At 37.8% G+C, this 144179-nt stretch overlaps 2 protein-coding genes across 4 annotated transcripts; one reads left to right on the forward strand and one right to left on the reverse strand.

Annotated features, from left to right (window-relative positions):
- The first annotated feature begins 11401 nt into the window (after nt 1-11401).
- Nucleotides 11402-101472, forward strand: ABCB5 (ATP binding cassette subfamily B member 5). Its single transcript, XM_019726706.2, has 27 exons — nt 11402-11454; nt 14107-14164; nt 15767-15917; nt 18555-18609; nt 22820-23011; nt 23096-23267; nt 26384-26508; nt 26591-26768; nt 28246-28359; nt 28673-28783; nt 30885-31010; nt 32286-32489; nt 40910-41080; nt 50720-50881; nt 52422-52562; nt 63857-64000; nt 64910-65014; nt 65194-65271; nt 70830-70913; nt 77437-77640; nt 80645-80745; nt 81596-81736; nt 89818-89974; nt 91702-91899; nt 93715-93921; nt 99400-99546; nt 101275-101472. The coding sequence occupies exons 1-27, from the start codon at nt 11402-11404 to the stop codon at nt 101470-101472; spliced, it is 3777 nt and encodes a 1258-aa protein (XP_019582265.2).
- A 20500-nt stretch (nt 101473-121972) lies between these two features.
- Nucleotides 121973-127542, reverse strand: SP8 (Sp8 transcription factor). 3 transcript variants are annotated; one of them, XM_074340829.1, is made up of 2 exons: nt 127341-127542; nt 121973-126332 (listed from the first exon to the last, which is right to left on the reverse strand). In XM_074340829.1, the coding sequence occupies exon 2, from the start codon at nt 126301-126303 to the stop codon at nt 124834-124836; it is 1470 nt and encodes a 489-aa protein (XP_074196930.1). In that variant the 5' UTR covers nt 126304-126332; nt 127341-127542; the 3' UTR covers nt 121973-124833. The 3 variants fall into 3 exon arrangements, with proteins under 3 accessions (XP_074196930.1, XP_074196929.1, XP_019582278.1); XM_074340828.1 differs by lacking the exon at nt 127341-127542 and adding an exon at nt 126946-127213 and having other exon boundaries at nt 121973-126336; XM_019726719.2 differs by having other exon boundaries at nt 121974-126336; nt 127341-127541.
- Between the last annotated feature and the right edge of the window lie 16637 nt (nt 127543-144179).

Here is a 144179-nt window from a genome sequence, read left to right on the forward strand (position 1 = left end):
TCTTAGAACTGTTTTGCTACATCCTATAAGTTTTGGTGTGTTGTGTTTCCATTTTCATTTGTTTCAAGATTTCTTTTTTATTTCTTAGATCCATTGGTTGTTTAGAAATGTGTTGTTTAACTTCCACACATTTGTGAATTTTCCATTTTTCCTCTGTTTTTTATTTCTGGTTTAGAACCATTGTGGTCAGAAAAGACACTTGTTATCATTTCAGTCTTCTTAAATTTGATAAGACTTGTTTTGTGACCTAACATGATCTGACCTGGAGAATATTTTGTGTGTATTTGAGAAGAATGTGTATTCTGCTGCTATATACATGGAATGTTATATATGTGTCTGTTACGTACGTTTGGTATAAAATTCTAGTCCAGTGTTTCCTTATTGATTTTCTGTCCGGATGATCTATCCATAGTTGAAAGTGGGATATTGACTTACCCTACTATTTATTGATATCTATTTTTCCCTTTATATCTGTTAGTGTTTGTTTAACATATTTAGGTGCTCCAATGTTGGGTTCATAAATATTTACAACTATTATGTTCTCTTGATGAATTGACCTTGTTATCATTATATAATGACCTTCTTTGTCTCTTATTACAGTTTCGACTTCAGATCTATTTTCTCTAATTTAACTACCCCTGCAGTCTTTTGATTTCCATTTGTTTTAGATATCTTTTTCCATCCCTCCACCTTGAGCCTCTATGCGTTCATAAAGGTGAATTGAATCTCCTATAGGCAGCAGATAGCTGGGTCTTGTTTTTTTGTGTGTTTTTGTTTTTTTAATCCATTCAGCCACTGGGTGCCTTTTGATTGGAGAATTTAATCCATTTACTTTTTAGTAATTATTGATAGGTGAAGATTTACTAATGCCATTTTATTCATTGTTTTCTGGCTGTTTTGTAGTTCCTTTGTCCCTTTCTTCCTCTCTTGCTGTTTTCCTTTGTGAATTAATGACTTTCCATAGGGGTGTGCTCTGATTCCCTTCGCTGTACCTTTTGTGTATGTACTTTAGGCTTTTGCTTTGTGGTTACCATTGGGCTTACAGAAAACATTTTACAGATATAACAGTATGTTTTAAGCTAATAAGAACTTAATTTTGATCACATACAAAAACTCTATCCTTTTACTCCTCCCCCACTATTTTGTTTGAATGTCACAATTTACCTCTTTTTATATTATGTATCCATCAACTAATTATTGTAACTATAGTTATTTTTAATACCTTTCTCCTTTAACCTTTACACAAGCGTTAAGTGATTAACACACCATGATATTAGAGTATTCTGAATTTGACTTTATACTTACCTTTACCAGTGTGTTTTATATTTTCATGTTACTACTTAGCATCCTTTTATTTCAGCTTTAAGAACTCTTGTCAGCATTTCTTGTAAGGCAGGTCTACTAGTGATGAGTTACCTCAACTTTTGCTTGGGAAAGTCTTTATCTCTCCATTTCTAAAGGACAACTTTGCCAGGTTAAGTATTCAAGTATTCATCTTTGACTTTTCTTTCTTTCTCTCTCTCTCTCTCTCTCTCTCTCTCTCTCTCTCTCAGCAGTTTGAATATATCATCCCACTCTGTCTTGGCCTACAAGTTTTCTGCTAAGAAATTTGCTCATAACCTTATGGGGTTTCCCTTGTATGTAAGGAATTTTTTGTTTGTTTTGTTTTGTTTGTTTTTCGTTTGCTGCCTTTAAAATTCTCTTGTTGTCTTTGATTTTAGACCATTTTATTATAATGTGTCTTGGATAAGGTCACTTTAGTTAGAAATTGTTTATAGACCTATGAGCTTCATGAACTTGGATGTCCAAATCTCTCCCCAGATTTGGGAAGTTCTCAGTCTTTATTTCTTTAAATAAGCTTTCTGCCCCATTCTCTCTGTCTTCTCCTTCTATGACTCCAATAATGCATAGATTGTTTCTCTTAATAGAATCTCATAGTTCATGTAGGCTTTCTTTAGTCTTTTTCATTACTTTTTTCTTTGTTTTCCTCTAACTGGTAATTTCAAATGACCTGTCTTCTCATTTATAGATTCTTTCTTCTGCTTAATCCAGTGGGCTATTGATGCTTTCTATTACCTTTTTAAATTTTATTTATTGTATTCTTCAGCTCCAGAATTGATGTTTGGTTCTTTCTTATAATGTCTGTCTCTGTTATACTTCTCATTTTGTACATGTATTGTTTTCCCTATTTTGTTGAATTGTCTTTCTGTCTCCTAATAGTTCACTGAGCTTTCTTAAAATAACTATTTTGAAATTTTTAATCAAGCAAATTATAGCTCTTCATTTCTTTGAGATCAATAACTGGTAAAGTACTGTATTCCTTTGGTAGTGTCATGTTTCTTTGATTTTTTCATGTTTCTTGAAGTCTTACAATACTGTCTTTACATTTGAAGAAGCAGACACCACTTATAGTCTTTACTGACTGGCTTAGGGAGAGCAATACTTTCCAACAACCCTGTTAGGGATCCTGAGGGATTCTCAGACTTTTTCTATGAATATGTTGCTCCAGATTTTTTGTTCCCTCTTGGAGGGAAATTGTTGAATTTGTATGCCTTCTCTTGATCCTGCAGAGCCAGGCCATGTGCTGACAGCTTCTCATTTCCTTGCCTTTCCTACAGCAGTGCTCAGTTTTGTGTGCTTTCTCCCAATCCCACAGGGTCGGGTTAGCTTTCTACCTATGTGCATGCTCACTGGATATCTGCAAAGGCTTGCCTCCACTGCCCTCAGAGGTGCACACAGGGAGACAACCACAAGGGGGTGAGGGTGAGGCATGCAGAATGTTGGGGGCTGTCCATGGGCCAATTGGGAGGATCTGCAGGCATGGCATGCCCAGCAGCTTATGAGTAGGCTTTCTGATGGAATCCATCACGGGGTTGTAGGATCTGCATCCCTTTGATATGTTCCATTCCACGCCCTGGCTAGTGTTCTCCCAGTTGCTCTCTGACCCCCAATCACACAGCATACCTCAATATTATGGGTCAGATGAGAAAGAAATAGCCATCTTTAACAGCTTCCCATCCAGCTAGAAAAGTGAAACTGTTCCTCTTACCCTCTTCAGTCCATACAAATTGGAATTTTTTTGCTCCAACAGTGTGCCAAAACTTCTTTGCTAGGCTCCTGGACTTCCATAAAGGCACTCTCGTCTGTGAGTGATTGTCTGAATCAGTGTTCTTATGAAGAAGACCGTAGAAAGCTATTATTTCACCATTTTGATCCCTGTGTAAATATGACTTTGCTTTTTTCTTTTTAATAGTGATGTTGCACTCACATCTTGTAGTTGATGTGGCTCATTTGCCCTGAATTGACAAAATGAAGCCTCTAGTTACATAATTCAAAAAAGAAAAACAGGTATATTGAGTTGTAGTCACTGTGCTTAGTACTATACAGTAAGGAGTAAGTGGCTTGCCCAAAATTATATGTGTCATAAATGGGGAATCCAGAATTGGAGTCTAGGCAGTTTGATTCTAAGAACTGTGCTTTCCAACACAATAGCCATTAACCACATGTGGCTACTTAGATTTAAATTAATTGAGTCATATGAAACTAGAAATTTAGTTCCCTCACTAGCTACATTGCAAGTGTTCAATAGCTACACATGCCTAGCGGCTACCATATCCGACAGTACAGAGAATATCTCCATTTTTGCAGAAAGTTCTATTGGATAGCACTGCTCTAAAGGCAAAACTCTTGGCCTGTAGACTGTACTACTTCACCTGTCCTTTTATATAACATTGTTAGATTATTAAAACAAATGTATTGTCCAAGTTTTAGTTATTCCTTCTGTGCTGGTAACCATTACAAGTATGCATCTAGCTTGTCCGTTTTCCTAATTACCAGTGCCACATTTCCATCTGTGTGTCAGATATGTTCACTTGAACTTTCTAATATCAACTCAAACTTGTATTTTTGAACTGAATGTCACCTTTTCCCCAAAACCAACTTTCTCTCCTGATTTTCTTATTTCCATCTTTGCTCTTTTATTTCCAGTTTCTGAAGTTTATTCATTAAACTGTTATTTTTTTAAATTTCTTCTTTCTTATCCTATCAACCTTCCTTTAGAAGCATCTCTCAAGTCTGACTTTCTTACTGCTATCAAACTAGACCATAATGGGTATACCTGAATCTTATCTTTCCCCAAGTCCTTCCAGTCCACTCATGGCATCAGGTTAATTGTACCAAATACCAATGGCCCTGTCTCTCACATTCTCGGAAAATTACAGTTGTTTCCCTAAAAATTGGATCAGTGCGTTCTACTATCTTATCTACCTTATCTCTTTCTCCATTTCTGTGTGAACTGTCCGTTCTAACTAGACTCATTTTATTCTTCTATTGTGAGATAATTTACCTTTGCATTCCTGAAATTATGTTCTTGTTCCTCCTCCACATATCTCCACTTACTGAAATCTTAACCTTGCTTTAAGGACTAACCTCAGGGCCCTCCTCATATGTGGGGTGAAACCATTTTAGGTCATAATGTTCTTTTCAGATGCTAGAGTAGTCACTCTATGTACTATTCATCACATAACTTCCTGTCTTTCCAAGTGTATTAGTTAGGTTTCTCCAGAGAAACAGAACCAATAGTGTGTGTGTGTGTGTGTGTGTGTGTGTGTGTGTGTGTGTGTGAGAGAGAGAGAGAATATAGGTAGGTAGGTAGGTAGGTAGATAGGTAAATCCATAGATGGATAGATATAAATTTTGACTGACTGACTGATTGATTGATTGATTGATTGATTGATTGATTGATTGATTTTAAGGAATTTGCTTGCATGAGTGTGGTAGTTGGCAAGACCGAAATCCTCATGGCAGTCTAGAAGATTGGAAATTCTGGCAAGAAGTTAATGTCTTGAATCTGAAAGCAGTCTGGAGGTAGAATTTTTTCTCTTTATATATCCTGTCTTTCTCTTAAGGCCTTTAACTAATTAAATGAGACCTGTTCACATTATGAAGGATAATATGCCTTACTCAAAATCTACTAGTTTAAATGTTAATCACATCTAAAAACTACCTACACAGCAACATGTAGACTGGTGTCTAATCAAACAACTGGGTGTCATTGCCTAGTCAAATTGATACATAAAATTATCTGTCACATTGAGTACATAGGTATATTTTTAGGCTCTTATATGTAATTCTCAACTCTGCAGTCTTGCTAGACATGGGGAGGGAAGAAGAAGACAGCATTTGAAGAATTACAATACATCTACGTATTAATATTACAGGGTATAAAAACAATTGGTGCTTGTGAAGAGTATAGAACACTCCTCCAATTCAGAAAGAATAGCTTTCCAGAGAAGAGAGAAACAAAAACTTTTTGTGAAATCTGTCCATATTCAACAATGGTCTTCCTACTTCTAGTTTGTTCCTTTTGGAGCTTCTATAAAATTCATATCTTCCTTCATCTAATCAAAAATCCCATACTTTCCATCCAACCTGTCTATCTTCGCTATGCATCAGATTACTCTTACAACTATGTTTCAAGATTAAGCCACTCAGAAAGTTTCTTCCCACAGTGGTAGTTTGTCATTTGACTCTCCACCTTGGCACATGAACTCAGAAATTCTTTTTAAGCAAGACGCGTTGTAAACAAAATATTTCTAATTTTATATTTCTTTGTATCCTGTATAGTATTTGCTATTACGTCTACATAGTTATTAATTAGTAAGGATTGGCTGACTAACAGATTTTACCTAGGCCAGGTAAGATGTTCAGAGTTCTATTCACATTACCTACATATTGTTGAGTATTACTGCCTGATTATCTCAGCAGTATCTTACATTTGACATGTGTCAAGCCAAACTTATTTTCCTTCCAAAACAATGAATGATATAGAGGAATGAGGGGGTAACCATCATGACCAACCTATATCTTCCCATATAATGATGGGATTTTCTTTCATCTTGTGTCCTTTGTCTCAATGCACTTTTCCTCTCTACCATATAAATCATAGTCCCTCTGCCTGGGATACTCTCCTTGATCTTTATATGTCAACCTTCTTCTTCTAATTCAGCTTTCATCCTAAACATTAGCTTCTAGAAGAGGTTTTCCCTAACTAGACAGTATAACTACCATTATTCTTCATCACATTGCCCTATTTTAGTTCTACTTTAGCTCTATACCTAAAACTTACCACTATCTCATTTTTCTTATTTATGTACATCCTTTGTTAAAACTGATTCTCCCTAAAATTGAGTGTAAGCTCCATGACAACAGGGACTTCTAGATTATTCATTGCTTACAATACCTGGCAAAATATACATTTAAAGAATGAAGAAATGAAAATAATTGTTTAAGCTTGTTAAAAATGTAGGTTTCCCAGCACATTACCTTAGCTTCTCATTTAGTACATGCGGGCGTAAGGCCTAGGAATCTGTTTTTCTAATATGCACTCCGGGAGATTCTGATGCCAAGAGGTCCTTGAATCATATTTTAAAACTATGCTTTTGGACAGTGTTATTACAGTGTATTTTGAACTTTATTTTTATACTCTTAGATTTAGCAGAAAGAAAAATAAAACTTCCTAGAGAATTACTGCCTTCTGTTTGCCAGGACTGTGTGCTAGGTGCTGTAGACTTGTTTCTCAAATTTGATATGCATAGAAACCACTTGAGAATCTTGTTAAAATGCAGATTCTATTCAGTAGTTCTAGGGGTAATCCAAAATTCTGCATTTCTGGAATGGATGTTTAAGAGGTATAATCCAGTACAGTCACTATGGAAAACAACATGGAGGTTCCTCAAAATACTAAAAACAGCACTACCATATGATGCAGCAATTGCTCCTATGAGTATGTACATGAAGGAAATGAAATCACTATCTCAAAGAGGTATTTGCACCCCCATGTTCATGGCAGCATTATTTACAATAGCCAAGACATAGAAACAATCTGAGTGTTCATCAGATGGCTGAATAAAGAAAATGTGGCATACAGTCATGCACCACTTACCACAGATATGCAATCTTAAAAATGTGTTGGGTGATTTTGTCGTTACGAAGCGTTATAGAATATAGTTAGAGAAACCTAGATGGTATAGCCTAGGTTATATGGCACACAGCTGGGCTAGCTGATGCAGCCTATTGCCCCTAGACTACAAGCCTGTATGGCATGTTACTGTACAAAACAAGAGGTTCAATCAAGTACAAGAGAAGATGATGCAATCAAGAGATGCAGTAAATACGAAATGTATGAGGCTTCTACTAGCAAAATGGCATGCTGTTTTGCAACACACTTTTTTTATAAGTAGAGTACACTCTAAAATAATAAAAATATAGTATAATAAATACATAAATTATTAACAATCATTATCATTATCGAGTATTATTTACTGTACATAATAGTATGTGCTATACTTTTATTTGACTGGCAACACACTTGGTTTGTTTACACCAGCATCACAAACACATTAAGTAATGCATTGCCCTATGACATTATGACAACTACAACATCACTAGGCAATAGGAATTTTTTAGCTCCATTATCATATTATGGGACTACCATTGTGTATGTGATCCATCATTGACTGAAATGTCATTATGGGACACTTGGCTGTATATACGTAATAGAGTATTATTATTCAGCCATTAAAAAAATGGAAATCCTGCCATTTGCAGTAACATGGATAAACCTGAGGGCACTATGCTAAGTAAAATAAGTCAGACAAAGACAATTATCACATGATCTCACTTATATATGGAGTCTAAAAAAAAAAATTGCTTTTCTGTACACTAACAAGAATCAGCAAATAAAATTAAGGGAACAGTTTCATTCGTGATATCAAAAATAATAAACTACTTAGAGACAAATTTAGCCAAGGAGGAGAATAACTTGTACATTGAAAACTACAAAACATTACTCTAAGAAATGAAAGAAGACCACCTATGTTCATGGACTAGAACACTTAATATTGTTAAGATGACAATATTACTAAAAGTAATCTACAGATTCAATGCAATTTTTACCAAAATCCCAGTGACATCTTTTTGCATAAATAGGAAAACCCATCCTAAAATTTCTATGGAATTTCAAGGGACCCCAAATGACAAAAACTATCTTGAAAAAGAACAAATTTGGAAGACTCACTCTTTCTAGTTTCCAAATACATTACAAAAGTACAGTAATCAAAACAGTGTTTTAGTAGAATAAAACAGACCTATAGGCCAATCAAATAGAATAGAAAGCCCAGAAATAAACCCTTGCATAAATGATAAAATGATATTCAACAAAAATGTGAAGACCATTCAATAGGGAAAAGACAATCTTTTCAACAAATGGTGCTGGCAAAATTGAATATCCACATATAAAAGAATGTAGTTAGACTCTTTATTTTACACCATCTAAAAAAATATTAACTGAAAATCTATCAAAGACCTAAATATAAGTGCTAAAGCTGTCAAACTTTAAGAAGAAAAATGGGGAAAACTTTGTGACATTGAATTTGGAAATGACTTCTTAGCTATGACACCAAAAGCCCAGTCAACAAAAGAAAAATTAGATAAATTTGACTTCGTTGAAATTAAAAACTTTTTTTTTTAATTAAAAACGTGTGCATCAAAGGACACTATCAGGAGACTGAGAAGACAACCCACAGAATGGGCGAAAATATATTCAACTTCTATATCTGATAAGGGTATAATATCCAGAATATATCAAGAACTCCTATAAATCAACTATTAAATAAACAACTAAAAAATGGGCAACTGACTTGAATAGACATTTCTTCAAAGAAGACATACAAATGGACAATAAAGGCATTAAAAGATGCTCAATATCACTAGTCATTAGGGAAATGCAAAACAAAACCACAATACGAGTAAAATACCATTTCACATCTATTAGGATTACTATTATCAATACACCAGAAAATAAGTGTTGGTGAGTGTGTGCAGAAATTGGAATCCTTCCATTGCTGGTGGAAATGTAAAATGGTACGGCCACTGTGAAAAACAGTATGGCTCAAAAAGTTGAATGTGATCCAGAATTTCCACTCCTGAGTATATACCCAAGATAATGGAAAGCAAAGATTCAAACAGTTACTTGTACACTAATGTTCATATCAGCACTATTCACAATTGCTATAAGGAAACAATCTACATGTCCATCAACAGATGAATAGATAAACAAAATGTGATACACACACAAGCGCACACACACACACACACACACACAATGGATAAAAAGCCTTAAAAAGAAACGAAATTCTGATACATGCTACATCATGAATGAACCTTGAAAACATGCTGCGTGAAATAAGTCTAACACACAAAACACAAACATTGTTTGATTCTGCTTATTTAAGATACCTAGAATAGGCAGTCCATAGAGACAGAACGTACAGTGGTGGTTACCAGGGACTGGAGAGAGTAGGCAATGGAAAGTTATTGTTTAATGGGTACTGAGTTTCATTTTGGGATAATGAAAAAGTTCTCTACTGGTGATGGTTACACACATTGTGTAGGCTTAATGCCACCAAATTGTACCTTAAACATGGTTAAAATTTTAAATTTTATGTGATGTATATTTTTCCACAATTCTAAAAAAATTAATTCTGCATTCTAGTATGGTACCAAGTGTTGCTGATGCTGCTGGTCTTGAGACCACGCTGAGTAGCAAGGCTGTAGTATAGAGAAAAAAATAAGTCATGTGAGCACCTCAAGAGAAGGGAACATATCTTTTTATTTTTGTAAACTAGTAGCTGACACATAGTATAAGCTCAAAACTTTTTTCAATGAATTCATGAAGGAATAGATAAAGAAATATAACCTAATAGGGTAACTAGGGATTGTAATATAAGGCAGAATGTGTTAATGAACATAATACAGATATGAGTAAAGTGCAAAAGGAGGTGATTATTTTCAGATAGCAACAGTGAGGTAATTGAATGAATGCCTTGCCAATAGTAGTACTCAGTGATTATTTGTTATGCAAATGTACCATTGATGTATTAAAGAGATTTATTTTAGTTATGATAATTGCTAATTCAGCTAACTAAAAATATTATGGGACTAGACAATAGAAAAGTGGGTATTTAGACACTACAGATCTTTAAACAGAGTGTTTATTTGGCTCAATAATTTTCTTTGCTTGCCTTGTTTCCCAAGTGCAGTATGACGTGAAGGACACACTGTGCTTTCATTGAAATTCACATAATATCTGTTGTAATCAGATACAGCATGATCAGAAAATAAGCTTGGTATGAAATTGCAGTTAATTATTTGTTGAGAAGAGACACCACATATGATTTTGATGTAAATGAACAGATCATGCACTTACCAAGGTGAGCTTCATTTTTTTAATTTCTTTTTATGAATACATGAGTTTTATTATAGAATTGCTAATTTCTATAAAATGCAAACTAATAGAGTCTATTCTATTACTTTTCTTATGTCGTACACATACGTCAAATAACTGGAAATGGTTTAAAGGTAGTGTAGCAATTGTAAAGATTTCCTCTGTAGAGTTACAACCATTCATTCCTGAAAAAGGAACAATATGCCAGTGTATTTGTGTCATGCCTTCTTTCTCAGGCGCTAAAAGCTGACCCATTAGAATTCATTTCTTCATGGAGAAGCTTACTATTTCAATGTGTATTGGTTTGTTGTTGTTTTTTTCAGGTGTTTAGGTATTATTTAATTAATTCATAATTCTACTCTAGAGTTTAACTCTATATTCTTAATAATGATCTCAATATAGGTAATATGTTATATGGCCTAACAAACTAGATTGAGTCCAAACATCTCTATACATTTGCAATGAAATGATAACTTATGTAAATAATTGGTATCTTAAGCTAAGATTCTGAAGTGTCATCCAAAGGAATCTTAGTTATGCTTAATATACTTTTAGTGATGAGTGGGTTTTCAAATATTCTAATTTTTTTATAACTATTAATTTATAAATGGTAGAAGCTCCGACTTGCTTATCTTTGATGAACTAGAAAACCCTCCTCTGTCAAACTGCTGGCTAACAGAAACTACTTCATTTTTTTAAAGAGAAAACTAAGCATAAGATAGTTTAAAGATTTTTATCTATTACAGTCAAATCAGTGGTAGAGTAGAAATATTCTGAAAAACACTGCATTGCCATCGACTCTGGCTTTCCTTCTTTTATTCCATTTCCAGAATTTTCATTAACTCCACATATAAGCCCAGAATGAAACAAAGAAGCTATAAATTCAATGATAGAATCTGAACAGATGAGCTACCTAACCAGAAACTTCAGTTGAGGTGGGGGGTTGGAGAGGTAGAGTGAAACTTAGCAGTATGATTTTTAGAAACTCTTAGGAATGTAAAGAACAATTTTATGTCAACAATTTTGTATCACTTAAAATTCTAAGTGATAGAATTTTACATAAGTCATGATATATTTGTTACTATTTTATTTCAGAATAATTAAATTGTAAATATGATGGCAAATTCTGAAAGAGCTGAAGACATGGAAGAAAATTATCAGAGAAATGGGTAAGCTTTGCCTAAATTCCAAAAAGTGTTATGCAACCTTATTTCACAGCTATAGTAAAGAAGTTTATTTTTAAAGAAGTTTATTTTTTCCCAAAAAATAACAATGCTATTTTCATTTTGCTGGACTTCAACATAATCAGTGTTATAACTGGTTTAATAGTAATTTTATGAAGTATAATAACTACAGGATTTATTGATTTTTACTTCAGATATCTCCCAAATTTCTTGTAGTTTACCAGTACATAGAGGAAAAATACCTGAGTATTTCCATTTCAATTCTCTTTGGATCCTTCATTCCACATGGTACATTTACTAAAAGAAAATACTGAATTCTGGTTATTTTTTCACTGAATAGAAGTCTGTGTGTATATGGATGTTATAAAAATTTCCTACACATATATAATCCACTAATTTAGAGATTTAAAATGGAAATGGTATAAAATCTATTTCATTTTCACTTTTACCATAATCATTGTGTCACATTTCAATGTATGAACTAAGAAACTCAAGAGGGCCCCTCTAGATCACTTGGTTCATTAATGCAGGGCTACAGTAGCCAGAAGGGGAGCTTCCACCATACCTGCCCATGTGTTTTTCTTCACTTTCAATTCTAGTAGAAAAGAGCCTTTTAAAAGATTACCCTACCCCTCCTTCCAAGGCTTTCCGTGAAGGTCAATGGGAGACAGAAATGTTTTCATGAAACAGAATTTATCAAAATAGAGTTTACTAGGTTTTAGGCTTTAAAATCTGTGTTTAGGGTGGGAGAAGGGCTTTATAATCTTAAAGCACGTTTTGTCATCTATAAATCATCTCTGAGCAAATTGGCCCAGTTACGTAAGTAAATTATTAACCTCAAGTAGAATAAAATTAAGTGCCTTGTTGTTTATCAAAACTGATGGAACAGTATGTTAAAAAGCTGGAGAGAAGAGTCAGAAATTCATCCTTCTGTGACATCTTTTTTAGAAAACTTAAAAAATCTGATCCCTTCCAGTTTTCCATTAATGTTTAAGAATTGGGTGTGGATTTAGTTAACAAGTTTCCCCGAAATAAATAGATAAAATTTACAGTTTCAATCTGGACCTCCTTGAAATGTGAGTTACAAAATGAAATTTTGTCTCTTCAGTGGGAGACAAAATTCACATACACTTGTTCAATGTATACTTATTAGAACTCCCTTCATTTAAAGCTCATAGTTGCTCTTGGGCAATTTGTTACAAAAGGTTAAAACTTCTAATCAACCACGTCATATCCATTAGGATGACTACTATTAAAAATAATAATAATAGAGTCAGCCTGGTGGCTCAGGTGGTTCGAGGTCTGTGCTCCTAACGCTGAGGTTGTGGGTTCCATTCCCACATGGGCCAGTGAGCTGTGCCCTCTACAGCTAAGATGGTAAACAACAGCTCTCCCTGGAGCTGGGCTGCAGTGAGCTGCGGGAGGTTGGCATGAGCCACCTTGGGTTGCCTCGGGCTGCTGTGTGCTGCCGTGAGCTACCCTGTGCTGCCAGGAGCGGCTGGCAGCCAGTGTGAGCAGCCAGCAGCTGGAAAGAGCTGCCGTGAGCTGCCGACCAACTGCCTCAGCCAGGGGGAGTGCAAGGCTCATAATACCAGCATGGGCCAGGGAGTTTTGTCCTACACAACTAGACTGAGAAACAATGGCTTCAACTGGAGTGGTAGGGTGCGGGGAGGCAGAAGAAGGGGGAAAATAATAATAATAATAATAATAATAATAATAATATAATCAAACAGAAAATAACAAGTATTTGTGAGGATGTGGAGAAACCTTGTACATGGTTGACGGGAATGTAAAATGGTACGGCTCCTATGGAAAACAGCATGATGGTTTCTCAAGAAGTTAAAAATAGAATTACCATGTGATCCAGAAATTTCATTTTTGGTTATCTACCCAAAAGAATTGAAAGCAGGAATTAAAGAGATATTTGTACACCGTATTCATAGCAGCATTATGCACAATAGCCAAAAAGTAGAAGCAACCCAAGTGTCCATTGATTGAGGAATGGGTGAATAGATTAAAAAAAAAAAAGTGGTATATACATACAATGGAATAATATTCACCCTTAAAAAATAGGAAGATTCTGACATTTGCTACAACATAGGTGATCCCTGAAGATATTATGCTAAGAAATAGACCCATCAGAAAAAGACAAAATACTGTAGGGTTCCACTTACATGAGGCACCTAGAGTAGTCAGATTCATAGAGACAAAAAGTAGAATGGTGGTTGGCAGAGGCTGACAATAGTTTCAGGTTTTTAAGATTCGTGTTGTTCTGTGGTGGTAATGGTAACACAACAATGTAAATGAACTTAGTACCACTGAACAGTACATTTAAAAATTGTTAAGACAGTAGATTCTATGTTATGTGTATTTTACCACAATAAAAAAATTCTACTCCAGATGTGTATCTTCAGTTGTTACTTTAACTAATGTGGACAGGCAGTGACCACTTTCTTTCCCAGTGATTATGCCAAAAATCTTTGTATTGTCTATCATTAAGTTTGTTTTTTAAATTTCAGTGCTGGTATAAATTTGCTAACAAGGATGAAATTTGGCACTTCGGCACAATTATAACTGGAAAATGTTGTAAATTTCATTCACATTGTAACCTTTACATTTTAAATATTTATTTTCCAGAAAACTGCCAGAACACCTACCTAAAGTAAGAAACCAAGTTGTTGGACCTATTGAGATAGTAAGTGAAATCAGAATGTATGTGTATCAAAAAATTTTAAGGAATTGTCAGAAGTGCACAGAGTGATTGTTTGATAGTTTACATCTATTTTTGGGGGGAAAGGAATTTAAAACAAGTGATTCACCACCATATTCTGTCCAATAGGAAAAAATATATAGTCAACCCAACATTTCCACAATAAGCAATAAGAAAAAAACACAATGTGCATACAATGATCCCAATTCTTCCAAAAAAAAAAGTGTGTGCGCACACGCTGTGATGCAGAAATGTTATCAGAGATTATTTCTGAGTAGTGGGGAATTACGTGTGATTTAAACTACGCTATGTTTACATTTCAGTATTTTCCAATGATAGTATATTGATATGAGTTGCTTTTATTATTTTTAAACTGTTATAAATCCTTTTTAAATAAAAAATATTATCTAAATATTTTGTAAAGCCTTTGCATCAAAAAGTGTGTCAGCACACTTCTTTGGGATTATGTTCAAGGAACATTTTCAGGAATGTGTTCCCAAAACAGGCTCTCCACCTACTCTAATCTCTAAGTCAGCCTGGTTGCCAGTATCCCTAGAAATATACATGAAACAGTACCTGTTTTTTCAAAAGTCAAATTAAAAAAAAGAAAAAATAAAACCTGGGAAGTAACAGAACATGAGAAATTTTATCAAGGAGATAACACACTACTCTGGGGGAAGGTGTAGGAGCTGATGCCCCCTTATAATCTGTACTGCCGAGTACAATGCTATGGCAGTTACTCCACAAATACATATTAGCTATTGCGCGAATGAATGGAAAAACATTAAGTTGTTTTCAGTCTCTACTTAAAAAATATGTACTAAGTTCCTCTTGCTGTTAGTCAAATCTAATTTCATCTCAATACCATTATACATTTTATCTTGACCTCTCTTTGGTAAAATAAATAATTTATATTTTTAAGTTCATGTTTTACTTTTGGAATAGTGCTGCAGGGACCTGCTGTAGCACAGAATGTAAAGCATTCAGTATTTGACTTTCAGTTGTTTCTTTCTTATTCTAAACAGCTTTGCAAATTATTATGGACCCTAATTTACATAATAGATGTCCTGGGTAGAAAAACAAACTGAGGAATTTAAAATAAGAACAAAAAATATAAGTCATACATTTGGCAAACTAATTTTTACTAGATGTTTATTATTCACTGCACTTAGTTTTATCATTGCTATGATGTTGGTAAACCTACAGAATTGAAAGTTTGAAGATCAGTTGTCTGTAAACCAGTTGTCATTGCAGTCTTTTGCAATATCTTAATTTATTCCAGAATCAACCAAATGGAAGAAAGTTACTGATTCATACCCACATCTGACCTGACTTGTGTCACAGATCTACAATTTGTACTGATTTTATTACTTTGTATGTTTCAACTTCTTCAAAATGCATTGTAAATCCTTAGGATTGGGGACCGCTTTTTTTTTTTTTAACTTTATATGTAAATATTTATACATTTATTTAGTTTCCTCATTAATTTATAAAATAACATTTACTGATGATAAAAACTGCAGGTTGGTTTTTGATTTCCGTTTTTTTGCAACTGTAATGCTACCATATTTTGTTTGTTTTCCTCAGTTCCGCTTTGCTGATAGACTGGACATCACTCTCATGATCCTGGGATTACTGGCATCGATGGTAAACGGAGCCTGTCTTCCTGTATTGTCACTGATTTTAGGAGAAATGAGTGATAACCTTATTAGTGGATGTCTAGCCAAAACCAACACAAGTAAGTATACTATTTACTTTCCTATATTGCTGGACACTCAAAGTGTTAAACAGTAAGATTATAATACAGATTATTGAATTGTTAAACAATATCTATAGAATAATTTAAGTCATTTATTCTTCTCTATTGCCAGGGACTAAAGAACCAAAATCTGTATTCATCAGCATTTTTCAAAGAAATAAAACTAATAGGGTGTGTGTGTGTGTGTGTGTGTGTGTGTGTGTGTGTGGCAAAAGAGAGATTTATTTTTAAAAATTGGCTCACGCAATAATGGAAGCTGGCAAGTCCAAAATCTACAGGGTGGACCTGTAGGCTGGAGACACAGAAGAGGACTGAGGTTGCAGTTCAACTCCAATGGCTGTCTGCTGGTGGTCTATAAAAATCATCTGAGACCCATTATATATAGCTCGGCTGGTCTCTCTAGGAATTCAAATAATTGTCTATCAGAAGTGATGTTGATATCAGGATTTAATCACAGGTTTAGGCTATTCTGGGCAATTTATCTGTAATTTACCCTTTAAGAAGAAATCGAGAATGGCTAAATCTTTCAAATAACTATTTATGGTTTCATTAATAGTGTATAGACATGCGTGGCACTATAAAACATAATTCAGCAAAGAAGCTGAAGAGAATATGCAGAAAATTATAGTACTAAAGACAAATACTCTGAATAAAGATAGGAAGGGAATCTGGCAATCAGGTGTAGAAAATAAATGCCCTTGTACTTCCCATAATTATAGATGTCCTTCATGTATCCTTACCTTCATAGCACCCTATTTCAGGGTCATGTCCATCAAGGTAACTATTTTAGATGTAAATTCTAACATTTCTCCTATGCACGAACATAGTGAATATCCAGTCTTTTCTTTTATCTGGTAGATATTACAAAATAATTCCCTGATTTTATATGTTTTCTCCAAATTACACAGTGGGAAGTATCCTTATAGCTACTTACTATAACTAGGATACATGTCTTGTTAAAATCTGACTGTCTTTTAGACATAAGCCTAGCTTTATACAGCGTACCTCCTCTGTGCCCTATTTGACTTTAAATACTAATTTATACCCTCTTGGTTTCCACCTGAAGGCTTGTGTTTCAAGTATCCCAATCTTGTTTGAATGTAATAAAGCCATTGCTTCTACCTCTGTCTTCTTGCATGTGATGATCTCTTGTCTACACAGTTACTAATTTTTTGATATTTTAATCATTGAAGCTAAGTTAAGGATGTGATTCTGTTTGTTAAACAAATAGAACCGCCAATTCACTGAGCAAATATTTATTGATTGCCAACTATGTCTATCTCTCTAAATGAATGAGTGAAGGAAACAAGGTGGAAGGAAGGAAAATCCTAGCAACCTAATAAGGCATGCTTTGGAGTATTCCTTCTGTTACATCTACTACATAATTGATTGCCTTACCAACTTTAGGTAGGAGAGGCCAAACATATGTGTATCTGATTGATACTGCTTTGAATTTTAATTTTTGTTTTTATTGAAGGCTTCTTCCATTTTTTTGAGTTTCATTGTGGAGTATACTGTCAACCTCCCAACATTGATTTTCTGGAGGATAATAGAAGGTTATTTGCTCCTACAAATGGAAATATGAATATAGCTATTATTGATCGAGGCCCATTTTTATGCCAGCACTGACCTTTTGCATGTGTTAACTCTATTAACATAATCTCCAAAATGAGATTATGCCATTTTTATGTGATTCTAGGTACCACTTTTAGAAACAATATTTATTTTATTAGCTCAGTTAATCTCATTAAAACTTTTTACTAGGTTTTGATAGTTCTACTTTGTCAGTTCTGATATTTGGAATAAGCTGCTTAAAAATTTTTTTTCTGCAATAATTCCATAAATGGAATAAGGGAAAAATAATTATTTGCATATAAATAAAGATCATGCTCATAGACATTATCATGTGTGATGATGTAGTGGTGAAGAATCAAGATGTTTGCAATTCATTTGAAATGTTTATTATAGAGGTTTAAGAAAGAAAATTATGGTAATGGATATTGACCACTGTTTGTGCTGGTGGTGAAATCACGACCTTGGTATACTAATTAATGTATGATGTATTTTTTACCAGAAGATATATAGAAAACTTTACATAGAAAGCTTATAATCCAGGGATTATTTTAAATACTGTTTATGCTGCTATTCTTATTATACTCAACATATTTCAATGAGCTTCATTTAAATTTTTCCATGACTACTGCTTCAGGAACTTTCACATGTGTTCTTGTTTTTTTCTTGGACTTTCTGAATTATTCCCTGGTATTTCAAACTGAATTCTAAATGCATAATCTCAGCAGGAAAGGAGAGTTTTATTACTATTAATTACAAAATTGTTGCCTGAAGTCAGAGATGTCCTAAAGAATTCTTTCTGAGTATGAGCTACATGGTTAGTATTTCCTTGTAATTTTTCACGTTGCATGAGAGTTTCTTGAGACTGGAAATAATTATTTCAAATTTTAAGTTAAAGACTAGAAAATAAGTGATCATAAACCTGTGTGTAGTCATTGAGTTCATTTTCTTCAGAATGTACTATATTTGGTTTGGAGGACTATGTATGAAACAGTATGGCCAATTATCAATTAATTGCCTTTATAATTTAAAAAACTTTTACAGCAAATTATCGGAACTGTACACAGTCTCAAGAGAAGCTGAATGAAGATATGATTGTGTAAGTCCAAATGAAATGTTAATATCTTTGCTGCTTTATTCAATACTTATAAGGAAAACACTGAAAAGTTTGATCATTAATTTATCAAGTGATTAAAACAAACATACCCTCCTATTTCGTTAGGTATATACAATATAAGTATTATGTAATTATTTCTTCTATTTGAGAGGTATGTAGGCAGAGATATGCTTTATGTTGTATTTGGCAAAATTGTCATCAATCGAAAGGTAGTTTTGGGATTTGCATTTTCTACCAATTTTGCCTCCTAAACCTAAAAGTACATATCCTAGAGGCTAAAAAACTTGTGTTTCCTTTTTTCAAATTATTTTCCTTACAAACCTTATAGAAAAATGCCTCTTCAGTGAACTTTAAAAAACAAAAATATGTGTGCAACAAATAGTAAAAATAATAATAAAATAGTAAAGTTTTATTGACTAATTTTGGAGACTAATTATTCAGACTAGTATAGTTGTATTCAGACTAAAAATTGTAAAGTCTGAAATGAATAATTCACAAGGACATTCTGTTTTAGTAGTTTTATGTATTAAACAGTATGCATGCTTTCCAGTCACATGTATTGAGTTTGTTAGCTAGAGAGATGGTACTTTACTGAGTATATTCATTGGATTTCAGTAGTGTCTTATTAAAACTATGAGAGTCTTTGCTATAGACTTAAGTGGTTTCTCATTTTTTACCCCAAAGTGAAGCCTCCATGTTGCAAAACCCCAAGGGTCACCTATCACATCACAGTGACACCTTCTGGGCCATAATTCTTGACTTGCACTGTCCAGTATGTTAGCTACAGCCACATATGCCTATTTAAATTTGAATTAATTAAAATTAAATAAAATTAAATATTCAGTTCCTCATTCTCAGTCACATTTCCAGTGTTCAAATGCCACATTGTCTGGCTGCCATATTGTATAACACAGATATGGAACATTCTCTGTTAGACAGTATTCTTTGGTACAGTATGAATGGTACCCCCTTGAGTTGTGTTTTGCTGCAGCCTTAACTTTCATTGAGGAAAAAAATTTTTTTTTAATTAAAGTTTATTGGGGTGATAATTGTTAGTAAAGTTACATAGATTTCAGGTGTACAATTCTGTGTTACATCATCTATAAATCCCATTGTGTGTTCACCACCCAGAGTCAGTTTTCCTTCCATCACCGTACATTTGATCCCCTTTACCCTCATCTACCACTTTCTTCCTCCCTTACCTTCTGGTAACCACTAAACTATTGTCTGTGTCTATGAGTTTTTGTTTCTCATTTGTTTGTCTTGTTCTTTTATTGTTTTTGATTTATATACCACACATCAGTGAAATCATATGGTTCTCTGCTTTTTCTGTCTGACTTATTTCGCTTAGCATTATAATCTCAAGATTCATCCAAGTTGTCACAAATGGTCCTATTTCGTCTTTTCTTACCACTGAATAATATTCCATTGTGTATATATACCACAACTTCTTTATCCATTCATCTATTGAAGGACATTTTGGTTGTTTCCATGTCTTGGCCACCGTAAATAAAGCTGCAATAAACATTGGAGCACACGTGTCTTTATGGATAAATTCTATTCGTAATTTTTTGAGGAACCTCCACACTGCGTTCCATAGAGGCTGCATCAGTCTGCATTCTCACCAACAGTGTATGAGTGTTCCTTGGAAAAAATATCTTTTTAGCACCTTTTACGTAACATTTCTTTATATTGGGTCTTTTGAAAATTCCTGATTAGAATCCAGGATATTGCCTTCTACCTTATTGTATTCTAGCAGTATTAAAGCAGGGTTCAGATGTACAATTATGAAGAATAAGTTTCTTACAAAAAGTTTGGAACTTTTAAATATAGGGGCATCCATTTAAAGAACAAATAATAAAAGGGAAAGTAGCTAAAAAGATACATATGTCTGTGTACAGTTATTAGGAGGTTACTAAATTTATAAAGAAACCTTGTTAACATTAATAATGTAGCATTTGTTATGCTATTGTTTTTCAAACCAGTGTTCTGTTTTGGAAATATTCGAGATACCTGATGAAAAAAAATTTCATGATCAAATTGGTTTGGAAAACACTATATATGACAGCCTCCTGTTGGATACACACAGTACAGATAAGCATAGTAAAGACTCTGTTTAATCCAAGTTTTCCAAACCTATTTGACTATGGAACCTAATTTTTTCCCCTAACACCTAGTAACAGTCTATGGAACTAATGTTTTGATGAGCACATTTCCGGGAATCATTGCGTTATGTACCTATTTTGATTAGGATAAATACTGCTTTCATCTACAAGCATCAGGAACTGAAGAATTTTATTCTACCTACCGTGTTTCCCTGAAAATAAGACCTAGCCAGACCATCAGCTCTAATGTGTCTTTTGGAGCAAAAATTAATATAAGACCCAGTCTTATTTTACTATGATATGAGACCCAGTATAATATAATATAACATAATATAATGTAATATTATACCTGGTCTTATATTAATTTTTGCTCCAAAAGATGCATTAAAGCTGATGGGCTCATTCTTACTTTCTGGGAAACACGGTATATATATATATATATATATATATATATATATATATATATATATAATATATAATATATGTATATATATACTATATATATAACACATATATATAAAAAATTATAGTTGACATTCAATATTGTTCTGCTTCAGCTTCATATGTGGTCAGGCATCTACACGCAATATATGAAGTGATCCCCCTGATAAGTCCAGTGCCTATCTGGCACCTTACAGAATCTTTATAATATTATTGATTATATTCCCCATACTGTATTTCATATCCCTGTGACTATATTGTGACTACTAATTTGCATTTTCTAATCCTTTCACCTTCTCCCCCATCCTTACCCCCCCCATCTAGCAACCATCAGTTTTGTTTTGTTCCCTATATCTCTGAATTTATTTCTGTTTTGTTTGTGTCCACTTGTTTGCACACCAGCTGCCACCATCTCATCCAAGCCTTAATCCTTCTCACCTTAGTTATTGTAATAGTCTCCTAAGTAAATTGCCTGCTGTTGTTGTTGCTCCATCCATTCTCCATAGAAAAACCAGAGTGATCTTTCAAAAAGTTGAACAGATAAAGTCATCCCATGCGTTACTCCTCCAATGGTCTTCTGTTTCTCTTGAAATAAAACCTGTATAAAAACCATGGCTAACAGTCTTACAAAATATGCCAAATTTTCCAGCCTAATCATTTCATACCACTTTGGACTTCTTTCATTCCTGGAACATGCTAAGCTTTTTCCTGCTTCAGATGTTATTACTTGTTCTTCTCTCCTTAGAATGCTCTTCTTGCTCTTTTTATGACTGGCTCCATTTCACCTTTTGGATCCCAGTTATAATACCACTTCCTCAAATAAGTTTTTCTTAACCACTCTATTTATCTGCAACTAGCTCTCCCAAGCCACCTTTACCCATCAGTTATTCTGTTAACTATCACTCTGTTTACTTTGTAGAACAACCTGAAATTCTTTTTCTTTGTTTGTTGTCTGTCTCCTTCTACCAGAATGTAAAACCTTCATGAATAGTGACTTATTATCTTGCTCATGGCTATAGCTCTAAAACCTCACAAATAGTGTGTACTCACATACATTTATGAAATCACTACATTTCTTACTTACATTTCTTATCTGGTCTATTGTTAGATATTTAGATTGTATTCAGCTTTCCTGTATTATTTTTAATGCTAAAATAACCATCTTTCTAGATTACTCTTTGTATAGTTTTCCTTAGGAAAATTCCTTAAGCTGAATTTTGGATTTAATGGTATATATATTTTTAAAGCATTTTATACAATGTTTTTGACCACTATCGTTTCTTTACCCTCCTGTTTCACATACAGCTGTCTTAATAACTTCAATGTAACTTTTGAAATGAAAGCATTAAAAAATACTTAAAGAAGCTATAAATAGCAAATATGTTTTAAAACACTAATTTCTGCTAATTTAAAAAAGACATACTCAAGAGGTCTTATTAGAGAAACCTAGATTTTTACATTCAATGTACTTCACTTTATCGCATGGAGTTTTATTTTTAGTTATTTTATAGGTTCTAGAACAAATTCTCTCAAATATTGATAGGTTTGGGGCCACTTTGTTTTGCTTTGGTTTGTTTTGGGTTTTGGTAACAAGGGGGAAAAGTTGCTCTTCAGTCTCACTGACATTTCAAATAATCTTTTTACAGGATGACCCTGTATTATGTTGGAATAGGAGTTACTGCCTTGATTTTTGGCTACATACAAATTTCTTTTTGGATTATGACTGCAGCACGACAGACCAAGAGAATTCGAAAACAGTTTTTTCATTCAATTTTGGCACAGGACATCAGCTGGTTTGACAGCTGTGACATTGGTGAACTTAACACTCGCATAACTGAGTAAGAGGGCAGATGCGTAGTATCTCAATTTTGTTTTCAAATATGACATATAAATGACTTAGCTGCATTTATTTACTGTTTCAGTGACATCAACAAAATCAACGACGGTATTGGAGACAAGATTGCACTGTTGTTTCAAAACATGTCTACGTTTTCTGTTGGCCTGGTGATAGGTTTGGTGAAGGGCTGGAAACTCACCCTGGTGACTCTGTCTACATCTCCTCTTATAATTGCCTCGGCAGCCATGTTCTCTACGGTAGGCAATATGGTGCATGCAATGTTGACTAGAAGCAACAATGTGAACTGGGTTTTTACTGAGTTTGTCAAAAAGCCGTTTCTTTTCAGTGCCTATGTGTCAAAACAGAAAGGAACATTATACACCACAAGTACTTTTGATTTTGTTCACCATTAATCGCCTTTCTATCCTCAAGATATTAGGCTACAATGAGGTTGGTTTTAGTATTTTACTACCATTAAAAAACATTCCTCTTTGATCTTCCAGTCAAGATGGCAGTATAGGTAAACACTGTGCTCACATCCTCCCACGACCACCTCAAAATTACAACTGAACTGCAAAACAGCCATCATTGAGAATCGCCTGAAGTCCAGCTGAACAGAAGTCCTATAACTAAGAATATGCAGAAGAAGCTATGTTGAGACTGGTAGGAGGGATGAAGACATGGAACGGGATGGTCCCACACCCACGTTTGGAGGTTAAAAATCAGGAGCTATATCTCAACCTTTAAGGTTCCCCCCAGAGGAGGGAGGGGGTCCCAGCCCCACACCAGGCTCCCCAGCCCAGGATTCCAGGGCCAGGAAGAGAAGTCCTCATAACGTCTGTCTGTAAAAACCAGCAGAGATTGTGGCTGAGTGAGATGGAGGGCAGCCACAATCTTAGGTGCTCTTCTTAAAGGTCCTATGCATGGACTCACTGACAGACTCACTCTGAGGTCCAGTGTTGGGTCACTGAATTCTCTGGCTTCAGAGTCAGGGCTTCAGGGGCAGAGGTGTGACAATTAAGTTTGCGAACTTGTTGAACAATGTTGCTAACCTTTTTTTGATATCAGAGGGATTATTCATTATGAATTTGTACCAACTGGACAAACAGTTAACCAAATTTACTATTTGGAAGTGCTGAAAAGGCTGTGTGAAAAAGTTGAACGAAAACAACCTGAACTTTTCACCAATAATTCATGGCTCTTACATCACGACAATGCACCAGCTCACACAACACTGCCTGTGAGGGAGTTTCTAGCCAGTAAACAAATAACTGTATTGGAACACCGTCCCTACTCACCTGATCTGGCCCCCAAGGACTTCTTTACCCAAAGACAAAGGAAACATTGAAAGGAAGATACTTTGATGACATTCAGGACATCAAGTATATGATGACAGCTCTGATGGCCATTCCAGAAAAAGAGTTCCAAAATTGCTTTGAAGGGTGGACTAGGCACTGTTGTCAGTGCATAGCTTCCCAAGGGGAGAACTTCGAAGGTGACTATAGTGATATTCAGCAATGAAGTATGTAGCACTTTTTCTAGGATGAATTCATGAACTTAATTAACTTAAAATGCCAGAGGTTAAAGACAAAGAGAGAGTCTTACATATGCTGCATACAAAAGACTCACTTCAGATGGAAAGACACACAGACTTTCAGGGATAGAAAAAGATATTTCACGAAAATGGAAACAAAGAAGCTGGGGTAGCAATACTTAACTAGACAAAATGGACTTTAAAATAAAGGCAATAACAAGTACAAAGAAGGACCCAGAAATTGCACTTCTGGCTATTATTAAACCCAAAACACTAATTCGAAAAGACTACATCGGCACACTCATTGCAGCATTATTTACAGTAGCCAAGATATGGAAGCACCTAAATGTCCATCAGTAGATGAACGAATGAAAAAAGAAAAAGTGCTACATGTATGGAATATTACTCAGCCATAAAAAAGAGAATGAAATCTTGCCATCTGCAACAACATGGATGGGCCCAGATGGTATTATGCTAAGTGAAATGAGTCAGACAGAGGAGGAAAACTACCAAATGATTTCACTTACCTGTAGAATCGAAAAAAAATAAAAGAAAAGAAACTTATAGAAGCAGAGAATATTTTGACAGTTACCAGAAAAAAGTTGGGGGATGGGTAAAAAGGGAAGGGTTTAAGAAGTACAAATTGGTAATTACAAAATAGTCATGGGGATGTAAAATATAGCATAGAAAATATAGTCAACAATATTATAATAACTATGTATGATGTCAGATGGTTACTAGCTTTATGGGAGTGATCGTTTTGTAAGTTATATAAATGTCTAATCACTATGTTGTACACCTGAATCTAATATAATAGCTGTCTTCAACTTAATTTGGCAAACATTTATTAAATACTCGCTATGTAGAAGGCTTTTTGCTACGTGCTGCCTCCCTTCTAGTGATGTGTTATAGAAATGGTTATCTTAAAATTAATTCAGAAAATAATGAGTATTTACTCAGCTTATGCTGCCTTCTGATTTTAATAACCGTCTGAGCATGTCTTACATAAAATCAGCTTTATTATGTGGAATGTGCTTTGAAGGTGGATAGAGTTATGTGAGTAAGCAATAGTTAGAGACACAGCTCAGAGGACAATTTTGCTCTTGTTCTCTTTCATTGAACTGTTGTGCTAATTACTAAATTGAATCCTTTACTAATTGAAGGAGTAGTACATGCATGTATAATAGAGAAAAGGGCATGTTCTGGTTTTAAATTTTTGAGAAATCAAGTAAATACTGCCTAATCTCTAAATACTTTCCTCTCTCTGTCTCTGGAATCTCACGGCTCAATGTTTGGAGGTACAGCATTTACTAGGCAGGCTGCATTATTCAGTTACAGTTTCATGGCATATGTAGGGTCATCTTCCTCTTCCTGCCACAGCCCTGTGACCAATATCCTCCGGAAGCCTTGCTTTTCACATGGTAACAAATCAAATCAAATTAAATCAGGCTCACTCATTTCCAGAGCGCACCCAAAAAGAACTGTTTCCCTAATCAAGGCTTTCCCACATTGTATTTAATATAAATACCCATCTTCTAAGTTTTTAAAAATACAGAGAGAAAGCCGTGAAGCTCTACTGGCAGAAGGCAAAATAGAGATTTAGATTCTCGGTTATATTAGGCTAAGTTCTTTCAATGTTATGAGACTTTAAAAAGTCAATTAATATCTCTGGCCATTGACTTCTTATTTGCAAACTGACATGGTTAAATTAAGTGATATTAAATGCGTTTTCCAATAATAAAATTTTGTTATTCAAGATTCTACCTGAATTCAATTCTCTGTGCACTGTTACTGTCCCAGGGTCACTCTCTGAATACCTGCGGTTGTGGTTTTTTATAGATAGTCATCTCATTGACCAGTAAGGAATTAAAAGCCTATTCCAAAGCTGGGGCTGTTGCAGAAGAAGTCTTGTCATCAATCCGAACAGTTGTAGCGTTTGGGACCCAGGAGAAAGAAATTCAAAGGTCTGTTCCTTTAATTTTGTCAATATATGTTTGGTTTTATTTTTCCCCCAAAGGCTATTACATTTTCTTATGTCTTTTTAAGGTATACACAAAATCTAAAAGACGCAAAGGATGTCGGCATAAAAAAGGCTATAGCTTCAAAACTCTCACTTGGTGCTGTGTACTTCTTTATGAATGGAACCTATGGACTCGCTTTTTGGTATGGAACCTCCCTGATTCTTAGTGGAGAACCAGGTTATACCATCGGAACTGTTCTTGCTGTAAGTCTTGTTTGAAAACGAAGGTAACTGTCCTAGGTAATCTTTTATTACCTAAAGTTTAGTAAAAATTTCTCTTTGAGTGACATTGAATATTCAAAGATGAATGTTTATTAAAAACAATTATAAACAAATATTTGTTTCCTTTAAATGATTTGTTTACACGTTTAAATTATGGTTGTGAATGGTATCGTGTTTCCCCGAAAATAAGACCTAACAGGAAAATAAGCCCTAGCATGATTTTTCAGGATGACATCCCCTGAACATAAGCCCTAATGCGTCTTTTGGAGCAAAAATTAATATAAGACCCAGTCTTATTTTCAGGGAAACACAGTAGTATATATCCATCTAGCGTATCTTCTGAAAGCATCATACTTTTAGAAGAATTATAATTTAATTTTTCACCGGCAGATAGTTTTCTTAATCGAGTAGTGAAAAGGGCTAGTCTTTAGTGAGACTTTTTCCTTTCAGTTTTGCTCAGATAAAAATGGCACTCTACATTCACCTTGCTAAATGTCTTGCCTCTGGAAATTTTCTACAGGTTGGAGTCTCTTGCCCTTCCTCTGTTCTTTCAGCATATTATACTGTTTAAATCAGACTATATAAGTTCTGTCCAACATCACAATTTAGAGTTTTTAAAACTCTTAGGAGTTATGCATTAAATTTGAGTGTGTTCAGTTATCCTCTCAATTTTCAACAATAAACAGACCAATTCATGTTTAAGAACCATTTGTCTTGCTGAACTGAATTGATCTGGTCTATATATTTCAATTCTTGTTTGGCCCTCCCATTCTATGTAGATTTCTAAAGCCATATTTTAGATTTGAGACTTTCATAATGAAGTTAAGACTTTAAGCTATTCATTTATGTCATGTAAATGCAACTTGAGCACGAGAAATTTGGGGCATCTCCTTATTCCTCAAATTATGTGTGACTGTGGGCAAATGACATGCTAAACCTTAGTTTCCTCATCTATAAATAGAGAAAATAGCACCTACCTTGTGGGGTTCTTTCCTTATTTGACTTTTCTGCAAAAGATGTGTCTGTCTGAAGTAGACAGGTATCCAGTAATACAAGAATTCAGAAAAGTTTGGACAGACATAGTATAATGTCTCTAAGTTAGCGAAATCTAACACATACTTCTCTTTAAAGCCCAAGGAGTTGACCAGCAAGGAGGGTCACCTCCTCACTCAGCCAGGGTCACCTATGGCCAGCACTCCTCAGTAAGCCAATTTTCCTGCTCATACTTCCCAGAAGGTGACGACGACAAAACTGTGGAACAGTCAAAAGTTGTTCCACATTAAGAAAAGGCCAAGTATACTTGGATTCACTTGTGTTTCCTTTATATTTGGCAGCAGCGTCTATTCTCTCCTATCTAATTTTTCTAATACCTCTGAGTCTCAACCAAGCATACGCTTCATTCTGTTGCCTCTCTTATACAACTGAGGAAGAGTAAATATTACTCTTTTTGTTCTTGTAGGTTTTCTTTAGTGTAATCCATAGTAGTTACTGCATTGGAACAGCAGCCCCTAACTTTGAAACCTTCACTATAGCCCGAGGAGCCGCCTTTAATATTTTCCAGATTATTGATAAGGTAAGACTTCTAGTTGCTTTGAAAGATAACTAACATTACTGCAAGAGGGAAATCAAAAAATGGGCGCAGTCATTTCTCTAAAACAAAAAGATGGGCAAGATCCATGGTGGGCAATTGTCTATAGATAGTGAGATTGGTTTTAATTCTTCTACAAAGAGATTGTTTTATTAAAACCCTCATGTATAAATCAGTGCACTTCTAAAGCAAAAAGGAAAATATGTAAAAGAAAACCATTTTTACACTATTTTTTAGGATATAGAGAGGGTCAACATAGTCCCTTAAAGATTTATAACAGCCTCTTTGTTTTTCCAAGAGGCCCACTATAGATAACTTTTCAACAACAGGATATAAACCGGACTGCATAGAAGGAACTGTGGAATTTAAAAATGTTTCTTTTAGTTATCCATCAAGACCATCTATCAAGGTAGGTTAAATTTAATTATAGAATTATACAGTTTTCTGATATTATTTTCTACTGGTTAAGATCTCCTCTTATGAGATAATTTAGGATCATTTTTACCAAGCTTTGCCTACCTTGCTTAGAGACTTGCAGGTGGGGGGGGGGGGGGGAGACAGAGAGAGAGAGAGAGAGAGAAGAGGTTGTGGTGGGGAGGGAGGGAGGGAGGAAAGATCAGTAATGGACAAATAACTCTGTAACAGCTAGTTCCATTTTGCAGCCTCTTTTCTCTATTCAGCTGACTAAAGTATTTTCAACTCCCTGGAATTCCTTTACCCTGGATTTGGCTGCATACCAAAACGTCTTGGATTGATGGTGCCACCTATTGGTGGTCCCTGGATGTTATCCTTCTCGACATAACTCATTTTAACCTAGTTTCTAACCTGGGGGAATTACACATACGTTGTGCCTTTCGCTTCTCCCTTTCCTATGGCATTCAGTGCACCAGCATTTGTTCCGCAGGTACTTCCTCCCTCACTTCTACACACACACACACACACACACACACACTCATGCGCGCACATGCATGCACACACAGCACAAAATTTATCCTCCTCCTGTCATTGAGCCTTTGACAGATTCTTGTGAAAATGTGTCTGTCTCTTCTATTGTCTTCCTGTTTTCATTGTATCATGTATTTATCCAAAAGAGTAGTTAGTAAAAGATTGCAGAGAGTAATTACTAATAAACACCTGTTTCACAGAAAAAGGAGGACATGGTTTTAAGTGAAATTGATAAAATTGCTAATGCCATCAACCTCTAATGCCTTTTAAAGTATCCAAATGTCCCCTGCGTAATTTGCATCAAAAAAGATCTACCTACTCCTACATCCTTATTTTTCTCTGTCTTTGAAATTATCTTTTCAAAGCTATTTTTTAAAATTTCTTGTTACTTAATTACAAGCAATAGTGTTGTCTTTACCATTTTTCCTCACACAAAATATTTCAATGCCATTTTGCAAATACGTTTGGGTTGGCTTCCTGGAAACTTAAGGACCAATTGTGCTATTATATTGCATTGTAAAGTGCTCTTTGGATTTTAAACAACTATTTTTTAAATGAACTTTTGAAACACAGCCCTTTTGTTAAGCTGAAGAATGAACAAACTGAAAAAAAAAAAGTCCACCCACTTTAAATAAACAAAACACAAACTCTTCTAAGGCAAGAATAGAAATCAACTCTAGAGTAATAGTGCAGGTGGGAGAGGAGGTACTCCCACTGGGGGTCCCCAATTTCTCACCTCCTTTAGAGAATTTTTCTCTGCTTGGCCCTTTGAAGGTTTTATGTTTGGCTATTTAAAGAGTCTGTTTCTTTACAAATGGGGAGATCAAAGTGAGAGAATCCAAGGAAAGATTCCCATACTTGGCCTGAATACATACAAATGCAAGTAAAAATAGGTGAGAGTTTCTCAATGGGATTGCTATTGTCGTTTTGGGAGGGTAATTATTTGTGAGGTTTCTCTCACACTGCAGGTTCTTGGAGCACTAAATGTCGGTAGCAACCCCTAATTATTGAGAAAATTTTAAAGTGCTGTTCACCCCAAGTTAAAATGTCCTCTTGAGATCCACCACTAGAAGAGGGAGGGTTTCTACTGGGGGAATCCCACTCGTGGGAGTCTCTAAGGAGTTTTGACAATTGTTTTACTTTGGAATATATTTTGTAATAATGTTAAATATACTCTAAGAAAGAACTTCCTTAAATAGCTCACAAAGATATATGGCAAGATTTCATTCAGTTATTGCAAATTAAAAGGTAAAATTTTCGCTAACTTGGCAGTCATGAAATTCATATAAAGTATTTCAACTGAAAGTATAACAGTTTGCTGTGGCTAATTAATGTTCAATGAGTACTCTTAGTTTAGATTTTCTCATTATATAGAAAGAATTGATGAAAAGTTTTTCATTATCATTTTCCAAAATTATGTACATGACACAAAAATAACATGATCTAAATATATTTTTAAGTGCCACAGAAGAATTCATTTTATATTAATTAAATTTCTGAAAATATGTGAACCATATTCTCACTTATCCTAATTTTATGGAAATTCTTTCCATACATTCCAATAGATTTTGAAAGGTCTGAATCTCAAAATTAAATCTGGAGAGACAGTAGCCTTGGTTGGCCCCAACGGCAGTGGGAAGAGTACAGCAATTCAACTTCTGCAGAGGTTATATGATCCCGATGATGGCTTTGTAAGTGTACCTAGCAAAATTATGTACAATCCACATGATGGGGTTTGGAAATTCCACCTATTGCAAAGATCTTACAGCTATGTCAACTTTTAATTTTTAACAGTGGAGCTGGGAGAGAAGCCATAGTGTTTTCTTTCCTATTATATTCATTCATTTAACAAATATTTATTGAGCACCTACTATGTGCCAGGCACTGTTTAGGTTCTGGGCCTACATTGGCAAACAAAACATAAAAACCTGCGCCCTCATCAAGTTTACATTCTAATAAGCAAAGACAGACAAAATAAATAAATAAGTAGATTAGAAGGTATTAAATGATGTAGACAAAAATAGCATAGTAACTTGTAATACCCAGAACTTACCAAGAATTTCAGTTTCTCAAAACATCCCAGAAGAATATCTGTAACGAATATGCTCTCTCATTTTTTCTGTGCTTCATAACGTTGCACTTAACTGTCTCACCCTTGTACATGGCTTAGAGAATGAGACTATAAAGCATAATTCTTAGTGCTTCTATTCAAATTTTTAAAAGAAAATCTGCTCTCCTGTAGCCTGGTTTCACTTAAATTTGACTTCTTAAGTCTTCATTTGGAGTATACTCCACTCATATATTCATTCTAATATTGAATAAATAAATTATTGATAGCCATTCCATATATAAAGCAGTTGCATAGAATACCCATGCCAGACATAATACCAGAGTTGGTGAGAAAGAGAGACTCTATAAGTTATAATTATCAAAGATTGGCTTTGTCATCAGAATATGTTGGGTAATGGGTAATAGCACTATTTGTGGAGAAGAGAGCATCCACTTACTATTATTTATAACAAGGAATAGGAGACACTTTTGCCTTTTGCCAGGGAGTGGGGTGTTAAAGAGAAATAAGGAAGGTTATTTCCTAGAAAAAATGCAAGGATCACATCAGTCTTAAAATAGTTTGTTACATGTGTCTACATGATAACATTTGTTGTTCCTAGGATATATATATTCATAATATCCAATTTATGAATCTTAGAATAAAGATGTTTAGATGCTGTGTCAAGATTTTAAGCCAGTTGTTTTTGTTTTTGTGTTTTGAGATTTTGGAGATTGCCATCTACCAGAAAAAAAGTCTCCAATACATTAATATGTGCTGTAAATATTTTATCAAAATATAGTCAGTCTTTGATTCCTTAAATACCCTGCTTCTCAGCTTGTTTTCAACTAGTAAAAAATACTCTAAACCCAATGCAATGAAAAGCTTTGCGACACGATTCATTTCTTTGCTTTGGCAGATCACAGTGGATGGCAATGACATCAGAACTTTAAATGTGCAGCATTACCGAGAACATATTGGTGTGGTCAGCCAAGAACCTGTTTTGTTTGGGACAACCATTAATAACAATATTAAATATGGACGAGATGGTGTGACCGATGAAGAGATTGAGAAAGCAGCAAAGGAAGCAAATGCTTATGATTTTATAATGGAGTTTCCCAATGTAAGTACCCTATGTAGACTATGTCCTTAGCTTAGAGCTAAAGCACTACAATATTCTAAAATGAAATAACAAAACAATAAGTTCTACAGAATAGAGGGGTGTGATTAATTTTCAGGTTGTACTAGATGAAACATCTGTAAATGAGAGAGCATGGTAAGAACCAAAAGAAATGCATCATTGAAAAGTAAATTTTAAAAATAATATTTAGTTCTAATTGATTCTCACTGTAAATGGAAAAGAAAAAAACTGAAAGTTGTGCTAAAATATAACATTATATGAGACAAAATCATCAAAGCTGAGAAATGATGTCTGCAAAATGTTGATTTGCAAGGCCATCTTGTGGCTAAGAGTGGAAATGTCACACAGAATGTTAAGATTGGTTCTGTAATAAGGGAAAAGGAAAACTGATTGTTTTTAGGAGCACATGGAGCTAATATTGGACAAGAAATGTGAAATCTTACTTAGAAAGATACATAATAAACTAAAATTCTTGGTATTAGGACTTATCAGATCCTAATGGATATTTAGAATTGGTAGTTGTAAAACCATTTATGTACATTTCCTAAAGTATTTGTTCATCAGTATCACCTGGAAATGTGTGGGGAGCACCCTGTGAAATATGAAAGGGGGGAGATCCAAGATGGCAGAGATAAACACTGTGCCTGCTTCCTTCCATGAACACATTAAAATTACAACTAAATTATAGGACAATCAACCTGGAGAACCATCTAAAGTCTAGCTAAACAGAAGTTTTATAACGAAGGATATAAAGAGGAAGCTACATCAAGACTGGTAGGGGCGAAGATGCAAAACAGCGTGGCCCCAAACCTCCGTACAGTGTTTGAGAATCAGGAGGGATAGCTCAGCTATGATGTTTCTTCTCAGAGTAACGAGGGACCCCAGCTCCACACCAGACTCCCCAGCACAAGTACTAGTGCCAGGAAGAGGAGCCCCCCACAACATCTGGCTATTAAATCAGTGGGGATTCTGACCATCCGAGTAGGAAAAAGGCTGTGGGAAACACAGATGTCCTCTTAAAGATCCCATGGAGAGATGACTTGCAGTCACTCAGGCTGGGCTCCAACAAAGGGACAGTGACTCAGGGTGCATTGGTGGCATACAGGGGGGCAGACTGAGGTGTGTAGCTTTGAGGCGAGGTCTGGAGGACAGTCGCCATTTTCCCTATGAGAGGTCCTTCTCCTGTGCAGCCGGCTGGTGGGCACCATCTTTTCTGTGTTGAGACCTCCCCCACACGGCCAAATCTGAATTGGTCTGGTGACTCACTGGGACTCTTTCCTACCCAACTCCCCCAATACCAGAGTCACTTTCTCTGCAAGCAGTCAGCCCTGGCCAAATTGCACTATTTCTTATAAAGCAATCAGAGTCTGCAGACCCCAGGCAGGCAGCGACTGGCCTCAATGTGCTCTGAAACTTTTGCTGAGTAGCTCCAGGCTCAGCACTGGCACCAAACGAGAATCTACATTAACATGGTGAACACAGCTCTTCCCACTCTAGTAACTCTAGAGACCCTGCCTCACCCAAGTCACATACCACACAAGGCTTTATCGGTGGCTGAACCTTGAGGGAGCTGGCAGGTGGTAGCAGACCTCGGGGTGTCCTGGCTTTTTGCAGAGCTACACCAGGCCCAGTATTGGTGGCAGCCATGCTCCATTCACAGTTTGGCCTCTCCCACGTGCCTTCAGGTTTAGCACAGGCAGCAAACAACTGCAGATCACTTTGTAGCTCCTACCAGATAGTCCCCAGCCAGTCACAGTCAGTGAGTGATTTGGGGCTGCCCCAGAGCCCCTCCCAAGAGGCCCCAGAACCAACATACTTGCGGTTTGGCTTCAGAGCACAGCAGAGCACGGCCAAGTTATCCCCCAAGCAGCACACACAAATGGTAGTCTCAATAAGCACCAGAGTCCACTGGGGCAAATTCCACTCAGTGGGATAAGCCCACTGCATAGCAGCCTGTAAGTTGTGCTTGTGGCCAAACTCCACAGCCTCAGAGTCAGTCCCACCCACTGATGTGCCAATAGCAGTCAAGGCTCCACTATAACAGGAAGGTGCACACCACCCACACAAGGGACACTCCTGAAAGATCCAGAGCAGGTGACCAGGGAGACTGTGCCAGGGCCCTACAGGGTACCTACTACCTAAGGCCACCCAGCTAAGACTGGGAGACATAGCAGTTGTACCTAATACATAGAAACAAGTACAGAAAGGCAGCCAAAATTAGGAAACAAAGAAATACATCCCAAATGAAAGAACAGGAGAAAATGCCAGAAAAAGAACTAAATGAAATGGAGGCAAGCCACCTACCATATACAGAGTTAAAAAAAATCATTATTAGGATGCTCAAGGAGCTTAGTGAGAACTTCAACGAAGAGATTGCAAGTATAAAAAGGACATAGAAACAATAAAAAAGAACCAGTCAGAAGTGAAGAATACAATAACTGAAATGAAAAATGCACTAGAAGGAATCACCAGCAGAGTAGATGAAGCAAAGGATCGAATCAACAATTTGGAAGACAAGGTAACATAAAACACCCAATTGGAAAAGAAAAAAGAATCCAAAATAATAAGGCTAGTTTAAGAGACCTCTGGACAACATCAAGCATAACAACATTTGCATCATTGGAGTACCAGAAGGAGAAGAGAAAGTAAGGGATGGAGAACCTGTCTGAAGAAAAAATGACTGAAAATTTTCCTAACCTAGTGAAGAAAATAGACATACAAGTCCAAGAAGTGCAGAGAGACCCAAACAAGATGAACCCAAACAGACCCACACCAAGACACTTTATATTAATAATTAAAATGGCAGAGGTTAAAGACAAAGAGACAATACTAAAAGCAGCAAGAGAAAGGCAACTAGTAACTTATAAGGGAGCTCCCATAAGATTGCTAGCTGATTTCTCAACAGAAATTTTGCAGACCAGAAGGTATGGCACAGAATATTCAACATGATGAAAAGCAAGAACCTGCAACCAAGATTACCCAGCAAGGCTATCATTTAGAATCAAAGGACAGATAAAGAGCTTCCCACACAAGAAAAAGCTAAAGGAGTTCATTGCCACCAAACCAGCATTACAAGGACTGTTAGATGCGCTTCTTTAAGATGGAGATGGGCGTGGCAGGGGAAGACCAAAATTATGAATAATAAAATGGCAACTGCTACATATCTATCAGCAATTGCTTTCAATGGATTAAATGCTCCAATCAAAAGACCAGTCATAGGAGGGCTGAATGGATTAGAAAACAAAACCCCTATATATGATGCCTACAAGAGACTTACTTCAGATTGAAAGATACAGACAGAAAGTAAATGGATGGAAAAAGATATTTCATAAAAAAAAAAAAACCTGGGGTAGTAGTACTTATACCACACAAAATAGACTTTAAAACACAGGCCATAATGAGATAAAGAAAAATACAGTAATACCACCTCTGGGTATTTATCAAAAAAAACCCAAAACACTACTAAGAGGGGACATGTGCGGATGTAAGTAAATCATAGGGAATATAATCAATAATATGGTAATAACTAGGTATTGTGCCAGGTGGGTACTAGACTATTCAGGGGGATCACTTCTTAAATTATATAAATGTCTAACCACTACGCTATTTGCCTGAAATTAATATTAAATAATATTGAATGTCAACTGTAATTGAAAAATTAAAAAGAGTGGGAAGGTGAGGGTGAATAAGAGGTCCAAATTTCCAGGTATAAAACAAATAAGTCATGGAGATGTAATGTACAGCATAGGGAATATAGTCAATAATATTGTGACAACGTGGTACAGTGTCAGATGTTTGCTAGACTTACCATGGTGATCACTTCTTCAGGTATGTAAATGTTGAATAACTATGGTGTACACCTGAAACTAATATAATATTGCATATTAATTATATTTTTAATAAAAATCTTTAAAAAGAAAGAAATATGAAAGGATGAGATTGGAAATTCAAATATAAAGTTCCACCATCCCAGAAGACAACAATGAGAAAAAAGTTCATTTTAATGGATATATTTTACAAACCATACTCTGTGGGTCATAATAATTTTTTTCTTATTTTTTTATGTAAAAACTTTTGTTATGCCAGTAATTTCCTCCTGTCCCCATTACTTAGGGTCATAATTAGGACAGCAAACTCATTAAAGGCTTGAGATCATTCTTTGCCTTATTGTTTGGGAAAACAGCCTTCCTTTATTTGACATTTTGACACTTATAGTGATTTCCTTTCCTCTGAACACCAATGATCTTCAGTTTCCCTCTTGGAATTAGGGACCTTCCTGGTACCCTTAAATTATACCCTGTGAGTTACTACTTACTTTTTCTAAAAGTCCAATATTTACACAAAGATGTTCCTTGCTATAAATAGAATAGTAAATCCTAAAGATATAACCCAAAGAAGAAATTAAAGATACTGGCTTACGATGATGGAGCCTAAATTACAGAGAAATAAGAATAAACACAATAATAAATAAAAATTCCAAAAGTGGTTAACTCATATAGGTGAAAAATTAGGGAAAGCTGTGCTCAAAATTAAATACCATTACTTTTATGACACTTCTATGATATACACATATTTTTTAATTAATATATTAGGATTAACTGATACTTGCTAGCCTTTTCCCATAAACAACCATGAAAATGGCTAAAATATATGAAGCATAGGACAATTGTTCCCAAGCATTGAATGAAAGGTAGCACAAAACTGTGATACCTGAAAAAAAAGAAGTTCATGAAGAAAGTCTATGCGTTTGTAGCATTCTGCCTGAAAACAAATTTCTGACCACATCTCTGAACTAGAATCCAGAGAGAACATAGCATCCCACTGAGCTGACAGGCAGAGATAGAATTTCAGGACAGCTTAGGCCAGGGGTGTCCAAACTGCAGCCCGTGGGCCAACTGTGGCCCATGATCCATTTTTAATTGGCCTGCAGCAAATTCCAAAAATATATTTAGTTTACTTAAATAAACCAGGTGAGGCAATACGTACTTCACCTCAAGTGAGTGGCACGGCTGTTTGTGTATTTTACCGCATATGGCCCTTGGTAAAAAACGTTGAAAAAGTTTGGACACCCCTGGCTTAGGCAAACAGACAGTGAGAGAGCTGTGAATTGATGTGGGGGCAGAAGGCCATGTAGGCATCCCTTGGAAATCTTTGAGGATAAGACTACCCAAGGCTTGCCAGACAGCAGCTGCTACAAAGCTGAGAGTAGAACAGAGATATTAGAAGTCAAGTAGGATGGTGGGGATGTTGAAAGCACAGCCCAGCCAGAGTGGAGAAATCACATTAACCCTTTTTAATACCTCAGGCATGTAGCTGAGACACCATTGAAAGCTACACCTTAGGAGTAAAGACCACACCTTAAAGTAAGGCTGACTCCAGACCTGCCCTAACAAATCCTAGAACCAAGCCATGACAAGATCCCCAAAGGAGAGAGAACTTAGAGTTTGGGTCCTGACAAGTTTCAAGACTTTCTACAGATTCACCCCAACAAAGCATAAAACCAATTTTACATAAGTTCAGGATGATAACTCAGAACAAAACTCAACATTTTTTTCAGAAGAAATAAACTTCAGAGTATCTCCAATATATGCACAGAATTCAGTATATATTCTATAATAACTAGACAAACAAAGAAATAGGAATGTATGATCCACAGTCAAGAAAACATAGCCTAAATGTGTATGCAATTCAGAAAGTCTTCAAAATGCTTGAGGCAAAACCTGATATATCTGAAAGGAGAAATAGACAAATCCACAATTTTAGTTGAAGTCTTTAGCACTCAATAGAACAAATAGGCAGCACTAAAAAGAAATGAGTTTTCAAGTTATGGAGAAACTTTAAATGCATCTTACTGAGTGAAAGAAGACAATTTGAAAAGACTGTATATTCTGTATGATTTGAACTGTATGACATTCTGGAAAAGGCAAAACTATAGAGACAGTAAAAAGATGAGTGGTTGCCAGGGGTTGGGGGGAGTGGGAGGGATGAATAAGTGGAGCACAGAGAATTTTTAGGGTATTGAAAATACTCTGGGGGCAGCCGAATGGCTCAGTTGGTTAGAGCGCGAGCTCTGAGCAGCAGGGTTGCTGGTTCGATTCCCACATGAGCCAGTGGGCTGTGCCCTCCACAACTAGACTGAAGACATGAGCTGCTGCTGAGCTTCCAGAGGGGTGGCCAGGTGGCTTAGTTGGTTAGAGCACGAGCTTTCACAATAAGATTGCCAGTTCAATTCCCACATGGAATGGTGGGCTGCACCCCCTGCAACTAAAGATTGATAACGGCAACTGGACTTGGAGCTGAGCTGTGCCCTCCACAAATAGATTGAAGGATAATGACTTGACTTGGAGCTGATGGGCCCTGGAAAGAAACACAATATTGGGGAATATTATTCCCCAGTATTCCTCAATAAAAAACAAAAAATTTTTAAACCTTTAAAAAAAAAAAGAAAGAAAATACTCTGTATGGTACCATAATGGTGGATACATGTCATTATACATTGTACAAAAGCATAGTATGTACAACACCCAGAGTGAATTCTAATATAATCCATGGACTTTGGGTGATTATGATGTGTCAATTAGGTTCATCAATTGTAACAAACATACCACTCTGGTGGAGGATGTTACTGAGAAGCCAGTCTATGCATGTGTCAGGGCAGGAGGAATATGGGAAATCTCTTTACCTTCCTCTCAATTTTGTTGTGCGCCTAAAACTGCTCTAAAAGAAAGTTTTTTTTTTAAAGTATGCACTGTATAATTCCATTCATATGAAGTTCCAGAACTAGTGAAATTAATTTATAGTGATTAAAGTCAAATCAGTGGTACTCTGAGGCAGGGTGTGGGTTTTGACTGGAAAGCGTCATGAGGAAACTTTCTAGGTTGATGGAAATATTCTGTATTTTTATTGGGGTGGTGATAGCATAGGTATACTCATTTGTCAAAACTCAGAACTCATTTAAAAATCCTTAAAATGAGTGCATTTTATTGGGTGCCTAATGTTTATGGATGCATAATTATTAAATTATTCCTCAACAAGGTTTATATTTTTTAAAAATTTGAAGGTCAGACCTAAAAATTAAAGGTTTAGATAGAATACTTAAATTTATATCCTTGAAGAAATGAACTTTGGATCAGGGACTTAATCCAATAGAATATTGCTAACCATGGTATACTAGTTCTAGAAGTTACCTCCAACCTCGGATATCTAAAGATACCATGTTTCCCCGAAAATAAGACCAAGCCAGACCATCAGCTCTAATGCATCTTTTGGAGCAAAAATTAATATAAGACTTATACTAATATAAGACAGGGGGGCCGGCCCTGTGGCTCAGGTGGTTAGAGCTCCATGCTCCTAACTCCGAAGGCTGCCGGTTCGATTCCCACATGGGTTGCTGGTTCAACTCCTCGAGTCCCGCAAGGGATAGTGGGCAGCGCCCCCTGCAACTAAGATTGAACACGGCACCTCAAGCTGAGCTGCTTCCCGGATGGCTCAGTTGGTTGGAGCACGGGCTCTCAACCACAAGATTGCCGGTTCGACTCCCACATGGGATGGTGGGCTGTGCCCCCTGCAACTAGAAAATGGCAACTGGACCTGGAGCTGAGCTGCGCCCTCTACGACTAAGACTGAAACGACAACAACTTGAAGCTGAACGGCACCCTCCACAGCTAAGATTGAAAGCACAACTTGACTTGGACAAAAGGCCTGGAAGTACACACTGTTCCCCAATAAAGTCCCGTTCCCCTTCCCCAATAAAACCGGGTCTTATATTAATTTTTGCTATATAATGTAAGACCAGGTCTTATATTAATTTTTGCTCCAAAAGATACATTAGAGCTGATGGTCTGTCTCGCTCTTATTTTTGGGGTAACACGGTAGCTCCATTGTTAAAGATGCATATACAAAAAAGAGAAAAAGACCTAAAACGTCTCCCAAAATTGAAAAAAGTTTTGAGGGGAAGTTTGTTTTGCAGTAATTTTTCATAATATTTTTCAGAATATCCAGGAAGGAGATTGTGGATAATACATTAAATTGCTAATAAACATTTTGAATAATAGTTAAGTAGATGTTTGTATTATAGTGTTCTTTTAAAGATATCAATGCATTCTAAAAATATCTTAAAATCTTTGAAAATTGGTTCAATTATTAATCTTTCTACAATCCTTGATTATACGTTCTCATTTCTTTTAGCACTACCCAAATTTTTCTTAGGTCCTCTGTTCACTAGACTCTTCTCTTTTTAAATAGTTGTTTGTTTTTACAAAGAATAAGTTAAAGGCCAAAACCAGGCAGGCTGAAGAGATTAAGCTGGTATTAAAACATAACTGTGATTGTTTGTCATTTCCTTTTCTAATCATTTGATCAGTCCACCTTCTGTTTCTGTGCTCTTTCCTATGTTTCATTAGAAACGTAATACGTTGGTAGGGGAAAAAGGAGCTCAAATGAGTGGAGGACAGAAACAGAGAATCGCGATTGCTCGAGCTTTAGTTCGAAACCCGAAGATTCTGATCTTAGATGAGGCTACATCTGCCCTAGATACAGAAAGCGAATCAGTTGTTCGAGCTGCGCTGGAGAAGGTAAGTGAGCAGACACATTTCTTGGTTTCATATTCCTGGTTCAGCATTGTTCTTAAATAAAGTATAGCTACATATTAGATTATTTATTAAGTTTAGAGCCCTCCTTAATGTATGGGTTCAGGGTGTTCACCCTTGTTAAAACTCAAGTGATGGTTATAGGAAGTGATTTGGAGCAGAGAAGAAGATGCTATAATTGGTGCTAAAAACATACATGAGGCTGCTATTCAAGCAGTCATCCCATATATGTTTGCATTCCAACTGTCTTCAATTTCTGCTTCCCCACGGTAACCCCACACCACTACCACCATCATGACATAACCACATCTACCTTTGCCATGATGAGAATGTCATGTGTTGCCCATGATATTTCTTATTTTCATACGATGAACAAGTGATATGAAAATTTATGTCTATTTTGGAAACTTTGATAATTTGATCTGTTCTCAACACAGCAGCCAAGTGATGCTATTAAAATGTAAATTTGATCACATCATGCCTCTGCTTCAAATCTTCCAGTGGCTCCTCATCTCACTCTTCACTCTAAATAAAAACCAAATTCCTTACAGTAAGCTACAAGGTTCTCTGGAGTTGGATGCCACACTCCTTCTGGAACTTCGCATCCCACCACTCTCTCCACATTAGCTGCTCTTTAAACACACCATTACACTTTTTATCAGCTAACATACTACATATGTATTTTTTATTTTGTTGTCTCTCTTCCTCCACTGGAATGTCAACTCTCTGGTGGCAAAGATTTTGAGTGGTTACCTGCAGTGTCCCAGCACTAGAACAACGCCTGGCCCTTAGTAGAGAGCCAATGAATATTTGTTGAATGGATTTTGCATGAGTGTGATTCAGAATAGTTCCAAGGCCTGAAGTGCTCTTTTCTGGATTTCTTAATTTAGGCTTACTATAAACTAGTTTTGCTTCACGGATCTTGATCAAGAGGGGCATCTGGGGTCAATGGATAAAGAGTTATGCCACAAGCTACAGGGTTCCTCTCTGCTACTGGTTTGGACCTGGCATGCTGATACAGCAGGCCTCCAGGCTGTCCCACTATGAGGAGCTTGGCCATGAACATCTGCTGGTCACTGGGGAAGCAGAGGAAGCCCACCCTCATTTTGGAACAAAGCCTGTAAAAGCCCTTTGAAATGTTAAAAGTGGTATGCAAATCTAAGGAATAATTATTATTAAGGGAGTTTCAGCTATACCACATAAACAAGGAATCTTTAAAAAGGCACTTTGCTCATTATGAGGAAAGTCTTTCCATCACAGTTTTATTCTTTGAAGAAGAGACAGAGCTGCTTTTGTTGAAGTGCTCGTGGACTTTTCTTTATCATCAGTGTTCTTTCCCACTATGATGCTCTGTTGGTCTTCCTCCAAGACTCCTTATATTATATTTATACTACTGGGAGAACTGAACAATAAGAAAAGTGGTATATTACATTAAGCTGTGGGTTACTTTATTAAATTAAGCCCTAAGAAGTGGTATTCCAAAGTTGAAGTTAAGTTAATTATTGCACACACACACACACACACACACACACACACACACTTACACATATTTTGGTGTGTCTATACCTCGCTCTCTCTTTATATATGGAATTGGGGATTTTTTAGATTTCTTTCTTGTTTTTTTTTTTGTTTTTTGGTTGTTTTTTGTTTGTTTGTTTGTTTGTTTTTACTATTTGTAACAACACTATAATAATTGGGAATAGAAAGGGGATTTCTGCAAGGGGATTTCCTTGGTTGGAATTTAGCCAGGAGAGCAAAGGTAACACAGACATGCCCTCATTCCCCAAGCATCATGGGATATTTTATAGACCTGCTTAATCAAGCTCATATTTGTAAGGGATGGTATTAAATTATAAGCCATTAACTTATTTTAGAGTAGTACTTCTCCCTCTTTGCTAGATCAGGGCCCTATTGAAAAATCTGACTATGAAAGTGAAAAATGAACCACTATAACTCTTCAGAAAAATCCACAAATGCACTTACACACAAAGATTTACATATAATATTAAGGGCTCCATGCCCCCCCCAGATCCATTCATAAATTATTATTTTAGGTGTAATAAAGGAATAAATGGATAATAATATCTAATCCTTACAAGAACCCACCCAATGAGGTAAGAATGCTTATTCTCCTACTTTATGATGTGCACACTGAAACACAGGAGGGCTGAGTAACAGCTGGGCAACAGTGGCCAGAACCTGGACAGTCAGCCCTCTAGCTCATTCACATAACCGTCATGCTATACTGCATCAACATCATATATCTGCTAGGGATTGAAGGTAGATCTGAAGCCAGATCACTCTGCAAAACTAGCCTCTTATTAAACATAGAATTACTACATGATCCAGCAATTCCATTTCTGGGTATACACCCCCAAAAATTGAAAGTAGGGACTCAAACATATTTGTACACCAGTGTTCACAATAGCATCATTCACAATAGCCTAAAGGTAGAAACCCAAATATCCACCAACAGATGAATGGATAAACAAAATTTGGTACACACACACACCCACACACACACAATGGAATAGTACTCAGTCTTAAAAAGGAAGGAAATCCTGACATATGCTACAACATGGATAAATCTTGAAGACATTATGCTAACTGAAATAAGGCAGATGCAAAAAGACAAACACTGCATGGTAACACTAATACGAGATACCTAGAATAGTCAAGTTCATAGACAGAAAGTAACACAGAGGTTACCAGAGGCTGAGAGAAAAGGGGAATTGAGAGTTATTGTTTAAAGGGTACAGAGTTTCAGTATAGAATGAAGGAAAAGTTGTGAAGATAGTAGTGGTGATGGTTGCACAACAATGTGAATGTACTTTATGCCACTTAATTATACACTTAAAAATGATTAAAATTCATTCAAAATTTGTGTATATTTTACTACAAAAAAATAGCAATCTAAGCCTGGGTATAAAAGAATAGTGATACAGAAGGAATTAGCCTTAGATCTGGGAGGACCCTACCCCTTAAAAATGGTTAGAATGGTAAATTCCATGTTATACATATTTTACCAAAATTTTTTTTAAAAAAGAAAGAGAAAAATCTGGCCTCTTCCCAAAACCACACTGCCCTCCTGGGAAAGAAACTCAAACCATACCCCAAATTGAGGATCTTATATAGGCTTATAATAGACTCACTTTTGTCCATTTACGCTGCTTGTTTTGATCCTATTAAATATATAGGTACTGGATTTTTATTTCACAAATGAATTTAAATTATTATTACTTAGCAGGATATTTCAAATTTTTGAAAATATAATAAAAAGCCTTAAAAATATATGATTTTTCCATGATATGGATAAGTATCTTGGTGATTTCTGTAAATTTAAATTATTCCTAAGTTTTATCCTCCCCCACAAATAAAGAAAATTCCTATATAAGATTGATTTTCATAATTGCTACCAAATCAGACATCTCTAATGTATTAGTTATTGGTCAGCATTCTGGTGAAGGTAAAATATCCTTCCTGGAAGAAAGATGAGCTTTTTTTGTAGCATTTTTCTCTCCTTGCCCACCATCATTTACTTTTCTTGTAACGTTATCCACAAATATTAGCTTGTCAATAAAGTTAAATGAAGAGCAAAGGTATTAAATGACTAAATAATTTTATTATCGCCACTTGTTAACTTATTTAGAAGTCAGAATGAAGAGATTTCAGGCTACAAAAAGAAAATGTACTATAGAGTATTATTCCTTGTTACTAATTAGACAGTACACATGGCATCATCTCAGCAAAGAATTTAGATATTGAACGTGTCTCCCTTTCTAAAGGCTCTTAGCCTAAGCATATATATATTCACATGAGTAGATTCCTGCAAGTTGAAAGGAAGGGGTCGAGGAGCAAAATATCAGCCTTCTAAGTGCCTGATATTTTGCCATTTGTCATCCTATTTTACTAAACAGAAAGCATTCTTGGACAGGTGAAGTGACCTGACAGTAATTTCACATTATTCAGCTATGGAACCAGTGTTGACCCAGAAGAAGCCAAGCTAACTGGCTTTCAGCATCATAATGAAACCCTGTATTTCTCATATGACTACCATCGAGACCTTCTTATAACAGATGGTCAATTAAAATTTTGTAACTAAAAGAGGTGGAAATCTATAAAGGAGTAGTGAGAGGTTTTTCAGACCGTATTCTTGGAGAAATGGGGGACTAAGGTTTTCCAGGAGCCTCTAGAGAAGTGGGAGAAGGTGGGGAGGTGGGGTGGATGAGCAGGTAGGATTCCCCCACTCAATTCAAACCAAACAACTACCCATTAATCTGTATAGCTTATTTAAATATATCAAGTTTCCACATGTGCTTTCATTTGATGAAATTATTTTTCACCTTTAAAAATAAAGAAGAAAAAAAAAACATTTGAAGACCACAGGACTGTGTCATCAAGCATATGTCATCAGTGGACCCCAATCCACCTGAGGCAACCATCTAACTGGCAGTCAGTGGGAATTGTGTTCTCACAGGTTTCCCGCCCACACTTGCTGTGGGACACCAGAACTCTGTGTTTACAGGCTTCCCAGAGAGTATATTATCCCTGATAATTGACCCAGCAGTCAAATGTGGTCCCTCTCAAGTGCTTCCACCTCTGCATAGCTCTTTCTTTTCCCGTTGCTCACCTTTATTCAAAGCTCATTACCACCACTAGTGAGAAGCTAGCTGGTCTCCTCAGCCTCTTATCTCTGCCCAAGCAATTCTGCCAGGGATGTTTTAAAGCACCCTGTATTTCAAAGTCCAAGCTAATTACCTGGTGATTTATGGTTGTGCATGGAATTGTGAAGTAATCTGAAAAATGCCAGCAAAGTGTCAAGCAGAGACCTATCTTCCTGTTGACCTTCCTTTGGTCAAATACCTAATTGTTTGGCTTTTAGCTTTTTATAAACTGAAGGGGGAAAAGAGATGATAGGAAATTCTTTCAGATTGGTACTATCTAGAAGAAATAATAGCAATAAAGTCATATTGAAAAGTTACCACAAATGTTTCAGCATTGCTACTTACCTACTATGCAGACTGGCATCCATTACTTACCTTCTTTGAGCCTCAGTTTCCCTGTCTCTCAGAGGGATATAAGCATACTTTCCCAATCTGCTCACAGGACTATGTAAGCAAAACCAAATAGGGAAATGTTAGTTATAGAACATTTAAAACTCTAATATTCTTTAAAATACAAGATATTCTCAAAAGTAACAATTATTTTTGCCTTCAGTAATTAACAATTAGCGGTAATATTGTTTGACCAATTGATGGATGATTATTTCTGTGGCCTTCCTACTTCTTTTTTAAAGATAACGGAACTGACACAGAGATGCTGAGAGCATAAATAACTATTCTATCGACTCCATGTGACAGGAGATGTAGATAAAATATAATGTAAATTTAGATGCTTTGAATAATAATTTGAGTCTGATTATTAGAATGTTATTAAGATCATGACAAGATGGGACCCTGCCTTGGATAGATGTTAAACTATCCTTTTTTCCTTATTTTTTAATCCACCTGTTTAAAGGACTCTCTTAATATCCATGCTTGGGACAAACTAAGACACACGTACATGGAAACCTTTTTACCTTTACCAATGGTCAGCTACATAGTCTGTGGGGCCCACTGAAAAATGAAAATGTGGGGCTTCTTGTTCAGAAATGATTAAGAATTACAAGATAGCAGCAGCAGAGCATTAAGCCAACAGTGGGACCCTCCTCAGCACAGGGCCTTCAGTAACTGCATAGTTCATACTTCCATGAAACTGGTCCTGCCGAAGGTCTCTGTCCTGCCACCACAACTAGAACGAACTTTAAACTGACTGTGATGCAGTGACCTAGCCTCACCTCTAAACCTCAGGCATCATTCTTCATTACTTACCTGAATTATAACGTTCTTGTCAGCTTAGGCTAGTATAAAATGTGCATGCATGTACACAGACATATCGTGTATGTATATGTATATACATATATTGAATATGTATATATGTATTTATGTATTCCTGGCATAACTAGGTGTATGACATTTACTGGTGAGTACATTTCAGAAACCAAAATTGATGACAATATCTGCTTAACGCAGAAGATTAGTTTTGATGAGTCATAATGTCTCCATCACCAATCCTATTTACCTAAGAAATTTTAAAAATTAAAGTCCAAGTAGAATACCTAATTTAGGTGGTAACCACCTCTCTATTGTCATTTGTAACCTGAGTAATACATGGCTCCTTTTTAATTTTCCTGACCCTAGACCATAAATTCAAAAGGTTTCAAGTGATAATCACATGACCCCATCTCTCAGTTGTCCTGAGAAAGTTCCAATTTGCTCCTTTTGTCCCAGTCAAGAGTGTCCTGGTTTGGATGATACTTTAGATAGTCACCCTAACGTAAGTTAAATATATCAGAATGTATCTTTCTTCTTTTTTTATTTTAAATAAGATGCTATAAAAATAATAGTAAAAATGACCTCTAATCATAACAATGTAACTATTTTCAGTTTTTCATAATAACCTCTATTTGTTGCTTGTGTGTGTGCATACATATGAATATATATATTATATATATTTGTATGTACTATATATTATATATTCGTATGTGCAATGTATATAATATAATATATATGTGTGTAATTTGTATTATATGTATATATAAATATATTATATATACAATATGTTGTATATATAAATGTATTATATATTTATATATACATACATATATACATACATATATACATATATATACATACATATGTATATGTATACATATGTATATATCATAGGAAAAAGCTATTGAAAGTAGAACATACTTTTCCAAATTAACTTTCTTGCTTTTAAACAAAAATGAAATACAGGTACATTAAATAAAAATGAAAAACCCAAGAGAAGAAGACTACAACTCATAGGTCCAATAATTAAATACAGACACTATTAATATTTTGATGTCTTTCTATCTGTATATCTTTTTCTGTGGATTGATTTTTAACATAGTTATAACATAATGCATACTTTTTTCCTGCATTTTTCCATATAACATTGTATCATAAATATGTTTCCACATTATTATTTAATTTTAATCACTATTGTTTTGAAAAGTTTTCTCTTATAGATTTGCAATAGAGGAATTTGAAAGGAATGCTTATCTGTTGCATTGAGAATATCTACTGCAGTAGAGAGACCCTTTTCAGAGAAGAGAGGGCATCATACCAGATTCTAGTACCAATTCTTCCAGTGTCTAGATGAAGCATTTGAGCAAGCCTCTGAACTTTTCTGAGCTCCAGGTTGCTTCTCTGTAACAGATAAGAATAAAAATAAGAACAATAAAACTAAATATCAGTAATATACCAGTACTGTAGTATTAATAGTTATAATATTATCTATCTATCTATCTATCTATCTATCTATCTATCTATCTATCTATCAGTTCTTAAATACCCAGAAAGTTTTTAGTGTTCCTATAATGTGTCAGAAGTATCAGTTATTGTGCTAGGCATTTACAAAAACTACATAGTCAAGACAATCTTGTAGAATAGTAATAAAGCTGAAAGACTTAGACTAATATATATCAAGGCCTATTTGAACTTCATGGTAGGTAAGACAGTGTAACATTGGTGCAGTAATACACAAATTGAATAGAACAGTATACAAAATACAAAAGCAGACACAAAACAATGGTCACCTGATTTAATGACAAAGACAACTCTTCAGTGCAAAGGAGAAAGGATTCTCTTTTCAAAAAATGCTGCTGGAACAATTGGTTATCTATACAATTGTCCCCTTATCTGCAGGGGATATGTTCCAAGTGGATGCCTGAAACTGCAAATAGTAGCAAACCCCATATATACTATGTTTTTCCCTATACATACATACTTATGATAAAGTTTAATTTATCAATTAGGCACAGTAAGAGATTAACAATAACTAATAATAAAATAGAACAATTATAACAATATACTTGTTATAAAAGTTATATGAATGTGTTTTCTCTATCAAAATATCTTTTGAATTATTTATTTCTGGAATTTTCCACTTAATATTTTGAGACCACAGTTGACTGAGGGTAACTGAAACCACTGAAAGCAAAACCATGTATAAGGGGCTAATACTATATGCATTGACTCCTGCTTGACATCACACACAAAAATCAATTTCCCATGAATTATAGATCCAAATGTGAAAGGCAAAATGATAAAGATTGCAAACTAAAAGATAGAAAAGCATCCACGTAACACTGGAGTAGGTAAAGATTTGTTAAATGGGACACAAAAAAGTGATAAATTGTAAGAGAATAGTTGATCAGTTGAACTCCACTAAAATTTTTAAATTATATTCATCAAAAGATGCCATTAAGAAAGTGAAAAGACAACCTTGTTGAGTGAAAAAATAATTAATGCATAGTGTCTGACAAAGCCCTCCTATACAGAATATATAAACAGCTTCTGAAAATTGACAAGAAAAAGACAGTTCCAATAGAAAATGAGCAAAAATCTGCAGTTCACAAGAGAGAATATCTAGATTATCACTGACCATATGAAAAGTTGTTCACCATTATCAGTCATCAGGTAAATACAAATAAAAGCCACAATATGATAGTACTCGCCTACCAGACAAAGACAGAAAGGACCAAGTGTTGGTGAGAATATAGAGTAACCATAATTCTGCATTTTTGTAGGTTTATAAATTGGAACAACCACCTTGAAAAGCTGTTTGACAAAAGAAGAGCTGAGCATATGACTCAGCAATTCTTCTCCTAGGTATAAAACTAGTAGTGTTGTGTACATATGTTTACCAAATAAACATGTATAGGAATTATTCATTATAGAAAAAGCCCTGAAACTACCCAAATGTCAGTCAGCAATAGGACTGATACATTGTGGTATATTTGCACAATCGAATATTTATTCAGCAATAAGAATGATCAATAATTTTATACAACCAAATAGATGCATCTCAAAAACATTATGTTAAACAAAAATGCCCAGACATAGAAGGGTATATACTGCATGATTCCACTGACATAAAATACAAAAAAAATTACACTGTTAGAAGTCAGGATGGTGGTTACCATTGGTGTGGGTAAGCAGTAATAAGTGATTGGAAGAGAGCCTCAGCGGGTTTCAGGGTTCTGGTAATGATCTCTTTCTTAATCTGTGTACTATGCATCTGGATGTATTTGGTCTATTAAAGTGTGTTGATCTGTACATTGATGTGTACTTTTCCATATGTATATGTCACTTGTAAAAAAGTTAAAAACATGTATAACCTTGAATCTGTACCCAACTAGTAAAGTAATATCCCTACTGCAAATATGAAGAAAATGAGAAATAGTGAGTGTAAGTTGCTTATTTAATTACTTTTAATTACAAATGGCCAGGCAGCTGTTAGGTGTCTCAGATTAAATGGTTTTTATTTTCCTTTCTGGTTCTAAGATACTGTGATTTTATAAATCCACCAATTTGGAATCTCATTAACTTTCTAACTCTTTTTATTTTAATTTCTATCAGCCTTCCTAATCTATTAACGTTGCCAAATTTCTGTATGAAAGATAAGATTTTTTGATATTTAAACTATGACAAGTAGTTTCCTTGAATATTGCAGAGTTTGTTATTTCTACTAATTTTATACTTATTTTCTTTTTAGGCAAGCAAAGTTCGGACTACGATTGTGGTAGCACACCGTCTTTCCACTATTCAAAATGCAGATCTGATTGTGACCATAAAAGATGGGATGGTGGTGGAAAAAGGAACACATGCTGAACTAATGGCAAAACAAGGTCTATATTATTCACTTGCGATGTCACAGGTAATGTTTACGTGACATAACATTACATTAGCAGGGTTTATTTTTAACTCTTCAGAGATTATACCACACTAGAAAACAGAAGTCCTGAATTATAATCTTAAATTTCTAAATCTTAAAGTAACTAAGGTTTATTCATAGTTCCTCAGTGAAGAAATTCAGTATGTTTAATATCCTCAGCATTGTATTAGTGTTTAGATTTACTGTTGGCATAAAAAATTGTATCATATCATTATTACTAGCATTAGCATTATCCAGTCAAATTTTTCAGAAAAAGTCAAACTATAGAGATTAACACTGTAATTATTTGTCTTGAACATATATGATTATTTACAGATATATTCCTTTAGTGCGTTTCTACATGAAAATGAAATAAAAACAGGTAGAGGTATCTACATACTAAAACTTGTTGTTATTTTGCCTAGCAGCCTTCTCAGGAAAAGGAATTGTCTTTGTGTCCTGTTAAAGCACCTTCTTAGAAAAATTTATGAAGAGAAGAGGTCAAAATTTTATTTTAAACTTGCCACAAAGCAAATAGTTCCTTTAAAATAAGAAGCCAAATAAAAGATTTCTTTCTTGGTAGAGAAATGCATAGAAAAAAAAGTGGTAGCATAAAAGAATGTCTGATTAAAGATATTAGGATAGTGTAAGGTTGGTTAAAGTTCATTGTTCTTTGAAATGACTGATTAACAGTTGTTAAGCTTGTCAAAGAATCAGTGTCCCTGGGAAGCCTTTCATGTGCATATTCTCCTTTGTACCTAAATCCACCGATGTCTTTCATCTCCATTCCCCACCCTGATCTGGGCCACCACCGTCCTAAATGGGCTCTTCATTTCTGTCTTGTCCCCCTCCTCCCAGCTCTTCACAGGGTAAGTCACAGATTTATTCACACCACTCAGATAAGCAGAAAATATGTGGCACCTTTATTTCAGTAAAACTGGTCTCGTTTCTCTGGGGAGCAAGAAAAACAAAAACTAGACTTTGAACAATCTGGTTTAGAACTTCATCTGATCCTATGATTTCTTATTGTTTATGAGCTGGCCCCACCGATTTTACTTTTTAATCAGTTTGGAATGGGCGGCAGTGGCAGGCCTGGAAAGTATTGTCTCCTGAGATCTCCTTCAGGCCCAGGACCAGCCTCACATTTAAGGGCCTAGCTGCATGTTATAAATTTATAAGCTCCAAAAAATGCTAGGAAGAAAGGGTCAGAAAGAGAATGTTTGAGTTGTCTCTCTCACAAAGTTCCTTTTACTAAGATCTGCCCCTGCTAGTGGAATAATTGTTTTGGATTAAGGCATTGTTTCTTCAGTTAATTATACAGATCTTTGGAAAAGGAGGCACAATAAGTTATTGACACTCACTAGCATTTCAGTATGAGTTGACTTAACTCGCTCTGTATGAAGCCTGAAAACTTCAACAGAACTGTATAAGAGTATACCACTTTCAATAAGAGAGACAGTACAGTTTTAGAGGGATGTGCAACAAAGTTCCTTTGAATTTTTAAGGCATTATTCTAATGTAACACGTATATTCTTCCTTTAAGGATATTAAGAAAACTGATGAACACATGGAATCAATGGCATATTCTACTGAAACAACTACCAGCTCAGTTCCTCTGTGCTCCATGAGTAGCATCAAGTCAGACTTTCCTGACAAGTCCGTGGAATCTCTTCCATATAGAGAGGTAATGGTTCAACTACCAACATGTTTTTCCCACATGTTCACCAATGAATTTTAATTTAATCCTTACAATATTTTGAATTTATTTATTATAAAATGTTACTATAGCACTAAATTTACGAAACAAAAGTTTTTCCCAAACTTCACTCTAGCATCACTGTGACACTATAAGAAAGAAGCCCTTAAATAAGACTGCTTGTGTCAGAGGTCATTTTGGGGGCAAGAAATCTCATGAGAATGTTACATTATTCTTTCCTATAAGGCAAACCATGGGTTAAAACAGTGTCTCAGGAAGTGAGGTACAGATACCACCAGTTGTCCTCAAGATCAAGCTGCGTCATATAAAGACCCAAATCCACTCCACCACCTGGGCAGAGATAAACACCAGCACGTATGGGGTCCAGTCCTCTAATCCCAGGGTACAACCAGAGATGCTGAGGAAAAGGTTCAGAGTGTAGGTGGAGGCCCAAAGCGGGTGCTGGGCATGTTAAGAGAAGGGAGGCTGAATGGGGACACAGAAATGAGACATGAGGTAAGATTGGAGATTGAAATGAGTAGTACTGAGGGGTATGAGATGTAAGGAGGGTTAAAGCAGGGTGGTTTGGACTTGGGGAAAGCCCAGGGTTAGGGGTGAGGAAGCAACCATGAGAACAAGTACCCCTTGCCCAAATGCACAAAGCTGTGTGGGGGAGGGCGCAGGCATCAGTGACCTGGCTGAAACATAGGCCTGTGCTCTTTGGGCTCCATGGTTACTCCTCTACTGACCAAGCCAAGAGCTGGAGAAAGCACTTGGTGGCCAAACACATGAGAAAACTTCACCCTGCAGGCACCTAGCTCTGAAAAAACTGCACAAGCAGAACAGCAGAGACAAAAGCTCACCCTGAAGGAATCTCTCCAGTGAGCCACCGAAAGGGGCAGGAAGCTTCCTCCTCTTACAGTGTCTTTCCAGTACCCTCTACTGACAGGACTTGACATCTTGCTACCTGGTAAAGGAGAACTGTTTGTCAGGCAAAAGGGTAAATGTGGACCTAAGAGGCAATAAATCAATAACAGGACAGAAGTATCTTAAATACAGGAACAGCAAATACCAGCGCAGAGTTGGGGGTCACAATGCCTAAGGAGGAGAGGATTGGGCAGAGAGGTGTGTGAGATACTCAGGGACCAAACCATGTAGTGCTTTGTAGGCTATAATAACAGTTTTGGATTCTATTCTTACTCAAACAGAAAGCCATGAGGGTTTTTAACCAATGATCTGTGACCTACAAAGAATCTTTGGATATAATTCAGAGGCAATGAACCTGAATGGGAAAACTATCACAATTTTTTTTCTACCTATCCTTCATAGAAATTTAATTTATTTTAATTATAAGTGTAAACAACAAAATACAGTAGCATTACCAATGCCTATGATGTCACCAATGAAAATCATAGAACATTTCATATCACATTACAGTTATTACAGGTGCCTTAGAATATATTTACACTTATCACTATTAGATCTTGTTATTTGATGTACTAATAATGAAGCGTATCCATAACTATATCACAACTTTGAATCTCTTGTTAAATATTTTTAATACTATATCTCAATATAATTGGCTTTCTTTGAGATCTATTGCTATAAATTCTTCTGGGAAAGAGTCCATAGATTTCACCAGTCTTCCAAAAGGGTCTATGAGAAAGCTGGTTAAAAATTGTTGCATCAGAAGGTCTCATCAGAAGAGTGCATGAATTGATTTACCTGATGCGGTTGCCAGGTAGAGAATGGTGTTTGGGAGCCAGAGTGAGACCAGGGAGAACAGGGCAGGGAAGAGATGATGGTGGCTAAGTAATGGACCGGATGGGCCTGACTAAAGCTGTCTAAGGAGAAATAAAGTATAGGTGGAAAAGCAAGTATGACAGGACATTGAGACGTAGGACACCGTAAAATTTAAATTCAGATAAAAAAGCAGTAGCCAGCAAAGGAGCTTAAAGAATGGCTGGACAATAAAAGGAAAGCCAAGAAAGTGTGGTACCATAGAAGCCAACTAAGAAAAGTATAACAAAAAGAGAAAGACATCATTTGGGTCAATTGCTGTGAAAACCAGATGAAATTAGATTTCTCCTTCTAGCTAAGATAGGTTAACAGGTATTAGATTTTCCTTCCTGCTTGAAATACCCAAGAAACTGGACAAAATATGTGAAATAGTTTTCTAACATTGGACATCAGGCAAAACAAGACAGTGATCCCTAAGAAAGAGAAAAATTAGATGAACCTTATCATTGACCCAGGTTAGTGTTTGGGTAGTTTTCAAGCCTCAGAACTGGAAGGGAAAACCCAACAGAGCCTAGGAGGCGAAAGCAGAAAGATTCTTCAGAGCAAAGAACTGGAGAGGAGAGAGTTTCTCGGAAAGAGGGAAAGAGTTACAGAGATCTGCAGAGGTTTTCCCTTGAGTCTTCATCTAAGCACTGATTCGTGCATTTATTGAGAAAACTGGCAAAAGCAGTTTTGATCTACCAGAATGGACAAAAGAGAACAATCTGTGGAGCTCACACGGGGCCAGGAATGGTTCTCATTAAACCAGCCAGAATGAGGAATCTCTAAATTCATTGGGCATTGAGTTGAATATTAAGTATAGTATTAACTCAGAGAGGGAAAAATTAGCCCCAGGCTAAACTCAGCTCTGAGCCCATATAACAAAGCCTAAAAGCAAATTTCAAAAGAATCAAACCATTTCCAAGTAATTTAAACACGTCCCAGAACAAGGTTCAATAATATATGTAAGAATTCACAAATATCCAGTGAGTAAAATTTACAGTATCTGGCATCCAATCAAATATCACTAGGCAAGTAAAAAAGCAGGAAAATAGTACTTAACATGAAGATAAAAATCGATTAATAGAAATAGACCCAGAAATGACACACTTGATAAACAGCTATTGCAACCATATCTCATATGTTCCAAAAACAAGGTGAGAAGGAACCAAAACACATTTAAACAAATAATGAAATTTTCGAAATTTGATGAAAATTAAAACCCTACAGATAGATCCAAAAAGCTCAATAAATTCCAAGTACAAGAAACATGAGGAACACCATGCCAAGGCCCATCATAATCCAGTTGCTTTAAAATCTGTGATAAGAAAAAAATTTTAAAGCAGCCAGATAAAATTGACGCAATATGTATAAAGGAAAAAAGTAAGAAAAAACACAAACTTCCCATCAGAAACAGTGTAAATCAGAAGATAATAGAGCAATATCTTTAAAGTACTGAAAAGAAAAAATATCTTTAAAGTACAGAAAAATTTTTAAGGAAAAAAAAACAACTCAGAGTGCTACATGCAGAAAAATACCTTGCAAAAATGAAGGCAACATACAAAATTTTTCAGGAAGGAAAAAAAAGGCTAAAATAATTTATCACTAGCAGACCTACATTACAAGAAATGTTAATGGAAGTTCTTTAGGCAGAAGGAAAGTGATATCAGATAGAAATCTGAATCTACATAAAAAAATAAAGAGTATCAAAAGTAGTAAGTAAATTGGTTAATATAAAATAATGGTTTTTAAAATGTTTTAAAATAATTTACATTTTAAAGAAAAAACATTACAATGTGGGGTTCATAACACAAGTATAGGTAAAAATGTATAAAAAGAATACCCAAAGACTGGGAGGGAGAAATGGAAGTATTCTATTTTAAGGTTCTTAAATGATATATAATATTACTTGAAAGTAGACCATGATATTAATGGTAGTCAAAGTATATTTCAGAGCAAAAAAAAGAGTTACCAAGGATAAAAAGGGTTATTTCATAATTATAAAAAGATCAATTTATCAAGAACTAAAAAGAGAAATAGACAAATTCACAATTACATTAAGAGATTTCAACACCCTCTCTTAAATATTGATAGAACAAATAGACAAAAATTCAGCAGAGCTATATATTACTTTAATAGTGCTATCAACTTACTTGACCTAATAGACATTCATAGAAGACTTGACCTATCAACAAAAGAATACACATTTTTTTCAAATGTACCTAAAAAAAGGTAAACCATATTCTGGGCCATAACACAAGCCTCAATAAACTTTAAAAAATTTACGTAATGCAAAGTAAATTGCCTGACCAAAATAGAATTAAATCAGAAATTAAGAACAGAAAGTGGACTGAGAAATCTTGAGATATTTGGAAGATGAATAACTCCTAAATAATACATGGATCAAAGAAGAAATCAAAAGAGGAATTCAGAAATATTTTGAACTGAATAAAAATGAAAATTTCAAAATGTGTGAATGAAGCTTAAAGCGGTATAGTACTGAGAAAGAAATTTATACCATTAAACACCTATATTACATAAAAAAGAAATAGCTCAAATGAATAAACTTCCCCCTTAAGAAACTAGAATGAAGAAAAATAACTATAAAGAAGAAAAATCAATGAAATCCAAAGCTAGGTTTTTTTTCAGTTTGTTTTTTTTTTTTTGAGAACATCAGTAAACTGAAAACTCTCTGGACTGACTAAGTAAAAAGAAAGAAGATGGAAATTACCAATATAAAGAATAAGAGTGGTGATATCACTACAGATTCTACAGATACTACAATAATAACATAATTTTATGAAAACATTTATACAAACAAATCCTACAACTCCAGTGAAATGGACACAAACTACCAAAGTCCACTCAAGAATAAATTAATAGCTTGAATAATCTTATATCTGTTAAAAATAAAATGAATTTTTAGTTAAAACCATTTTTCATTAAAAAAAAAAAGAAACTCCAGGCCCAGGTGGTTTTACTGGTGAATTCTACCAAACAGAAAATTGAAAAGGGAGGATTTCCTATTCTATGAGACCAATATTACTCTAATATCAAAATTAGACAAAGATACTACCAAAAAAATAAAATTATAGACAAATATCACTCACGAACATAGATGAAAAATTTCTTAACAAAATTTCTGCAAACCTAATCAACAATATATAAAAAGAATAATACATCATCACCAAGTAGGATTTATCCAAGGAGTGCAAGTTTGATTGAACATTCAGAAATTAATGTAATCCCTTTTATTTTAAAGAAGAATCTAATCATCTCAATAATTGTAGAACACTCATTTGGTAAAATGAATCATCCATTCCTGATAACTCTCAGCAAACTAGAAATTGAAAGAAATCACCTCAACCTGGTAAAGGGCATCAACAAAAAATCTACAGCTAGCATCATGCTAAATGGTGAAAGACTGAGATCAGGAACAAGGCAAGGGTATACACTCTCACCACTTCTATTCAACATTGTATTGGAAATTTCAGCCTGTGCAATAAGGCCACCAAATAGGAAAGAAAGATGTAAAATTGTATTTATTCACAGATAATATGATTATCTATGAAAACAAACCTATGGAATTTACAAAAAAAGGTACTAAAATTGATCATTGGGTTTAGCAAGGTTGCAGAATACATAATCAATACACAAAAATCAACTCTAATTCTACATACTAAAAAAGAAAAATAGGAAATTGAAATTTAAAAAATAATGTCATGTACAATAGTATCAAAACTATGAAATACTTAGGAATAAATTTGATAAAATATTGTAAGACCCACACACTTAACCATGCAAAGCATTACTAAGAAAATTAAAGGAGACCTAAATAAATTGAGAGATTTACATGAATAAGAAGATTCAATATTGTGAAGATGTCAGTTCCCAAATTGATCTATAGACTCAAAGAATCCCAGTCAACATCTCAGCAGGATTTTTTGTAGAATTTGACAAACTGACTCTAAATGGAAATTTAAAAGGATAAAATAAGCAAAAGAAGTTTGAAAAAGAACAGAATTGGAGGATTTATACTACCTAATTTCAATTCTTAACATGAAACTATAGCAAACAAAATAATGTGCTATTGGCACAAAAATAGACAAACAGATCAATAGAGCAGAATAGTCAAGAAACACACCCACACATATAATCTTATCAATTGACCACAAAGTATTATCAGTTGATCTCAACTGTATTTAGATAAAAGTGCAAAGGCAATTCAATAGAGAATGTATAGTCTTTTCAAGAAATGATGCTGGATTAATTAGATATCCTTACACAAATTAATCATCCTCAATTCATATCTCAAAGAACAGAATGAAAATTAACTCAAATTGGATTATCGACCTTACTGAAAAACCTAAAATTAGAAAAATTCCATAAGAAAATTCAATAGAAAATCTTTGTGACTTTTGAGTTTAGCAAAGATTTCCTAGCTACAACACGAAAAATACAATTCAAAAAAAAAAATTAAACTAAATTGATGACTTCACCAAAATCAAGAACTTCCCTATTTGTAAAACACTTTTAAGAGATGAAAAGATAAGCCATAAACTCAGAGAAAATATTTGTTAAGTCACTTATCTGATAAAGGACTTATGTTCAGAATATACAAAGAACTTCCAAATAACAATAATAAGACAAACAACGTAATTGAAAAATGGGCAAAAGATCTAAATAGACATTTAGCCCATGAAGATGTGCATATGGGAAATAAGCACATCTTTTAGAACAGTTAAATCTAAAAATATTGCTGTACCAAGTGTTGCCAATGACGTGGAGAGACGGGAAACTCCACATTTTGCTGGTGGGAATACAAAATGGTAAACCCACTTTGGAAAACAGTTTCTTTAAAAATGTAACATACACCTACTATATGATTCAGCCATTCAATTTCTAGGTATTTTACCGAAGAGAAATGAAAGAATATGTCCACACAAAACCTTGTATATAAATGGTCAGAACAGTTTACTTTGTAATAGTCCAAAACAGGGAACAACCCAAATTTATGTCAACAGGTAAATGGGTATATAAATTGTGGTATACATGCAATGGAATATAACACAGCAATAAAAATGAATGAACTGTTGATTCATGCAACAGCATGAATAAATCTCAAAGTAATTATGTTAAGCAAAAGAAGCCAGATGAAAAATTATGTACTGTATGATTCCATTTATATAAAATTCTAGAAAATGCAAAATTATAGTGAAAGTAAGCATATCAGTGGTTGTCAGGAAGGAGGACTGGCAGTTAAGAGGTGTAGGAGAAAGGGATTACAAAAGGCAGGAGAAACCTGCAGGTAATGAGTATGTTCATTATTTTGACTGTGGTGATGGTTTCACAGTTGTGTAGTTATGTCAAAACTTATCAAAATATACATTTTAAATATGAACACGTTGTATGAAAATTATAACACAATAAAGCTTTAAAATATATTAGCTGAAATTTTAATTATTTAAGAGAGTTTATTTTTCAACTTTAAAAATTCTTCTATATGTCTTTGCAGAATGCCTATAATGTCATATATTTTTATATCAGATTCTCTTAAAACATGCTATAACCTATAGCATATTTAGATAGCATGGAGTCTTTCATGATTTCACTGAAATTTTTTATTTTGTCTTTGTCTTATTTAATTTTATTTTTTCTATCTTGATAACTTATTTAAGTAATACTTGCATTTTAACCTGTTATTATATATTTTCCCAGAGTCAAAAAGATAGATGATTCTATAGAAGCAAGATAGCCTTCCTATATTTACCAGCTCTGTAATTTACTGGAGTTATCCCCTGAGACACACTAAGCCTTAGTTGTATTACAAAATGAGGTGATTTTATAAAGAATTTGACAAAAAAAATTTCAGTGCTCAACAAAGAGTTAGTATGCAACTTTTTAAATTTCTGTATTTTCTTTTGGACAGTCAACTAACTGAAGTGAGGTTCTTTATGACAATGATCTTCAGAAAACTTCAGAAGGAAAGATAATAGTCAAATTATTAAGTGACCCAGTATAATGATGGTTCAGCTATCCTGAAAATAGACTTTAAAGGCTTTAGAATTTCAAAAGTTCTGTTGTTCAAACAATACAGCTTACATTATATTGCCAGACTAAGATTAAAGCAAGAATTATAAACTATTTTATAGTCTTTCCTGAGAATTCTCTGGTTAATAGGTTCGTAAATGTCATTCTATCAAGAGTGAATACCAGGAGGAAGCTTTAACATATGAAACGCTTAGTAGTTTGCTGTCTACTTTCCTATATGGAATACTTACTCAGCACAAAGCTATTTACAAGATTTTTAAAGATTATCTCCCATGTTACCCTCCACGCATCCCATTGAAAGGACTGGCAGATACCACAACAGCTACTTACATTGTGTTTTCTCTGTAAAGTATCTGGAATTTTGCATAATATAATCCTTTCTCTGTAATAATATCATTAGAAACAGCCAACATTTATTGTGTACTTATTATTAGCAAATAGTGAGTTAATCTTAATTCTAAAATCAACCCTGTAAGATAGGAACTGATATCTTCACCCTTGGAGAGATGAGAAAACTGAGGCTTGGCAAGTCTAAGTAATGTGCTCAGATACTGTAGCAATTTACTTGTAAATGGGAACCCCAAAACAAGCTTTAACCAAGGCATTAGAAAAATGTTTCTGTTAATAAGTCATGAAACTGGAAAATTAATCTTGAAAGTTAATTATGCTTAAAATGCTAGTAAAGCTTTTACCTTCTGTGTCTCCTTAGTTCCTACCTAGATTGTGTCCTATCCTAGAGTACGATATCCCATTCAGTTTAATAGGAGTAAAGTAAAATATGCCTGGCCCCGAGAAGGGCACAGGCAGTGGCTGACCTAGGCTTGCTCCCGAGCAAGCCCCTCCTAAGAGACCCCAAAAGCAACATACCATGTGACCAGCTTCAGACCATACCAGAGCACAACCCAACCACCTCCAAGGACCCCAGGGCAGGCTGGGCAGGCACCAGAACCTACTAAGGGAACTCTGCTCTGTAGGGTCAGCCCCTGCACAACAGCTCCTTCACTATAGTCACAGTGACTTCTCACACCCATATCAGCCTGAGAGTCAATCCCTCCCATGGACATGCCAATAGTAATCAAGGCTCAACAACAGGATGCACACACAACACACACAAAGGACACACCTGGAATGCCTGGCTCAGGTGACCAGGGAGACTGTGCCACTGGGCCCCGCTGGACCCCTACTACATAAGGCCACTCTTAACAAGACCAGCAGAATAGCAGCTCTACCTAATACATAGAAACAAACACAGGGAGGCAGCCAAAATAGGAAACATGTCCCAAATGAAAGAACATAACAAAACTCCAGAAAAAGAACTAAACAAAATGGAGACAAGCAATCTACCAGATACAGAATTCAAAACACTGGTCATAAGAATGCTCAGTGATCTCAGGGAGAGCTTCAACAAAGACATAGGCAGCATAAAAATGGAGATGGAAAACATAAAAAAGAACCAGTCAGAAATGAAGAATACAATAAATGAAATGAAGAATAAATTAGAGGGAGTCAACAGTAGATTAGATGAAGCAATTAGAGGATCAAATCAGCAATTTGGAAGACAGGGTAGCATAAAATACCCAATCAAAATAGCAAAAAGAAAAAGGAATCCAAAAAAATGAGGATAGGTTAAGGGGCCTCTGGGACAACATTAAGCGTACTAACATTCACATGGTAGGGGCACCAGAAGGAGAAGAGAGAGAGAGCAAGCAATTGAAAATCTGTTTGAAGAAATAATAATGGAAAACTTCCCTAACCTGATAAAGGAAATAGACATACAAGCCCAAGAAACACAGAGAGTCTCAAACAAATGAACCCAAAGAGGCCCACACCAAGATTTTAATCAAAATTAAAATGTCAAAGGTTAAAGAAAAAGAGACTCTTAAAAGCAGCAAGAGAAAAGCAGTTAGTAACCTACAAGGGAGCTCCCGTAAGACTGTCAGTTGATTTCTCAACAGAAACTTTGCAGGTCAGAAGGGATTAGCATGAAATACTCAAAGTGATAAAAAGCAAGGACCTACAATCAAGATTATTCCATCCAGAAAAGCTATCATTTAGAATTGAAGGACAGATAAAGAGCTTCCCAAATAAGAAAAAACTAAAAAACTAAATACCACCAAATCAGTATTACAAAAAATGGTAAAGGGACTTCTTTAAGAAGAAAAAAATTAATTAAAAATATGAATAATAAAAGGCAATAACTACATACCTATCAGTAATTATGTTAAATGTAAATGGATTAAATGCTCTAATCAAAAGACCTAGGGTGGCTACATGGATAAGAAAAGAAGGCCCATACATACGCTGCCTACAAGAGACCCAGTTCAGATCAAAAGACATACACAGACTGAAAATAAAGGGATGGAAAAGACATTTCATGAAAATGGAAACAAACAAAAATCTGAGTTAGCAATAATTATACCAGACAAAATAGACTGTAAAACAAAGGCTATAACTAGAGACAAAAAGGACCCAGTAATTCCACTTCTAAGTATTTATCCAAAGAAATCCAAAACAGATTTGAAAAGACATATGCATCTATCTGTTCATTGTAGCACTGTTAATAACGGCCAAGATGTGGAAGGAACCTAAGTGACCATCAATAGATTAATGGATAAAGAAGAAGTGCTACATATATACAATGGAGTATTGGTCATCCATAAAAGGGAATGACATCTTGCCATCTGAAACAATGTTGATGGACTTAAAGTGTATTACACTAGGTGAAGTGAGTCTGGCAGAGAAAGACAGATACCATATGATTTCACTTATATCTAGAATCTGAAAAAACAGAATGAACAAACAAAACGGAAACAAACTCATGGATACAGAGAACATTTTGATAGTTGCCAGGTTGAGGGTGGAAGGTGTGGGGAGGGTGGGTGGAAAAGGGAAAGGAATTAAGAAGTACAAGTTGATAGTTACAAAATAGTCATGGGGATGTAAAGTATAGCATAAGGAATATAGGCAATAATATTGTCATAACTATGTATGCTGTCAGGTGGTTACTAGATTTATTGGGGTGATCACTTCATAAGTTATATAAATGTCTAATCACTGTGTTGCACACCTGAAACTAATATACTAATGCATGTCAACTATAATTGAAAAATAAAAAATTATTTAGGAAAAAAGAAAAATATGTCATTTCTTCTGTGAGTCTTAGCTATCAGAACATGTGGGTTAATTTGTACTTTTCAATCATAGCAACTGAGTGAAATCCCAAAATGATAAGTTGCACAAAGAGTCACTTATGGGTAAGATTATTTACTTTATGGTTTGAGGTCATCGTCTGTACTGTGAGCAGTGAAATTTTTCTAAGGAAAATTCTATTTTCTACTCTGCCACCTATTATATTTGGTATTTTACAATATAGTTCTGTTTAAGATGGCTAACTTCTCTAGGTTTCATTATGCTGTCAACCTGGAGTTATAACCAAGGTATTTTATTTATAGGAAAGTCTTCCTGAAGTTTCTCTATTAAAACTTTTTAAATTAAACAAGTCTGAATGGCCTTCTGTGGTTCTGGGGACATTGGCTTCTGTTCTAAATGGAACTGTTCATCCAATATTTTCCATCATCTTTGCAAAAATCATAACTGTAAGTAAATCTAATTTGCTAACTTTTTTAAACAAATTTAAGCAAAGTATAGCCTGAGAGAACAGACCTGTTTGTACTCTGATCCAGCAAGGGGAAAATTGGGACTTGTGGTAGGTCACCTCTACTGTGAGATCCATGATACAAAGGTCAACTAATGTTGTCAGGGAATAAGCCAGCCTCTGTTGTGAAGTGTTGGCTGGTCCTTGTTGACTGGGCAATCAGTAAAGAAATTGCTTTGTTTTCTAATTTTGACTCCTGTGCTGTATCAGTATTCCAAAGCACTGAAGCAATAAAACAGACAAATACGACTGCTCTTCTTTCAAGTAGTCCGAACAATGGCCATTTTTTATTACCAGCCAGATCAGGGAGAGGAAATAAGGGTTTGGGATTATGCCATGGAACCTGGGAAAGTTAAAGGGTTCAAAGATTTTACTAGAGCCTTGTTAAGTTTTCAGTCTCCCGGATTTAAACAGCTATGTTTTGTCAACATAGATGCCAATACATGTATAATTACTAATTTTAGGAACAATTTCTAGCAATATATATAAAGGTCTCATATTGCAGATAGTGCTCTAAATAGAGCAATACTAGAAAACCTGAGTTATTAGAAGTTATCAGTAGTAATAATTCAAACTGGTGGTTTCTTTGAAAATAATAACAGAGAGGATTTATCTATCTGATTTCATATTTACATAGCTTAAGTGAGAGAAGTAATCGAAAATTATGTTTTTATCATACTTAATGAACATAGAAGATAGAACAATGGGGCACTGTTCCCCCAGAAATGTGTATACAATCTTATTCTTGTGTTGAAATTCATTTTAAAAATCCTGATAAACAGACATTTTAGCTTTTTCTCTTCTGTATTGTCCTCCAACCACCTGATGAAAAAAATCTATTCCTTTTCAGATGTTTGAAAATGATGATAAAACCACATTAAAACGTGATGCAGAAATTTATTCCATGGTATTTGTCATTTTGGGTGTTATTTGTTTTGTCAGTTATTTCATTCAGGTAAGCTTTCAATGAATTAAACAAGTTTGAACATGATTACTTTTTATGTCATCCTCTATTTGAGTTAAACATAATAACTAAATATAATAACTAAAAATATAAATAAGTAAAATAGTAACTGTTACAAAGAAATAGAAAAAGGGTTAAGAATAAATCCAGATTTCCTTTTTGTTTTCCAGGGATTATCTTATGGCAAAGCAGGGGAAATTTTAACTATGAGATTAAGACACTTGGCATTTAAAGCCATGTTATATCAGGTCAGTGTTTAACTGATTTTTTGTTGTTATTATTTTATTTTAAATGTGCTTTTAAATATTCTAGCTTTGAGTTTTTCTTCAATCAATTTCTTGACATAATCTTTCCTTCGATCATTTAAAAGTATGCGATTTTGTGTTCCTAGCAATGTCTGGCGGCAGAATTCTAATAGTGTATTTTTTCTAATAGAAGGAAGTCCAAAATTGTTGCGTTCAGAAACACAATTTATATAAAACAGGATTTAGAGTGTACTCCTTGTTCCTTGCATTTTTCTTGACAGATCTTTCTTTTAATGTATAATATAATGTTCTAAAATCAGAATGGAAGATCACACTAAAACTGAAAAGGAGGCTTAAGAGCTGCAATATCTTGGAGAACATATTTTAAAAGGAAGAGTTAGTTTCTCTCGTTCTCATCCACGTGCACGCATTAAGTTTTTTTCACTTCATACTTCTCACAGCCAATCCCACTTCCTTCATTGGAAGAGTCCTGATTTCAGATAACATCAGTCTAGCTGGCAGGTTCACCAGATATATACAGATAATCAATCAGTCACACCTGTGAAATAACTAAAATGAGGTGGATCAAGTAGTAATCTTGAAAAGTGAGTCTTGGGGGCAAATGGCAGGAATGTCACAGTTTGGCACCTCTAAAATTCTTTCAGGAGGCTGAGGTGTATTGGGTTACCCTGAAAAACCAGTAATCACGTGGAGTCCTTCACCACACTTTCTGTCACCAGAGCTCACTGTGCAGGAACAAACAGCTTCCTGCCAGGAACATTTCTTTTCAGAAGTAAAGTTACTGTCACTCCAGCCGTCGTCAAAACCAGTTTTTACATCTTGTGACTTTTAGCAGTAGTGCTCAGGGGACTGCTGTTTAACAAAGTTTCCCTGTGCTCTTGGGAAAGTACAATATACAAATGCAGCAAAGCAAGTGGGAGGTTTCCCATAGCAACCTGATGCTCCGAAGCAATTGGTGTCTGGCATTCAAAAAAAAGGTCCGGTCAGAGACAATTGGAGGTACTCTTTAATCCAGAAAAAACAAAATCCACTGGAACGATTATAAAACGATTTATTGTCTGCACATCTTGCTCATGTTAAACTTGGTACTTTCGTTTAGTTTTGTTTTTTGTTTTTGTTTTTGTTTTGTTTTGTTTTATGAACACTTTGTCTTTACCTCAACTTTTTGATGAAATAAGGTGGGGTTTTAATTAACTAATACTCCATTTCGCACTTGTTGACAATTTATGCTCATTTTTTTCTTTATGGTTTTCCATATTTGAGCAAATTTTTTTTCAATTTCTGGGAATTTTTGAAAATGTACCCTGAACGTCTGAATGTTTTAAACAAACGAGTGTATATTTTAACTTTTCCAAGCATTACTTTGAAATTCCTCTCTGGAGGTTCACTGCGTGCTTTTGCTGGAAGAGTCTCCAGGCCACGAGCCAGTTTAATCAGTGGATATCATTAATCCAATATCCTGATTGTTCATACTAAATGTTAATCTTCCACCTAGCATTAGCCATGTGAACACCAGGACAATAACATTCTTGGATATAATAGCTTCTGCCCATAAGAATACACCAGTCTGTAAGCCATAAACTATGGTCGTACAAAAAACATACACATACAAAGATACACAGAAACTTTATGCTATTCAGCAGATGTTATTACATTCCCCCATAAATTTAACTCAGCCCTTTCATCTTATCATGTGTTTTCCCATTTTATCCTTCAGCATTCTTTCTGCTTATGTTTGTTTTTTTCTAATTGGAGGAAAAGAAAAGAATCGTATATTTGGTCTTTTCTTTATAAATATCTTCCCAATTTCACTTTTATCTATAGTAAAGGAAGCTCCTAACGTTCAGTTTTGCCTAACTCTTATTATATGGCTTTTGTCCTAAGATAAGACTTTTTAAGGCTTAGAAAGCATGCTGAGACTTGCACTGCTTTTTATAACCATTTTGAAGCCTCATATCAGGTAGAAATATTTATGGAATCAGGTGTGGTATTTTTGTAGATATAAAATTTATGTTTGATTTGATTACTTGAGATCCTTTCAGTTGAAAAGAACGTTCTAATTGTTGCAACTTCAATGGTTGTAAATGATTTATTGCTCATTGTGGTTCAAAGCTAAATTTATATTTCTTTTTTAATTAAAGTTTATTGGGATAACAATTGTTAGTTAAAGTTACATAGATTTCAGGTGCACAATTCTGTAATACATAATCTATATCTCACATTGTGTATTCACTACCCAGAGTCAGTTCTCTTTCTGTCACCATGTATTTGATCCCCTTAACCCTCATCTGCCACCACCCACCCCCCTTACCCTCTGGTAACCACTAAACTATTGCCTGTGTCTATGAGTTTTTGTTTCTTCATTTGTTTGCCTTGTTCTTTTGTTGTTTTCAGTTTTATATGCCACATATCAGTGAAATCATATGGTTCTCTACTTGTTCTGTCTGATTTATTTCACTTAGCATTATAATCTCAAGATCCATCCATGTTGTCGCAAATGGCACTATTTCATCTTTTCTTATGGCTGAATAGTATTCCATTGTGTATATATACCACAACTTCTTTATCCATTCATCTATCAAAGGACACTTTGGTTTTTTCCATGTCTTGGCCACTGTAAATAAAGCTGCAGTGAACATTGGAGCATATGTGTCTTTATGGATAAATGTTTTCAGATTTTTTGGGTAGATACCCAGGAGAGGGATTAAATTTATATTTCCTAATGATAAATATTGACCTATAGATCTGTTACATTTATGAACAGATTTGAAGTTTACTTTTGCCCGTTACTCTCTAAATTAGATTGACTAGGGCTTCTGTGGAGGGGACTCTAAATCATAAGATGACATTATTAATGGTGATCACTGAGAGATCTCAAAAAGCCACTTCCAAAAGGATTTGAGACAACACCCTTTACTCAAAAAAGGTCTGGTCAGAGACAACTGGAAACACTCTTTAATTCAGAAAAACAAAAATCTACTGGAGAGATTATAAAATGATTTAATGTCTGCACATCTTGCTCATGTTAAACTTGGCACTTTAGTTTTTTTTGTTTGTTTGTTTCTTTGTTTGTTTTATGAACACTTCATGTTTTTACCTCAACTCTTTGATGAAATGAGGTGGGATTTAAATTAATACTATATTTCACACTTGTTGACAATTTCTGCTAGTACTGGACCAGGAGAAACAGGTAATGAAACTCAACTAGAACTCTGCTTCAGCTAGATGGATACACAGGAGGACATTGGATTAAAAATCTGGCATCTTATTGCCTAGGTTCAAACCCTGGCCTCAGTATTTGCCAGCTGTGTGGTCTTGGGTGAGTTATTCAATCTCTCAGTACCTCAGTTTCCTCATTTGTAAAATACGGATAATCATAGTATCTACCTCATAAAGTTGTGACGATTAAATGAAAAAGTATATACCAAGTATTTATCATGGTGTTATTTATTTCTAGTACAATTATTAGCAGGAAAAAAATGGATTTACTAGTATCAAAAAACCTGATAGCCTTACTTATAATCAGTTTACCATCAGGAATAGAAAAAGCAAGCTAATTTTCACTCAACACTAGCTATGTTCCAGAAACTCTGCTAAGTGTTTTAGCATATATTGCCTATGCTGGAAAATGATCCCCAAAATACACAGTTGCTGACTTGAAAAGCAATTTTGGATAGTTTGCTGACTGAACATCAGATACTAACTAAGACTGGTCATATATGTATCTTATGCCTTGTGTGTTATAGCAACTCACTATAGGATCAGGAATGTAATATTCAATAATAAATTCTCTTTCTACACTTTAAGGTTATATTGTATCTAAAATTTTTTTGTGCATTTCATGTCATGTTAAAACATAGAAATAATTAGAAAATGTAGAGTATATCTTAAATTTTTAAATATACAGTAAAAAATAAGTAGTGTCTTCCAGTTTAAGAATACTATAATATTATCACTGCTGATGTGAGTTCACAATATGTTAGGCTCTTGAGTGGGGTTGTGCTTCCAAAGTGACTGTGTAGTACAAATCAGATCATGATCTCTATAGGATGCCCTTTGGGTATCTAGGACCCTAAACTCTTTGGGTCACTTTTCCAATGCAGGGGTTTACAAAGTAGCGCTGTCATGCCAGGGTTGTACACACTCTGGCTCCTGCTATACATAGTCCTCCACGGGAGCTTTCTTCTAATACGACTTCAGGATTAATGCACAGCTCTCTGTCTGTTATGCTTTTGTTTCCTTAGTTGGAAGAAATGTGTAACCTGGGCATCAGGGCCGTTGGCTGGGTTGTAGTAAGCCCACAGTTATCTCACTCACAAAAATAAGTCATTTTCAGAGACAGTCTCCATATAGTTTTAATCCACAAGTAATAAAAGTGGTTTGAATGAGTGGGAGGAAACATTCAATAGCTAATAAAAGGAAATCAGAATTCCTTGGGTTGAGAAGTGCTGTCTCCATTTGCTGTTGAAATTGAAATTGGTTATAACATTATGCTTTTATTGCTTGTTTTTGACCGGTCTCCTTCTTCTGATTGCATGCTTCTTGGCTTCAGGGGTTTTATAGCAGCCTGTCTGCCTCTTTAGCTTCTGACAAAGGCCAGTGCTTGTAAAATCTAGCGAGGGTAATATGAAGTGTCAGGGAAAATTTTGCCTGTTTGGGTCCTCAAGAGAAGGAGATGGGCTTTTTATCATTAATTGGTTTAGGTAGAAAGATTTGAAAATATTTCCAAACTGTGGTGTTCATTATCTTACTTGTGGAGTAAAACTACAAATTACTTGATGGTTCAAAATGGCCATTTTTTTATTTTTTTTTTTATTGGGGAAGGGGAACAGGACTTTATTGGGGAACAGTGTGTACTTCAGGACTTTTTTGCCAAGTCAAGTTTTTGTCCTTTCAGTCTTAGTTGTGGAGGGTGCTGTTCAGCTTCAAGTTGTTGTCCTTTTATTCTTAGTTGTGGAGGGCACAGCTCAGCTCCAGGTCCAGTTGCCATTGCTAATTGCAGGGGGCACAGCCCACCATCCCGTATGGGAATCGAACCAGCAACCTTGTGGTTGAGAGGATGCATTCCAACCAACTGAGCCATCTGGGAGCTCAGCGGCAGCTCAGCTCAAGGTGCCGTGTTCAATCTCAGTTGCAGGGGGCACTACCCACCATCCCTTGCAGGACTCAAGGAACCAACTGGCAACCTTGTGGTTGAGAGCCCACTGGCCCATGTGGGAATCGAACCAGCAACCTTCGTAGTTAGGAGCACAGAGCTCCAACCGCCTGAGCCACCAGGCCGGCCCCTCAAAATGGCCATTTTTAACCTTGATTATTATATAATATTGTAACATGGTAATGAGTCCAAGCTGTTGGACTCATTCTTCAGTTTACATCTAAGTATAGATCTTTGTGAAGTAACAAAAATCATTTGATTCATAGTATTTATAAGAATTAAGTAACTGTAAATGAGGAAGCAAGTAAGTGCCTTCTGACTCACTAGAGCAACAGAGAATCTTTTTGATAACCATATGTTAATTCCCCTTTTTTTTTTTTTTTAGGATATTTCCTGGTTTGACGATAAGGAAAACAGCACAGGAGCCTTGACAACCATATTGGCCATAGATATAGCACAAATTCAAGGCGTATGTATATTGCTTTTATTTTTAAATGGTGTGTATGTGTGGTATGCATGCATGCACATACACACATGTGTCTGTGCATATTTGTGAGCTATACTGAGATGACCCACATTGTTAAGGAGACCAGGTAAGTCCCACAGCTAACAGGGAGGTCTCAATGAAAGATCTGAGAAAGCCTTTCAGTTCTGGATATTTTTAACCAAAAATAACTAAAAATAATGAAGATTTAGCACATGTAATAGGATAATCAGTGGATTCAAAAAGATACAAGAATGAGGTAGAGAAAAGAGCTCAAAATTAAATAGACAAGAAAAAGTAATAAAATGAAAATACATACACACAATTTAGAAGTGTTAATAAAAGAAGAAAGTTTAGTTTATTCTTCTCCCAGAAAGCAAGATTTTATTTACCACAATGTCTACCAAGTTAGGTTTATCTGTACATCTAGAAATGATTCTGTGCTGGTTGTTATACAGATCAAATTAAAGAGATATATATTCCCAGAAAATAGAACAAGTTGTAAACATTCACATGCTTCCATATTGGTGTGGAAAACTAATTTTATGATGTAGAAAGAGGAAAGGGAGCATTATCTTCATCTCTTCCTGAAAGTCCTTTTGATAATTTTGAAGGCAAGGCTTTAAATTTCATTAGCTAGTATTTAAATTTTAAAATAGGACTGAGTAGCTCAAATTACTGGTATAAGTGGAAAGAAACTGATAGATAGAAATTCGCTTAATAGTCAAGTAATAAGCTCAGCATTAATCTTCCATAGTACAATAGCATTATATGAATCACAACATCTGCATTTTTTGTTTATTTGTTTGTTACCATTATAGTTGACATTCAATGACAAAAAAATCTGTGTTTAAACATTCCAGGATTCACTACGTTAGGCAGAAATATTAATCCCTATAAATCCATTTGAATCCCCATTCTACAAATTCACTATTTTCTTCTTTGCTGGGTGAATATTTTTCTCTTACTACCTATCAATTAGATCTTTTAAGAATTCAATGGAATAGGCATTCTTACTAGCAGCTATATTTTATATGTGAGCCCTCTTCTCTTTTACCAAGTATGTATTTTAATCAAAAGAACAAATTAGAACTAAAACACAAACATTGCTTTGCTTACATTCATTAGTGATTTCTAATAATAGTGTTGCCTCTCCTTGAGAGAAATTAATGAGAATATTTGTGAGCCTGATTCCTTAGAAGCATCTAATACCACTTTTTCACTTGATACTTTCTCATTGCAATGAGTAAATGTTGGTCTCACAATAACTTCTGGGCAAGTCAGATCATTTTCATTGAATGAGAAGTAGTAGCTAAAGAATAAATGGTTGGAGTACTGCTGGCAGATTTTAAAGTTGCTGGATTTAAAAAGCAAAACAATCAAAGAAGGATTTCAAGAGTGAGAGTCTGTCTACTAGCATGTAATTCACATAAACTCTTGCTTTGCCATATAAAGATAGATTCATCTCTAACTTGGATACTCTTTCTATTGAAAGAATTATTTACCATTCCTATTGGTCCACTATTTCTTTTCTCACAAAGACACACTACACTAGAGATGAACCAGGAAATAATAATTCAGGGTCATATTTCCTATCATATCAATTTAAGTAAACATATTTCATTTCAGTTTTTTCATCGTATAATTTCAGTCACATTTTATTTTATCAAATGTACTAGGGTAAATGTTGATAAAATAGCTCCTTAATAACAATAAGTATTATTTTGAAACCTTTACTAATGACCGAAAATATATGCCCCTGGCCATTTTTATAAGCTGTGCTACTTTGAGAGTCATAAGAAAAACAATGTGAGTAAAATAAAGTCATAGAGCAACATGATTCCTGAAATAGCTGATTGAATACAACCAATTTAACTGGTACTATTTTGGATTAAGGCAATGTCTTATTGCCAGTATATCTGTTGACAGTATTGTCTGTGGAATATGTAGTTTTATTAAAGGTATAAAGCCATTGTAGATTCTTTGGGAGACCGGATTCCACAAAATTGCAAGACATTGTTTCTGTATATTTTAGCAACCCCTTTTCATCACCCAAAAGTCTTACCTCATTTTTGTCCACAAGAAAGTGTGTTACTGATGTCACAGTGTATACTTGCTGTACCACTGACATAACGTTAGTTCCAAGAATTCTTCTCAACAGAACTGTAGCTATACAAGAAGTCATGAAAATTCCATTTAGTAATTCGAAAAGCCCAATGAACTGATTAGGTAGAACTGGGATATCATTACCTAGACAAAGGGGACCTCATTTCTTGATTTAACTTTTTGACATGGGAAATGTGTAAAACAGCTTGGCATTACTTGTGATTCAAACGATATTAGTAATCATCAAAATGACTTTACCATAGTAGATATTGGGGATATAATTGCTGTTTTGCCTTACAATTTCAGGTTGAATTCATTTAGAGACATTATCAAGTCTACAGCAAAAGCTGATATCCAAAGCGATAGTGGTTCACAATTACCCTTCTTGTAACAAAAAAATTCAGTCTGAGCTGTGAACTCAAAATTGCAATGAAACTTTATCACTGCTAAGTCCTCAAAGTAGTATGTAGTAAGGCAAGTCAAGATAGCTTCCATCTTTGACGAAAATAGAAATAAAAATGGTGAAGTCAATAAGAGCAAATGAACTTTACCATTCACTGTACTGGTCCAATGTGTGATAAATTCCATTATTTTCCACAAAATACTTGCTGATGAATGATACAATGAGTAACCATAGGCTTTAAACACCTTATATTTTCACAAACTTTGTAAATTTGTCCCATTAAGCCTTTTTCTCTGCTCTACAAATATATTCAACACCATCAGTTGTAATACGTCTTCGCAGATTCCACTTTGGGTTGTACTGACTTAGTTTTTTTTCTCAACTTCTTTGAAAATATTCTTACCTGTGACTGTTCCATGTGGACTTTTCATAGCAGCTAATTTTTCAGTCACTTCAACTCATCATTGGCTCCTCACAAAACCAACAGTTGAGTTATCAGTCACATATGTCAACCCATCAAGAGCCAGGGGAAACTTTAAAATAGGTTAAAATAATCTACCTTGGTTTTTAATTGACTATTGACGTTGCTGTCAAGGTTCTCCACTTTTTGAGCAACTGTTCTCACCAAAAGGCTAATCAACTCATGTAAGTTCATGCTCTCTGAACACTTTTCTTCTGCTGCAGTCAAACATGATTTCATTAACTCACTATCAAATGATTTCTTTGCTTAGCTAATAAATGAGCCACTCAGAAACTTATTTTAATTTCAGCCTCATTTTCGCTTTTTAGTTTTATGAAGAAATTCTGCTAAGATAAAATATTTTATTTTAAATTTTCTATTTTTTCTGAATGTCCTTTTCTGTGAATTAAGACTGTTGTGATGAGTGCTTAGTCCAGTAATGTTGATATATTTTGTATATTTTTAGTACTACATAGTGTCACAGTATAATAAACACAACACTGTGGCATTTAATTAGAACACAAAGTAATCCACAATCCACTGTGCCTTAAAATTTGCAGAACGTTCAGAGTCCTCTTTTCTCTTTCTTTCTTGTTTTCAGATGTTGGCTATGCAATGGTAATTTGTAGCACTCAGTGTGCTGTCAAATTATAATTGCATCACAGATTTGTAGCTGCCTGAGCAGCAATGCAAAGTGAGGAGAATGGCACATAAGGTTTCTCCAGCAACTACTCCACTCCATCATTATAGCACTAAGACAGCCACAGACAGTAGGTAAACCAAACAGCATGACTGTGTTCCAATAAAACTTTATTTATGGACACTGAAATTTTCATTTGTAGAATTTGATGTGGGTCTTTTTGATATCCTCATTATATCTTAACATCTTTTGTATATGTTACACAATGATAATAACTTTTATTGTCATTGTCTACTGAGTCTACATTTGTGTCAGTTCTGGATCAGTTGCAGTTGGTTGATTTTTATGCTCATTATGGGTCCCAATTTGCTGCTTTTTTGCATACCTGGTAATTTTTGACTAGACGCCATACATCATGAATGTACCATTATTGAGTGCTGGATATTTTTATATTTCTATAAACTTTGTTTTGTTCTGGGATGCAGTTGGGTTATCTGGGATCAGTTTGATCCTTTTGAGAGTCTTGATTTTAAGGTTTATTCGGCAGGAGCCTACTATTATTTAAGACCTTTCTACATACCCTGCCTGATGCTCTGTGAGTCATGAGGTTTTCCAGTCTGGCTTTTTTGCGACCAGGCACTATTCCTAGCCCTCACACATACACTGCTCAGCTGAATACTGAAGAAGGATGCTCTGCAGAAATCCACATTTCTCTTTCTGTGTACCTCTCTCTGGTGTTCTGTGCTGCAAATTCCAGCTTCCTTGGACTCTCCAGACCTCAGCTCCATCTACTCAACTTAGAGCATCTGTTGGGCTCTGTCTCAGTTCCCCCTTCCTACTCTGCAGCCTGGATGCTCTTTCAAGGAGTAGGCTGGGGCATCATTGGACTCACCTTGTTTGTTTCCCACCTCTGCCCTTGGTTGCAGTATCTTGAAAACCATTGATTCATGTATTTTTTTTCTATTTTCATTTGTTTTATTTTATTTTATTTTTTTAAGGAGGGTACAGCTCACAGTGGCCAATACGGGGATCGAACCGGCAACCTTGGTGCTACCAGCACCACGCTCTAACCAACTGAGCTAACCGGCTGCCCCTATTTTTGTTTGTTTCAGATGGGAGGATAAATCCATTCCATTACTCCATGTTAGTCAGAAGCAGAAATCCTACCACATGGAATTTTATTTCTACAATTTAATACTGCGTTTTCTTCCATTTATTTTCTTAGCTAGCCATTCTTCTTTGTATGCTGTAATTTTCTTATAAAAGTTGTATTCCCCGCATTTCTGTAGTGACTTCAATATAGTAGATACTCCATAAATAATTATTATCTAAAAAATTATTTAATAATGATTTTTCTGCTCTTAATTTCCGAGGAAAAAAGAACTATCTTTGTGCGTGTTGCTAAAGATTCTAAGGAAGTTTCTTTAAATTGACTCGAGCTCTAAATTCTTTCCAGAGCCACACTATTCTTCTAGGTCTTTAAGACCATTTTCCATTTTCCTTTAGTTCTTATAGTATATTTCAAGGCCAAATGTCTGTTATTTTCTGTTTCTTCTTCCTGTAACAGGAAAAATATATTCAGATTTTTCCTACCCTACCCCCATCACCAAAAGGCAGGGTTTGTGGCCTGTTCTTGGCTTCACTGACTGAATATTTCAATAAGTTTCTGGTAGCTTGAGCTAAAATACCCTATAGAAATGTATAAAACATTATTTGCAAGCAGCAGATTAGTACACAAGTGGATGACCCAAGCTTGTTGAGTGAGCAAGGATACACAAGTACACTTCACTTTGTAGAAAGTTCTTAGGTCCCAAACAAAATGCTCAAATACAAGAAGTCTCATAAAAAATTTGGCAAGTTATGCCGCTCACAGCCCACAGCTGGGGTCACTGCCATCTTCTCTCCCACTAGCCCTCACACATTCCTTGGCCAGAGATCCCAGCCAGGCCCCCGAAGTCTGACAGCCCCTCTTTCCCAGAGCTGGCTCCTCCCTGGGAGGGTGACTTCAAGGCTTGCCACCTGCCCTGTTCTCCATTCTCAGCTGAAATGTGATGAATTCAAATGGGCCTCTATGCCAACTGTTTTCTTTTGTTCTCAATAACTGTTAGGTTAGATTTAAAAAAAAAAAAAAAAAAGGGCAAGGTTCCACTTAAATGTTTTGAGAAATGAGGTTAATATGCGTAGTCCTTAAACTTAATTTTAAGGGACTCTATGTTCATCTAGTGTGGCTCGGTTAGGTATCTCTACCTGTTTCTCTAACACACTGTGTAATTTTATACATAAAAACATTTATCTCCTCGTCATCCTTAACCTCTCAAGAGACAGAGTGTAAGTCAGTATTAAGTACCAAATGCCATCCCTATATCAGCTTCATAGGTCTTAGAGTTGGTGTATGATGCCCTAAGACACTTAAAATAGTCTATCCGTCTTAGTTTTCAATATTTAGTAGTTAGTTTGGTTTTTGCTGTTATTTGATTTTCCTTTTTTGGAGTTTTCTTTTATAACTTACTGAGAAATTGGGAAATAGTGGATCATTGCCAAATGCAGTCTTGAAACTGAAGCCACAAAAGTTTTTTTAGAAATACAGCAGAGCCCTGGGGGCATAGGGGACTTTTTATTGTTGTTATTTTAATGACAATACTAATTTGTGAGTACTTTAGTGAAAATTGATATAATATTTTAGAGAAGCAATTTGGCAATATCTATCAAGAATGTAAGAGTATATACCATTTAACATATAGCTCCAGTCTAGGAATTTAACATTAGGAAATAAAATATAAGCACAAAGATTTTGCACAAAGATGCTCATTACATCTTTGTTTCAATAGCAAAACATAGGAAGCAATCTAAGTATATTTTAAATCAACTGACTTTTTCTCCAAAATATGTCTTCTTATAGGCAACAGGTTCAAGAGTTGGTGTCTTAACACAAAATGCAACTAACATGGGCCTGTCAGTTATCATTTCCTTTATCTATGGATGGGAGATGACACTCTTGATCCTGAGTATTGCTCCAGTACTTGCTCTGACAGGAATGATTGAAACCGCATCAATGACTGGATTTGCCAACAAGGACAAGCAAGAACTTAAGTGTGCTGGAAAGGTAAAATAAAGACTGTTGTTATCATCGTAACATTTTAAGAGAAAACAATCAGCTCCCATCTTTACAGTATGTTAACTTCCTTTCTTACCGTGTTTCCTTGAAAATAAGACCTAGCTGAACCATCATCTCTAATGCATCTTTTGGAGCAAAAATTAATATAAGACCAGGTGTAATGTAATGTAATGTAATGTAATATAACATAATATATAATACCGGGTCTTATATTAATTTTTGTTCCAAAAGACACATTAAAGCTGATGGTCCAGCTAGGTCTTATTTTCGGGGAAACACCGTACGAATCTGTAAAGTGGTGTATATGTATTGAAATGCACACAGACCATTCAGGATGGGGTGTAGCTGTGCTACAGCAATAGGATGCAAGATTTAGCGCTTTTTGCTCTGGAGTCAAATCGGCTGAATTAGAGTCCATATTCTGTCACAAACAAAAATGTCTGATATGAGCAACTTCTGTCAACATTTCTCGACTTCAATTTTTCCCTCTGTAAAGTGGGAATAATAATGGTATCCACTTACAGATTTTTGTATTACACAAAACACTTAGCATTATTATATGCAAAACACTTAGAATAGTGCTGGAAGGCAGTAAGCACTCAATAATGTCAGCCATTATTACTGTTACCGTATCATGGGGGAATTTTCTAACATCGTGATTTCCCATTCTCTGATTGCTCAATGATTAAATTTTCTTGGACAATTCTGGGTGTTTTATTTTTTTTAATAAAGAGGAAATGTAATCGTTACTGAATACAAAGCAATGCATTTCTTTTTAATTGATACTACCTAAAATAAGATTTAGAGACAAGACCATTTTGTACTGATCAAAATGAACAATTTATTTAATTACTTGGAAAACGTTTTGACATATAATCTCAGGATCATTCATATTCACAAAAATAATCATTGTATTGGTGATTTAGGGAAACATTAGTATTGTAGTATCATAACCTCTAAGAATTGAAAGAGATGTCATTTGATCCAATCACTCACCTGAAGTAGGAATCTCTTGTACAACATTCCTGTCAACCTGTCAAGTGTCCATCCATCTTCTACCTACCATTTCCCTCCAGTGGCAGACAGTGCATTACTTTCCCAGGCTGCCAACAGTTTTGGTTTTTTATTTGTTTGTTTGTTTGTTTGTTTGTTTGTTTGTTTGTTTTTTCCTGGTCTTCTATCCTACTCTTCTTGGCTTTTATCTTGGTAGAAATCCAAAGCCTGACAGCCTTTAGGAAGCTGCACCGTGTAGACATCAAGCCTTCTGTTGGCCACTTATCCCCGAGTCTTTAAGCTGTTCTCACGATACAGTTTCAAAGATCTTTATAACACTGGTGGACACCCTGTGAATATGAAAATGATTTTAGTATCACTTACAGCCTTTATCACTCTGACTGTATCACAGCTGACACATAAATAGTGTGACTACTCATGAAGAGGGATGCCAAGTACATGACTCATTGAAATCTGGTTTGGATGATCTTTGGACCTTTCCACCTTTCTTACACTAGATAAGGACCCCAGGAATGTCTGCTTGGGCAGTACAGACTGAACTACTTAGCATATATTTGTGTCAGAGACGGTGAAAAGTTGTTTAGCCCTCTGTGTGTACAAATTATCACAATTTCTAAATTAATGGTGCCCTAAATAATTATATTTTACTCATCTTAATATTCATATAATGAGCTTTAGTTGTATATATGCCCTTTGATTTTTCCTTTTTATACTAGTAGAGTAACCTCAGACTATACAATCAGTAATTCCAACTAATTAGGCAATCCGTGTCCTTTCCCAGTAGCTTTAAATCAGTCAATTTACCCAACACCAGAACTTAGAATATGGGCCAATAAAACATATTTGGTATTTTTTTGGTTGCATATGTAAATTTTGACATATCATCAAATGTTTTAATTTTTATACTTAAAGTGACAGTATTAGTAAAAAAAAAAAGACTGTTTCCTAAGGTTCTTTAATGATAATAGTCCTTTTTCCATTGTGAAAAATGATCACAGATGTTTTTATTCATTCCTTTTTTTCCCCTCAAGGTTTCAGCATTTCTTATCCATTTTCCTTACATACCACGGAATGCTAAAAAAGTTTTTTTTGAGTTCATTTTTTTGATAATGAGAATTTAGAACACCTCAACAACAAAAAAAAGAGCAGAATCCAGGTGTCCTGACCACAGTCCAGAAATCTAGTTCTCTCTTCTAACCCAAGTTCTCCTTCAAATAACACTTGGTGTCCACCTAGGCCTTCTTCTCTCCAACAACCCACTCTGCCAGTCTGGAAAAAGAATGTGAAAGCTGGAAGTTTCTCTTCTTCAAGTTGATGTGTGTTCTCATCCAAGAATTATTTCTAAGCCAAAAAAGTTTCCCATTTTTTGGATTTATGATGATGATCTTTTTTAAAACTATATAATATGGGGAAGCATTAATTATATTTGAATTAAATATATATTTTAAGTTCATAGACATCAAAATGAGAAACAGCTATAGTTTATCCAGAATTCTATAGCCACACCCTGTGTTTCTTTACTGTAATGTTCCCGAGTCCTTTGGTTGCTATTTGCATTTCTGTGCTAGAATAAAATAATTATTTACTTGATTTTCTCTGCTATCTTCTCCTTGAATTATCTCATAATCCATAAGACAGTTCCTTTGCATAATTCATGTGAACCTAATGCTCACTGTGTGATCCCTCTGCCTATGGAACCAGTTTAAAAAGAAGTTCAGTGAAGACTTGCAGGGGGCTATATTTAGGTCAATGGACTAAATTTTTTCAAAAGAAATGTTCCTTCAGCCTATTATCCTGAAATGTTATTTTCCTGTCTTATTTTGGGGGAAGGAAAAAGGAAGCTAAGAAAACTCGTTAGGAAAACTTACTGACTTGATGTACTTAATATGTCCCCTGTGTAAATGACTGAAATGCACAACCAGGAGAAGTTTAACCATTACTAATTTTATTTCTATATTGTGTTGTCCTGTTTTATAAGATAGCAACCGAAGCTGTGGAGAATATCCGTACTATAGTGTCATTAACAAGAGAAAAGGCTTTTGAGCAAAGATATGAGGAGACTCTTCAGACCCAGCACAGGTGATTGCAGATTCATACCGACTCCATTAACTATATTTGTTATGGTAAAGGCAGTTCTCCTGGGTGACTCCAGTGGTTTCCCTGCCAATTCATTTGCTCTGAAATCGTTCCTAATAATAGCATATCATGATTTCTCACATGACTTCACCAAGAGAAAACTAGAAGAGGAATCTAGAGCAAGCACTGTTAGAATGTATGTTTCAGGTCTTCCCACATTTCCGTGTAATATTACTAAGTGTACACATTTTTCTTATTTTCCTGAAACAAGATTGAGAAATGACATAGTCAAAAAAGAAAATAAGAATTGCTAAAATAGTTCACATTTTAAAATGACTATATACACAGTAAACGTGATCACCCCTTTTAATTTTAAACTAGTCCTCCTTATCACATTTACTTAGTGATACTCTTTGTATTACTGTATCAGAGAGATAGCTTTGTACTCCTTTACGCTCATGCTTGTGGTTTGTACTGACCTTTACATTTCTGCTATGTATTCTCTTAGTTCAAGATTAGGATAGAAAATATTTCTAAATACTTCTAAACCAAATCCCTTTAACTCTTTCACTAGCTGTCCTTTCACAGACCTTGTCCATTTATTTGAAAGTACATAGAAGTAACTTTGTTACACTGAACTATAGAGTGTATAGCTGTAGAGAAAATCATTATATTTTCTGTTTTTTCTATAATAATTCTCAGTAGTTAAATAAACCACTTTCTCTTTAATTCTTAGAAAACTGTACCTCCCCTAAATAACACGTCTAGTCTTCTATATTCATTACTCTACATTTATTAAAATGTTCTTGCTATACTTCATGCCCCATTATTTAGTAAACTGTGTGCATTACAGAAATACCTTGAAGAAAGCACAGATCATTGGAAGCTGTTATGCATTCAGCCATGCCTTTGTATATTTTGCCTATGCAGTGGGGTTTCGATTTGGAATCTATTTAGTTCAAGCTGGACGAATGACCCCGGAGGGCATGTTCATGTAAGTTGTACAAATACATAAATTCTGTAAATGGGTCAGGTAATTAAATTAAGCAGAAAGATGTCTAGTTTATAAGCATTATCATTTAAATAATGTATGTGGGAAATGCATACTGTGGAAATTTTGTTATTTAATATCTGTGAGTTCAATCTAACTGGTAAAATACTGATACTGATATAATACAGGTAATCTAAATTAAACCCCTATGTGAATTGCTCTCTGTTTTAGTTTATTAGAATGTGGGCATATAAGGATAAAATATACCTTCTTGTCATCCATTCCTTCTGGAATTTGTGAGGCTTTATGGAACTCCCAAGGTGGAGATGGCTTGATCAAGTATGACTAAATCAGTGAGGTTGAGTTCTTTGCTAAGCAAATATTCCAAAGAAACACATGAGTTAGTGTTTCCCTGCTGAGAAGTCGTATTTGGAGTTGATCATGGCTTCCCAAAGAGGCTGACTCTTCCTCAAGCATTTGTTGGAGCTTTTATTTTGGGGTTCCATTTACATAGTTACGAATTTGGGGCCTCTGCCTTCCTTTGCAACCTCATCCACTGCTGTCTTTTTTGTGAACTGCCCTACACAGCAGCTCCACATGTGCCATTTCTGTCCCCAGAACTTCCATCTCAGTGTCTTTGCACTTGTTTTTCCCTCTGCCTGGAATGATGGTTCCCCACGTCTCTGCTGAGCTGCCTCTTCCTCACCATCCAGTCTTCTGCTCCTAAGTCCACTGCTCAGAAGGAGTTTTGCTGATGGCCCAGAGCAGTCCCCCCCCCCCCCCGTCATCACTCTCCATCCTATTACCATGCATCACTTTGTATAGAGCACCTACCACTGTATTAAATTATCCTTTCTGTGTCTGTGTTTATCAAGTGCGTAGACTTTAAGCTCAGGGAGGGCAGAGCTTAACTTATTCTGGTCACTAATGTTTCCCTAGAGGCAAAAACAAAAGCTTGGCACATAGTAGGCCAAGCTTAGTAGGACACTCCATCAGACAGTCCGGTCATTCCTGGAAATGTGCTTCTAGAGTCAACTTCTCCACATTACTCCTGTTTTTCAGATTCTTCTATTTTTCTTCCCTTCTACATCCACATGTCTAACATCAGGTGCTTTGGTAGAAGGACTAGGTAGGTCTAAGTCATAGACAACCATTTATGTAAAAATAGTATGTCTATAATTGGGAGTCTACTTCTACATACCAAGATTTGTTTAGCTTAATACTAAGCAAGCAATTTCCTTAGTTAAAAAAAGTATACAACCTCAAAACCATGCTGATTACTATCATGCCTGCAAGTGACAGCAGGCAGGATGTTTCTTCAAAAGGGCCTTTAAAGACTGCCAACCATTCTGTTTCATATGATAATCACTATAACAACAACGCTTGATTAAACTCTTACTCGGTATTAACAATCTGTCATGCATTATCTGATTAAACCTCTCAAGTACCCTGTGAAATGTTATGATTCCCATTTTGCAGATCGGAAAAATTAAGACTTGAGGAAGTTACCTAACTTGCCCAAAGTCACTTAATCAGCAAGTGGCAGATCACCGATTCAAGTTCATGATTCAATTTGCGAGAGGCTTTGCTTAGTAGATATTTTTTTTTATTATTGTCATTATGATTACTATTATTACTAATTCTGACAAGACAAACTTTCATAGAATCTGTAAAATAATTTATATATACATATATATGTATGTATATATACATCTGTAAAATAATTTATATATATACATATATATGTATGTATATATATATATATATATAATAATTTATATATATACATATGTATATACATCTTGCTTAGTTTTTCAAACATTTGAATGAGAAGCAGCTGGGCTGCTTCTTAACATAAATGGAACAAATAACTTGCTTAATGTTAATCAATGACCCTAAAACATAAGAGAATCAAAAGATCCCAATACAAAAATTCCTTTTCCTACTGACCTACCCCACTTCCAGAATTTATTTTCATTAATTCATTAACAAAGGTCATTTCTGGAGACATAAGCATTTTCGCTATCAGAACATATGGAGGATATCAACATAAGAGCAATGATTAATAAACAGTAACCCACTGGTATTTCCCAGTGTCCTGAGGGAAGGAAGAAACAGGGAGCCCCTGAGCTAGGGCCACTGGTATCAATTTTTATTTGAGTTTCACTCAACCTGACTACAGACATAGTAAGGATACCCATATTTTTATGGTATGGACAAAGGAGAGAGTCTCTGGGAAATATGGATACAGGGCATGCAAAATGTGAATAGATGAGATTTGTCTTCAACACCAAAGTCTCTAGCCTTCTTAGAGACCCAGTGTGGCCTCCAGCCATCATTGAACATCTCACAAGTGACATATTGAGACACATGAAATTATACCTGTCCTAGAAGACTCTGCTTTCTAGAATCTAGACAGCTTTCTATCTAATCAACTAACTGAATGGAAGAGGTTTACAAAGAAAACCCTTCTACTAGAACCCTCCTTAGGTAAAAAGAAATTTGTGTCATTCTCTAAATCAGTGGCTTCCTAACTCACCAATCCAGGAGCTGGTTAAAGATGCAGATTCCTGAAGGTCACCCCACAAATCTAACCTAGAGATTTTGTATAGGGCCAGGAATCTACATTTTGCCAAACATCCCAGATTATTCTCAGGCACAGAATCTGAGGTTCACACTTTAAGAAATCTGAGCACAGAAACTGAATCCCAGGCTGCTCTTTATAGCTGCTTAAAACCTGAGGGTTTCATTTTGGCCACTACCAGAAACCTCCTATTATTATATAAAAATTGGGGAGGTCATATTTTAGTTTATTGTTAAAAATAAAGACGTTTTATTCACCCTATAAAATGTGAATGTATTTTCATACTTTGTAGCTACAGGGATGGGTAAGCTGTCTCTCTTTCAGAAATGACAGTGTGCCTTAGAAAAGGAGATGCACAAAGGGAGTTGTCACAGCACAATCCCTTCATGTGCTCATACTGTTAGTTTATCAGCATAACTATTACTATTATCAGCCTTAGCATTTTCCTCTAAAAAAGGCAACACACATTTCTTATGGCAGGAGCTGTCTCCATCCATCTCTATTATTGTAGAAGTTTCTCTGAAATGAACATTTTTTTAAAAGGTGATGACATTTTTACTCTGCTCCCTTGCAGCCAATGCATAGACATTTAGAAAATCTCTCGTTTAGGGTCTCATGCACATATACCGGGGGTGCCAAAAAAAATGTGTACTCATGACTTGTATTCATCTTTTGTTACCGGTCTATATTGAGTATTACAATTTTAATACAGTTTTTTCCTTTCTTAAAATGTATATATTTATTGGCACCCTCTGTATATAGTAAGATTCTCCCCCTCTGCCTCTGTTAGCCCTGGCAACACTTTTGATTCACTTCACTATAAATGTGAAGACTTTGAGAAGTACAGAATTATTTTCTCCTATTTGAGTTTTAGTGACTTTACGGTTAGTTTCTAGCTGACTTGCTTTTTGCAATATACTCTAGAAACCAATAGTGCCCGGCCAAGGTTTCTGTAACTCCCCATACCTCCACTCCAGAACTTTCTTCTCTCTCTGTTTCTTTCTTCTTTGCTACATGTATTACCAGGAAGCTAAGGAGAGCACATGGCTAAGAAAGAATCAAGTCATGACAGCCTTCAGTACAGTAATAGCAACAGCTGCAGCTTTGAAAACTTCCTGAGAAGCAGAGCCAGGCAGCTTATGTGTTGTGGTCTCCTCCTCCAAAAATCCAAGTGCAGCTCTTGCCGGGAACTCATATAGGACTTTGAATATTCAGTGTGACTGCTGGCCAAAGAGTCATATAGGCGGGTTTTCAATGAATAATAATAGTTGGTTGAGAGCTTGAAATAATAAGGAGTAAGAAGAAGCAAGCATGACCTCCACCACTATCTTTGGTCTGGTAGGCTGGACAGCCATGGAAGAACTGCACGTGTCACCATTATAATTACGAAAGCAACCTTAGTTAGCCAAAACAAGGCAAACAAGAAAGTCTTCTTTTAGTGCTCACTGCAGTGGCAGCCACCCAGCTTCCCCCCCAGATGTTATCCAGAAGAGAGGAGGACAAGATAAGGAGACTAAATAGAGGGATCAATGACTGAAGGGATCTAACGGAGACAAATCAAGGGAGATTTGATATCTAGGGCCCTCTGGAGATTCTAATACAGGAAACAAGTGGTAACAAACTCCAACATGCAGAGAGAAAGAGAAAGAGAGCGGGTGGGGGTGGGGGTGAGAGAGGGAGTTCAGGCCACCTTTCCACTGGAAAGAGCACCACGTAAGGAAAAACACAGTGAACAAGGAGATTCAAGTTGCAGTCCTACAGTTTCACCGCTACGTGATCCTAGAGAAATTGCTTAATTGATCTGGGCTAGTCTCATTTGTTAGAAGTGATATGAGTTCCTGTCTTCCTTATCTCGTAAGTGATTGAATGGTATCATGTATATGAAAACATTCAAAGTACCAAATAAATGTAAGTTGTATACATTCCATCTTCATATGTTGAGGAGGGGATTTAAGATGAGAAGAAAAGGATCTTTGGGTTATTAAATGGATGTTTGAAGAGATGAGTATGTATGTGGGAATAATTGTTAATGGCTACCTCTGTGAGGAAAGATACTGTACGTTCCAGTCAAAACAAAAAGAAACTTACTGAGTGGGGACTTCAAAAGTTGTGATTTGACCTGCTGTGCTAGTAATCTATATTCTATACCTATAGAAGAGCTTATTTCCAATAGAAAGTATGCCATTAACTTTCAGTTCTATGAGGAATAATAATAACTTAAATATTTGTTGAGCACTATACTAAGCACTTTATAATATTAATGTATTTAATTCTCACAACAGCCCTATAAGATATAAATAGTCTCATTATATTCCATTTGCCAATAAGAAAACAAGCACAGAGAACATGCCTAAGGTCACACAGCTAGTAAATAAATGGTGGAGTTTAGATGTGGTCCTAGTGGTCTGGCGTCAGAGCCCAGGCTCTGAACCCCTCCCCAGTGTACTTCCTCTTAGAGTAAGTCACCAAAGATGTACAAACTGGCTATGGGAGCAGGGTTAAGGGGAGACAACTAACTCTGAACCAGTCACTATGCAGGGTATTCCTATTTGGCAATTGTGTTCAAATAAGGATCATTCATTTCTATGCTTTTTTGCGTTGTTCCTAGCCAAAGGATGTCTTCTAAAATTCCAATTTTGTTTCAGCAGCAATGATGAGCAAAGGGATTTCGCCATGGCTCAGACGTCCTTGAAAAATCAGTGTAGTGAGAATGCAGTGACAGTGGCCCCATGAACCCATGGAGAACCCATAAAACTAGGCCCAGCATCTGAAAACCCTTCCCAGACCTTTACCGGTGCTCAATATTCTCCTGCCTCAGCCTCTACCAGCCCAAAGATTTTTGCTATAAATCAATATAGCAGTATAAATTCAGTATAAAGCCATATAAGGATAAACTATAGGTACAATTTCTTGTTCCATGTGCAATCTAAGCTTAAGAAAATTACAGAAGTTGAATTTTAGAGGTTTTACTTCATATTTTACATATTTATGCTTCAAGAGTTAGTAGTTCAACATGAAAATCATTTCTGAACTGTGCGATGTTACTTGTAATTTTATTTACAGGCATGAAAGGGATATATAAGTAATTATTACAGATTAATACTTTAACAAATGTGTTATTTATGACTTTAAAACACTTGTCGTTACAGCAAATTATTCCTTTTTATATATCCCAGATAGGTGAAATTCCCAAGACAAACAATGGCCTGGGAGGTTGGCCTGAACATTTCTCTGGAGTAGGCTCTCAGTTAAAATGCCTCCAGGAGTTTGGACCAGATTGGAAGGATCTGGTTTAACTCTGTCATGGAGTTACAGCACTCATGGTTGTGCAATAAATACTTTTTGAGTGGAAGTGCATTACAATTGGGCCAGACTAGGTTAGGACAGATTCTGTAGCATTCTAGCCATGGCCTATCTTTATACAGAACCCACCTGGGGCAAAAATAGAAAGGCGGTTAATGTCCCAGACTCAATCCCCAGATAGTCCCGTAACCACAGAGTTAGGTTCCTCATTGTAATCCTTATCTATATCCACTCCCACCCCACTTATCTTCCCCTAACACATAACCCAATAAAGAGAGCATGGGGCTTTTAACTGGTACTCTCCCTCCTCTGAAACTTTTCTTCTTGCTCTATTGTGCATCCATTGAGTCACTTACCTCTCAAAAACAGACCCAAGTTCTAAATGGATGGCTTTTCTCCCCCTGTGAGGTCAATTTCCATTTTAAGAGGGACCTAACAAAGACATTGGCCTCTGTACTTTTATACCTAACACCTTAACTGACTTCTAATGGTGGAAATTTTAGAACAGGTAGATGATAATTTGGCATATCTCACATCAGAGAAGGAAGGTATTTTCTCAATTGTTTTGAGAATCCTCTATCCCTGTGGGACTAGAATCCGGATCTCCTGACTCATCATCCAATTGTCTTCCCATCATCTCACCTGCTGACTCCTGTATTAGACTGAGGCTCAAGTCTAATTCAGTTTGATTTTTTTCCTTGCATTAAAAAAATAAGTAAATAAATAAAAATAAACCTCTGATGTGTTACATAAATTCGATAACCACTTCTGAGATTTATAGCTGGGTAGTAAGAACTTTCAATGGCATTTTGAGCTTTAAACAGCTCTGTAAATATTAGTACCATGTTTCCCCGAAAATAAGACCTAGTCAGACAATCAGCTTTAATGCGTCTTTTGGAGCAAAAATTAATATAAGACTCGGTCTTATATTGTATAAGACCTGGTATTATATTATATTATGTTATACCTGGTCTTATATTATAGTAAAATAAGACTGGGTCTTAGATTAATTTTTGCTCCAAAAGATGCACTAGAGCTGATTGTCTGACTAGGTCTTACTTTTGGGAAAACATGGTACTAAAAAATCACAGAACTAGTGGTTACAGTACTTTTAGCATCCAGCATCCCAGTAAACTGGTTGTTTTAATATTTCATACTATGTTTGATCTTTGTAAAGACAAGAGTCAGGATCTGAGGTCTAGATGACTGAAGACATTGCATCAGTATGCCCATTTGGTAGGTGCTGCCATCTCCAGAGAAGCAATGTGCAGACCACGTACATTTACCTTGCTGTGATCCAGCACAGCAAACAAGCCATGGGTTCTGTGATGTCCTTTTACTGATTAATGTTTCAATAGCACAGTGAAACTTGTCCAGTCTTAGCTGAATTATACCTTTAGCTCTGCTACTGAAATGCATTATTTTTCATTCCAGTAAAATGTTTTCATGTCAAAAATGCAAAAGAAAATGAGAATAATATTTAACCATGGCCATATGATAGGCCACATTTCTGTGGGTATTCTGTATGCTTCCAAATATCAATTGCATACTTACCATTTTATAATTAACATGTTTTGAAACTGAGATCATAATCTATAGCAAACCTAAAAGATCAAATCTCTTTCTTCTAGTCTTGCTAAGGTGCATTTTTAGTCAGGTTTTGTTCTGAGGACCTTAATGAAAAGTACAATCTCCATGCTTTGCTCTCTTTAAATCATGGAGCACTTTAATAAGATGATCAATCATTTGGCATCAATTATCTGTCCTAACTACATTACAGTATATGCAAAACAGGAAAAAAAATCATCCATATGTTCTGAGATCCATTCAGATCTCACTACAGGAAACTCATTCTTCCTACTGTCAGTTGAACTCTTTCTCAAATTTCCAAGCAAGTGAGCCTTAAATCAAGGTGGCTAAGGAATTTCATATTCACTGGTTAGGGCCTTTGACTTGTGTCTCTAGGTGGGAGATAAATTTTTAAGGTTACCCAAGGCTTCAAAGTTTATTTTGCTGTACGGAGCAACGGATGATCATTGTGTGGTAGAAAATTATAAAAGAGACATCATTGTTGGGGCTTCAGCATTAGTGGTATTGTCCAGATCAAGATTATATTCCTGTGCCTATTTTTTCCTTTACTTTTAGAGCTCCATGGTTTGAAATGGTCCTAAGATTCAAATGCTTTATCTTTTGATAGAGTTTTTACTGCAATTGCATACGGAGCTATGGCCATTGGAGAAACACTTGCTTTGGCACCTGAATATTCAAGAGCCAAATCTGGGGCTGCACATCTGTTTGCTTTGTTGGAAAAGAAGCCAACTATAGACAGCAATAGTCAAGAAGGGAAAAAACTAGTAAGCATAACGATGTTCTTAAATGTCTACTTACTGTTAATTGTCCATTTGCATGCTCTCTAAATAGGCACTTAAGGCATTATTTGATAACTTTGCAAAGAAATAGTGCTATAAAGACTCTAAAAAGTTTATGTAAAATAATTGTTATGGCTACAAATGAAAAAACGGGTGTCTTGTCTTAATCAAATTTTCACCTCTACTACTAAAACATACATATTTTATATTAAACTATATGCTTCTAGTTTATTTATTTCCCTGATGCCATGAGAACGTTCTTCAACAGAGAATTGATTTACATACTTAATTTTATTAAGACAGCAAAAGTTTTAGTCTTAGATGAAGATGTGCATTAGGGTTTGTTTGTTTCTGTGATAATGTATACAAAGTAAATAACACTCGCAGCTTCAGACACCGTATTTCATGCTTGATATATCTGCAAACAGAAGAGGGGGGGAGGGAACTATATTTATTAAATTCACACACACACGCACATACTTAGCCACAAACTGTGAAAGACTGTGAATATTAAAAGAGAAATAGTAGGGATATTGTATAATTTCAAAACAAGCCTCTCAATAGTAGTCTTACACATTAAATATATATTCAATTTTAAGACCTTCCTAGACAGTTTAAAATTAAGAATAGCCACTAGGTATATATGCTTAAAAGAAATTTTTAATTTAAAATTATTTCCCTCTAGAATTTTAACAGTATATTTATATGTATGACAGCTTAAAATAGTACATTATCACTAGAGCCACATAATTATTAAAAGGAATGCTAGTTTTTAGTGATAGAAATAAAAAGATCTGGAAATTCTCCAAATAGAGTGCTCAAAAATACATCAGTCAAAATAACATTTCATACTTGTCTTTTGTAAAGTAAAGGATGAAGGAAACATTTTTAATCTTACATTTCAGATGTATAATAATACTGCTACTCATTTCTTTGTAAACATTACAATACAGGGATTGAGTGTCTCATTGATAATGTCTTCATAGAACTATGTACATGGCATAGAATATAGAAATGTTTCTTATAAAGACTGAAACTGTAAAACATGGTCCAACTTATAAAAATAACACTTATACGGGCATCCAGATGGCTCAGTTGGATAGAGCACAAGCTCTTACCAACAAGGTTGCCGGTTCAATTCCCGCATGGAATGGTGGGCTGCACCCCCTACAACTAAAGACTGAAAATGGTGACTGGATTTGGAGCTGAGCTGAGCCCTCCACAACTATATCGAAGGACAATGACTTGAGTTGGAGCTTATAGGTCCTGGAGAAACACATTGTTCCCCAATAAAAAGTTACAAAAAATAAATAAAATAAAATAACATTTATACATATAGTTTATGAGGACTCCAGCTATTCTGAATTAAGCAATTAAAGTCTGTAAAGCACAAACTAAAATTTTTTTAAAAGATGTACTCATTCAGAGCAGCTGGTCAAACAGCTAATCTGCCAGTGGGACTGTGTCTGGGTAGTGAAGCTGAAGGAAACCAGTGTTTTTAAGCAACTTTGTGAGGTCCAGTAGTGAAGACAGCTAGAAGTACGGTATAAAATCTACACAAAATTGACAGAAACCTATGTGCAGTCAGCAGCTCTACAGACAGGAAGCAAGGCAATGTTTAAAATTAAAATGGTTGTTCACAATTTTCAGAAAGGGCTCAGCCAATGGAAAGTGTTGCAACCTTTCTAAATGCTGCCAATTTTCTTTCACAGGACACATATGAAGGGAATATAGAGTTTCGAGAAGTCTCTTTCTACTATCCATGTCGCCCAGATGTTTTTATCCTTCGTGGCTTATCCCTCAGTATTGAGAAAGGGAAGACAGTCGCATTTATTGGGAGCAGTGGCTGTGGGAAGAGCACATCTGTCCAACTTCTGCTGAGATTTTATGACCCCGTGAAAGGACAACTAGTAAGACTGCCTTTAAATACAGTGTATCTGGGGGTTAGTGGTGCTGTTCTTAAATATTCTCTTGGGGTTAAGCATCCTCTTCGGTTTGGGTAGGGCAGACAGCACCGTAGTTAAAAGTAAAACAAAACCCAAAAAACTCCATCCCTTAAAACTAAGAGGACAAGCAAACCATAAAGCAGTGATGGATAGGACTTTGAAGCCAAGTACAAACATTCAAAGATTCTTTAGTCATTCTGGAGGTAGAAATTCAGATCTTATAATCCATGAAATTCTTTTACAATACAGGTGGTGGAGGACTGGTCTGATATCCAGATCTGGTCTCTTTCTTTAGTCTGTTCTGCTTTAAGACAGAGAAAACAGTTTCCTCCTCCTCCCTCAAGCTTTCTGCTGTTCCCATTGGCCATCTTCACCTGTCCCTCCCCAATTCTTAAAACCTGCCGCACGATTGGGGCTTATGTGAGTCAGCTCCATTAAGTCCTGCATTCAGATCTCCAAAACATGCAGCCTCTCCCTCCTTTGAACTCCAAGTTCTGTTGGTCTCACCTGGCACTTTCCTTACTCTATCTTCAGGTTTTCAGGTGCCCTCTCCACCCCAACCACCACATCACACACGTACACACACACACAAACACAGCTTCCTATTCTTCCTCCTCCTCCCCCCCCAAAAAAAACAACAAACCTATAAGCCCCTAAAAGTCAAAGACTGTCATGTTAGTCCTTATTCCCCTGCAATTTACAGTCTTCTCCCCATCACAGATTCTCAGTGACTATTTGTAAAACGTAATGGTCAAAAATGTCTCCCTTATTACCAATGACAAGAGAGTCAACAATAGATAACAAAATTAGGTGACACTCATCTGTTTGCACACAGCATCGGACACTCCTCCTCTAAACCCTCCAGTGGTTTCCACCGCAGTTAAAATAAGCCGTCATCAAGGTCCTTCATGATCTGGCACCTGCCTCTCTCCAAACCCCTCTCCTGTCACCACCCCCCCTCGTGGAGTACTGTGTGTCAGGCTCAGTGGCTTCCTCAGGTTCTTTAAACACGCTTTTGGGCCTTTGTTCTTGCTTAGAATGTTCTTACTCTAAACTCTTTGCTGGCTCCTTCTCATCATTCATGTCTCAGTCTAAATGCTACTTCCCTAGGTAGGGCTTCTTACAGACACTACAGAAAATAATGCACCTGCCCACCCCCTTCCCACAGCCACTCTCTATCCCACTCCCCTGTCCTCCAGACACTTTCTCTGTCTGAGTTTATTGAGTTCTTAGTAGTGTGTTTACTGCCTGCTTCTCTGCACTAGAACATAAGCTGCCAGAGGGCGAGAGCTTTGTCTTGTTCACCATTATTTCCCCAGTGCCTGAAGAGCCCCCTCACATAGTTGGTTGGCTGTTGCTATATGTCTATGTAGATAAACATGGCTATGTACAACCTGACATGTTTCTACATGTAGACTACTATGTCGGTCTCTCTCTGGGCTTTAGTGAAGCAGGGTCCTGTTACCGGGAGGTTGGTCCTTTTCATTTGACTTCAGTGCAGAGCAGCTGGCTTCACTGTAGCCTCCCGGTAGGTCTCTAGAATACATGGCCATATCTAGAAACATCGAGTAAGTTTAGGAGTGGGCATTTTAGTCAGGGACACGCTGTCCGCGTCTATAGAACATATGATTTATGAGCCTTCCTTGGGTAACATTACACAACTAAATAGCTTGAATGCCTAACCTTCTTGTTATGATTTGTATATGATGGAATACAGTGAACTGAAACTTGATACAGTGTTGGATCTTCACATACCATTCTCCATTCTGCTTTTGGCAGCTGTTTGATGGTGTGGATGCAAAGGAGTTGAACGTACGATGGCTCCGTTCCCAAATAGCGATCGTTTCTCAAGAGCCTGTGCTCTTCAACTGTAGCATTGCTGAGAACATCGCCTATGGTGATATCAGCCGTGTTGTGCCGTTAGAAGAGATAAAAGAAGTAGCAAATGCAGCAAATATCCATTCTTTTATTGAAGGTCTCCCTGAGGTAAGAAAATATCTGAAATCTTGAACTACAAAGCTGCCAAGTAAAGCCCAAGTAGTTTCCTGGGCATGGTGGCTGTTTTACGTGCTTCTTGATTATACAGTTTGTTTATTGCCAGCATCTAATGTACAGTACAGTTAGATGTGAAAAAAGCAGTTTGAGATTTTTGTGTGACTATTTTTTCCACCACCAAACTGTATGAATATTCACTGTATTAATCTTCATATTTTGGTTCTTCACCTTCTATCCATTTATACTCTATTCATGTCTACACCACCATCATCCCCCCCTCCCACCTCTGGACCACTGGAGTGCCAGTAGCCTCTTAATCTGTCTTCCTGCTTCTAATCTTGCCCCTTTATAATTCTTCTTCCTCACAGCAACTAGAGGGATGCTTTAAAAACACAAATTAGATCCTATCCCTCCTATCCCTCCTCAGACTGGCATCCCGTTGCACTTAGAATAAGGTTCAGACTCCTCGTGTGGCCAGCCAGGCCTTCTGTGATCTGGCCCCACTGGCCTCCCTACACCTTCTTCACCACGTGCTCACCCTGCTGCAGCCACGCTGGCCTCTCTCCTATCTCAGGAACATGCCAAGTTCTTCCCTCCCTCGGGACATTGCCACCTGATGTTTCTGCAGCCAGGACCTCCTTCCTCTGGCTCCTTGCAGAACCGGCTGCTTAACTTTTAAGCTCTTTCCTTTGTCACCTTTGCAGAAGCCCTCCTGGCCACCTTATTTAAAGAGTCCCCACCGCTCCTGTCACATATGACATAGTCTTCAGGGTACTTATCACAATCTAAAATTACCCGGAGTGCTTACTGACTTGTTTAGTGTCTCTCCCCACTAAAGTGTTAGGTCCCTACCTGTCATTTCTGTCTTCTCTCTGTATTGGCTGGAAGAGCTGATGTTAAAATCTTGGAAAAGTCAAGTCTTGGCTAACCATAGGGAAGACTTTAGCATAGCAAACATTGATACAAATCCAGAAGAAGGACACAGAAATGGGTAATTGCAATTTAAAGTGTTTGTAATATCTGAGTGTTTATACCTACATACAAACTCACACCAAAAAAATAAAAATATAGATACCTACTTCTAATTAGAAACCCATTTTTATAACATAATTTTCTATCTCACTTTAAAAAGGAAATGTCAAAGTTTAATAACAGTTACTTCAAACAACTAATCCAGTGCCCTGTTTCCTGGTGGAGGATAAAGTCACCATACTCTCAAACTGTTACACTACTGCATCTTCCCTCACCATCTCCTGTCCACACCAAACAGTACCTATAACTAGAAACAGGCCTTTAAGACAACTTCCCTTCCTCCACTAAGGTTCTGCAGTACTAACTGTAATAGAAGGATTGCCACATTTTTTATAACTATTGTGGCCCTTTGTCTTTCGATGGCAATTCCCTTTTTTAACTAAGGCACTCACTGCATTGTTGGTTCCTGGTCAGATGGTTCTCTACACAACCCTGACAGTGTTTTTTCTTCAGTTTATGTAGGATGAAACACGATATATTTTATCTTTACCCCATTTTTCTTTTATTCTTAAATTGTTTAGCTTTCATTCTTTTCATTGTACTGTTTCTCAGATTTACCCAAAACTACACACTGCAGAAACTTAGTGTGCCAACTTTTTACAATAAACTTCAGAACCAAGAGGGTGTCATTTCCTAAAAGAACGACTAGCTTCCAATTCAGGATGACAAAGTAGGAAAACCTCACCTCCTGCCTCAGACACACTGAGTCTACAGCTACATGTGGAGCAATTCCCTCTTTAAAAGGCCTAAGGCTGGCTGAGTGATGACTAAGCATTGGGCACATGAGAAGAAAGCCACCTCAAAGTGGGTAGGACAGGCTGGGACACAATCTTTCCTAAACCCCATCCCCAGTGCAGCAGCCCACAACCTAGAGAAAACTCAAAACCCACAGCTTCTCCCCAAGGAGTAAAGGGCTCAAACTCCACTTCAGGCACCTCAGTATCTGCCCCTGAGAGATGAGCCCCCAAAACATCTAACTTTGAAAACCAACAGAACTCATGTCCAGAGATGCACAAGACTGTAGCCATCTGTCAGAAAGCTCTGAAGTTCCTGCTGCTCAGGCCCAGCTCGGAGGAAGCCAACCCCCAGTTCTGGTTTCCAAAAGCTCTTAAACTCCATGCCCCCCCACACATGCCCCTCCTTACACAAATTTTGTATGTTTGGTGTAAATTTGTTTAGTGGCCAAAATGATGTGAGGTTATATGTAGTCTTCATTAATCCTACTTAGGATGAATAATCAAATATTTCTGCACAAATATTCATGTATTTGATTACCAATTGCTTTCCCAGCCCCTTCATGTAATATATAGTACATACAATTTATGTAATATATATGTAATATATTGTACATACAATTTATAGTATAATAGTATTTTTTTTAAGTAAAAATAATGGAATTCTTAAACAGATATAGCTCTAAGAGTTTCCAATAAGGGGTTGCGGACCTGTCTGGCAGTCAGACTGAGAGGGTGAATACCAAGGAATCCATCTGGTGTGGGCGAAGGCTTATGCATTGTGGGGACAGAGCCAGGAGTACAGTTTCCAGGCTCTTGCCCTCACGTGGAAAGGTGCTGGCTCGGGTTGTAAATGGCCATCAGCTTTGATTGGATGGCCACCAGCTGTGGCTAGTTGGCCATCAGCTGTAACCAGTGAGCCATTGGCCACTAGTATAACTGCCGTGGCTATGCTGGCAGACAATGGGGGCTAGCAAGAAGACGGTGGCTGAGCTAGCAAGTGCAGATTGCAGTTAGCAAGTGGGGTTGGTTGGTTGTCAGAGAAGTGGACGGCAGGTTGCGGATAGTGTGGCTCCTGCTTCCTGTGTCTCCAGCCCAGCCGCCAGCGAGAATACAGTGGTGTGACTCCCCTATCTATGGCTCCGTGGGTGTTCCTTTTTGGCCTCACCACGTCCTGCTTTCTTATGTGGGAGTGGGAGCAGAGCCCCCGCATGAGTCCCTGCATGACATGCATCTGTGGTGACCACCATGGGGACGGCCTGCAGGCATTTGGAAATACCAGGCTGGGACTTGGGAGAGGAGTTGAAGCAACCCCAGCTCTGAGAAGGAGACCAGGTGTAGCTGTCACTTACTCCCTACAATATCACACAGTGGCTGCTCTCACACAAGCCACATCATGGCTCCTTGAGTAGGACTTCAGCCACTGGAACAGCCCTGCAACTCCTCCCCAGGGCCCATGGGATTTTCCAGAACACAGCTGGTTTAGGATTAGACTCTCTGATGTTCCCTTCAGGATACAACTAGCTTTCAGCCCCAGGTTCATATTGCGAAACCATTGCCCCTTGAGAGGCTCCTAAAACAGGTGATTTCAATGTACTCATCATCCCAGTGTTTGCCAGAAAATTGATTTAGATTTTCAGTTTAAACAGGAAAGAATGGAATTCTGTGGTTCTTTATTAAAAAACGAAAACCTTCAGTTTAAGTATCTGCAAATGTTTTTAAGTTGCTATTGAGACAATGTATTGAGGAGACAGAGCCAGGAGACCAGTTTCCGGGCTCTCGGCCTCACGTGGAAAGGCGTTGGCTCGGGTAGTGGATGGCCATCAGCTGTGACTAGTTAGCCATTAGCTACTAATATAACTGCCGTGGCTGGGCTAGCAGGCACAGATTGCGGCTGGCAAGTGCGGTTAGCAGGCGGATTGCAGCTAGCAAGGGGGTTGGTTGGTTGGCAGAGAAGCAGACGGCAGATTGCGGATCACGTAGCTCCTGCTTCCTGTGTCTCCAACCCAGCCGCCAGCAAGATTATAGTGGTATGACTCCCCTATCTATGGCTCCGTGGGTGTTCCTTTTTGGCCTCGCCATATCCTGCGTTCTTGTGCAGGGAGTGGGACCAGAGACCCCGCATTACAGTATATATCCACATTTATAATCTGTTCTGCTCAATGACAGGAAAAAACATCTGAATTTGATTTTCATCCAATTCATTCTTGAGACTTACATCCCTACAATCTAGAGTAAGTCAAGAAATGCAAAGGGATTTCCTCTTCAGCTGCATGAAGAAGCCATGTACAACTGAAGCTAGACTGGCAGAAAGAGCTGCAAGCCCATGTCATTCCCGTCCAGTCCTCTGTTTTGGGTTTATGATTGGATTCTATAATTTTGATGGGAACTTTGCAGTGTGTGTGGAAATGAATGACATGGTTTTATTTGATTATCCTGCCCTATGATTCTGAATTTAATAAAGTACATTTTAGGGGCCCAGCCTCCTGGCAGTCACAGAGGAGATAGCTGAAGTCTGTTTTCTTTGTGGAGCATTCACTTCAGAAAAGACACTTTTACTGGGCTTTAGTAATTCAGACATCCATTGTTTTATATAAAGCAAGCAACTGTGTATTTTAAATTGAAAAATGAACTTTGAATGAAGTAGACACATTTGTCATAAGGTTATGTCTCAGGCTTTCTCAGTACCTGCTCTGCCTGAATGGCACCTTCTGAAGACAGATGTGCAGGGAAAGGCAATTCATCCAGCCTTCTCCATGGTACTAATACAAAATGAACAGCATATAATCATGTGCTGCATCTCCTCTGCGATGCTGCCACAGGATCCACCTTTAGAAGATTGTACACTTGGGCTTGCTTTCCAGTGGAACTAATCCATCCATACATTCTTGTCTGGGTACCAATGGCAGGTGTTTGTTAGGTAAATGGCAAGGCTACTAGACAGCGGTGTGGAACCTTGGAGGGAAGTAGAATCAGTGGGACAGTCTAGAAAGCAAGCAGGAGCCTGCTTGTACCAACTGAACTGACTAATCGTGGTTGAGCAAACTAGGAAGGCTACAGGATATGAGACATCTCCTTTACCCTTCCATGGACGGAAACACTGGAGAAGGGGTCATTAGTAAGTAGGAGGGCTGTGGAAACCTTGTGAAGTACTAAATGTCACTGTTATTGCCTGAAAAGATGAACAGACTATCTCAAGATGATAGCCTAACTTGTTGCCAGGAAGATACCTACACCACTGAGAACAGTATCCTGGCATCTGGAGAGAGGTGCCCATAGAAATGTAACAAGAACCCAAGTGAAGGAACCCCATGATTTCCTTGTGTTTAGACTGAGTCATCTTGACCTGAAAACAGAAAGGAATGTAACTTAGTGGAAAAAGATTTGTGTTTACTTAGAACTCTTTTGGGTTTTTTGGCCAATACTTTTTTTTTATGCTTTAATTCAAACAATTCCTTTGTAGGAAGGTAATGGCAAAAGTCTGCTGTGTGTGATCAGATTAGATATGTAAATTAGATTGTAATGTTTACTGCTTGTTTAGCATTTATTTGCAACAAAGCACAAGAATAGATATCAGCACTCCTTAGGACACAAATTTTCCAGAGTAGCAAAATTTGAAATATTTAGATGGTTCTCACCCACACTTGCCATGCTAATTTAAATAACGAAGCCTTGCTTTCTTAATTACATGTTCCTGTAATAGAAATACAACACACAAGTTGGACTGAAAGGAACACAACTTTCTGGCGGCCAAAAACAAAGACTCGCTATTGCAAGAGCTCTTCTCCGAAAACCAAAAATTTTATTGTTGGATGAGGCCACTTCAGCCCTTGATAATGAGAGTGAAAAGGTAACATCCTCTTCTTTTATCTCAGAATGTAATACCGAATACCAGAGTGGCGTACCATGGATGAAAGAGCAGTTACTTTACAGAAAGAAAGGTCTGGAGAGAGTTGTAGTCATAGGGTCACCAGTTCTAATTAAGGTTTTGGCCTTTTAAAAAGAATAGAGGCTGGTGGGGAGGTGGAAGAGAGTTGGGCCACAGGGCTTCTCATGTTCTAGAAGGTTTTCCTCTGTTGAATTTGTCTCATTATCAAAAAGGGGCCCAGTACTTGAAATGTTTTTCCACTCAAGGAAAAAGCCCAGGAAAAATAACTTTCCTATTTTATCATTATTGCAATGATGGCAAACAAATTAATAAGGCAATCTACATGTGTAACAGAGTGATCTACGCTGCAGTGTCAGACCCTACTAATTACTCCACCTTCTACAGACTATTGGCTCAATTTGAGAAGGAAACAAGGAAGCAGACATGTGACAGTAGACCTACACTGCAAACTCTTTCAGATGTTTAACTTTGCTATGTCCTTGTCCCCTAGTAGTTTCTTACATCAAGTAGGCACTTATTTGTTAAATGAACATTGGTTAAATAAATGATAATCATTAATATTTATCAAGTGTTCATTATATGCTATTATCTCAATCCTCACAACAACTTGATGAATTAGATTATCTTATTATTGTGCTCATTTTACAGATTAGCACACCAAGGCTTAGAAAAATTAAGTAATTCCCTAAATTCTTTTTTTTTTTAATTTTATTTTATTAAATTTATTGGGGTGACAATTGTTAGTAAAATTACATAGATTTCAGGTGTACAATTCTGTATTACATCATCTATAAATCCCATTGTGTGTTCATCACCCAGAGTCAGTTCTCCTTCCATCACCATATATTCGATCCCCCTTACCCTCATCTCCCACCCCCCACCCCCCGACCCCCCTTACCCTCTGGCAACCACCAAACCATTGTCTGTGTCTATGAGTTTCTAATTCCCTAAATTCTAATAGCTGGTATCTGACCTAAGAGCTCATGTGATTAACCCTCAGTTGATCGCTGTTTGTAGATGGTTATCATTCTTGATTTCCAAGGAGAGAACGTGTTATGAAAGAAAAATATATATATATTATTATTTTTTTGAATCAAACAGCTGGACTATAATCTTGGATTCATCAGTTACAGGTAGTATGACCTTGGTCAAGGGACCTGGACTTTTCAAATTTCAGTTTACTCATTTGAAAAATGTAAATACCCTCACCTTATGGGGTTATTGCAAATATTTAAATAAGATAGCCGTCATTGGAACATTTTATATATTCCACAAATACTGGTTTTCACCCTCTAGTCTCATTTCCTTGATACAGCATTATAACCTCATTGTAGCTGAGATGCTGTTTCAGTCAGGAAAATTTTACGGCTAAATTCTACAAAAAATTTTAAGAAGTACTATGACAGTCAATTAGATAATTCTACTTGGGTGTGGAATACTACTTTCTGGCTTTGAGTTTGGAACCACTTACTTAGATACAAATAACCATTTTATTTTTATTCATTGTCACAAAACTTTTCCATAATTAATTTTTCTAGATTTCTATTGAGTAGGGTGAATGTATCACAACGTAGGACAACTTCCTTGGGAATGAGCAAATAAAGACTGTTATTAGATAACAGACTTGTTTTAGGCAAGTTTGTTAGCAGCTAACCTGAACTAGTGACCGCAGGTCCTTCTCTCTTCCAGGTGGTTCAACATGCCCTTAACAAGGCCAGTAAGGGGAGGACGTGCCTGGTGGTCGCTCACAGACTCTCCACAGTACAGAACGCAGATTTGATAGTGGTTCTGCACAATGGAAAAATAAAGGAATGGGGAACTCATCAAGAGCTCCTGAGAAATGGAAACATATATTTTAAATTAGTAAATGCACAGTCAGTGCAGTGACGCTGTTAGAACATATTTTGATCTTTGCGTAATGCAAAGAAAAAGTACTTATTATTTGCCACTCTCTTTTATTGCATGATCAATATCTAGAATCATTCTATTCAAGTACAGACATGTTCTGTTTACACACCATCTTCCCTTCAGATTTTTAAAAGGAAACAAAAATTTTCTAAAACTCATGTAAGATAATGCCTCTATCCCTCACTTTATAAAAAATATTCTAGCACATTTGCTTGTAAAGCAGATTTCTGCAAAGTGAATCTATTTTGCCATCAACTTCTACTATATAACTGGGAATATGTTCCCAGAGGGAAAAATTATCCAGGTAACTAAACTGAAATATTTTAGCAAAGAGAGAGTAAGACGTAGTTGGACATTGCAGGAAGAATTATTTTAATTCAGAACTTCCAGCATTTTGTAGCATACTTTAGAGTACTTTGACCTAATCCTTTTCTCCAAACCTTAGGAGTTTCTCTCATAATATCTTCCTCAATGTTTCTCTCTCAAGGAATTCCCCAAATTACAGTATACCCTGTTTCCCAAAAATAAGACCTAGCCAAACCATCAGCTCTAATGTGTCTTTTGGAGCAAAAATTAATATAAGACCCGGTATAACATGATATGACGTGATATGATGATATGATATGATATGATATGATACCTGGTCTTATAGTAAAATAAGACCGGGTCTTATATTAATTTTTGCTCCAAAAAAATGCATTAGAGCTGATGGTCTGGCTAGGCCTTATTTTGGGGGAAACACGGTATCCCTTTGTTAGGGGGATAGGGAGGATTACAGTGTAAAATTTCTGAAGAATTAGGTAGTTGTTTTTCTCTTCACTGGGAAGTGAAATGCCTCACATGATCCATTCTAAAAATTCCATTATTCTGAGCTTTGGTTTTGTCAGGTTAAATCATAGGCCTTCCAGTGTATGAACACTTACTTACTTAAAATAAGAGCTACTTTTATTATAGGTGAAAAATTTAAAATGCCTTTATGATTATTCAATCAAGTAATTTGTTTAAATTTTATATGTACCTTATTTTATATAATATATGTATGATTTAAAAGTTCTGTTAAATAACAATGTTGGTAAGCTGACTCATGTTTTCCACTTACCTAAATATGTAATTTTATCTAACGATTTTTATTTCTAGTCTTCATTGTATTTTCTTCATTTACAGTGACATTTACAGCCTGCCTATCTAAAGTGCACTCCGCCAGTAATCTAAAATCTTGCAAAAAAAAAATTAAAACCCCTGTGTATTACGCGACTTTTTTTTTTAATGCAAAACCAAAGTAGGATTGGGAGTTTGGGAACCAAATGTATTGTTTAGAAGCATTGGCACTGGAACCCTTGTGGCCACTTTGTTATGCATGGATAGAGAGCTCTTGGTTTCTCTTCCTAGAGCAGGGTGGGCAGAAGAAGGGCAGAGTGGTATGGGTATGCTTCATGCCTCTGAGCAGAACCTGAGGCTCCAATTCTGTAGTCTAGTCCCTTCTAGACCAGCAAATGCCTGCTGCTATGCTTGCTTTCCCCTTGAACCTATCAACAGCAATCCCACGGTCACATCTCCAGATGTCAGTAAACCACGCTCTAATTAATAGCACTACCTAATTTGTATTAGCATTATATTTCAAAAGATTTTAAAGGATGCTGTGGGGACAGAGCCTCAGAGAGCAGTTTCCAGGCTCTCGGCCTCACATGGAAACGTGCTGGCTCGGGTAGTAGATGGCCATCAGCTGTGGCTAGTTGGCCATCAGCTGTAACCATTGAGCTGTTGGCCACTAGTATAACTGCCGCGGCTGTGCTGGGGAGTCGAGTAGAGGAGAGTCCAGTCGGTCGGTTGGCAGAAAAGCAAACAGCAGGTTGCACGTCGTGTGAATCCAGCCTCCAGTGAGACTATAGTGGTATGACTCCCCTACCTATGGCTCCGTGGGTGTTCCTTTTTGGCCTAGCCATATCCTGCGTTCTTATGTGGGGAGTGGGACCAGAGACCCTGCATGACAAATGGTGCAGTGAGCAGGGTCCCCTGCACAATGCTCAACAGGTGGCATTCTCTTAAATGAAGCCGCTGCCTTCACTAGAATAAGCAAATGTGCTGAGCATTGGGGTCCCAAACAGTTTACAAGGATCTGGGGGGAAGCGGGGGGAATCAGCTGATGAAGGCGGAAAGTATACTAAGTAGGGGCCAGTTGCTTTATCAGCTATGGAATTACTTATTTTGAGGAGCTCAGGGTTTGAGACAAACCTGTAATAATTTTTTTTCAAAATAAACAATCACACGCACCTTACCAATTCTATAAATCTGAATTTTTAATCCTTATGCTTTTTCTTAAAGCAGGATATTCTATAACTGAAAAAGAAGCTAAATTTGGAATTGAGATTTTTACCTTTAAAAAAACAAAAGGAAAAGGTACTGGAGCAAATTTAAATCTAGGTTTTAAGTTTTAAACCATGCATTAAAGCTCGTATAAATCAATTATTAAATAGTAATACGTTAGCTTTATAGCTCACAACGTGGTATTTACTTAAGGGCTTTAAGCAATAAAGGCCAGATTATTCAGGCACCAAATCAGTGAATTTAAAATATGTTGTCTTCTTAAAGTACTTCGGATATGGTAGATGTTCAATAAATACTAGGAGATTCGGTCCAAAAGGACAATTATCATAGCAGGTGTGCATTATTGATACTAAACGGAGGCACACACATTTACTGAAAAAGTGACCTGCTAAGCTGCAAATTGTTTTGGCTTCAACAATCACATATAGGTTTCCCCCCCTATCTGAGAGCAGAGCGTTCCTATAAAACTTTTCTTAAGCCAACGTGGCATGAAATGAAGCAGCAATTACCATTAATTTATATGGAAAAATTGGGGGGCATTCTCAGACCCAGAAATAACCTACCAAATCATACCAAAGAGGCTTAATTACATTTGGTTTTGCACTAAGCATAACTCCCTTACAAGCTCTCTTAGGCTCTTCTAGTACCTTAGGACACATCTTGCTCACGGATACAAAAAATAAATAGAGACCAAGCACCGATGCTCACAGACACAGCTGAAAGCCCTGGCAGCCTGAGGCTGAGATGTGAGTGTAGCTCCCAGAAAGGAGTTTGGGGGAGCCCCTCTGCTCAGGGTGCAAGCCTCCTCTGTGATGACTCACTGCAACACGAAGCTGAACACTATTTTCACTTTAAAACCTGTAAAATCGAGAATTTTTGTAAAATCGAGAATCTTCTTCGGATTTCTTTTGGTTAGTGAAAACAGGTAGTTATGTAGGTGTGGGGGCAGAGCCCCAGAAAGCAGTTTCCAGGCTCTCGGCCTCACATAGACAGGTGCTGGCTCAGGTAGTAAATGGCCATCAACTGTGATTACATGGCCATCAGCTGTGGCTAGTTGGCCATTTACTGTAACCAGTGAGCCATTGGCCACTAATATAACTGCTGTGGCTACGCGGGAGAGAGAGGAGAGAAAGAATGGGGGCTAGCAAGAAGATGGCGGCTGGGCTGGCAAGTGTGGATGGCGGTTTGCGGACAGTGTGGATCCAGCCTCCAGTGAGAGTATAGTGCCGCCAGAGAGAATATAGTGGTATGACTCCCCTACCTATGGCTCCGTGGGTGTTCCTTTTTGGCCTCACCATATCCTGCGTTCTTGTATGGGGAGCGGGAGCAGAGACCCCGCAGGCCTCCCTGCATGACAGTAGGTCTTTCCTAAAAGTGAAGTGGTCCAACATGAACTTTTAGAAAGTGGGATACGTGTCTTATCATCCCCTTGTCGTGGGTATGATCAGTCATTGTTGACCCATTGGATAGTATACTTCTAGGCTAGCTGAGGTCCATGAAAACTTCTTTCCATTCACATGGTAATTTTAATTAACCTCATTTTAATTTTAGTCTTCTATAATAGTTCAAGTTGGTTTTATTTAACTTTGAAATAATTTGGTACTTGAGCCTACTTTGCCGAATTTCATATATTGCCTAATTTCCCACAAGACTTTTATCTATAATATGACACATTCCCTAGTCTTGAGTACTTCCTGGTCTCAGGAAGACACTGATTTCTGCCAGTCATGAGTCATAACCTAATACTTACCCAGACTCACCTCAGTTCAAACTTGTCCATGCATCCTTGCCCTCTGCTTCTCCCTTACCTTTGGGTTTGTATATATAGTACAATAGAGACAGCATGGGGTAGGGGAAGGCAGGGAGACTGAGGGGACCTGTAAATACCTGGCCTAGAAAATCCTAAATACAACGAAAACAGCTAACCAGAAAGATGAGGATCTATCAGAGAGTCATGTTAGCATGTTACAGTAGCCCTCAGCCATCACCACGTCTTATCCTTTGCAACACCCATCCTTCCTAGTTGGGAGAGCTGTTCAGTGAGTCTTAAAATAATTGAGACATCAATGAGGGCACCAGTGCAATAGAAATAATTTAGCAAGGATAAGTTATGGCACAGATGTAAAAAGACAAAAAAAGAAAGAAAGAAAAAAAAACACCATTTCACACCTGTTTTATAACTAACCCAGCCAATCTACTTTACATCTTGCCACTCCTTAAAACAAGCTGTGGTGTGTTTTCAGGTTAAGTCAACTTAGGGCAGAGCTAATCACCTGGTTTTCAGCCTGCTTCAGTGTGTCACTTTCATAGTATGCATTGAGTGCTTTGCATACGTATTAGCTGTCTTGTATGCATAGGGTATGAACAAGAGCTTTGCGTAGGACCCATTGTATGAAAATGTTTCCCATCAGTGTTCACCTATATATTCATTGTTTTAGTTTGAGCTCTTATTCCAAGTGGGTTTGTGAAGTGGAATCATAGATTGAGTGATCTCCTAAGTTCACTCCTAAGAATTAGTCAAGGGAGGAAACTGGGAAAATTGAAGTAGAAGAATGAGATAGAGGGATTGGGAGACACAGTAGCTTTCAAGCTTTTATTTCTCTACCATTAGTAATAATCACCAGAAGTTAAAAAGTTCATTTAAAAGCCATGATTTTTTTAATGTATGAATCACCAAACATGTCTGCCTAGTACCTGAAGTAACACAACTCCCTTCTTTTTTAGCCGTACCACACTGAATAAGCAGGTATTACTTTTCTATTGCTGCTTTAACAGATTACTAGACGTGGTAGATTGAAACAACACAGATTTAATATCTTACAGTTCTGGGGGCCTGTGGGCCCTGGGAACAAATCTCTTCCTTGTTCTTTTCCAACTTCTAGAAGCTGCCCTTGTTCCTTGACCTGCATCCCTCTGATCTCTGCTGCTTTCGTCACATCTCCATCTCTCTCTGGCCATTACTCAGCCTACTATAAAGCCTATCCATTGAAACTCTTATTCCATGGAGAAGATAAGACAATTTTTCACATATTTGCACTGAGTAAAAGCTCAAAGAGAACCCTGTAAACATCCAGTCCAACATCATCATTACAAAAACTCACATTTCTTGCCCCCCGGCCCTGTACTTTTCTATTGCAGCATGCTACCTGTCTTCATCGCTAGGCTGGGATCTGGAATATGATGTCTTTCTCTCCACTTGCGCTATTGGATGCTGCTGTTACTGCTGTTTCCTTTTCATCCTGACATGAGATTTATTAAGCAGGAGTTTATACTAAGTTCCAATGTTTCTTTTTTTTTTAAAAAAAAAAAAAGATTTTATTGGGGAAGGGGAACAGGACTTTATTGGGGAACAGAGTGTACTTCCAGGACTTTTTTTTTCCAAGTCAAGTTGTTGTCCTTTCAATCTTAGTTGTGGAGGGTGCCGTTCAGCTTCAAGTTGTTGTCCTTTCAGTCTTAGTTGTGGAGGGCGCAGCTCAGCTCCAGGTCCAATTGCCCTTGCTAGTTGCAGGGGGCACAGCCCACCATCCCTTGTGGGAGTCAAACCTGCAACCTTGTGGTTGAGAGGAGGCCCTCCAACCAACTGAGCCACCCAGGAGCTCAGTCAAGGTGCCGCATTCAATCTTAGTTGCAGGGGGCGCTGCCCACCATCCCTTGCGGGACTCGAGGAGTTGAACCGGCAACTTTGTGGTTGAGAGCCCACTGGCCCATGTGGGAATCGAACTGGCAGCCTTCAGAGTTAGGAGCATGGAGCTCTAATCGCCTGAGCCACCGGACTGGCCCAAGTTCTAATGTTTTTAACCTTCTTCTCTTTCCACTAATGTGCAAGTAAAAACGGCATCCTGAATACTGTAAATATGAGTTTCACATGCTTCCAACCCAAAACACTTTTGAATTTTCCTAAAATCATTTTAAACCACTCCTGAGTGCTAACATTTTTTGTGAAATTTTTCACATAGGCCTCAGATAAGCACTTTATATACATTATCTCTTTAGTCCTCACATCAACTCCATAATGGCACATGTTATTACTATTATCTCTCTTTAAGGAGAAGAAAACTGAAGCTGAAGGAAATTAAGTAACTTGTTGAGGCTGGGACTCTGGGATTCATACCCCTGTCTAACTTCAGAGCCTACAGTCTCAATCATAGCGTCCAGGATTTCTGTCCACAATTTATTCAGGAAGATGGCTGGCTGAACTGAGAGTGCAGTCATTGAGTACATGAAGTCAATGTGAGAATAAAACCAAACTTTTGGTGACCAATTCCATGGTCCAATAAAATTAACCAGCCACACCCTTAAAATGCTTTCTACATCCACACTACTGCAACAAGATTGAATTCAGCCCAAGGTATGAGATCTGTTTTTCCTTAAGTGTTTACATAACCTGTATTAAGTGTTGGATTTGAACACTTCTTACATGGGCAATATTGCAGAAATATGAGAATTCCAAGCTAAAAAACATTTTAAAGGGGCACATTTCTTAGAGAAAAACAGCATCTGTGATTATAATGTCTTTGGAAATATGCCAAAGGGCATCACTAATGTAATTGAATTTGTTGGGCATGTTTTCTTAATGATTTATACTTAACTATCAAGATTTAATTTAATCCTCCTAAAATGTTTTTCTTTTTAAAGTGCTTGAAGATGTTAGTTTATTGAGATTTCAGAAAAAGCAAAAGTTAGACAATTAGGTGTGAAAAACTATAAATGAATGCAACCACTGCTGCATTACTAGACTGAAGGAAAGAATGGTCTAGTAAACCGATCTGTGTTTTTGTGGATGTAAATGATGAAATGCGATTCTTTATAAGCCAAGTAAAATTTGCTGTTGAATGGAGGTATTTTGTTTGATCATCAATTTTACCACATCATATAATAAATGGATAAAAAAGTTCTGCCCAGTTAAAAGTCAAGAAATTGTAGGAAAAGATTTGAAGTTGTTAAATTATCAGAACATTCTGGATAATTGTGAAGCAAAAAAAGAAAAAGAAAGAAGAAAAAAACTATTTGAAAACACTCAAACAATAACAAATGTAATACACTCTAGCAATTAGATTAGTACTGGTGGAAAAAATATTTCACCATCAAATCCTCAGAAAACCTAAGAGAGGTATAAATTTAAATTTAAATTCCTGGTCCCATGGCCCCAGTTCAGGTAGAATTACACCTTTGCTTAACCTGGTTTCATAAATACCTCTAGTCCCCAATGTCATAGATCTTAGTCCCCTGAGAAGAGGTTAATGAGCGACATATTAGCAAAAAACATAATGCCTAGCTCACACAGGATGGTATGTGCTGGACACCAAAGCAAAGCAGGAGCAAGAGGGGTCATTAAGAATTAGAGCAAGGTCAACAGGGCTCCCAAGAATAGAGAAAGGAGAAGACCACCAAAGTAACAAAGAGAAGGTAAATGCCTTCCATTATATAGTAGCAATAATAAGATCAGTAATAGAAAATAAGCTAGAACTACTAAAATTAAGTTCATATGCATTGAGCATTCATTCATCAGGCACTGCCATTGAGCCTTATAAGCATGAGCTTGTCAACAGTAGGACACAATCTATTATTTTTCGTATTTTATCAAATGGGGAAACCGAGGCATAGAATAATTAAAGAACTTTGCCAAGGTCAAACACCAAGGAAGGGACAGAACAAGGATTCAACCCAGAGAAGCTGACTCTATAGCCCACACTCAGCTGATCAATTATCCCTCTAAGATGGAATAGGAAATAAGGTACTTTTGAGTTGTTTACTTAAAAACAACTTGCTGTTGGCCTACTCATTACATTGCAAAAATACAAAACTATCCTACATAGTTTCTCTTTGGTTAACATTTTGGTGTGAAACTGGATTTTTTTCTGCCCACCCACACTGTGAAAAACAAAAAATCTTGTATAAAACCCAATTACAACTTGGAAGGGTTAGAAATACAGCTGTTCTGGCAATCGAATGTTTTCTCCACAACTCCAGTCTTTCTTCACACACACACACACAAGTGTAGGGGAAGATTGGACCCTGGTATCTACATAGATTGTCTCTCACTGTTGAATCATCCCTGCTATCTTTATTTTCAGGGTGTTTATCATAACTCTTTTGTTCCATTTGCAACCCACTTGCTGGTGCATCATTCCTCTCCCTGGTTAAGATAAAAAAAAGATCTTGATAGCTGTCTCATGCAAAAACACAGATTTACAAATGTAACTGAAGAAAAGTAGTAACATATGCAGTGTGTAAAGTGTTGACTAAGGTGGAATCATCAGAAGTGCTTCAGGTTTACTTAACTATCCGGAGGCTCCTATTTATAAAGGACTTTCCAAATACTGTAAAATGAATACTTCCCCAAGTATGAAACTGTATTAAAATTAGAGTGTTTAATAATGGACTATAAAATTCTATGTATTTTCATACTGGCAGAAGGCCTATGACATTAACCTAGAAAAAATTAAAACAATTAGAGTGGCCACTAGTATATTACAAACTCAGCATGCACAGAAGTACAAACATCACAAAATTTTGATCCTACACTTCTGAAATGTGAGGGACAACACCCTCATGTTTTTGTTTTTTTTCTTTTATATATTTCAAGCTGCTCCTACAGTAAGAATTGGAATTGTCACAGAAACTCCAGTCTGTCAGACAAGAGTTAATTAACTCTTCTCCTTTCTCCATGTTAATTTTTATCAGGGTACATTATAGAACCAAAAATAAAAAACACTTTATTTGATTTGCTCAAGTAAAAGTCTTCTAAAATGTGTAGCATTTTAGCAGAACTTACAAATGAAGGACTCAGGGGACCTCTAGCTCTAAATCTAGGGACCATTTATAGACTTCAGAGAGGTGTTGAGTGAGATGAATATTTTTAAGGTAAGATCCAGTAGCCTGCATCAGAGTCTCAAAGGGCTTTGTTAATGACAACAGAAAAAGGTTGAGAAGCACTGTTCTAGACAAAATGAAAAATCTGTCTCCAAAACCAGTTACTTTATATAGAATTCATGAGTAAAAGTTGTAAACCTGAACATGAATAGAATGATTAGTGAAGTCTAATAAGTGTTAACTTATTTCGTCTGTCACAGTATAGTTTTAAAAAGGCATGGTTCTTGTGTCCTTTCATTGCTTTTTTTTGTTGTTGTTTTTTTTTTTTGGTCTCTTCAGTTTCAGTGTGTTCAGAATTTCCTGTATACAGTAAAAAGAAGGAAGAGCTGTTACTTTTCTAAAAGACTATTAACCGCCATCAGTGAGTTCTCTTAGTTTATTATACACAGTAGAATATTTAAATTTACTTAATAATCAAGTAACTTTATTTGGAGAACAAACTAACCTCGGTCCTCTTGTAACATTTTTAGATATAAAGAAAAAGGTTTAATTTATTTTAACACACTTAGAGTATTTTAAAATTATAATACTATAATGCCTAAAAATTGTTAAATTTTTAAATAATTTAGAGACATCCAGTAGAGACAAATGGATGATTTTTATTTTGTTCAAACAAATTTTTTTCCTTAAAGAAAGAATGCCAGAAATATTTAATTTTTGTTTTACAATTATAAGTAAGTTCTCAAATTATAACTGTAATTCATGATAATGCTCAGGCTTATTTTTAACCTAAAGTATGAACAGAAGGTAGGCATTCAGTATTTGTTGATTTGATTTTCAAACTGAACAAAAGCAAATGTATCATTTAAAATATCACTGTCAGATAAGCTATTATGTCTACTATAAGCTGAGGCTATATTAAAGATATGATGTCGTATGTTCAATCTACTCACCATCTTCTTCCCTTCCCTCCTCTCAACAACTCAAGAGTTTAAGCATTTCTTTCAAGTGCTAATGAGTAGGTCACCTAGGTATTATAAAACTTCAGGTTCACTAAAGAGTAACTCTTTAAATTACATATAATTATTTAAGAAAATTTAAAAACTTGGAATTATTGATTAAGTAGAGCTGACTTTACTCTTGGGCACAATTTCTCCAGTGGTCGTAAAATATCAAAATTTTAAAATAGATCTTTTTGTCCAGTTTATAACAGCTGATTCAAATCAGACTGTCTGTGGTGGCCACAAACGAATGAACTCTTTAAAAATCAGTTCTGTGGTTTCTTGCAGCTAGAGACCAAAATATCTAGCTAATTCAGTTAATAAAGTCATTTATAAAAATGTCATTTTCTTTTGGTATCCTACAGACTCATTGATTGAAGCTTTTCTTAATTTTTCAAGCAGTTACAGATAACATGTTCATTTGAATCTATATTTTATTACAGTACCATGTGACAGTGTGAAACAATATCCCATCTCAATTGGGAAATACAACTAGTTGTTTTCCCAAAATTCTTTTGTAAAATGTTAGCATAAATAAGGTTCCATTCTGCCCACTCACTGTAGTTAATCTATTACTAGTAAAAGGAACACGATCTGTGGATCCCAGTTGAAAGGAACTGCATGGTAGGCACAAAGCATGAAGGCAGTTTCTGCTTCCAGAGCCAGCAGCACTTTTTCCCCAGAATGCCCTCCATTGGCCCAGATTATTTGCCTCATTTTGCAAATAAGTGGACTCTCATTCAGAAAACGGCATCACCATGGAAGGACAATTCACAAAAGAGGAAATGACAATGACAAACATCTGGAAAAAAGTTTAGCAATGTAAAATTTGCAACTTAAAGCAATAATAAGATTCATTTCTTATTAAATAAACAAAGATTAAGAATTCCCTGTGTTTAAATCTGGGTCTCTTAACTGCTGTTTGCTGGAATATAATCGGCCTAATTCTTCCAGGACGGTACTCTGTTAATCTGTTTGGAGCCTCTCAAACATCCTTATCCCTCAAGAATTCCTTCCTCTTTTAGTATCCTAAGGAAATAATCAGAAATTAGAACTAAAAGTCATGCACAAGGATGTTCGGTAATTTGGAAACAACTAAATGCCCAGTATTAAGGAAGGAAGTAAAAATTTGATATATCCAGACCATAAGTATCTTATAAACACTTAAAACTATGTTTTCAGAGAATTTTTAATAGTAAGGGAAATTTATTTTAATATTAATGGGAAGAAAGCAGGTTACCTTCTTGTACGTACTCGTATGTGTAAGAAAAAATCATGTAGAAAAAAGATTATGAGTAAAAGCACAATTGTTGTATCTCAGATGCGGGGTTAAGGTGATTTGTTTTCTCTGCTTCTTCATAATTTCTTGTACTTTCCAGAATATCTTCAGTGAGCATCTTACTGTCTCCAAAAAAAATGAAGTTTAGAAATGAAGAAATGGAAACTCTTTGGATTAGGATGGAGGTAATATGACTTAACAAATTTGCATTTGTATGTGAATGCCTCCCTTAGAATTCACAGAGGTAATTATATTTTTTAAATATTTATTAATCTAAATGAATATCTAATTGGTTTTATAAAACAAAGTAAAATAGAAAAAAGTATGGCAGTTTGTGGGAACCTGTTTATAATACAATTTAATTTTTCCAGAGAGTGTTACCATCAAGCCAGTCTCCAAAATAAGTTTTCCTAAACTTCCCACTTACCAGCTTCTTCTGAACCCTGGCAGTAATAGCTATAATGACTATATTGTGAAAGCAGAACCTAAAGCGTGGCTGCCTTTTAAGCCCAGGTCCTTGATGAAGTCCCTTTTTATGGGTATAAGACTACCTGTATTGTTAATGATTTATCTGACTGGCATACATGGCCTATTAATATTGTTCATTCACTCGTTTGAGCTGTGTGAAGAAGGCAAGATGGGTAAACCTTACATGCCAGGTTCATTCTCCCCACCTGACTCCTTAGTAGCCTGTATTACATATAAGCTACACACAACTTTAGTCATTATTTCTGAGAATAATCACAAACAGTAACTATCAAGAAGTAGGAAATTGTTAGAAAAACTAAATTAATGGCATAAATGAACCACAAGAAAGAAAACGGTTACATTAAAATAATGGATTGCTTTTTGAGGAAATGTCATGAATAAATGAATGGCTATTACTCTATTTCCTATAGCAATACTTCCACAGAGGCAAACAAACTCTCCTGGGTTGGAGTATTTTCACTTCTGATCATTTACTCATAATTTATGGAATACCCAGCAAGTGAATTTCATTCGCAGTACTGCTGCTACAACTTATACATGACTTCTAGAAACACAAAAGTCCATGTTTGTGCAGTGTAAGTAAGAGTAATTAAACCAGAGGGTGGGTATAAAGTGCCTGGAGTCCAGAACTGGCAGGAGCAAAACTTCAATATAGGGTCTCAACTGAATGTATCTAATTAATAGAAATTAGGGTTTAACACCGTTTTTACAATGTTAATAATAGAAAGAAAGGTGAAGACGCTGACCAGCAAACATCAACACAATATTACTTTCCCGAAAGCTAGGTAAATGTAGTTTCTTATTACGGCAGGGTAGTACTAGTATTCTAAATGTGTAAGGATAGCCTGTAATGAAGCCAAATATTGCATCGGGTATCTTTATACTAAGAATTATTATGGTTTATCTAAAATTTAAGTTTAACCATTAGGTTTTGAAGCTTTCTATATTCTGACAAACTCAGTTCCTTAGCAAAAATAACCCTAAAACTTAACTTGAAAAATGTGAAGGAACTAAATATAATTATTAGATTATTTGTATTTTGTAGTTACTACTACAGTAAGGACAATAATAATGAGTAAATAAGCCATTTTAAATTACAATAAAAAACATATCTGGCTACAAATAGAATATTGTTGTTAAGAGTAAATTTTGCGGGGGTGGCCGGTTACCTCAGTTGGTTAGAGCGCGGTGCTCTTAACAACAAGGTTGCCAGTTTGATCCCCACATGGGCCACCGTGAGCTGCGCCCTCCACAACTAGATTGAAATAACTACTTGACTTGGAGCTGATGAGTCCTAGAAAAACACACTTAAATAAATAAAAGTTTTTAAAAAAAAGTAAATAAATTTTTGATAATTTGCAGTAAAACTATCAAACATTCAAAATTCACTCTGATGCTTCTATACATGAAATAAAAATGAAAACCAAACTAGATATATTTTCTTACATATTAATTAACTATAAACGAAATAAGAACTTTCACTCTATGAAACTATATTTTAAAGCTGTATCCCAGAGGAATAGCTTTCTAAACAACTTACTAAATTAATACAAAGTCTCTGCATAGGCAAGCTGACCATAACCTGACTAAAAAGAAGTCAACAACTTGCTAAGCTACAATCTATCACTGACTGATGTGCAATCCAACATTTGTTGCCTTTAGTTCTTTATTATAAAAAAATTATATACCAATATTGATTTCTTAGATTTGACAAATATACCATTATAGTGTAAGACGTTAACAACAGGGAAAACTACTGGAACTCACTGTATTATTTTCACAACTTTTCTATATATCTAAAATTATTCCAAAATGAAAAAGTTTACTTTAAAAAAATGAAATGAAGAAAGCACATCTCTGTTTTGGGAGTATAAAATAATAAGAGTAGTTCCAAAACCACTTCACAGACATAAGTACCATTTCTCTATACCAGGGATTACTGTCATGCCCTTCTTTTGAAACAAAAATTTTCTCTGTTAAACAAGTGAAATTTTAAGAATGTAACACTCACTGATTCTGATTTTCCTGGGAATACATATTAAAATATTCAAGTGAAATATGCAAACATAAGCAAAATATGTTCCCATTAATAATTATACTGTATAGTAAATTATATTAGATGCTTTCTATTATACAAAGCATATGCCACTGAAGAATATATAATGTTCTATTGCCAAAATATTTACAAGGTTGTTTTACTGTGCTCTATTAATTACCAGTACAAAATTCAATTGTGATAATAAAGTGAAATACATCACTATCAACGTCATAGGAAATAAACCATATGTGTACCTTACTAGAACTAACCCACTGCAGTTTTAAGCCAAATAGTTACTTATTGGGAGAAAGAGCAAAAGTTTTTTGCTTCATAGTACAAAGGCTACTGAACTGTCACCTAAAATAACCTTATTTTTTTAAGTTTTGGGAGAAATATAATTTAATATTATAAAAATGATTATTTTCCCTAGAGAATTCACATATCTATAGACAAATTCTGTTAAAGTATATAACTTGATAATATTTTTAAAACTCTACTAAATCAATGTGAATATCTTATAAATGCATCCCCTCCTGCCACTAGGTTCCCCCTCCCTTACAAAAGCCATTGTTTAATTGAAAGGGGGAAGAAACTACTTAGAGAGAAGAAAGAGACAAAGAGAGAAAGAGAGAGTGAGAATAAAAGAAGAAAGAAACTGCCAAAATAAGGGACACAAGTATGTAAGAGAAATGAAGCATTGATCAGTGTAGACGAAAGAGCACAAAACTTCCTGAAATGATGGGAAACCTGATGATACGATACCTGCATAATTAGGGATATTACATTGGGTGCAAAATTGGGCAGTACAAATCTTTTCTTGTCAGTTGAACTGGACAATCACCTGAATTCTTGGTGGGGAAGGGTGGACTTCTACTTTCTCTCTCTGTTTTCTGCTTAAAATGGAGTGGCTAAAAAATCTTAAAGCTGGAAGGATTGGTTCTCTCAAAGACAAAGATAACCCTAGGTGAGTCAGTGAGGTTGTTTCCAACATAGAGTACAGGGTGAAATGAGCAGAATGTTGTAAATCAACTCATTGTTTGGGCCCTTTCAAATTAGTTGCCAAGACAGAAGTGAAAACTTGATAAGCAGGGTCCAGTTTCTATGTGTTGATTTAGAAATCTTAAAGCTCGTGGGAGCTCAGTTTATTTAATGGAAGAAATTTAAAGAGAAGGAAAGTAAACAAGGAAAATGCTATGCAATGAAACACTCATGTAAATGGAGTATAGGGTTTTCTTTAAATAACAAAACAATAGTGTTCCATTATGCTTTTAAATTACAAATTTAGATTTCTTTGATCTAAATTTTTTTTTTTTGAGTTTGATTTCCTTTTCAGTTTCAGAATATCATGATCTATTTAAATATTCAATTCTTAATACTGTTTCTTATCTATCTTGGGGGAAAGTTAAATATAAATCAAAATCTTAAAGAATTAACTCCACATTTTCTAGCAGATAGATGACTGCTTTGAATGAAGCAGCAAATGCATTTTTCCTTTTAACCTCACTCCACAGAAAGTCCATCTCTGAAACACAAGCCAGGTAGGTTCAGAAAACTATTGCAGCTCTAGGCCTTGACCTTTCTGCTCGGGAATCAAGCAAAACAGCAAGAATTCACTAAAATAAGAGAAGAGAGGGGTGGCAAGACTGAGTCCAGGTATTCGGAGGCAAATCCCGGGTGACTTATCTGCCTTTTTTCAGGAAAACGCGGCCCAGCTTTCATCAATGTGTACTTTGTCCGGATAGGAATGCATATTTAATCATCAAAGCAAATTTTTTTTACCTCCAAACAAAATCTTTCAGTAGAGAATTTAAAAGTATTTTTAAACCACAAATAAAACTTAAATGAAAAAAGTGATGACGAACTGCTTTGCAGGGACAAGAAAGGTGAGAGCAGGAAAGGACTAGCTTATCTGCACTGAGATTTGAAAGACACTTGTAGCTTACTTGTGAAGCTTCATTTAGCATTGAGTGACTGGGAAAATTCTGTTCCTGGTGACAGCGCAGTGGGAATTCCCACTCCAACAACCCATGAAATGTTACTGCATAATTATTCACCTTCTGAGGCCCATTAGAACTTATCAGCAGAGAAAGAAATTTAATTTAAATTCACCCCTCTGTGCTAAAGAATGACTGGGACATGAGATCAAAGCGAGAAACTGTCTTCCAGTGGTTTGCAACACCTAGGCACAATAGGGTGGGAGAACGAGGCATTCCAGCGCTTCCTGGCTTTCTGGACCCTGAAAGAGGGGTGGGGGCAGGGCTCGAGTCACTGGCTGGTTTGAGGGAGGAGGCCGGTGGCAACTCCGGAGATGGACGCGTCAAGTATATCCTGGAGCTCCTGGCGGCCAGGCTGCTATGTGAGGCTGCGGGGGGGTTGGCGTTCCAGGCCCTCCTGCGGACCAGGAGGCCATCCCCCTGCCTTCCGGCTACGGGATCTGAGTCAGTGGAGCCCATGGATTTAACCATAGGCCGGCCATGCCCCGCGCAGGTCTGCAGCTCTAAGAGCTCTAAGCACTCCCTGGATATGTGTTGAGGAAGATGTTTATGCTGCAGCCTCATCACAGGGGGCCCCAAATACACATAGAAGGTGCGTGCACAACCATAAATAAGTGCCAAGTGTAATCCTTGGCATACCTCGAGAGTACAAAGTAGAACCACAGCTCCACAGTCCTAGAGGCCCAGAGGAGAGGTTCCCAGGAGCTGCTGCTGCCTCACCTTCCCTGAGCAGCCAGTACATTTTCCAAGAGCTTTCAAGAGAGTATGGCGCCTTTTCCGACGGGGTTGATCCATCCTCACCTCTCTTCAGACGTCACCAAGAAACGAGACCTGGAGAATGCTCCTAGTGCTCCCCACATCTCCAGCTTCCCAAAGGGTCGAGAGGCAAGGAGAGAGAGGAAGAAAGCCCAAGAGAGGTTGCTGGGGGTTAGGGACAACGTGGTAAAGAAAAACTGAGTTCTATGCAACAGGTACAGTGATTATATGGCTCTACCTATACATGTTCCCTTAGGAAGTCATCGAGACGGCGAAACTGTTCTTAGGTTCCTGAACCCAAAAAAGGCAAAGAGTTTTCACAGCCAATCAGACTTAATTTTTCTTCCTTTATAATAACAGCGTGGGAAAAGGTGCACAAGTTCCTTCCTTCGAGTCTGGCAAACCCGTAAAAAAAAAAGTCAAGAATAAAACTTCCCACCGATGGAGGACGCTGCATGTGGTCGAACGCCTCTGGGGAGGAGAGGCGGGTGCAAGCGAACGCAGCAGTTTAGCCAAGAGAAAAGCACAGGAGGTGAAGGCGCACATGCAGTCGATGCTAAGACCATGAGAGAGACCCAGAAAGGTTTGGGGAAAACGACCTTGGCCTGTCTACGCCGCGGCAGGCCGGGGTGACACCTGCAGGACGTAGTCCGGTGCGTGCCACCCTGGGATAGGGTGGTACAGAGGCCCGAAGTCCAGTGCTCAGATGGCCAGGGGCAGCGGGAGGATGCTGGGGGTTTTGGAGAGCACTGGAAGGGAAGGGACTCCCCACCCCGGTCCTGCCGGAACGTCCCTGAAAGCCGGGAGGCGCGCGCGTAGGAGGCTCACAGCCGCGCTTCCCACGGTGGGTTTGCCCAGAGCCAGGGGCTCCGGGAAGCGCAGGCAGGGTCCGGCGGGCGTCACCCGCGCGGGGCCCTGCAGAGCGGGCGCGGGGCACAGGGTGGCGCTCGCTGTCCGCGAAGGCAGCCACTGCGCCTTTGTGTGCGAGGGCTGCTCGGGATGCAGCACGAGGGGCACAGCGGGCGGGCGGGGGCCTTAGCTCGCAAGGAGACCCCACCCTTCGCTGCAACCCGTGGGCGGACGGTGCAGGTCGCCAGATCCCAGCCCTTGGGGGATGAGGGGGTGGGTTTCAGGGGTCTTTCTCGGAGCAGCCGGCACGTCTAGGAGCGGGGCGAGAAAAGAAGTGGTTTTTGGAAAGGCTAGGAAATTCTCCCGGGCTCAAAACCTCGTCGTGAGTTCATTGAAAAGGAGAATGAGGGAAACTTTGGGCAGTCCATACAAACGCAGCTAAGAGCCCTGCAAGAGACTCAGAAGGCACCTCCACCGTTCCCTCCCGCACAGCCAGAACTGCTTGCCTGAGAAGCAAAGTTAGGAATGGGCTTAAAAGCCCCAGTAGATGGAATTGAAAGAACAACGTTCGAACAACAGTGAAAAGCCGCAGCTTCGAGCGGGAGCTTTAGTCCTCGTTTCTTAGTCACCCGCAAGCTCTCCGCTGTCCCCAGAGGTCTTGAAGCCTGACGGTTGTTAGGAACCACAGCAAAATGTAGAAGGCTGCTTCCTCACCACCAAGAGACTCCGCAGAAAATTAAATTAAATTAAACACGCGCCCAGGGACCAAAGAAAATAGATCCCCTCCGCCCCCCCCCCCATAGGAAATCAACACTTGTGCGCACAGGGAGTGCAACAAACCTAAAGAGCTGCCCACTGACGCGCATCCCCTTAAACCGCCGCGGCTGGAGCTCAGGATAGCAAGGAATTACCGGCTTTCCTTTAATCCGGAAGCAAGGAATAAACAGAATGCAAGCAAATTCTGAATCTTATTTTTTCAACAACAGCAACAATACAATTGTGTATGGAGCAAAGTCTTCAAAAGACGTCACCCAGAATACAGTCCTCACTTAAAATTTAGTCTACACTCCACTGCTTTTGATTAACACGATATCCTTTACATGTAATGATAGAATTAACCTACCAGGCTATTTTGAAAGAAAGAAAATCAGACAAGTGTCGAAACCATATTTATTTTTTTAAAAATTGATCATACCTCAGTTTTTCTTAGGGGGTGTAAGGAGAAATAATGCCTGCTTGGACAGAAGCTGCAAAAAATCAGCAGGAAAATTAAAAACCCCAATTTATTCAAAATACCTGCATCAAATCAATCTACCTTTGAGGCTATTTGTATGAAAAATTGAGCAAAATGTAGAACTTCTTACATTATAATATTTACCTCTATCATCTCAGGCAACCAGAGAATAATCAAATCCATACATTTATTTCCCCTCTAAAGTTACTCCTTTAATTTACCAGCCTAAAAGATAATCTGTCCTTTTCGCTAATCCTCTAAAATGAAATATTTATTTGAAAGAAATTCCTCCACAGACCAGCTGTAACATTTCATTCAACAATCTCAGCAAAAGATCCGAGGGGAGATGAACATGTTGATGGCAGGACTATCGATCTGCTCACTCAGGAGTCTAGTCTCATCACCTGCTTGTCTTTAATTTTTAATTTCAGCATTCTTTCCCCAAGGGAAGAAGCCCAGTTGAGAAGTTATACCAAGATTGGGTTAAGAGGAGAGTGGAAGGAAGGCATACTCAACCAGGAACTTTTTCTAAGATCAGTTGACAGAGGAAAGTAACTCATCACATTGGCTTACATTAAGTTTCTAGCATAAAATATTTTCCATGGTAGTCCAACCTCAACAAATTAATCACATACATCCCTAAGAGAAAGAGACCATCCAAAAAGAGATCAGCCAGAAAAGAAGGTAGGATAGAGAAGAAACACTCAAGTTTGGGGAGGAAATGAGGTAGGTCAACAGAAAGGCTGGATTGAGCCTCAACTCTATTCCTGTCTTTGGAGGGTGGACTGATATATGCTGGCCTGACCTCCGGGTCAACAACTAGTTTAATTCTACTGTGATCTGCAAAACTGGGAATCTTGTTCCTTGGTTCAAAGTGAAACCCAGCCTTTGGCTTCATTTGAGTGAGACTCCAGGCTCTGTTAAGAGGTGCTTTAACATAGACAAAGCAGGGAGAAATCAGTTTTGCACTTCATCCTCTGTCCTCCGAAAACAGGATGTTCATCCCGGAAAAGGAACCCTGCCCACCCTGCAGGACACGAAACTAGAAATGCTGCTCAGGAACCATCAAAACAAAATATACCAGAGTTAGGGAGGGGAGGAGGAGCCAAGGGAAGAAAGTAAAAGTTTGCAATCTATACTACAGAAAAACCTGTCCCCCTTCAACTACCCCAAAGGAATCTTCTTTTAGACAATATCTCTCCTTGTTATCATCCACCTCTTAAATCAAATGTGATTCTGTATGTAATGCAACTATTATAAATATACCAAGCAGCTTTCCTTACCTGACACTACATTCAATTCCTTCAGAACCGTTTCCTCCTCAGCGCTGCAACTTTGAATAAAAAAGAAACACTGAAACTGTGTTCTGCGTGTTATTCTTCCTAGGAAGAAAGTGACAAAGAGACTATTTTACTTTTTAAAACCACTATTTAGAGCTATAGTATACCAAAGGATCAGAGCTAACTTGCTTTCCTAAAACCATAGGGATTGGAGGTCTCAAATATCTGCATAGATAACAGGATGTAGGCAGTCTGCTACTTACAACACAAACTGTATTCCTCTAAAATATTTTATCCCTAATTGTTTTTTACTTCTAAATTTACAATATTCATAGCATTCTGTATTTTCACTTCTGTTTCTATGGATAATGACTTTATATACATTTCAATGGAAATTTTTCAGTTCAAGATGTACACCAAGACTGAACTTGGGGTGGGGAGAATGCAAACGGAAAGAAAGAAGATAAACTTATAAGAATCTGAACACACTAACTTTTTATTTAGTTTGATTCAAAATAATATTAAACTAATAGTGAAATAGTTTGATATAACAGCAATCAACATTTAAAGTATTTTATGTTTCAAAGTATGGCTCAAGGAACACCCATTGCTTAAATGCACTTAGACATAACAAGACAATATTTTTTTATTGGCATCATTGACACCTATGAACAATAGCCTAGTAAATAGATTAAGGTTTAACCTTCCTTTTCTTTGGTGGCTGTTTAGAGACTTTAAAAGAACAGATAACTCATTTCAACAGGAATCTACTGATATTTACCTCTACATAATCTTTAGCTAAAACATGGAATGCCAAAAACAAGCTTTTGTTAGCTTGACCTCCTCCACCCCCAACAACAAAAGTTATCCCCAAACCCATGTTTTTATTTTAGATGTATTGATCTTCCAGTGTAAGGCTTGGCCTTTTAAATACCAAATGCAATCAGTGGCCAACAACCTGACTTCTTCTGGAGAGTGAGAAGGAAGCAGAATGGGAAATTTCTTTGAATTGTTTGGTGACTTAGTACAAATCCTGGTCAGTAAATCCTGATGCTTTGAGCTAAATCTACTGGTAAATAATTAATTACATTTCTTAGACACTATAATCTTTATCTTGGTAAATAGAGAAAACACAATTTCGCCAAATAGATCATTCCATTTAAGCAATATCTTAAAGGCAATTATTTAAATATCACAAAACAGGATTATATTTTGTTTAAATTAGACATTTAACTGAAGATAAAATGTGACTGTCCATAGTTTAAAAAGGAAAAAAGTACAAATTAACTGGCCTAGTCTTTTATGAGTTTATTAATACCATTTAAAATATTACAAATAAATCAATTACATTTCATGCATTTAAAATGCAAGTCTAAAATGTTCCAGAGAAAGGCTTTTCATTTCAATGTGAAATATCCAAATTATTTCAACATTACAATGAGCAATTAGTTTGCAGAATCTGCAAACATTTAAATGTATTGTCAGGAGTATTTATTAACAGTTAACAATATTACCTTCAGGAAATACACAAAAGCCAAAGTTAGTTGAGTTTCACTTGGACAATTTATTTAATACACGGGTTTTGGTAGACCCAGTTATGAAATATAGGAGAACTCTCACTTTAACTATGCCTGAACTGCCAGCAAATGCAAATAAGAACATGCTCCATTAAATTAAATGTCATCCCACATTTATCAAATATTGTCTTAGTTACAGTTTGATACCTATCTAAATTCATATTCGAGCAAAACTAGGCCCCGAAAGTGCGTTTGTGGCTCTGCACCTCCAGAAGTGAGTTCAAAAAACCCGCAGCTCATCAGAACTGCAACAATAACTCTTAATATTTTCTTGTAACCAAAAAAAAAAAAAAAAAAAAAAAATCAACTTCAATATATTTTCAAATATTTACTGGAAGTAATGTACAAGAAAAATACTATACAAAATCGTCTCCTGGACAACTGCACCTCGCACCCATACACTGGTGGAGTAATAGTTAATTGGTAACTAATCTAGAACGATTCTCCAGTTGTACAAACCATTAGGTTCAGATATATTTTACAAAGGATTTTTTTTCCCTATTTTCCCTCTTTTGGCATTTAAACTACAGCTTCGTCTGAAATAAACGATAGCTTCTTTACTTGTTCATAAGTTTAAATCACACCAAAAAAAGTTTAACCCTAAGAATCTTCAATGAATTGCAAGAATTTACAGAAACTGGTACTACACAAATTGATGTCTGGACTAGCAAAAGAAAAAAATAGGAAGGTTAGGCTCGGGAGGGGTGAAAAACGAGGTAGAAAAGGACAAACACGGAGATAGTGAATCTGGTCTCACCGGAAAGGGATATTTTTGCATAAGAAAGACACCTACCCTCACCCCCACCCCCACCCCATAAGTTAATGAGATCAAAATAACTTTGGGATCAATATTAGCAGTTTCAAGAGAAAAGATTTACTCACTGCTAGAGGAAAAACTAGGCGAGAATCAAAGTGGAAAGATGCCGGTTTTTTTTTTCTTTAGGTTTTTAGTTTTTTAAAAAAAAAGTGTTATAAAGATGAAAGATGGCTGCTGCAGCGATTCGCCAAGACTGCCCCTTAGCTGAAAGTTGCATCGGTTCCACCTCAGGGAACAAAGAAAAAGAGACAGAGCTGACACTGAGAGAGCTAAACTTTGCAAACTCCGGATCTCGGTGCGGCCAGATGGGCACCCCCACAAGCTCCGACGGCTCGGTGCAGGGTGGGCAGCGGCCCGGCAAGACTCTCTGAAGCCCAAACACCCAAGACTACTGTTCTGGAACCAAGTCAGCGGCTGCCCCGCGGGGATGCCCTACGCGGGCCTCCTGCCTCGCCCTCCCCACGGCGCTTCTCAACCTAGCTCAGCTGAGTTGTTCCCACCCCAGCCGAGGCCCCAGGTCTCCCACGCACTGGATTCGTCCAGCTCTACCTCCAGCGGCTGCCTCCTATTAAATACAGGCCCGTCACACCCTGGGATGGAGGAGAGAGGATGAGAATTAAAGGCCTGGCCAGGCTCAGGTTCGGGTTGTGCGGGGCTCCGACAGTGTTACCGGGTGGAGCGCGAAAGCCAGGACCCAGGACGGCAACGCGTGTTACTTACATGTCCATATTTCCTTTACAAAGTCACAGAGGAAGTTAGAAGAGAGGAACAGAGCGAGACAGACAGAGAGCGAGCGAGCAGGGTGCAGTGGGCAGAGACCAGGACAGCCACGGGTCAAGCAGAACGGGGTGGGAGGGGTCGGGGAGAGGGACAGGCGCGGGGTGCGTGTCACTCCAGGCCATTGCGGTGCCCGGGCTCAGGGGGCTGCAGCAGCTCCGGGGAGTGGCAGGGCGGGCTGCCCGCGGCACTGTGCTCGCTGTCGGTGTCGCTACCCTTCTTGCCGCCGCTGCCAGAGCCCGCAGAGCCGCCGCCGCCGCCACCGCTGTGCGTCTTCACATGCTTGCTAAGGTGGTCGCTGCGCATGAAGCGCTTGTTGCAGACCGGACAGGCGAAGCGCTTCTCGCCCGTGTGGGTCCGCAGGTGCCGCTGCAGCTCGTCGGATCGCGTGAAGCGCTTGCCGCAGAAGAGCCAGTTACACACGAAGGGCCGCTCGCCCGTGTGCCAGCGCAGGTGCGCCTTGAGGTGCGACGTCTTGCCGTACACCTTGCCGCAGCCGGGGATGTGGCAGCTGTGCAGGCCCTTGCGCCGAAGGCTCGCCCCGGCCGGGCCTAGCCGCTCCGCCTCCTGGCAATTGGGGCAGTCGCAGGTGGCGCGGCCCGAGTAGCGGCGCGCGGAGGAGCGCGGGGAGCCCCCCAGCGGCGCCGACGGCCCGGCACTCAGCATTGAGCTCCCAGCGCCGGCCAGCGGCGACGGGGCTGAGTCCGGGTATGAGCCGGGCAGCACCGGCTTGAAGCCGTCCATGAGGTGCTGCCCTGCGGGGCTGAGCAGATGCGAGGAGGCGCCGCTGCTGAAGGCTGAGTGGCTCAGGCCTGAGTAATCCGAGTTGTAGCCTCCAAGAGGTGAATGCAGCGAGGTTTGGAGCCCCCCGGCGGCCGGGTGCAGCGAGCCGGGAAGCGCCGCCGCGCCATTCGGGTTCTGCACGTCGATCCAGCCAGCGCCCACGTCCCACCAGCTGGAGGCGCCGGCCGAGCCCACGTCGCTGGCGGCACCCAGGCCCGGGTGCGAGGGCTTGAACCACGACTCGTATGGGTGCGCCATGCCCACGCGCGGGTAGATGCCCTGCAGCCCGTCCACCGAGGTGTGCACCTTGGAAATGAACACCGGCTGGTGGGAACCGTCCTGCGAGTGCGCAGAGGAGCCGCCACCACCGCCGCCGCCCCCGCCGCCGCTGCCCCCCGAGACGCCAGGGGCCTGGAACACCGAGTAGTCGTTTGCGAAAGGGGAGCTGGAGGCGGCGGCCGCGGCAGCCGCGGCGGCGGCCGCGGCGCTGCTGGAGGTTAGAGAGAAGGCGCTGGAGCCTGGCGAGCCGCCGCAGCTAAACGAGTCGGAGACCAGGGCTGCGGCCGCCGCCGCCGCCGCCGCCGCTGCCGCCGCCGCCGAAGACGAGCCGCCGTTCCTGGAGGCCCCCGACACGCCGAAGCTTGAGAGACTGGAACCCACTACATTGCAGCTGCCGGAGGAGGAAGAGGAGGAACGTTTCCAGGGGTGGAAGCCTTTGCCGAAGGAAGAGGAGCTGTCCGAGAGGGAGGAGGGAGACGGGCTGGGGCTGCCGATCTTATTACAGGTAGCAGCAAGCATGGCCAGAGGAGTCGATCCCAACCTCGGTTCTTCCTGAGAGAAGGGGGAGAGGAGAAGGGGTGGGGGAGGGGAGGTGGGCAAAGGGTCGGTGGGGGTGGGGGAAGGAAAGAAATCTGCATCAGTTCTCCGGCAGCCTCCAAAACGCCCCACTGCACCCCATCTCTCGCTGCGGCGCGCCGCCACCAACTCACCTGGCTCCCCCAACTGCCCCGGCGCCCGGCTGCTTCCTACTCTACGGGAGGGGACAAGTTTGGCTGCCGGCGTCTGATTCGGAAGCAAAGCGCCATGCTAAAGAAGAGTTTGACAAATATTCTCACCTAAAACAACACTCTCCTGTGCACAAGGCCCCAGGCATTTCGAAACAAGTAAGCAAAAGTCCAGATTAGGGAGGAAAGAAGTTTCCTTTGCGGAGAAGCCAGGGGAAAAACCATTGGGTTGCTTTTAAGAGCTCTTCTCCTGTAATTCACAGAGAGCTTTGAAAATCCTGTTCCGGTCCCCAGAAACCCATCCTGGGTTGATTCTCCCTGGCCCAAAGAGGTAAACTAGAAGGCTGGCTTACTCGCTCTTCCTGCTTTCCTTTTTATTTTCTTTAAAAATGTCTACAATAGGGAAAAAAGAGAGAGAGAGACGGGTTCAACGTACCTGCAAGACAAGGCGGGCTGCGGAATTTTTTTAAGGGGAAGAGGGAAAATCTGCAGTTTGCCCAGGAGGAGGAATTTGCTTTCTCCTTAACCCCGAAATCGTCGCAGGTAAAATGGGCAGGGCGCGCGTCTCCCGGGCAGGGAGCGGCCGGGCGCTGCGAGGTGGCTTGTCTAAATGCACTTCGAACCTTTTCCTGCTCTGAAAAAAAGTGACTCTGCCCCCCTCTCCCCTTTTCTTTTCTCCAAACTCACTTGTATTTAAAGTGGGGGAAAAAAAAAAAAAAAGCTCTCAATAGAGACTGATAGCCCGTGGCCTGGCCGGGGCGACTTTAACCCCCTCCGATCGGCAATAAAAGGAAACTAATTAAACCAGCAAGAGAAAATCCTGAGACTCACCCCTAGAAGTGAAGTTGCCATCACACAAAAGTGCCCACTCCTCTCAGAGGATCTTTTTTATATTGATAAATCAGAGGCAGTGTTTTTTTTAGAGGTGTGCAATACAATGATCAGTTCCGCCCATTCCACCACAATTGTAGCTCCCTCTCCGGCTTTGAAGTGCCGCGGAGGCGCGGCCAGCCAATCTGCGGCCTCGCCGGGCCGCGCCGCGCGCGCGCCGTGAGGTCAGCGGCGCCGCCGCCGACCGCCGCGGGGGGGCGGGGGGGAGAGCTGCGGGAGGGGCGCCGGGGACTGAGTGTGTGTTACAAAGCGGGTGTGTGATTGTGTAACAATGTAACTGTGCGTGTGTGACCAAGCTGAAGGAGACAGTGCAGACGGGGGCGGGGGGAGGGAATGTGATTGTGGCAGTGTAACAGTGACAGGGTAAGGAAGGAGGGGGGAGCAGAGGGACAGTGAGAGGAGGGGGAGGGTGTGGTGGGTGACAGTATAACTGCGTGTGTGACAAAGGGGGGTAGAGCGGCAGATTAGTCCAGTATTGAGGGGAAAGGTGTGCGTGTGCCATAGTGTAACTGAGTGACAAACCTAGGGAGGGAAGAGGGACAGTGCAGTCAAGTGGAGGGGGAGGTGGTGTGTGAGTGGTGTGGGGAGACGGGGAGGAGTGTGTGTGTGAAAAAGGAGGGAGTGTGGATGAGTGTGTGCGTTTGATGTAGGAAGAAGGAAGGCTGGGAGAATGTGTGTGTGTGTGTGTGTGTGTGTGTGTGTGTGTGCAGCAAAGCTGGGGGTGGAGAATAGGAACGGTGCTGTAAAATGTACAAACGAAAAAGAGATTGGCGATTTGACGAGTGAATCTGCGAAGTTGAGTGAGGCTGAGTAAATCAATGTTCACAAACGCCATCACTGTTACCAACTTCCTCTGGTTTCTTGTACCTAAAATCTTGAGTGATCTTTTTCTTACCTTCTTGGGCACTCTCACTATATATAGATATAGATAGATGATAGATAGATAGATAGATAGATAGATAGATAGATAGATAGATAGAAAGATATTTTTTTTTTTTAGAAAGTCGTATTAATACTTACCTTTCTTTTCCCGACTCTACAGCCGAAGGGTAGAAATGCCGGGAGGCTGAAGGGTATTTTTAGGGGTGAGTTGGGGCGTGTGTGCGCCTGCGTCCACGAGTTCTTACTTTGATGCAGTGGTTTGCTTGCTTTCTTTCTTTTTCTTTTTTTCTCCTGAGGTGGGATTCGTCTTTGGAAGTGCCAGTCTCACTCTAGGTGAGGGGGTGTTGTTTGTCCCTTGGCGAGGAGTAAATTTCAATACAAAAAGATTAGATAGAGAAGGGGGTGAGAGAGTATTGTTTTTTTTCTTTAGGTGAGAAATTGAGGAGTATTTTGTGGAAGTTAGAAGTTTTCACAGGAACTCCCCACTGCTTTCCTGAGAGAAAAATTAAGATTTTGATTGATATGTATGGGTTTTATTTATCTGAGAATAGAGACAAGGTTTTGACAAATCTTGGACCACATATGCGGAGGCGTCTATGTCTATTGGCATTTGAGCCAGATATCTGTGAGTGTGTGTACATGTTAATAGATACACTCAGTTCACATTTGGTGGGTTTTAGTCACTTGCTTGCCATTTGTGTTATTAGTTGCCTTCAGAAATGTCATTACAATTTCACTGCCACCACAAGGGAACATCTTAAACCACAGAAAGCACCACACCAGTGTAGCAAAAAGTCTACAGCCCTTGGAGCCCTACTGAATATTCATGGTTTTTTAAAATAATATTTTTAAGCACTGACAAATGCTCTCAGAAATCTAATTGTAAGGCAGCATTGATGAAAATGTTACTACCTGGGAGAACTGTTATTTTGGCTTGGTAAATATTTTTATTTCATTGTTATTTTTGTATACTCCTCAGGTGCATCACAGCTTCTGGAGATGTCAAAAAAAAAAAAGTTTTTTTTTTTTCTTCTGGGGTTTACTGAACTCCAAAGTCAGGTTGTATCATTTGTGTAAGTTTCATTAAGCAGAGCTGAGGCTGATATTGTGGTGTGAGAGTATGTGTTTCTGAACCCTTTTTAACATTGTTGGGATATTGACTGTACATCATATCTATTGATTAAGGGTGTAAGGTACACTCTCATACTTTGAAGTAAGTGTGAAGTAAATTAATGAACTGCTTTCTTTTTCTGAAGGCTGACGCTTACCATAAATGTCGTGTTTCTCCCAGCAAGCCACTCTGAATGATTTTAGCGTGTTGAGAAGGCGTGACAGGCCAGCCCAGAAGGAGGAAGGGGTGGGGGAAGGAGGGAACTCCGTTTAACAAATAAAAGAGAATTAACTTCATTGCTTTGGTCTCCTTCTATAATGATATTCATTTTAAAAACTTAATACACAGTTGTTCAAATTTAGGGTTTAATTCTAATCAATATCGTCACCCACAAAGGTGGAGGAAAAAAAGCTTTGAGGGAAGATTCCCTTCTATGAATAATTATTTCATCTTTTTCTCCTACTATCTTTTGGAAGGAAGGACTATTTAAAAAGTTAAATGCTGATTCTAAGAGTAAACAGAGGCATTAACCAGTTTCCTCAAAAAATGCCACGAATTAGAAAAACTCAGCATCATGTGATTACTATTTTGAGCTACCTACTTCTCAAATTTATTTGTATAAATTCACTTTAGAATCATATGTAAGTCTTCCTAGGACAATGGGTCACAATGTGTGTGGATTTAATAAATATACTGGATCCTTCAATTTACACAAGGTTGGCTTGCAGCATTTGGGGATTTTCACGGGTTTGCATGTGGCTCTTTCTTTATTAGAAGATTATATAAATATATATTCATCTCACTTACCCCCATTTAAAAAGTTAGGTGTTTATTTCTTAGTAGTAGTATTGGGCAAAGAGCTTTTTTTTCTTACACTACTGCACCTCTACACCCCCTCCAAATGAGTGATTAGTGTTTGTCATAAGACATAAGACAGCAGAGTTAAAAAGGAAGGACAAAGAAAATTATGTAATTGACCAAAAATTAAAACAGCAATAATCTTGCTTCTGGTTTCAATGAAACTAGTCTTAATGGCACCTGTTTCTTCACTTTGGAGAAGTGACTCGATCATTTTTTAATCCCCCACAGGAGGGAATATCTGTAATCCATTGTAGATACAGCCTGTTTGGCAAAGCATTTCACGGTGCATAGAGCTCAGTTTACCTTTTGTGATACTGATCATTACTCTTGAGTATTATACCACAATAATACAGGTTTGGAAGGGAAAGGGGAAGAAAGATAGAAGTGCTGTTTTTCTAATATTAATTAAAAGTTTCCCCCCACCCCATTTGAAGTTTAACGTGCAGGCAGGGAAGGGATAGATGGATATTCTGCTGTTTCTTGCAAACCTGTGGGATCCAGTGTCAATAAAGCTAAAATCTATTAGCATTCTGTATGCATCTGCAGCATAAATTTCATTTGAATTTCAAATTTAATAAACCAGGAGGTTTTTAATCATCCCTGGTTTTATTTGTTTGATATTAACATGCTTATTGACCGGGTCTGGTGACCAGTTTGATCATTACAGGACAGCAAAAAGTTAATTAAAACGACCACAGCCCCTTAATCATATCATCTGTCTCATCCATGTCGCTCTCTTTATTACCGGTGATGATGGATAGTCTCCCAGATTAATTTCTCTGTTTCTTCGATTTGGACAACAGCTTTTGGGACCTAATTTACATCCTGGGAACAACTTGCTCAAGTATATCTAACACCTTGCAGCTACAATATACATCAACATCTCCTTAGATGGAGCAGAGAAGGAGAGTTTTTTTGCAGGCGGGTTTGTAGAGTAATCAATGCTGCGGTTTGGAGCTCTCCCGCGGTCATAGCCAAAGAAATAGAAGGTCCTAAAAACAAATTAGAGGCCTAGATCCTTGCTTTTCCTTTTCAGGGAGTGGGGAGTGAAATATGCCTCTGCTGTTTGGTTAAATAGATTAAAATGTGTAGATACAGTGACAAGTAAATAAAGCCATTTGTAACCATTAAGAACAATTAGGGACTTATAGTCAAAACATCAAAAGTTATCCAGGCTTTCAAGTGTCCGGCATCTACACGTCTACACCAAATACGGTTCTGAACCTAAGTGTGGTCCGGTATATACACAGCGCTAGGAAGCCTAACCTGGGGGGGGGGGGGCGAGGGAGGGGGGAAAGCGCATGGACTCTATTGGCGTGTACCTCTGCTGGATACGTTTAAACCGGGCTCTTCGCATCTCGGTTTCCCGAGCGCTGGCAGGGACATTCAAGCCCTGGAAGCTGACAGGCGGGTGCCAGCTGCCGACCTACTTAACGCGGTGCGACCGCGCACCCCTGGCGTGCGCCTCTCGAAATGGGGAAACGGCCCCCAATCCCTGGCCACAGTGCGGAGACCTCGTACGCCCACTCCTTGGCTACCAAATAAAGCGTGAAGAGGGGTAGGGAGGGAGCCCAGCGCCGGCGGCTGCCAGGAGGAGCCGGCTAGGCCAGGTTGGGAGTGTCTCCTGGTCTGAAGCTCTCTGGTCAAAGTTTCTTTTCTACTGAAAAGAAAACCTGGCCAAGCGCGGACCTGTAGATTCCTAAGGGGTGCCCTTTTGCTGTCCACTTCTGCTTTCGGGCGGCTTTACTAGGAAGTTGCCTAACATTTCCTGGGAGGGGAGGTAATAAAAGCCCCTCGCTGGTGGCAGATTGTTGAGCCGTAGGTGGGAAGGGATCAGTCGGCCAGAGCCCAGAGAGGGCTGTATTTTCCTGATTGGAAAATGGGAACTTCCACGCTGAACAATAGCCCCTATTAGTGAGGTTATTCGGTTTCAAACTGTCCGGCCACTTTTACAGCCGAGTCCTTACTTTCCCGGTACTGCTTAATTGGATGCATTTGTTGACCAGAGCGAAGCAATAGTGACTCCCTATCTACTTGCATGCGATTTCCTGGTGGAGGCACAGCATTGCCTTGGTGACTCTTTTTGCATAATTGGGACCACTTTACAAAAACATTTCATATTTTTTTCTTAATCGACTCTATGTTTTTCTTCCGTATTCCACTGCTAATTTTTTTTTTCTTTGACACTTCAAAACGTTCAAAAGTTAACGACGGTGTAATTTAGAGACTTTCTCATTTAACAGTATATTACGGGCTTTGATTCACTTTAGCTATGGCATTCAAATTGCATATATTCAGAAGACAAGGGGACTTTTCCCATGTATCAATCATATAAATATGTAGGTGAACCCATAGGTAGGAAAAAAATGAAGATAGTTACCAAAATAGGTATTTCTCTCCATTAAAGGAAGAAAAAAATTATATCTCCTTATTCGTTGTCTACAAAATGTTCCTGTCCTCATAGTATGTTGAGATGATCGAGTGCTAGTTCTATAGACAGGAGTGTACTCTATGGTATATTTCATATTCGTCTCTGCCAGCCCACAGATGAAACTGATAATTAATTCCACAGCGCTTCACATTCCTCCTTCATCATGTAAATGAAGGAAACACATGTAGGGAAAAGAGAGTTTGCTCATTTGGACTGATGGGGTGTGTGTGTGTGTGTGTGTGTGTATTTTTGTGAAGGCTTGGACATTCAGATGAGTTAGTCTCTGATTTTTTCCTAGAATGGATTTGTTTCGGCTGTTTTCTCTTTTGGTATTATATATCACTTTCTCACAGCGAACATGCAGAGTTAAAAACTACTAAATTCTTATCCTCAACACTATTGATTTCTTTTCATTCTGTTCTGTTACTAGAGGAGGTAATGCTCCCAGATTACACTGTCCTCTCCTCCAGACGGTTGACAATTGTAATGGCAGTTTCAGGAAGATAAATGTTACTTTGGGAATTGTGTTTAATTACAAATAATCTAGGAGCTGCACCGGGTCTCTGGCTTTAACCACACATGTGTTCAAATCATTGTATAAGGTTTACAAATGCGTGATATTTTTGATACAGTTCGCTTTTCTAAAATCAGGGGACAAACTAGGAAGTTCCGCTTGGGGTTTCTCAAGGGACCCTCAGAGATAACACAGACCAAAACAACACCACCAACAAAACGTGGGGGCTCAGAGTATTTGAAAGCTTACGAAAAAAAATCCCACTGGCATTTACCTTCAGGTCAGTTTTATTAATATGAAAACCTGAAAATAAATCATTCTTTGTTGAGTTCTTAAAATCCCTTATATAATCGCATTTTTGTAGGAGCATTTTTTTAGCTCATATATTTCTATTTTCTTTTCGTTTTAGTTTTTCTAACAGATGTCTTGTAGATTTTCCCTGAAATAATCCAATGGTTATTTTTTTTTACAGTTCTTGTTGTAACTCAGCTGCTACCCTTGTGTGTCTGGTTCTTTGCTTATATGGCAGCTCAATTAGTGTTGTTTGTGTGTGTGCTCGCTTTTTTTTTTTTTTTTTTCTAATAGTCTTATTAACAAGAAAAAAGGTGGCGAACAGGTTATTCCCTTAACCTGACCTGGCTGTAAGAGTAAGATGAGCAGCACTGAACAGATGTCCTCATTTAAGCCGTTCTTTTCCCACATGCCTGCTGGATATTGCAGGCGCGCAGGAAGCTCGCTTCAAACCTGGCCCATTTCAGGCCATAATGGCCACGTTATTTCGGCCCAGTGAACACGAACAAAATCGCGTGCTTTAGAATCATTCGACTCTGAGTCCAGGAAAAGCAGGGGGTGTGGTGGCAGTGGGGGTGGCTAGGGAGGGGTACGCTTGTGGGGGGTGGGGTGGGGAGCCGATTTCATCTCGGATCGCAGGAAGAGAACTTGCTCAAAAGAATTTTTCCCCAGCAAATATGGTATAATTTACAGCGCAATTTAATAATCCGAGGGGCAATGCAAAAGCCCTTTGCGTTGTAAACCGCTTCTAATTACCTGCCAGCGCAATTAGCTGACTATCACGAAGAAATTAGATCGCTCAATGTAGCATAAATAATGCGAATAATTTTGTAAGAAGAATGGAAAGCGAGACCTGGTGTTTCTTTATAAGGAAATAACACCTCGTACTGTACGAGCCCTCCATGAACACATATTAATGTCTAGGCATGCATAGCAATGAGTCCGAGCAGGAGCCCTCTGGCTGGGGTTCAGCACTTTTCCCGCTTACGTATGCGGGGTGAAAGTCGGCTTCCAGGCGTTCGATCTCCAGCCTTCCAGCTCACAGTAATTAACACATAGCGACTTCAATGGGAAAACCTGTTTTCCAGATGATTTTTACAATGCAGCTTTATGTCTCATTTGGCAGTTTAAATAGCTGGAGTTGTTTTCTGGCTTCATCTCGACTATCATCTGTTGAGCATATTTTGCTTAGAATATTGAATCTCAACCAAAACTTGAGTGCAAGCTTTTGCTGAGTTTTTTTTTTTTCCCTCCTAAGAAGTAGGCATATCAGTAGCCACTTTGAGGACGCTAGGGCAGTGAATTCTTGTGGGGACGTGCAAGATACCTACTTTCCTGAAAGGGATTGCAAAGTATATTGGAGTATTTCTGTGTGCTTCACTTTAACTTTTTATTTTAAAAATCGACCTCAATCCTGTTATATATGTGACCCATTTCTCTTGACTTAGTGTTTCCTAGAGGGGAATTCGGAGGGTGAGTTCACACATTTCCTAGCAAAGGGTTTTAAGAGTAAAGCGAAAACCTGATTTTGGAGGAAAGCTGACAGTGTATTTTAGGTAGTATCTGATAACACTATCAAACTCTTTGTAATTTACTGCGTTTGTAGATTACAAATGAGAAGACAGCTTCAAAAGATGTTTGGAAATGGAATATGTGCTCTGACCTACACACACACACACACAGACGCTGTGGCCCACAACTCCACGCTTTCCGGTGCCATCAAAGTAAAGGGAGTCACGGCCCCCCTCTCTCTGGTAAACGAGATGATTCACATGTTTGGATCAAGTTGAATCAGCCCAGAGAGCTCCCGTGGTAACCGAACTGGACATCTGTATTGCTTACAGCAAAAGGAGTCGTGTGAATCCGGGATTTGCTTGGTTCAGCACAGCCGTCGGGGTGAGTCTCCACAGCCCTCATAGTTTAGGGTTAGCGCCCACACACACCACTCATCCCTACACATCGAAAGTTTCCGTCCTGGTCACTTTTGAACATCTCCCACACCTGATTTCAGTGAGTTTTGCAAGACTTCGCAATGGTCTTGGCCCAACTAGCCGCACACGCCCAGTTTCCTTCTCCTGAGAAGACAGAAGGGACTTCCCTGGTGACTGGGGAGTTCTAGACGGAAACAGAAGGAGTCGCGGTGATTAATTTCGTTAACCCAAGCTACAAATTGGATTACTGCTGTTTATGGCGTCACGTCTATCCACTCTTCCTCCCCCTTTAAATCGGCTCTGGCCACCTTAGGCTCTTTCCCTGAGCTCAAGGCTGCTAGGTTAGGGGGCAGGGTATAAGCCTACAGAGAGTGGGGCCCACTTAGATGTCGCCCCCACTTTAGAAGGTGTTAGAAATAAAATATCTACATCAGCTCTAGGAAATTCGTGACGTGATACGCTAATCACTCTGTTCAAGGGCGTCTACCTTACGCTGTGCGAAGTCCCCCTTCCAAGTCCAGACAGAAACGCCCACCTAGAGGAAGAGGGGACACATTTTCATTTAAGAATTGACAAACACGGACTTCTGAACTCAGCAGTTTACTTTCTAAGAGGAAATAAAATCTTGATTCTTGCTTATGGATTCTGGAAAATTAATCATTGTTGCTCAGATACTGCGAATGCAATTTTGCACGATCGTCTCAGACGAACATTTCAACTTACTGAATTGTGTTTCGCAGCTCCGTTTTCCCACACCACTTAGCATCACCCCTCCCCCAACATTAAGAGTCTCCATCTTAAATAACACGCACCCTGCTGACCACCAAAGATGCTTGCCCAATTTTAATTCAAAACAAGGACCAGGATTGTAGGGCTTCGAGAGTGGGAGAATGAGGATCAAACTTTTTCCTCTTGAAGTGTCTGCACTTACCCTGCAATTGCCAAAGGAGTGCCTCTTTCCCTCTCCTTTGTCTTTATTTAAAGGTTTCTTTTTTAATTTTTTGCAACGTTTCTTAAGGTGAAAGAAATAAGTTGAACTGATTATTGTCGTGTCTGTAATTGCTCTAAAAACATTTTCCAATAGGGCGTCGTAAGGCAAACACATTGGTCTTTGATCAACACTGAAGTAAGCAAACACTGGAAGAACCAAAGCCCAGTACTTTGGAGTCTACACTCAGTATTTACAGCCCTGAAATGGAATGTCCATTACCTTCAAATGGGCAGCTATTAACGACAGAAACTTCTCATTTTTCTGTAGATGGTGCTTCAACTCGTGTTCTACATTGTGCCTGTTATCACATAGGCATAATTTTCCCTCCCACCCCTCGTGAAGCTGGAAAAAACAGTTGTTGCAAACTGAAAGATTTGATAATACCTTTACGGGTCAGTTTATTTAAAGCTTTCTACATAAAAATGTTGGAAGACTAATGAATCCACTTGAAAACCTTTTCTTCTTCGGTTCAAGTCCCCTAAGCTTAGAGCACAAAAGGATGACAAAAGTGATTCCTACTATTTTGACATACTTATCTAATAAAACTCTAAGAAAAGGTGTGTAGCAAACTAATAATAGTCAAAGCCAAACCAAAAGAAACGTTGTTGTTGCTAAAAGACACCTGCAGTAATGATATTATTGATTGGCTGGTATTTGGTCATTAAAAAGAGGGACTCGATTTCAGTGTTTTAATAGATTTTAGCAATAGAAATAGGCCAATTGGTATACGGTATTTAAAGTTTCTAAGTACGCCTTAGATATTCACAACTAGTTTTACTAGGTGATTTGCTGTTGATTTACTAACAAGTCAAAACTATCCTTGTTCTTAAATTGAAGCTTCGGTGATTCGAATTTCCTTCCCCTTAGCTACCTAAGACTTAAGAACAAATTCCCCCCAAATGGTTAGAGATAAGTGGAGAAATTGTAGGTTTAGAAGTCTGCGGGAGAAAATGACCACCCGGTGTGAACTTTGAAAAGCTCTAGTACGTCTTAGTTCCTAACTCAGCTGGAGGGGAGAACCTGGCCGGCCGAGTGTCCCAGAAGCACTTAATTTCTCAGCACGGACCACGCTCCGTGCAGGAGCAGCCTCGCTGAGGCCGCCATCCCCACAGGAAACTGCGAAGATCCGCGCGTTCCCGCGATTAGTTGCCCTTGCACCTTCAAAGATGCTCCGGCTTTCGGTTGCACGCATAGCCGGGGTGTTTTGCCCTACAGAGTTTACCAGTGATCTGTCCCTTTTCTGTGCTCTGGCCATCTAACAGATCAGGTCAGGAGACAGGCAACGAAAAATGCCAAGGATGGAAGCGAAGGCCGAAGTGGGAGCTGAGAAGGAAGAGGAGAGACAGACTGCCCCTCGCATCCGCCTCCAGTGGTGGCAAACGGCCTGCGCTCCCAGAGCTGAAGCTTCCCCAGAAGTCAGCTTAATTAATATCCTGTCCTGGGGCACTCTAGAATAAAAGGTGAGTAGTGAACACCTTTCCCACCCGTCGCAGGACCAGGAAGAAACTGAGCGACGGTTGTCTGTGTCGCAGTCAGGCAGGCCTTCGGAACGAGGGGCCGTCGGGCTTCCCCGCAGGCCGTTCTTCGGGAGCCCGGAGGGGGGCTCTCCGACAGCTCCGCAGATAGCTTCCGCGCCCGGCAGTCACAATATTTGCGCTCCCTTTCTTCCCGGCTCGCCACTCCCTCCCTTTCCTTCTGGCCTCCCCCCGCCCCGTCCGCGACAGCCGCCGTCCCAGGTCCCGCTCGCCCACCGCGGCCTGCCCAGCGCGCAGGCCCGCGCCGCCTCGCACCTTCGGGCCCCTGGCGCAGGCCGCCCGCCGGGGGGCACACGCGTCCCCGCCCGCCCGCGCGGCCCTGGCAGCGGCGGGCGCGGGAGGCGGAGGCGCGGGCGCAAGGCTCCGCCGCGGCCCGGCCCAGCCCCGCCCCGCCCCACCCTCCGGCCCTCCCCTCCGCTTAGCCGCGCTCTCCCGCCGAGCGCCGCCGCCGGCGTTGCTCTCCGGCCGGCTCGGACCCCGCTGGCCGCCGAGGCTCCCGGGCCTGGAAGGCTGCGTCGGCTCCCGCCAATGGGGAGGCGCCACCCCGCCCCGGGGCGGTGGTTTCGCGCGGACTCCCGGGCCGGTCACAAAAGCCCCTTTTGGCCGGCCGGGCGGGACGGTAGTCGGGACTGCGGCAGCGGCTCCCCACCCCTGCACTCAGCCGCCCGCCCCGCTCCTCCTCCTCCACTCCCCCGGCCCTCCTCCTCTCCCACCCCCCGAAGGCTCGCACACCCGGCGGGCGGGAAGGTGCCGCCCTCGGGGCGGACAGAGGGGCAGGCCGGGCGGGAGGGGGCTGCGGCCGGCACGCGCGGCCGCGAGAGGGGCCCGCCGCGTCCCCGGCCGCCGGCCTGACTCCAGCTGGGCGGCTGGCGCGGCGGGGGGCAGAGGGAGGCGGGCGGTGAGCGGGGCTGCGACCACTGGGGGCGTGTGTGCGGGAAGGGGTCGCGGACAGGTCAGGCGGCCTGGGACCCACCCCACCCCGGCGATCGTTAAATCTCCTCCTTTGCTGGTCTCCCCCTCCAGGTCTTCACTGGACTGGACTTTGAAGTTTCTTCAGAAAATTTATATTCTCGTTTCTCTGTCAGCGATAATACATCAGAATCACCCAAAGGGCTAGTTAAAAACGCACATTGCTGGGCCCTAGAGTTTCTGCTTAAGTAGGTCGGGGGTGGGGGACGATAATTTGCATTTCTAACTAGTTCCCACGTGATGCTGAAGCTACTGATGCGGGTACCACAGCAGAAAATCACTGCTACACCATTCTTTCTTCACCACTCCCTTACTGTGTGGGGAGAGCGTCACCCACGGGGATCCCAAATGCATTGCTTGGGTTCTCCTTGCCAAGGTAGTTTTAACTCTTTTGAAGATAAATTCTATTAAGTGTGTCCTGGATTTTCTGGCCATAAACTCTAAATTTGAGACTGACCAAACGCTGGATTGTAATTTCAGCGCCAGTGCTGCTTGAGAAAGTGAGTCTCCATAGATGGGAACCAGAGAAAACCATTTCCCCTCCTTCAGAGCCAGAACCAGGGAGATGGATCTCACCGCTCAAGCACAAATTCAAAAGGGAGTCAATTCCCTTTTGATACAATGACAATCTCCTTTCTTCTCTATAAGTTTTCGGTATTTTTTTTTTGTGCAGTCCAATGCTCTGCATATTTCTGCATGTTTTATATTTTACTGCCTGATCTAAAACATTTTAAAGCAGGGCAAAAGAACTAGATCAGCAGAGAAGAGATTTGAATGAAACTTGTTTAAAAGCCACATTACTGTTGAAAGAATTTGACGCTTTTTAAAAGCATATCTATGTATTTAAAAGGTACATAATTAATCTTGCCACTTTAGACACACCCCTTGCCCTCTCAAATCTGGTTCCTCCAAAAAATGATTTGAAAATCTGTGAAATATGTTGTTTGACATTCAAACCCAATTAGTTGAGGAAAGTTGAGAGTTAGTTGAGAAAAACTACCCAAAAAGAGATAGGCTAACCGTTTCTTATCCTCAGTGGGCGGTGTTAATCATCTGGTTTGAGCCTTGTAGTTTTCATTGTCAAATACTTGGGTTCTCTCAAAGGGAAGAAAGTTGGGGACTTGCATTCACTGTTTTTCAAGAGGAGATTAAACACAAAATCGATTTAATGGAGCATCTGTAATCTTAAATACAAGAAGTCAAGAGCTAAGGCTATAATAGAAAGGTTAGCTTTCCTCCATTGTTCACACACTCTAACACATATTTTTGGAACTTAATTATCAATGAAAGCTACTACATCAATGCAGTACAGTATAGGCAAATTACAAGAACCTTTTACTTTTCCCAATTGGGTTTAAATTGCAAATCTTAACACTGAACAGTGTGCTTTTGGCACTGAATATTCAATACAGTGAAATGTGTTTTAAGTGAACCACCCAAGGGCCCAGGAACATTTGCTTAATAATGATACTTTGCAATTCTATAGGGCCTTTCAGGCAAGGATCTCAAGTGGAATGCTCTTTAACTACACCCTGCTTGGGAAACCTTGGGAATATTTTAAAGTGCTCACTTAAGGCCTATTGGAAAGAGTCTTTAGTATAGATTTCACAGTATGGTTTTAAGAAATGAGGTACTGCAGAATTTTCGGTCTCAGGGGTATCGAATTCATGGGGGTTTGATGGGTACTGAATATTTATTAGTTATTTTATGTAAAGCTTAAAATGTATATTTCCCCCAACTATTTATTTTGAAAAATTTCAAACCTACAGAAAAGTTCAAATAATAGTACAATGAAACTTTTAATTTCACTGAACACCCATATGCTTTTCATCTATGTTAACATTGTTTGTGACAATTGCTTAGGTTCTCTCTCGATAGATAGATAGATAGATAGATAGATAGATAGATAGATAAACAGACAGATTAGATAAAGATAGATAGATAGATAGATAGATAGATAGATGATAGATATATAGATAGATATCGACATAGTAGGTAATTGTTTGCTTGTTTGCTTGTTTGTTTAGTCATGCACATGCATGTACTTCTCTCCCCACCCATTTAAAATAAATTACGAACATCGTTGCACTTCACTCCTAAATGCTTAGCACACTTCTCCTGGACAAAGAGCATTCTTCTACCAACTATAATACCAATATAAAAAATATATTCTTATTGTTGATTTTTAAAAAGTAGTTCAATGACTTTATCTTTGAGTTCAGAATGTCCATAAATTTTATCAGTGTCGTCTATGAATTTAGGAAATGAGATTTAAGCCAGTGCTGGTATAAACAATTCCAAAATGCTATTCTATCACCTAGGCATCTTTGAAATTTAAGAACCTGAGATTCTGATTAAGGACTTGCTGTAGAAATAACATATACTAAGTGTTTTGAAATCAGATTTCAAAAACAATTCAAGAAACAAATCCTTTTGACATGGTTATGGAACACAAGAGAAACATATTCCAATCTAAGTCCCCCCCCCATTAATCTGCTTTTACCTTAATTAATGTTTGATCTAAATTATCAGAATAATTGTCTTAATTATCCACTTCATTTTGGTAGCCAGTGCGGACTTGACCAAAGTGAAAATAGCATTGGCAGTTATGTAGTTTGAGAAGTGTACGTAGACAATTTACATAATTTAGCCAAAATGGCCAATTAATTGGTATAATTATGAATGTCTAGACTTAGCTTTTATGGATAGGCAGAAGAACTAAAACCTCTCCTCTTTCCAATGATTGCCCTCCTCCAGCTTTAAAGATCCCCATTTTTCCTGTATTGAATATTTTTACATTCCTAATTCAAAATATTCTCATATTTTAATAATATAGGCACGTTAATTAAAAGTAATTATCCAAAGACTATCAAATACATCTTCTTGCCTCTTACAAATCCTTGAATTATGACATAACTTAATGTGTGATTTATCCCACTTTTGTAAATGTGTATAATTACATATTTACCTCTGTAGTGTTAATATTCACTCATTAGCATTATTTTCTCTTCTATAAAAAGTCAACTTCTAACTGCATGAACTTCCTGGAGCTTAAGCCATCTTACAAATAAGTGTGGATAATTTTTGCAGTGTTCTAGGTGTGAAATTCATATAGCTTTGTGTTAAAATTAGCTGGAACATTAAATCTTATGCATACAATTACCTCCTTGGGTCAGAATCACTGTTACTTTGATTATGTAAATGTAATTTAATGTTTTCTTCTTATGTAGTTACATTTTTAAACATGTCTTTCTGCAATATTTCAATAAAGTCTTCTTCTAAAGCTATTTGTTGAGGCAAAGCAAAAGTCTTGATGGTTGTGTTAATCCTATTAAACAAAGAACTGCAGCATGAATAGTTTTTATCAGAACTTAAGCTTCAGGAATGTCAGGCCTAAATTATAATACATGTTTTTGACAACTACTCATGGTTGTTGTCTCTGTTTCTGGGAAATTTGTTATTACTGATCAACTGACAGAAATTAAGAATAAAAATACTTCTACAATTGATATACTTTTCCATACATTTGGAACTGTAAATATAATGAATACTAAAATTGGGAAAACTGTTTTGTCTTTCCAATTCCACTGACTCTCTCTATTAGGTTAGATGACATACCACTTAACCTGCAGCAGCCTCGTTTGTTCATTTATAAAATAGAGATATTACTTGCCCAGCCAACTCTGTAAGATGTCTCAGAGGATCCAGTGAGATAAGTCCTATTTATTGAGTACCTACTCTAGACAAATAGAAGCAAATAGGTGCCTGATTTCAAGATATTTATAGTCCCTGAGTAGGAGAGCAAACATGCAAGAAGTCACCAATACAGCATATGCTAGAGAACTGAATATATGTTTAATGAGTTCTACAAATAATTATTTTGGGTCAGTAGGGAGTTGCAAGTATACAAATGTAGGGGTCTTTGGTGGATTATAAGAAGATATATGTAACAGATGTGGAACATTTTGAAGACTAAATTTTTTATTTTTCAGATTTTTGATGGGTAAATCTAAAACAAACCTAGAGCAGCCCTTATTATTTGACACATTTGATAAAGCTATAAATAGAGCACTAGCATGCAATACATATCTAGTAAAATATAGATAGAATTGAAAGGTAATAATAATGAGTTAGAGAAAAACCAATTGTTGGTGTTTTGCTTGGATTATCAGATAAAATGGTGTTCTGAGACCTAATCAGTAAATACTGCCTTGTATCAGTATCTTATATATAAAAAAGACAGCTGGCTTCAAAATTTTTTATTGAAGTAAATGTGGCACCAAGTCTGTCATCCTCTTTTGTTTGTCAGGGATGAGGTCCTGCCCACTTTGGGGCTCTGGCTCTACATCTGTCATTCCATTCACCAATGAGTCTCAAAGTCGGGACACTACAGCTGTCCTGTTCTTTTCAACCTTTTCTGGGATGGAAGAGATGAGACAACTGGCTGGCTGGTCAAGGCTTCATCGCATATTCAGCAAGTCTGTACAAGCACTGTCGTGTAATTGTACTGTTCTTCCCTTTATTGGCAGAGCAGAACTTTTCAGAAAGGTCATTGGAATGTTTATTTTACTCTGTGTCCCTATTTAATTATTTTGCTATGAATTGTATTTGTTAATAAAACAATAGTGTCAAACTGTTAGCCATAATTTATGTTCTACCATGCACATGTGTACACTTGTATAGCCAGAAGTAGTGAATACACAAGCAAAGGAGAATCCACTTGGAAGGTTCCGGTTAGGTTTCCTTCCAAATAAGGACTAATCTGTTGGCTTCCCAAATAAGACATGTGGACATAGCAAAGAGCCTTTTGTGTTTGCAAGTAGCAAATTCTACTAATTTGGTATTAATGGCTTGGATCTGTCATAGCAACTTGAATGTAGAGAATCAAATGGTTTTCCTATTGGTTGGTGACTGGACTGGTTCTGGCTAAACTCTGCAGCTTTGAGTTAAATGGAGTTGGTGGAGACAAGATTAGAGCTCATTTGGGCTTTCTTTTCACTGACTGTTGAGTGTGTGTATGTGTGTGTGTGTGTTTGAATTAATATTTAATTGTCCCAATAATCCTTATGGAAAAGTGCTAATTCTAATTTCTAGCTCCAGATTATATATAGGTCATTCCTATATATCTGGGTTTGGGGCAGTTCCAAAGAAACAGACTGTAGAGCCCACAAACAGCAAATCGAGTTCCTAGGAAGACATTCCAAAGACATATTATGGGAGAGACATGAATTCTGAAGATAGTTTCCATTTGGAAATTCAAATT

This window comes from Rhinolophus sinicus, linkage group LG09, assembly GCF_036562045.2.
Source record: "Rhinolophus sinicus isolate RSC01 linkage group LG09, ASM3656204v1, whole genome shotgun sequence".
In the NCBI taxonomy this organism is placed as follows: Eukaryota; Metazoa; Chordata; class Mammalia; order Chiroptera; family Rhinolophidae; genus Rhinolophus; species Rhinolophus sinicus.

What these genes read in the sequence shown, in the direction of transcription:
- SP8 (XM_019726719.2), bottom strand. Translation starts at nt 127,361, where the DNA reads ATGGCAACTTCACTTCTAGGG. An exon ending in TGGCAACTTCACTTCTAGGG is followed by an intron (nt 126,337 to 127,340) that starts GTGAGTCTCAGG and finishes CCCTTCTCTCAG; the next exon opens with GAAGAACCGAGGTTGGGATC.
- ABCB5 (XM_019726706.2), top strand. Translation starts at nt 11,402, where the DNA reads ATGGCAAATTCTGAAAGAGCTGAAGACATGGAAGAAAATTATCAGAGA. An exon ending in CTGAATGAAGATATGATTGT is followed by an intron (nt 18,610 to 22,819) that starts GTAAGTCCAAAT and finishes ATCTTTTTACAG; the next exon opens with GATGACCCTGTATTATGTTG. An exon ending in AATCTCTTCCATATAGAGAG is followed by an intron (nt 52,563 to 63,856) that starts GTAATGGTTCAA and finishes TTTTATTTATAG; the next exon opens with GAAAGTCTTCCTGAAGTTTC.